At 41.8% G+C, this 138763-nt stretch overlaps 1 long non-coding RNA gene across 1 annotated transcript; it reads left to right on the forward strand.

Moving 5' to 3' along the window:
- Positions 1–69997: 69997 nt before the first annotated feature.
- On the forward strand, positions 69998–111478 carry LOC124742166. The gene is made up of 4 exons (XR_007010204.1): positions 69998–70150; positions 109875–110077; positions 110422–110594; positions 111163–111478. It is a non-coding gene; the product is annotated as an uncharacterized LOC124742166 (long non-coding RNA).
- Positions 111479–138763: the final 27285 nt, after the last annotated feature.

Here is a 138763-nt window from a genome sequence, read left to right on the forward strand (position 1 = left end):
AGGTAATGCACAGCCCGCTTTTGCAGACCTCACGCCATACCATATGCGCTCTGTGAACATGTTGCAAAGGAACTTGAACAGTGTGTGATGTTACAAACTAGAAGTGATGTTGTTATTCAATGGAAAGTTGGAAATTGAGATTTAACTAACTGTTTTATCAATCACAATTGGCGTAAGAATCATGGATTGACCATTGTCATAAAATATTGCATTATGAGATGTGAATAGTTTTTACTTGCGGTTTCGCGTGGCTTGAGGCAGTCACAACTAGCGTGCTATTGATTAAGAAGTTGCGTTATCGTCTTTCTAATTACTTCATGATCGTAGATACGATCATACCCGGTTGTGAAGTTATTGTTATCACAAAACAATTTCCTAAGGGACCAGAAGGTTCTTAAGGGCGCAAAAACAACTGTAACATCACACAAAAGGGAAATTCAATATTAAAGCTGATGCAAGAAGACGATAAAACAGTTTTCTTTTCATCAATGTAACACGCACATTGGACTGCTGATCTTGGAGTCTGTAATATTAGCAAAATGCATAATTAAAATGAAAATAATACCGAGGAGATAATAGAAATGAGCACTGCTAAATGATTCAGTATTCCCAGAACAAATATTTATTATAACTAAAACATATATCGTACCTTAAGCTTAATACTACAATGACGGTAGATTTTTATGTCCATATAATGTCCATTGAGCGCTCTTTTATATAGCCACTGTCCTCTTGAGTCGCTCGTGCTTCGTCACGGTAAGTTACCACAGTTCTTCTTCCTACACTTCACTCAAAACTTAGACGGAACACGTTTTTATTTATTTAGTAAAAATAATTAGATCGGACCGCCACAAATCTGCGTCCGTCTTACTCGAGAAAAACAGTAAAAGTCTTTTTAGCGCTCAAGGCTTCATTTGTTCTCCAGCGAACAAAATAGTGAAGGATCGCATATCCATCCGTACTTTTCTGTTTATATTGCCGCCCAAAGACGAAGAATTACATTATCTAGAAAATTCCACCGTCGCCATGCGACGCCTTATTATATATTAATCATTCTTTATAAACAAGTATTTGCCTTCTGGCTGAATTTGCTGTTTTAATTAAGCAAAAAATAGCGAATATCACATTGCCTCCCATGAGGAGAGAGGGAATACCGAAGGATTACCTAGATCCTCATGTCCTCATGAGATATTCATGATTTTTGGTGTGACATTTACATAATGTTACTGGCGTACAAAGTACATAAATTGAAATCACATTTATAAACATATATCAGATATTTATCATTTTTCAAAATAAAGTTTTTCATTCTTTGTTCATCAGTCACTTCATTCCATAATACCAATATTAACATTTATGTGCATATTTAAGTTTGGTCCATATTTGCTTATAACAATAAGTGAACGTTCATTTCGCACTTCAGGGGATAGAATTCAGGAATTACTTTCTCTTGAGCTTAACAACTAATAAATGAGTACAGTGAGTGCTTATTTTCACTAAACTAGAGTGGACAATGTTCGAGCATCTGTTGACTCCTTGTGGTTCAATTACAGTTTAATAACGTAGCACTACACTTCGTGATGCTTTCACTTTCTGTGTTAGCTGTCTACGGCGTTCATCATGCAGTACATCTGTCCTTTCCACTGTGGTGCCAGGAATTCAAGTGGCTTCCTGGGTTTTTATTTACAATATGAAACAGAAGAAGTGGAAAATTATTAGTATGACTTACAAGCTACTGGATACATTTGTTAAGGATCGGGACTGGTCTGGAGTTTAGGGTCTTCCTATAGTGCACATTCATTTTCTTTGTCCATCAAGAGACAGGATTGTAATTCATTTTAGCAGTGTTCAGGAGTGCCGGTATTAATGGCTTTAAGGCCTGAGTAATCTAACAATCTACTTCTCACTCATCTTAACTTCAACTCAAGAAAATTGCTTAATTTACACATGAAAATGTAGTCACACAAGTGTACAAATGTCTTTCCTCCAGTATGTACGATTGAAGTCATGGCGGTTAGCAGTTTAAAGTTTGGATTGTTTCGTCACCCACACGTCAGCCACTCACAGCGGCTGCACAGTGTTGCGTGAGCTCCAATACTTAGTATCCGTTCGCACTCAGGCTGTAACAGAGCTGCTGGTCGTCGATTGCTCCCTTTTTTTTTTTTGTGAACTTCGTATCACACGAGTGCATCGATACAAACACCTCGCACGCGTTTCCCATCGGAGGAGCCGGACACTGAAGCTGCCTCCATACTTCTCGGTCAACTGCCTCCCATGAGGCTCACAGGTAAGTGACGACGAATGTTTTAGCTGTCACTGCACTTAGAACAACACTGAACTTTGCGTTGCACGTGTTGTCGTAGCCTTGACTTCTTTTTACACTTGGAGTACAACACTACCACTAGTATACAGTGAACAGTTATTTTTATTATGCACGTTGCACTTTGGTGTGCATCTTCACACAGCATTCGTGCTTAGTTCCTTCGCCGATAGAGTTCATTTACAAAACAATCAATTTTGCACGTTTCCTCCACTGGTATAGAAAGACTTATATTCTACTATTTACAAAATATCACTTACGAGCTAATATTTACAATTAATGGTCACTCCTTTTGTTAAGTCCAGTGAACAACTGCTTTATGAGTGGACTCTTTATATCTCAAGATTTGCTTTCACTAGTGAACCTAAAAATATTCTTTCAAACTTTCTTTTAAGTGCTCATCTCCTCATTATGAAAACTACAGGTTTCGCAACACTCGTTGCATTTATTCTTTAGTGCACCCAAGATCATTTTCTACTGCCACGCAGCATATCTACTACTTAACGAGTACACATTTAACGCTGAATCTTTTTTTTTTCTTTTTGTGCTTTCCTTTGTGCTTGCCAATTTTTTTTTATATTTGAGGGCAGACTGGATAACAATAGTTCTCCCTCTTCGCTTCATGTACTCAGCAATCGTTCTCTGTTAAAAAAAAAATAGGGTAACGCGTGTCTACTATTTTTTTGCATGAATGGAATTACCGACAGTTCACTGGGTTTACGCAACCGGTCCATAACAAACATTACCAAAGCTAGCGAAGTTCATCACGCTACGTTTCTCATTTCTCATAAGCACTGCTTTGCTTCGAAGCACACGTGCCTTTTACAAGTCGACCCTTGGTGTGGGTTAATGAACCAGGATCAAAAGGAACGGGCACAAGGAAAATGGATTTCATAAGAGGAGTGTCTTAGGAGACATTTTTGCAATAAAATCTGCATGTAAATAAAATTATCTTAATAAACATAGGCACATATATAAATTTCAACCTCTTTCATTACAGCATGCTTTGCTACTTCTACGTCTTACTCTGGTTATAGTCAGTATTAAGTTTAAATATCACTGCACTGCTTGTTCTTTAGATTAGCCTTCAATTAGGGTATTGAATGGTCGCTAGATTACACTACAAATCTTCTGAAGATCTTTATTTGGACTTATTTATGATACAGGGGGCTTGTTGTGTGGTTATTTAGTACCTCGATTCTACTGAAATCAATTCGTCAGCTAACATTCCTCATATACTCTTTACATTGGGCTCAAATCACAGGGAAATAGTTTACTTTCATAGCAATTAGTGGCCTCGTGGAGTACTTACGCTACATTATTGATGCTTCATGGTTTGCCTCTATTTGTACTGTATTTCACCTAACTTAGTTTACTACAGCTTATTGTCTCCTTGCGTGAACACATGTGGGTTACCACTTGTTTTTCCATTTAACAGCACGCTTTAACTGAACTCTAAGCTATTTCTTCTACTCCTGTCCACTGTCTGGACTGTTTGAACATGTACCTTTTTTTTTTAAGCAGGTAATTTGGGCTTTTACAACAGAACTTCAAGTACTTACATTACTAAAAATAAATCTATAAATATTCTTGTACCTTGAGAGAAGTGCTTATTTACGCATCCTCCTCCATTTCTCACCTTTACATATTTTATTTAGCTCCGGGCAATCACCTCACAAGCACTTTTTTTTTCTTAATACTAACTTAAAATTAAATTGAAATTCTTGGTGCAACCTCAATTTCCTGCTTCAGCTTGTTGAAGAAATATCAGTTCATTCCATCACTATAAACAATTTTTCCATACATAGCATTTAATACTTAAAGATGACATGTAGTAGCCGTTACCATGTAGTCAGTGCGCTGTTCAACACAATACTTATCATTAACGGTTCACACAAGGAAATTTCCAGTACGAAAGAAGTAGGAAACGAAAACAGATTCTATCTGCAGTTGAGGCTGCGTCTGTAAACTAACTCTCTGTTTCAATGGACCAATCGCTCCCGATATGGAGCAACCCTGAATTGGCAATGATAAAACTTTTGAAACAGAAGACACCTGTCTGAAAAGACATGATGACATCACATTGATGTTTGCTCCCATATCAACAATGGCTGTGACAGGAATGTTAGCAATAGAAATCTTAATCGAAGCCTGGACCTGTTCATCATAAATGTCATTAATGTCTTGAGCTTCTGGGTCAGGTGCAAGGTCATCTCGTAAGTCGGTCTCATGGTCGTACCGTATCGCATTAACATATGAGTATTCATTAGTACCCCCACTGGAACCGGCAGCGACCTCTAGGAGGCTGAAAGGCGCTGCCTCTAATTTTCCGCAGGATGTTTAACTTTTTTGTCATTCATGGCCTTAAGTGTTTGTTCCGTTTCATATTGGTGCTGGTTATGTGGTACAAATGCCGGTGTAAAGGGGTCAAATCCACTGGGTGCATTCACTTGTGAATAGAATACTTGAGAAGGCTGATGTCGCCCGATCTTTTGGTTGCCGGCAAAACCATTTCCTTGTGAAGGAAAGTTCGCATTTGGTGCCATTTGAAAATTGTTCCGCGGTCCTCTATCCTGTGAAAAGTTGTTCTTATGTTGTGCTGGGTGGCCTCCGCCTTGCCCATGCCACTTGCTATTTTTCGACCTATAGCTTTGATTGTACACTGGCCCATTTGAAAAATTACCACTAGTTTGTGGAGAATTTCCGTACTGCTCAGGCGCAGAATTAAAGGGTGGGTTTCCGTACTGATGTTGTACCTGGTGGTTGTAAATTGGGTGGTATCTCTGCTGATTACTGTAATTGGTTTTCTGCTTCCGTTTAAAGTTATTGCCGTTTGCGTTTTGATAACCGCTGGCAGGTTGGTAACAGCGGTCGCAGTAGCTCGCTCTCTCCTTGGGCGCATTGTTGTCCGTGTGCGATGCATTCTGCTGGCTGCCAGGGTAGAATTTGCCGCTGCCAACCTTGGAGCGCACATCCTCGCTAATTAAATCTAAGGAATCTAGCACAGAAAGGAATACATCCGTGTCTTCTTCGGACACATTTACTAATTTCTCTCTAATAGACACAGGGAGTTTGCTTTTGAGAATCATAATTACGTCCTTGGAAGAAATCGGAGAATCCCAGAATTTAATTTTTGCTAGATACTTCTCGAAGTATCGCCGGAGACTTCCATGCTTCTCATTGAAAATTTCCGCACCATACACCTCCTTCCTTAATCTTTGCTGTACCCCATTACTCCAAAATTTTGCCAAGAACATTTTCTCAAACTCTTCATAATTCCTACACGTGTCTACCATTTCCGTTCCCCATAATGCTGCATCACCAGAAATAAAGCCAGTGACGAACTGAATACGCTGTCTGTCTGTCCAGCTCCTGGGAAATATGCCGGAAAAATTCTTTAGGAACACGATGGAGTGTATTTCTCGCATCTGCGGATGAAAAACAGGAAAAGTGCGATGCTTAATCACACTTTCCTCTTGCATTAAACTCACAATTGTGGGCGGATCATTTAGTTTCCCTACTCGGGACTCAACAGGACTGTTGTTTTGCATGTAATCAGGCGGTGAACGATAAGGAGTTGACTGACATTCGTCACCGTCTAAAGAGTTGTTCCCTATAGTTTGCGTATGTGTGTGCGGATTTTCTACCCAGTTTCTCAGCATTCTGACTTCGTCCACTACTTGCTGCTTCCACTCGGGAAGATCCCGTGTAAGTGTCCTCCGAATCTGTCCCAATTCAGAAACTACTGTGTCTCCCGACTTACCAGGAGCAGCTAAGATTTCATAAGTTACATCCTTGACAGTCTTCCTAAGCTCCTCCCTGACCTTCTTTTCGATAAAAATATCTTTACCCTTTATCCATTCACCGTAGTGTTCCGACAATGCTTCTGCGTGTGCTTTCACGGTGCTCTTAACCTGTTCTTCAATATTGATTGAATCTATCTGCCTCGACAGATCCTCTACTACACCTTCAATGTCAGATACTGCATTTCTAACTGAGTTTATTTCTTTGGTAGCTGCCTGAATTTTTGTGTTTAATGTTCCAGATACTTCAGCTATTTCACTTTTCACCTGTTTCTGCATTTTCTGAATTTGATCACTGATCTTAGTTTGCACCTCACCCAAATGGGTGTTTAATTCAGCCGTAATTTCTTTATGCAGATCTGTTTTGATTGTGCCTAGCTCTGTTTTTAATGATTCGCTTACAGCATCTAGTCGGGCGTTAACAGTCTCATTTTGTGTTTTTATAGTCTCATTTTGTGTTTTTATATTCTCGTTTACTGCGTCAAACTGTTGTTTCAGCATTTCCATTAACGCACCGAGGTCATTTGTAGCTGCAGCGGGAAGAGTTTGGACTTTAGGGTCACTTTCCCCTGTTACAGACATGGTTAGTTCAGTTTCCACACGGGAACCTACCGTTCGCGATCGTAAAGGGTATGGAATACTATTAACGTCTTCACTCCCGTCTCCTGTTGTCACCTGTCTCTGTTTACTATCTGCCATTTTCGTCAGTAAATCAGGTGCTACGCAAGGCTTTCGTCGTTTGTCAGTGACGTGGTGAGTCCGCTAAGAGCACCGCTCTCGCGTGAGCAACAAATGAAATTCTATCTGGCAAGAAGACAAGATGGAACCTAACCGTTTCAGACAAATGAATGAAGATGCTCTTCACTGCAAATTGCGCACACTATCCACCATGTTGAAAATGCAGTACAGGTATACTAACAATGGGGAGAAATAATTTCTATTATCAGACTACGAAGAATTTTACTTTGAAAGATAAAATAAAGCAGATTTTCTATAGCGGGAAGGATATAGAAAGGATGTGGATCGACTTGGAAAAGCAACGTTGCTACTGAAGCACTACACTGCGTATGCAAAATTCTGACTTACTTTTTGATGGCTTGATTACCGCTATGTTGTCTCAGCAAATTCACGTCTCTTTTCTTTTCTTTTCTCTCGGTAATTAAACTGCGTTATTGACCGTTATTCTCACAGAGAGACGATGTGTACATGAAATGACAGAACATTTATTAACACAAGCACATAGAAAATTTTCCAAGAATTTGAACTAATTTTTGGTCAAGTCCCTGTTCAGGCGCCAAGTGTGATGTTACAAAATAGAAGTGATGTTGTTATTCAATGGAAAGTTGGAAATTGAGATTTAACTAACTGTTTTATCAATCACAATTGGCGTAAGAATCATGGATTGACCATTGTCATAAAATATTGCATTATGAGATGTGAATAGTTTTTACTTGCGGTTTCGCGTGGCTTGAGGCAGTCACAACTAGCGTGCTATTGATTAAGAAGTTGCGTTATCGTCTTTCTAATTACTTCATGATCGTAGATACGATCATACCCGGTTGTGAAGTTATTGTTATCACAAAACAATTTCCTAAGGGACCAGAAGGTTCTTAAGGGCGCAAAAACAACTGTAACATCACACAAAAGGGAAATTCAATATTAAAGCTGATGCAAGAAGACGATAAAACAGTTTTCTTTTCATCAATGTAACACGCACATTGGACTGCTGATCTTGGAGTCTGTAATATTAGCAAAATGCATAATTAAAATGAAAATAATACCGAGGAGATAATAGAAATGAGCACTGCTAAATGATTCAGTATTCCCAGAACAAATATTTATTATAACTAAAACATATATCGTACCTTAAGCTTAATACTACAATGACGGTAGATTTTTATGTCCATATAATGTCCATTGAGCGCTCTTTTATATAGCCACTGTCCTCTTGAGTCGCTCGTGCTTCGTCACGGTAAGTTACCACAGTTCTTCTTCCTACACTTCACTCAAAACTTAGACGGAACACGTTTTTATTTATTTAGTAAAAATAATTAGATCGGACCGCCACAAATCTGCGTCCGTCTTACTCGAGAAAAACAGTAAAAGTCTTTTTAGCGCTCAAGGCTTCATTTGTTCTCCAGCGAACAAAATAGTGAAGGATCGCATATCCATCCGTACTTTTCTGTTTATATTGCCGCCCAAAGACGAAGAATTACATTATCTAGAAAATTCCACCGTCGCCATGCGACGCCTTATTATATATTAATCATTCTTTATAAACAAGTATTTGCCTTCTGGCTGAATTTGCTGTTTTAATTAAGCCAAAAATAGCGAATATCACAAGTGGCAGGAAAAATACGTCATTGCACCCAACACAGCCAGTCTGTGAGATTCCTCGTTAGTTTTCGTGAAGATACCTTCAGAGAAATTGAGGATCTGTGCAGTCTTTAAGGTTACAGTGACTCCTCAGACACACTTGATTCATTCCCATTGCCATGCCTGATAAACGTATGGACTGCTTAGGAGCGGGCACTGATTCTCCTTGGTCGGGTTGTGCATTGTCTACCTGAAGTTCCATTAGATGAGTAGTCACAGGAAGTGTTTGTGATTCATTCACACAGAGAAATCTACAAAATTGTTCGCTTGCCATTCAGTAGCGCATCTGAGATATTTCAACACTATTTGGAACAACTAACTGTGTCTGTGCCTTTGTGTATAAATTACTTGGATGACATCGTGGTATCAGGATGCACGACAGAAGAGAACCTCAGTAATTTGCATAGCCTTTTCAAATTGTTGTCAGAGGCAGACATCAACCTTAACAAAGACAAGTGTGAGTTCTTCCAGGTTGTAATTAAGTGCTTAGGTCTTGTTATCAATTCCCAAGGTGTTCATCTGACAGAGTGGCACTTACAGGCTATTCGTGACTTCAAACCACCAAGAAATCTCCCTGAATTTCAATCAGTACTAGGGAAAATGACTTACTACATCCGCTTCATTCCTAATACAGCTCAAATCGAGGAGCCTGTACATCATCCTCAACACAACAATGTATCTTTCGTGTGGTCCCACGAGTGTGGCATTGCATTTCAGAAACTGAAAGACGCTTTGCTTAGCGATCGTTACCTGGTTCATTTCGATTGTGACAAAGCAGCTGTCTTGGCCACAGACGCATCCTTCTATAGATGCTCTGGACCAATTCCGCTTAGATCACCGGAAGGTCGCTCAAGCAATGGCAGCGAACCCATACTTGCAGATTTTGTTACGCTACATCCGCATAGGTTGGCCTCGCTCAATGAAACAAATCATTAGCCCAGTGATCCACTGATATGCTGCATTCGCCATGACTTGTTAGTGCTTCAAGGTGTTTTTTGCTACGTACTGAATCAGAACAAGCGCTTGTGTTGATCTCAAAGACTCTCCAGAGACATGTACTCAGCTTGGTCCACATTATCACTGGGGTGTGGTCCATACGAAACAATTAACTCACAGACACTGCACTTGGTTCGACATGGACACTCAAAAATAACAGATAATGGCAGAGTGCCATGCTTGTGTGAAACACCAGGCAACGTTTCTTTGATTGGCCAAAATCTGAAACGCCTTGGCAGCACGTTCATTTGGACTTTGCTGGAGTCTACTGCAACTTTCATTAGCTGATTTTCGTCGACGTATATAGTAAGTTTTCTTTTGTTGCGCCCATCGACATGTTGCACATTCCAGTCTTTGCAGTCTACATTTTGCACTGAGGGTCTTCCAGGGCTGCTAGTGATTCACAATGGATATCAATTCGTGTTGGCAGAATTTGAGGACTTTTGTGCAACCAACGGTATTTGTCACGTCACCAGCGTGTCTTTTCACCCTCAGTAAAATGGAGAAGCAGAGTGCTTTGTGCGCACTTTCAAACAGCAGATGGACAAGCTATGCACCCAACACATGTGGAAATAAGACTTACTGTTCTTCCTCTCGTCTTACCAGCCCCACAAAGGCCCTTTGCAAGCAGAGTTGCTCCATGGATGGGACCACTGCTCACTACTTCAGATTCTGCACCCATCACAGCACCTGGCGCCTACTATGCACACTCAGGCAGTGGACAAAACTAATCAACAATTTACTCAGATTTTATAGCAGATAGAAGACTTCGGAGCATGGCAGTATTGTAAAATCAATAGGTAAATCCATTTTTTTTGTACATGTTCCAGGAGTTTTGCGGTGGTGGCACCAGAACGAGCTCCGCCTTTGCAGTTTGTGTGATCCTGCTGCCGAGTTTTTGTTTACCGAATCGCTGCCTGCCTGGATGGCCCAGCCTGCAGTCCATCTGGCGACCTGGGGGTACTGCACCGCCACTACTAGGCACAAACCCCTTGGACCTGGACCCGATACCTTAGCCAGTACTGAGTGGACAACACATGTTTTGCAGGGATGGCCCACTCAGTGCTGCAGCCTGCCGGGGTCCGCCATCCCACATCACGAAGCTGTTTCGGAAAAACATCACAAAGACTGCATTCCATTGTCGATACAGGAGTGTACCCTCTGCCTCGTTTTTTGGCTAAAATGCCAGGGCGGTTGCAAGGTGAATGCTGGGGCATTGGCAGGGACTCAGCACCAGCTACAGCTTTGGCTTAATGCATCCACACTTCCTCAACCACCTCCCCCTGCTGTCATAGCAGCAACTGAAACTACATGACATTGGTGAGGTGGTTTGGGGGAGGGGGGGGGGAAGAGTGTTGTGTCCTCACCAATGGACACAATCGAAGTTGACGGGGTGGTGGTTTGAAGTTTGCCACCAATCACAAGCATGGCCCAATCAGCAACCTCCACACCGCCAACAATGAGATAGATTTCCACATTGTGGTAAGTGGCGAGCACAGTCAGCAATGGATGGTCATGTGTGGTGATGGCGTAGGACAGTTCTAGTAAGGAGTTCCAGGCTTGTTGTTCATAGCTACAGTTCATAGTGGAGATCAGCCTGCGAGGCTTTGTTTACAAGTGGAGTCGCCTGTAGCCTTTACATGGAGATAAGTATTTACTACGGGGGTTGACGGTGTGGCGCCCAGGATGGGCATAGCCTCTAGTAGTGCAAGCCTTGACAGGCCACTGCTTGGTAGTGTCTGTTGGCAAGCACATCCAACGAGTTGTTGTACAACTTAAATTAAGTACTGCAGTGCAATAAAGTATATATTGTGTGTTACTAATTTGTTTGTACTGTCACAGTTGCTCCATCCACCTCAGAGCACCTTAACCTAATATGTGTGCAAGCCGCTCTACCCAGATGAACAGTGTACATCAAGTTCAGATTTTGTACATGAAATAATTTGGGTGAAGATATGTGGTAAAGCTGGATCAAACATTGTAACTGGACACTTTTATAGACTCTCTGCCTCGGGAGTTCTACTATTGGATATTTGGTTATGGATACTCTAGTTTATGCTCTAGTTACAAGCAAATCAATAGGCCTATTGCAAAATGAGTTACATAAATATTGTTCTTATTTTATTCTGCATTAGGCTATATCAAGCATTTTGGATTTAAAGTTCAGAATACGATTTGTTTTTATTTTACATTGTTGGAAGGATTGTCTGGTTTTGTGCATCTTTGCTAGGAACTGTTCATTTTAAAACTATATAGCCCGAAGTGTATACGTCCATTGTCAATGTAATTTTGAATGGTTATAGGCACAAATATTGGTAGCAGAATTCTCAAGTCAGATTAATTTTTTCGTAGCCCAGGATAAACACATAACAGAAAGCGAGGCTTGCTTTTGAAGGACTCTCATGGTTGCAAAAAGCTGCAACCACTGTGACCATACTGAGTGATAAAAATTTTGTGAAGAGTAATACTGAAGAATAGTTGTGTGCATGTAGGACCTTGGGATTAGCAACTCACACAGCTGTGAAGCTGAGTGCGGCATTGCCACGTACCATTGCCTACATCTGGGTGGTAGGGAAATGGAATGCCTGTGATTTTACTTCGTTTTTGTGGTATTCTTACTATCTGATTGTCTGTATCATGGTAGTTACATCATATCAAGTTGCTTCCAAGGCCACCGCTGTCAGTTGGTGAACTTGCACTAGTTTTAAGTGTTATTTTTTTCTTTTGGAGTAGGAGGAATAGAAGACAGTAGGTTTCCTGTGTGCACGAAAGTATTGCACAACAATGGTGACTTCACAACAAAAGATAAGTATTCTTCAAAATCAGTTTTATTTACTTTGTTCAGGTCAGGTGAAAACTTTTTGTTTGGGTTTGTTGTAAATAACTGAAAATGAACACATCTTATGATGTTGTTGATTGGGCACTGGAAATAAATGAGAATGCACATTTGGAATAGAACAATGACAATGTGCCCATTTTACTTGAGTATTAACATGATGAAATTTGTGAAGAGCCAGCTGTAGGCGGGAACTCAAGTAGTGTTTGCTCTCCTTTTCGAGGATTCAACCACCAAGAACTGTCAGATGACTTATTTGAACAGCTCACAAAGGTCTTAGGGGAGAAGCTCGACAAACAAGACATGTTCATAACCGAAAATGTATATCACTTAGGCAAAAGCTTTCACCCCATTGGAGAAAGTTTTGAAAAGCAAAAGAATGCTCTTAGTGGCATAAGGAAGGACTAGGGAGAAGTGAAAAGACCATTAAATAACATAACCATGCAGGATGATGACTTAAAGAAGGAAGTAAACAGTTTCCAAAGTTTTGTCAGTATTGGGTTCCAGGTGATTGACATTTATATTTCGGCAATAGAAAACAAAGCGAGTAAACTAGAAAATGAGATACCTGATGAAACAGAGAGAAGCGGTACGCATTTTAAGGTGATATGTGGCATGAATAAAAATGAAATGGAAATGTTTGAACAGGAATAAATTAAAACTAAAGACTGTAATTACTTGAAATTCTCAGAAGAACAGCGATTCTATATCAACATAAAAAACTTCTAAAAACAAGTTTTATTGACCAGTTCACAGCTGATACATATCCTGATTACTATTTTCAGCAAAGTTAGAGTGCCATGTTTAAATCAGTAAGTGTTGCAAACATGTTGCAAAGTTTATAATTAACATACATAATTTCTAAAAAACATTGTGTCAGTTTTTCATACTGTCAGATATGTAGGTTATAAAGCCTCTACATCTGGCATATTGCCATCTGCCCATTGAAATACATAGAGGTAAATGGTGAAATTAAAAATACTACATAAAAGGAAGTGCTAAAAATCTTTAAGGTGATTTCATCAAGGACTAATATAATGTTTACCTCACAGAAAATACACTCCCTTTCCACAGGAAGTACATTGAAACAAGAGCCACAACTGTATCAGCAAGTAACAGGGGTGTCAGATGTGCATATGGTGATAATGAACTCCATAGTGCCAGAAAGTTGTCAAAATAACTTCATAATATACACTGTACCACATATGGCAGCTGTCTTGTACATAATAACAGATAATTTAGAAATATCATTGGGATATTTACAAAGTATCAATATGCCAATTCGTTTTTATCAGCAACAAGCTTACAAAATTATTGCATAATTATAGAACATGCAGTAATTTTTTCTCGAACAAACTTATCGAAACATATTTAGTAAAAATGATTTACATTTCTGCTAAGTTTGAAAGCATGTACCATCGTCAAGGAAACCCATAAGAGAGTTTTATAAGGAGATACAACTGCTGTCAGATTGGACTGCAGAAGTAGAGGGAATTTTTTAAGCTTGTGGTTCTAATACTTTCTCTAAATGATGAAAAGTTGTTATCCCAATGGGAGATAAGAGTGAACATTATTTTCGGCTATAAACATAATGTGGCTGGATGAACTCGGGATTTTAGTGTACAACCAAACTTTTTGTTACATTAAAAGTCAATAGGTTGTTGTCTAATACTTAAAAATGTTAATATAAATAGTCACCAAATTTCAGTGGTTTTTTGATTTTATTAGGTCTATTTTTGTTCTATCTGGTAAATAAAATGAAGGACTAGTTTCTAATGTTGCAGCAGCTGCAACACATTCCAGATGAATGGGACTATGTTGGCATGAATTATCATTTTTATGTATATGTATATATGTATGTGTATATAAATAACAACACAGTGGGCTATGCCATTCATGAAGTACTGATATCAAATGTGTATAACTACAATTAAACAGTATATCCTAGGAAATACAGAAACAGTCTCTTCTGTCAGCCATATCCTCCTTTTTCTCACATACTAGACCAAAAAGACGAAATGCAGATATAAACTCGGAATCGTCATATTCTTCAAAATAACTGAGACATCTCATCTTCTTCACCCTCTGCATTCGAACAAATAACTCTCCTAAAATCTCATCATCACTGGTTGATGATTCACTATTCCTGCCATTGTCAAAACTTATTTTCCAATTAAACCCCACAATTTGGCCTGAAATCATCAGTTTAGTTAACCTGAGTTAATACTTCAGTTAAATGTTATTCCAGGAATAGAGATTAACCGGTTCCTAACGAGCATTTGTATAACTGGCCCATAAAGACATGGAGCAGGAACTGTATATTATAAAAGGCACCTTTGTGTCATATTAAAATTATTCAATGGATTCGAAATTGAGATTCAAGCATACCTATCTGGCTTGAATAATATGTACCCCAAGATGAAATTTACATTATATCTAAAACAAAATAACTTCTTAGACCTAACAATCAGTAAACTAAATGGTTAACATAACTTTAGCATTTACAGGAAACCAGCAGTTTGCTATCTCATTATAAATACTAATTCATGCCGTCCTGAAAAGATACAAGACGAATTTCTTCTTAGTTGCAATTCATTAGGTCTTCAAATTTCCTGTTGACTCAGTCAATATATATAAGAACTAGCCACCTTCAAATGAATCGCCTTTATTAAGGTTACAGTGGAGAAATATTTTAAACAGTTTTCAGGAAATTAAAAGACAATTACAGGTAAAACTTACTACCCAAACACAAAACAAGAATACTATTAAAATTAATAGGTCAGAATGATATATACAGGGAAAATTTCATATGAAATCGTGTATAGGTTTCGAAAATCTTTTGTGACATTAGCTTTTACTACATCTAATACTTTGAAATTAAAACTGTGCCGTGACATAGATGAAGTAAAGAGGGAATTTATACAGGTTCCATAGTTACAAACTGTAGTGCTTAGTTCAACAGGGCGTTTCATCAAATATGCTGTTCCACTATTAATATTTATATGAGCTAAAGATGATTGTGATAAATGCTACACGTTAAGCAGTGTACAAAAAGTCACAAGGCCCCTTGTGACCCAGTATATGTCTGTACAGAAATGTGTGAGCAGTAACACCAAGAGCAGCAATGAGTCATGAAGGGATGAGCGTCACTCACTTGCTGCACAAGGATATATATTGCATTGACACTCCGAGTTGGTGGTGCCATGGACAGCTTGGAGTAAGAGGGTGGAAAACAAAACAAATGAATCAGTTTTAGATGTAAAAAGATTGAACTTTGATGCAGGGTCTGTGGGTCACAAATATAATATTGTGTTGAAGGTTTATTCGACTTAGAGACTTAGAGTTGCAGTTAAAGGGATCTATTGGGGTGGGTGTGGGATGGGGAAAGAATTTAAAATAAAGAGAAATGAAACTTAAGAGTTTGAACTTTATTTCTTAACATGAAATAGTCGTCGTTATCACATATTTCATAATCGAAATTCAGAAGAAGATAAATTTTTTATATATGGCGCTGGGACAGAGTAGCTGGACCACCAGAACATTATTTACAAATAATGTAAAGTTGTGACAGATCCAGTACAGTGGAGTGTACTTCAGTCCTTCTTTTGTTATTAGTTCTGACGGGATCAATCATGGATAAATGTTAGGGAGTGAGCCAACTTATTAAAATAATTAAGCAATTTCTGAAATAAATAATGTTTGTAAATACATTACTTTTGTTAGGTGCACTTGATAGTGGCTTTATGTGTGAGGAGTATTCGGAAGAAAGTAGGCACTTACATTTGTAACAGGTAAAATAATCTTAATACTATTATATCTATTCGTACAAATACAGTTAGTTTTCTTTGATTGTCTCATTGGACAAAGTTTATTACCAAGCAAGGTGACGCAATGGTTAGCACACTGGACTTGCAGTTGGGAGGACTATAGTTCAAACCAGTGATTTAGGTTTTCTGTGATTCCCCTTAATCGCTTTAGGCAAATGGTTCCTTTGAAAGGGCACAGCCGACTTCCTTCCCCATCCTTCCCTAATAATATGAGACCAACGATTTCACTGTTTGGTCCCCTCCCACTAGTCAGCCAACAAGGTTTATTGGTTTTAGAATGTCTTTGGTTGCTGAGTTCCAGCCTTTGTACGACGAGTCGTCGTTCAGTATTCATGCACACAATATATATAATAATACCGCAGAGCTAAGGATTATTTATAGTATTTTTAGTTACGAAAATGTTTTTTTTTCAACGTTATTGTTCACTGTCTCATATGAGATACGCGTCTCTGTTGACAGGTTGCACTGTTTATTTACACTTATCTCCCCTGTTCTCTTAGGTCATGTGTTGCATGGATGAAGACCAATGGATAACCATTCTGTGAAGGCATGAATATGAGACTTCAGAAGACAATATTCTCGCATCGATCCACGATTAGTCCAGGAGAGAGGCCGTCGCATTATGAAACATTTCATTCCCCGAAACCTCATCCAAAAGACCTCCACACTTAGAGCTGTCTTCAGTGATTATACATCGCGACCATAAGTCCAGTAGTTCAGGCGTTTATAATTTGCACACTATACCATAACAGTAGGTGATGTACAAAAAATGTCATTGCACTTTCACATATACTATTCCATCGCAGTTACAGTCTATCTTGCAATGTACAAAGAACAGTTATACACAAATGTTTCATCGCGATTAAAGTCATTGCGATGTATGATAATGTTCCTTCACCCTTCTTTTTTACATTAGTTTTGTGTTTTTACCTATATTTGCCACATATTACAGATTTGATTATTATTGCCTTACTGATAATCATATTATGTTTTGCTTTACATTCATTTACAAATATTTACAAATTTCACAGGTTTTATAGATTTCTCAAGCAAACTTTGTATTAGCAAACGATGTCACCTGAAACTAGATTAGACATGACATTTTGATAACATCAGCAAACAAGCTCAAGTGCACATATATTAGTAGAGAAATGTGTTACAGAATATTAGTTCAAAACTACAAAGGTTTCGTGTTTTGGTGGTGTGAGTTTGTGTATATGGCCTTGGCTTGATGTTATGGTAATTTCTTATTCATGCCATGTACCTAATCTGGTTCTAGGTTGAAGCATTTGGTTGTCATTTCGTTTAGTGTACACCAGTATCAGTCGTAGATTGGTGTCAATCGATAGACAGCTTGTCAATTTCACTGTCTCATAAATATTTTTTGCATTGCTTATGGGTAAATACCATCATAACATTTGAGACAAGATTCCTTCTTGATAATAGTCATATACATATAAAAGGTGAAGTTCAAATCTCTCCTTTCCTTCTTTTTCTTCTTGATGCTGCAGGCTGGTTCTGCTGAAAGTAAAATTTCTTACACTACCTACATTTCTCACTGAAGAAGTGTGCAGTACCTATAACTCGCTGGTATTATGTTTACTTACCAGTTACAGATAAACATATGCTTATTACTTAGAATGAAATATTCTCAAATCTTGCGAGTGTAAAGTCCAATGATTTTGTTTGTTTCCTGGTACTGTAACAGGTAAGCGCTAGCATGCAGAATATTAACGATTATAGTAAATGGGCCTTCATATAGCAGACATCACTTTGCACTGTGCCACTCAGTGCAGAAGATTTGTGGTGAGTACACAATAATATCTGCATGTCAACTTTGAATTCTTGCATTTTCTTCATCGCATTAATGTAAAGTTGGTTCCTATCAATAGCCTTCTGTGTCAGTGCCTTCAAAAATTCCCTAGTCTTTTCATTATATGACAGTGGTTCATTTGGAAATTTAGGCAACGTATTGCACCGTTCATTAGATTCCTTGTGGTTGTATGTTAGTTCATAAGAAGTATACTTAGTATTGTAGATGCTGAGATTATTGTGCACATCTTCAAAAAGAGTTAAGTAGCTTACCCAATTAGAATGTTGTGTAGTTATATATGTTCTCATAAACCTGTTCAGTTCTCTGACAATCCGTTCTTGGGATTACACTGAGAGCTATGTTTCGATGTAAAAATGCTCTTAATATCATTATCTTCTAAAGATTTGCGCGATTTGTACCCTATGCGGTACATGGCATTGTCAGATAAAATTCCCTTCGGTTTTTTGATGTGAGGAATGTAATCACGTGAAAGTCGTCTTATGATAGTGTTTGCAGTCGCATATTTTTAACATACTAAGGAAGTATGTCATAAAATGCTAATATATATTTTACACCACCGCTACTTGTCGGATGGCGTCCACTTATGTCTGTACTAATGATTTCCATAGGTTTACTGGGGAGTATCTTCCTGGCAAGACATATAAATTTGGAGTATGTTGTGAACCCCTCTCCTCAACATGGTAAACTAACAGTATGTTTTGAATTTGCGAGGCACTTCTTCATCCCATAATGTTCCCGAATTAAATGTGTGTGTGTAATTAAGTGGTGTTCAGAGTCCTTGGGTTTACATACACACCAGTTAGAGAAGTTTGGCTGTCGACAGTAGAATAACACATCTTGATATATGCTATAATGGCTAGACAGTGGATGACTAGGTTGATTAGTCAGCAAGGTCCTTACCTTCTGTCAGTGTGGATCTGAGTATTGTACATCTGCAATGTTTTTACACAAATTGTTGTATTATTGGAAATATTGTTCATCCTGCATTGGAAGCATTCTATAGTCGTTCTCATTCTGAAGATGAGTCTTACTCGTGGAAGACGAGACAAAGCATCATCAATGATGTTGTTCTTTCCCTTAATACAAACAATCTCAAATGAGTAATTCTGCAGGGACAAAGCCTGGCGTGATAATCTGGGATTAACTAACTCACAGGTTAATAAAAATGCCAGGGTTTGGTTATCAGTATAGATTTATGTGTGTTAGCCATATACATAATAATTAAACTTTTTAAAAGTGCAGACAATTGAAAGAGTTTCTAATTCAGTTGCTGTATGTGTTCATTCACATTCACTTAAGGTAGGCTTGCAAATCCAGTGATACTTATCTGTTCCTATTCTCCTAAGTCACTGTATAACGTCTCACATTTCATACAACATCTAGTCTAAAATCTGGATGGTTTAAAATGTTTGAATTTACTAATGCACATTTCATATTTTGAATATCTTGCTGACACTGTTCTGGCCTCATCCATACATCATTTGTCTTAAATACAGCTAGAAGACGTTTAGTGTTTAGTAGTTGTGGCAGGAAACGTCAGAAGAAAGAACAATCCTATAAAATACTTCAATTGTTTTGTAGTATGTGGACTAGGAAAATTTTTAATATCATCAAATTTACATGGATCAGAGTGTATAACTTGAGCATTAATTATGTGCCCTGGATATTTATCTCGCTACATGCAAATTTAGGTTTCTTAAGGTTTGCTGTTACACCAGCTTGAACAAATCAGTACAGAATTTTCAAGTGTTTTGTGATGTTCCTTCCACATGTTTGGGGCGATCAGAATGTCATGTATGTAATGTGTCACACTTTCTATTAATTCATGTACAAGCACTGTATACAAAGCAGTTACAAATACACCAGAACTGACATTCAGTCGAAAAAGTTGAGTGAAGAACTGATATGTTCGCCCCCCCCCCCCAAATATAAAAGCAGTATATTTCCTGGAATCCGCAATGATTGCCGCTTCTCAAAACCAGGTTGTCATGTCAACGGTGGAAAAGTACTTAGTTTCAAAAATTTTTTGCATTTGTTCCTCTAATTTCTGAGGCTTTGTGCGTGCTGGTAATATAATCTGATTTATAGGTCCAGCATCTAACACCAGTCTGATGTTCCCATCAGGCTTCATTACAGTAAGTAATGGACTACTGTAAGGAGATGTAAAAGATTCTGTAATCTTCCATTGCAAAGTCAGTTTCATTTCACACCACACCACAGGTCGCTGAGATAAAGGTACATTGTTAGATTTATGGAAAAAAAATTGGTGAGGCTTGACTTCAACTTTCTAAATATACATCTTAACGACACCTGGTCGTTTTGTAAAAATCTGTACATACCAAATATTGTAATTCAAAAAGCTCATTACATTCATCATCAGCAAGAGTTGTTGTTTAAGACAAACCAACGTTGTTAAATCATTACACCCTTCAAGTGTCTGCATGTTCGTTTCATCGCCTTCTTGTATTAATAGAATTTTGTATCCAGTGCAATACCTGTCACTTTTTTTTAGCGTCCTGGTATCAAAATTAACAGTGAGTTCACTGCCTCCATGTCTAATGAATGTCGTGAATCACAATAGAGCAGTGATTAGCAGTCCAACAACACTTTATTCCATAGTCACAGAACATACAATATAACAAGTCAAAGATACATTGTCCAAAGAGTAAACAAACAGTCTCTCACTTGCGAGAAGTACATCACTCTGTGACATCCTCCCCACCCTGGTCGACCTCCAAAGGTACGGCCAGCTGCACAGGACGACTAATGATGTGACCTTCTGGTGTCCAGAGTATTATCGTCCTTATCCTGCCGTCTCTTCCTGGTAGTACCTTTTCTATCCTGGCCTTCTTCCACATATGTCGCGGACGAAGGTCCTCTTGGATCAGCACGATGTCGCCAGGGCGAAAGGGGATGACTCGTCCCGATGGGCGTTTAACTTCATGGTAGTTCCGGAGCTCCAATAGGTATTCTTTAACCCAACGGTTCCAAAAACTGTCACAGAGTTGCTGTCTCAGTCGGAATTCCTTTGTTAAATTTGTGCTCGCTGAAGGCTCTGGTCCTGTCGGAATAGTCGTAAGTTTTTCTCCCATCAGAAAATGGGATGGTGTGAGTGCATCACAATCATCTTCTGGTGTGATGGGCCTGGAGTTCACCGCAGCTTCAATACTGATCAAGGTGGTGTTCAGTTGTTCCTCAGTGAGCTTTGCGAGTCCCAGTACCTTCCGTAGGCAACGCTTTATAGTGCCCACCATTCTTTCCCACCATCCTCCCCACCAAGCCGCACGGGAGACAATGAATTTCCAAGTAATACCGTGGTGGGCGAGGAACTGATAAGATTTTGTGGTGGTTAATGCCTTCCAAAGTTGGGCTAGTTCCATATTCGTGGCGTGGAATGTTTTCACGTTATCTGTATATATCGTGTGGGGTAGTCCGCGTCTTCCGGCGAATCGCTGAAGTGCCATAAGAAACTTGTCCGTTGACAAGTCTGTACAGAGTTCGAGGTGTACAGCTCGTGTGGTAGCACATGTGAAAAGAGTGATATATGACTTGTGCGTTTCCTTCCCCACTTTGATGAATAGTGGGCCAGCGAAGTCTATTCCGGTTATAGCAAATTGTTTGGCAGGTGAAACTCGTTCAGGTGGCAGCGGTGCTTCGATCTGTTGCCCTCGTGGATTCTTCAAGATCTTGCATGCGAGGCATGAGTGTAGGATTCTTTTGATGGCCTGACGAGCTCTAAGGATCCAAAATTCGGTTCGCAGTTCGGATAGTACAGAACGAACACCAAAGTGATGAAGGCGGATGTGTGTCTCTCGAATAACCAATTGTGTGAAGTGGTGGGAACCGTCAAGGAGTACAGGATGTTTTTGTTCCCTATTTAGGCTAGTGCACTGCAGTCGACCTCCTAGACGTATCAGTCCATCTTCTAGGAAAGGATTGTATCGTGCGATTTTTGACTCTCTTGGCAGTGGTAAGTTATTCTGAAGTACATGTAATTCGTTGGGGAAGGAATCTCTCTGGCCCACTCGAATCCAATACATTTTGGCAGCTGATAATTCGGTGGCTGTAAGTTCTCCTGAAGATTTATTCTTCTGATGAATGTTGTGTAGGAAACAGAGAGTCCATGCTGTGATACGAATGAGCTTCCAGTACGAGCTGAATTTAAGTAAGTTCAAAAGGCTGGTTGGCGTAGATATCGACAAAACTTGGCTCTGGGTTTTCTTCCTCTTTTCTTCGGGAGGAAGTCGTACCAGCGTTGGAGTATCGTTGTTTGGCCAGCATTCAGGAGGGCGTGTAAGCCAAGGCGGCCCATGCCACCAAATATCCAGAGAATTCATTTGGTAGCCGAGGAGTCCACGTGAGAGGTGGTCAGCAGGATTGTCTGGTCCTGGGCAGTGTTTCCATTGCGTGGGAGTCGTGTGTGTTTGTATCTCAGTTACCCGATTACAAACAAAGGTCTTCCATCTGTTAGGATCACAGCGAATCCAACTTAGTGTTATTGTAGAATCCGTCCACAATATCGCATGGGCAATTTTAAAGTCTGTTGCACGGCAGAAGTAACACAATAGTCTGGTCCCAACTACTGCTGCTAGAAGTTCGAGTCGAGGCAATGCCACCTTCTTAATAGGAGCAAGTCTGTTCTTGCTACAGACTAAATTGGTTACGACGTCATCATCTAAGACAGTACGAATGTACAAAGCTGCTCCATATGCCTTTTCCGAGGCGTCACAGAATACGTGCAGCTGAGAGTCTCTTCCATGAGCTGTAGCAATTCATCTAGGGACACGTATATGTGACAATGAAGGTAAGCTAGATATCCAAGTGCGCCATCGTGCCCCTAAGTCCCAGGGCATAAGTTCATCCCAGCCAATTCCTCGGCACCATGTGTCCTGGAATAGCAATTTCCCAACAAGAGAAACTGGGGAAAACAGTCCGAGTGGGTCATAGAGTTTAGCCGTACATTGTAAAAGGAGTCGTTTGGTGGCTGGCTCTTCTGACGACCTTCTGATGATTTCGCTAGGATCGATACAGAAGTAGTCAACTGCGGTGTTCCAGTCTACACCTAAAACTTGAGTCTGGGTGTGGAGTTCTCGCCCTTCTGCCCTCCAGATAGTGTGGAGTTGTTCACAGTTGGTAGCCCATTTTGATAAGGGGAGACTGATCAATTTCATTAGGGTTACAAGTTCATAGTATATAGTTATCCCCAAATTATCACCTTCTACTGAGATCACAAAGTCGTCCATGTATGCAGTCTTGTTTATAAGTGGCGCTACGGTGGGAAATGCTGTCATACACTTGTCGGCAAGTTCTCTTAGTGTTGCAGAAAGTAAAAATGGGCTGCAGGTCAGGCCGAATGGGAGTCTGTTAAAACGGTATTCTGTTAGTTCGCCCGTCGTTTGAAGATTTCCTGTTTGATCCTGGCTAATCTTGAACCAGAAAAATCTGGTCAAGTCTTTGTCCTTTTCGTTCAAGGTTAATTGAAGGAAAGCTTGTGTGATGTCCGCGACGATAGCCGTAGAATATAATCTGAAACGCAGTAAAATTTCCAGAATCTCTGGTAATAGGTTCGGTCCTACTTCTAATACCTCATTCAGAGAAGGTGCATTGTTTTCGTGAGATGAGGCGTCAAAGACTATTCTCCACTTAGTGGTTCCGTATTTCTCCTTCCTCACTGCATGATGAGGGAGATAAAATAGCTCCTTTCCTGAGAGTGGGGTGGGAGCGACCTCTACTTGCCCCTTCGTAATGTAGTCTAGCATAAGATCGAAATACATTTGCTTAAATGTCTCTTGACGTTGAAATCTTTCCCTGAGGTGCTTGAATCGCTTTTCCGCGATAGGTCTGTTACTCGAAAGCACTTTATGTTGCATTTTGGGAAGTGTAACGACTGCTCGATGATCCTTTATAGAGAAAGATGCTCTAAACTCTTCAAGAAGTCTCGTATCCTTGTTGTTCACAGGTAGATCCTGATCGGCAGTAATCCCTATAGTTTCCAAGTCCCAAAAGCGTCTGAAATCATTGTCAGAGTGCAGAGGAGATCGGTCAGTCTGAGCAAAATTTACCACGGTTGCATGCACACAGGCTTGTGACTTGTTACCACTAAGTATCCAGCCAAACAGAGAAGGAACTAACACAAAGGTTTCAGAGATGCGTATGGGCGAATTGTGCTTCACTATCTTCCAATAAAAATCGCCTCCTACAAGAATCTCCACGGGAAGATCTTCTGTTGAATCGGTTTTCGGATCTGCTAGCGTAATCTTACGGGCATCTGGTAAACTCTTTATATGTTGTGGAACTGAAGGCTGGTGAGAAATAACGTGAGTACTTTCGAAGGCAGTAAGTGGCACTAAAGAATTCTGCCAAAGCCCCTTCGTATTAAACTGAACAAGCCTGCGGTGGCGTGGGCGTGTAGGGTTTGATTCAAAGGAACAAACGGTTAGTTCTTGTCGGTCTACCGTTTGCAGTTTCAGATCATCAATCAGCGATTTTGCTATGAAGCTGGACTGACTACCTGCGTCCAGTAGACATCGCGTTGTCCTGCTCAATCCTGTAGGTCCTAAGACGCATACTTGAGCTGTCTGAAGGAACGTATATCCATGAGGAGAGACAGATACCTTTCCCACGGAGGTAACGTTTGTCTGACCCGCAGGACCCCTAATATCCTTTCGTTCCTCACAAATGGACTTATGATGCAGTCTTTTACAGTTAACACACCGAGCCTTTTCCTTCTTTTTGAAATTTGACACTTTGTGCCCACGTTGAAGACAAAGAAAGCATCTGTTTGCTAGTTTCAATTTATCTATTCGATCATTAACACGTACGATCTTCTTACAGTCTTGTGCCCAATGACCGTCAGATTCACAAAAGACGCAGAATGGTTCCTTTACGCTGGTATCCTTCGGAGTCGATCTTTTAGATTTCGCGTGTACGTGAAGTGTGGACGCTGTGGGAAGGTTACCGTTACTAGAAGTCCTTGAAAATTCACCGCGTATCTTCTGCGTGGTAAGCGCCCCGTCGACTTCCTCGTTCAGAAACTCCATCAGTTGCAAAATGTCCCCTTCGGATATTCCTGTACGCTTGGCGTGAATTATCCAGCGGCGGCATATGTCATCCGGAAAGGCGCGTAAAATTTTCGGCGCGAGGACTCGGCCGTATCCGTTCACGTCTTCCCCAAGTGCCCGGAGAGCTTGAATACGTCGCTGGCATTCAATGAATGTTGAATTAAGTTCCTCTGGGGTGGACAGCTTAATTGGTTTTATGGCTTCGAGATAATCTAAGTGGGCTTGAATTATTCGATCCTTGTTGCCATAACGCGCTCGGAGAATCCTCTTCGTTTCTGCGTACGTCTCGGCCGTCACCGCAATACCGTCCACTAAATGCTTTGGTTCTCCCGAGAGATAGCCGCGAATAAAAATGTGTTTATTGATTGTAGTTACCGTCGGATCTTTGTCAACCGACTGCTCAAACCGCTCCCAGAATCGCGCCCATGTTCAATATCGCCTGAAAAAGGCTCAAGTTTGAACGGCGGAAATTTTACTGAAGCTGTGGGAACACTCATTGTTACAGATTGTGCCGGCGGATTGTCGGGAATCTTTATGTCTGCTACCGATTTCGCAAGCTGTTTCTCTATTTCGTGAGACAATCGGGAAATTGTGAGTTTCGCGGTGTCTATATAATCTTCGCATTTAGGAACATCTTCTTCGTATTCGCCATCGTCTAACAACTCGTGAATATCCTCATCTAATTTAACGAGGCGGTCCAGAACGCTTCCCAATCTGTCATTGTAATATTTATAATCCGCGATTTCCGATGTGTCGGGCAACCTTGCAACTTCCGCACGAGTCGCGTAATGTTTGCTCTTTCTCTCATACGTTTTCTCTTTAGAGAGTGTAATTGCGCTTCTGGTTTGTGGTCTGGCACGTTCATTCCGTCCGATTACTCCAAAGTTTAAAGCAGTGTCGGCTAGCGATCAGCTGGTCCTAGTAAGGCGTTATCTTTGGATCGCTAGTCGAAGTAGTTCAATTGATGGTCGCTAGATGGCAGCACTAGTCATAAACAATATGTAGGCGTAGCGTAGGATCTGATAATTCGTTAAAGCGCTAATCGAACAGCTACAATAGCAGTACACAGTGGCAATAATGTAATCAGTTGCCTTTACAAATGGCACTACAAAACATGTTGCGTGATAATTCAGTTGAACTTAGCTGTGTATGATGGCGGTTGTCGTCGAAGAGCTTGTTGCGTGGTGTAACAAATCGCTGCAGTAAACCCCGTTGTAGTATTGCCGCGTGACGTGCGTCCAGAATTCGTGTTTCACAACGGCAATCGTGGAAATTGTCTCGGGCAAAGTCTATTCCCGGGTTTCGGCACCAAATTCTTATGTCGTGAATCACAATAGAGCAGCGATTAGCAGTCCAACAACACTTTATTCCATAGTCACAGAACATACAATACAATAAGTCAAAGATACGTTGTCCAAAGAGTAAACAAACAGTCTCTCACTTGCGAGAAGTACATCACTCTGTGACAATGAAACACCTAAATTTCCAGAAGTCAGCTGTACTGTCCACACACAACATATCTAAACCTATAATACAGTTAGCAATTACATTTTGAACCACAAAGTATGGCCATTGTACTGTTCCATTACCTACTTTAATGGTCACAAAAACTTGTTTTGTAACTTTACTTGACTTATTTCTTACAGTGGTCAAAATCTTACATTTTTGTACAGGAAATTCAGGCACTGGTTCAAATTCTATCACTTTCTTATAAAAGTTGTGCGATATAACACTCACACCAGGCTCTGTATCCAAGACAATACTGGTGGGAATATCTACTATACCAGTAGTTGTAGCTAAAACTGTTTCATTGGCCAATGAACGACATTGTGTGTTTTCCTCCGATAATTCATTGGATAAATTTTCACCGTGTTTATAGCATATGAAGAATAGTGGTTAAAATTATTTACAATATTGGCATTTTTTGTTCTTTTTTGGGTGTATCTGTAGACGTCGTATTCGGTGGTGTCTCACCTGACACTTTAATTATATTCATGTTTGGGTACTGCCAATTCCACTCTCCAATCTGTTGTGCGTTTCATGGTTGAACACCTTGACTTACTTGCTGATTATTGTATTGGTTTTGCATTGGTTATAGCAGCACTTGCCACAGGCGTGTATTGTTGTTTTGTGGTGGTGGACCATTGTTTTGGTACGAATTTCCATGATTAGTGTTCCAGTTTTGCTGTTGGTTGTGTTCTGGCTGATAGTTCCCTTTGTTCATATTCCAGTTCCAATTGTTTCTGTTCCTTTTGTTACCATTAATGTTTCGGCACCTCTTGTTTGGGTTACCGACTCTCATATATGTGATGTTATGGTTACCATTCATGTTAGTGTCTACTGATTTTGATGAGTAAACTGGTTTGCAGAAGCAGGCTGTGGATTCTGCTGTGCTACATAACCGAATGGAGCTGGCGCCCCAGGATTATGTTAGCTAGCCTGCATGACCTGCATACCACTCATGTATACATTGTGATTGCTATATTCCAGCCCATCCCGTAGTTCTACATATAGCAAGTCAACTGAATCCAGTACTGTCAAAAAACATTCTGCGTCTTTGTCGGAAATGTGCAGTAGTTTCTGTTTGATAAAGAACAGTAGTCTAGCTCTTAGGGAGCGGAGTACATCATGCGTAGCAACGGGTTTGTCTAGAAAATGTGTCGCATTAAAGTATGCCTCAAAATATGTTCGTAAATTACCATATTTGGCATTGAAAGGCTCTGGTTCCATGATGTGTTTTCTGAGACGCTCTTGAAAAGTTTGAGACCAAAATTTGCCCAAGGAAACTTTTCCGAATTGCAGTTAAGTTACGCATCTGTAAGCTTCGCTGTATACTCAGACAGCTGCGTCTCCCCGAAGTAACCTTGTACATATAAAATTCTTTTCTGGTCATTCCATGCTCTGGAGAACACGTTTCTGAATGCTTTGGGAAAAATCACAGGGTGCACACTACGATTTTCAGGAATGAATGGTTGAAACTGGTTATGTTTGAATAGGCTTTCTTCCTCTTTAGCACTGTAATACCTCTTACCTTTACTGTAATTACTGTAGTGCTCACCTGCTGAGAAAGAGAACTTATTGTCAATTGATATGGCGATTGTGAGTTGGTAATTTACTGTAATGTTTAACTGTTGAATGCAAGGGAACATACTGTCCATTGACATCACGACTACAATTTGGTGATGTGTATGCTGGTTGAAACTTCCTGGCATATTAAAACTGTGTGCTGGGCCGAGACTCGAACTTGGGACCTTTGCCTTTCGTGGGCAAGTGCTCTACCACCTGAGCTATCCAAGCATGACTCACGACCCTCCTCACAGCTTCAATTCTGCCAGTACCTCATATCCTACCTTCCCAACTTCACAGAAGCTCTTCTGCGAAATTTGCAAAACTAGCTCTCCTAGAAGAAAGGATATTGCAGAGACATGGCTTAGCCACAGCTTGGGGGATGTTCCCAGAATGAGATTTTAACTCTGCAGCGGAGTGTGCGCTGATATGAAACTTTCTGGCAGATTAAAACTTTGTGCCGGACCGAGACTCGAACTCAGGACCTTTGCTCCTTCTTTTATCGGATGTCAAAAACATTTACTCACCAAAATGGTTTGTACTGGGCTATTTATGTGCATTTAATGAACACAGAACCTTTCGCCATTTCAAGATGTAATATAGCTGAGGATGTCTTTTAACATAAAATTAAACAAATATTAAGTAATATCACTATATTCAATTATTGCACATAAACAATAAATTTACAATGAGACTGACATTAAGCAAAATATATGTGACAATGGCAGTGTGCCATATAAATCTGCCGTAATCACAGAAAAGCATCCATCTTGGATCACTTCTTAAACAAAAAGGTGTCATCCCTTCACAACAGTAGCTAAGAGACATAATTCTATGTTTGTTTTTGCAGTTGTATCCTACAGTCACTTCAACCGTTCACAGTACTTAATTTTTAATTACTACTCTATTTATTTATTTATTATGTTTCAAATATTTTGTATGTCAATTCTGCTCTTCTCACAGATGTGCCTTTGAAGTACCAAGCACTGACAGCAGCTGAATTACACCACAACTTGGATTTATAGCATTAAAAACCAACCATCCCTTTTTTATGTATGTGACGACCAGTGAACGAAACGAAGCAGATATGCTGAGAAAAACGCAATTCACTGAGTGAATTTCAAAGATTTGGACATAATATCGAGAAGATTATATTTGTTGCTCTTGCCAACTGTATATTAACAACAGAGATCCATGAGCTAAATGAACAAACTCTCTCATGTTTTAGACTATATTATTAACCAATTTCAATCGAGAAACGTTATTTGAATGGATGAAAATCAATTTTCCACATAAAAAGGAATAATCTATTGTACCTGTAGAAAACACAGAGTAACAAACTACAACAGATTAGATTAGATTAGATTAGATTAATACTTGTTCCATCGATCATGAATACGACACTTTGTAATGATGTGGAACATGTCAGGTTAATAAAAGATGTCTGTACAAGATATTACATTACACAAAATATTGCATGACACTAATGTTTAAGGTTTTTTTCCTCCCTTAATTTATATCTAAAAATTCAGCCAATGAGTAGAAGAAGTTGACATCTAGAAATTCTTTTAATTTATTTTTAAATGTTGGTTGGCTATCTGTCAGGCTTTTGATGCTGTTTGGTAGGTGACCAAAGACTTTTGTGGCAGCATAATTTACCCCTTTCTGTGCCAAAGTTAGATTTAACCCTGCATAGTGAAGATCATCCTTTCTCCTGGTGTTATAGTTATGCACACTGCTATTACTTTTGAACTGGGTTGGATTATTAACAACAAATTTCATAAGTGAATATATATACTGTGAGGTTACTGTGAGGATCCCTAGATCCTTAAATAGATGCCTGCAGGATGACCGTGGGTGGGCTCCAGCAATTATTCTGATTACACGTTTTTGAGCAATGAATACTTTTCTACTCAACGATGAATTACCCCAGAATATGATGCCATACGAAAGCAGTGAGTGAAAGTAGGCATAGTAAGCTAATTAACTGAGATTCATATGACCAAAATTTGCAATAACCCTAATAGCATACGTAACTGAACTCAGACGTTTCAGCAGACCATCAATGTGTTGCTTCCAGTTTAACCTCTCATCAATGGACACACCTAAAAATTTTGAAAATTCTACCTTAGCTACAGACTTCTGTTCAAAGTCTATATTTATTACTGGAGTTGTGCCATTTACTGTACGGAACTGTATATACTGTGTTTTATCAAAATTTAAAGAGAGTCCATTTGCTGAGAACCACTTAATAATTTTGTGAAAAACATCATTTACAATTACATCACTTAGTTCTTGGTTTTTGGATGTTATTACTATACTTGTATCATCAGCAAAAAGAACTAACTTTGCATCTTCATCAACGTGGAATGGTAAGTCATTAATGTATATCAAGAACAGTAAAGGACCTAAGACCGAACCCTGTGGGAACCCGTACTTGATAGCCTCCCAGTCTAAGGAATCAGCTGTTGTTTTAACATTACATGAACCACTTATTTCAACTTTCTGCATTCTTCCAGTTAAGTATGAATTAAACCATTTGTGCACTGCCCCCCTCAAACCATAATGATCTAGCTTATCTAAAAGAATTCCATGATTTACACAATCAAAGGCCTTTGAAAGGTCACAAAAAATACCAATGGGTGATGTCCGGTTATTCAGAGCATTTAATATTTGATCAGTGAAAGTGTATGTAGCATTTTCTCTTGAAAAGCCTTTCTGAAAACCAAACTGACATTTTGTAAGTACTTTATTTTTACAAATATGGGAGGCTACTCTTGAATACATTACTTTCTCAAAAATTTTTGATAGAGCTGTCAGAAGAGGGATTGGGCGATAGATGTTGACATCCGACGTATCCCCCTTTTTAACAATGGTTTTACAATGGCATATTTCCTACTTTTGCTGTAAGTGTAAGACAAGACTCGAACATTTGCGACACATCCATCTTTATGGGAAAATTTGAAGAAGATGCCCAATGTTATTGCAGCCAGTGGACAATGCATTGACTTCGAGACTACAAGCAGCGTTATGTGTTCAACAGCAGTTTGCAGCGGCAGCCACATACTGTTACATAGACGTCAACATTGGTTTGGCAGTGCAGCGGCAATTCACAGTCAGCTTATATCCACCTTCGAGACAGCAAAAAACTGTGAGTATAAAATCTTTCCTAATTATTCTGTACAATAAATGATTCATGTAACTGACTGTACATAGAAATAGTGTTTTGGGGATTAGGTGTATTGTTAATAGCAGTGATAGAACTACTGTAAATAAGAGTGAGTTTATGCCTGTTTTTTCGGCAAATGAAAGGCGAGAAGGAAAAAGTAGGTATAACAACATTAACTGCTAAATTTGTAGACGAAAATAAGAAAACGATAGAGGATAATAATAGAAAATTAATTGATGGGAATAAGATACTGTTGGAGGGTAATAATGGAACTGTAGAAAGTAATAAAACATTACTTGAAGATATTAATAATAAGATTGAGGATGAAACTTCCTGGCAGATTAAAACTGTGTGCCCGACCAAGACTCAAGACCGAGACTGGAAGATTGAGGATGTTATTATTAATAAGTTAGATGCGAATAATAAATTTCTCGAGGAAACTATTAGAACTACATTCAAGTAGAAGTCACAGTACACGAAAGTAAATTAACAGAATTAGAAGGCAAAGTTAATGTATTAACAGAAAATGTACTATCTGAAGTAGATTCCGTAGTTTCTGATATGTTCAATGAATATTTTAAAGATGTAAATCAAAACTTTAAGTTGGTACACACAGAAACTACTGTTGATTATGCTTTTAACCATCAACAGGAATTTCAAACGATATGCAACATATTAGGAAGAATTCAGAGGGCATTAGAAAGTAAATAAGTAATTAATCATATAGGAATCTCGAAAGATATTTTAGAACAAATGTAAATTGAAAGTGGTTTAAATTTGTCAAAACCATATCCCAAATTTAAGCCAGATGGGAGGCTCAACCAATATACTTTTCAAGAGTAGTTTCACAGCCATTACTGAGCAAGTGGGATGACCACAAGAAATTCTATTTCGTATTGTGTTATTTAACTAGAGATTCAGCTGAATAGGGTAATAGGTAAGATTTCAAATTTTTCCAAGACAATGTTAAGTGAAAGTACTGGCATATAGGAAAAGATAACACTTGAATTATTAAATTAAAATGTTGCAATTGTTCTTGGGGTATTTATAAGAAGCACATTCAGCGTCATCTTACAAATATTAAATATTTAGATGATCCATTAAGTGAAGTGCATTTGGTATAAGATTTAATACCAGGACTACCACTCTATGTACAAAAAGGGATATGGTATAGAGAATGGACTAATAATAATTATTTGCTCACCTTCTAATTTGTATGGCAGTGAACAAGGGAATGAGAATAACAATAATAAGTCTTTCTCGAGTCCATTTGTAAAGACAAGAGAAGTTAATTATGAAAGACTACATATCTACAGAAATAAGACTAGAAGCCATGACAAAAAACATATTCATTCACAAGCTCTCATACTTCACAATATATCTAATTCAAACACTAATTCTAAAAATAATGACATAAATGATGCTAGTAAGGATATAGTTCAGAATAATTATCCAATTATAATTACATAAAATGAAGACTGTTCTGTATTGCAGGCCAAAATCCAGGCTGTAACCGATCAGCATTTGACCCATACATAGATACATTTGCTGTTTATAATAACGGAATACCGATGATACAGTGGTTGTTATAAGAAGATGAGGAAATAGAGGAAATTTTATCAGACAAAGTCAGATGGAAATAGGGCATAGAAAAGTAGAAATTTATATCAATTCAGGTAGGGATATCTTCTTGATCTCAGAAGAATTAGAGGCTATGTGTGAAAAGAAGGAAATTTTCTATTTTACCAGTAAGAGGTGTATATATAGTAGGAATTACTGGTACAAGAGGTAAATTAATTAAACAGGAATCCAGAACAACTATAAATATAGGACTATTCTTTTTTATTCAGATGTTCCTTGTAGTGTCTAATATAAATGTGCAAGTAAGTTACTGTTAGACTGATTACTGAAGCGCAAATTGATTTTGAAATGTTGTACAGCTTCAGCCAAAACATTAGATGAAGATAGTACAAAAGCTTTACAATAACTATCTCGTGCTAATATATACCAAAAAGTGTATGAATATGAGTTATTGACAGATCAACAAAAGGATTTATATCGTATTCTTTGTACTGCTGCAACAGTTTTTTCATCAAATCGTCTTTTATAGGTGACTACATATATAGTTTTAAGATAAAAACAAAGAACCATTCTTTTATAAATCTTATCCTGTACCTTCAAGTTTAAACGCAGCAGTAAAATAAGAAAGTAAGAAAATGATAGACAACCAAGTAATATAACATAGTGTAACTGTTTATAATAATCCATTACAATTGGTTAAGAAAGCTACAGACAGAGTTCAGCTCACATTTGATGTACAAACAATAATAGATACATCGAAATGGAATGTGATGGACCTATAATTATTGATGAGTTGTTGGCAAAATTCGAACAAGCAGTATACTTTAGGATGATGAATTTAATGGTTGGCTACTGGTAGTTAAGATGAACTGAAGATTCTAAATGTATGCAGCATTTTAAATGATAGGAAGTCTTATCAATTTAAAGGGTTACTTTTCGGATTAAATTATATGTTTCAGTTTTTATTAGATAGATTGATCAAGCTCTCAGAAGAGAATTGTAACAAGAACTTTTAATTTATGCAGACGATATTTTATTAGTATCCAAGACTTGGGAGGAACATTCTGCTTGATTAAATAAGGCATTACAAAAATTATATGAAAAAGTAATAACTATAAAATTCCCAAAGTCACATTTTGGATGAGAAGAATTAAAGCTTCTGGTACACCTAGTGGGAGTAAATGATGTCAAGCCAGACCTCAACTGAATAAAAGCTATCAAGGATCGTCCAGAACCATATAATGTAAAACATTTACGTTCGTTTTTGGGTCTGGCAGGATTCTCTCTTAGATATATACAGGGAAAAGTAATAAATGATCCATATTTACTGTTTACTTGCATTATTAAAACAGAGATATATTTCGATTTAAGTTGAAAATCCTGCTAAAGCTTTTCAGAATATCCAAGACACATAGATGTACTCTCCAACAATACAACATCCAATAATGAATAAACCATTCAAACTGCCAACTTATGGGTCAGAATGCAGTATACAAACACGAACTAAACTGTACTGCAACTGAGGGGAACTATCAGCCATAGTTGGAGTATACAAAAATTTGAAACACTTATTTGGGGTTTACACTCACTATCAAGCACTTGCAATTTTAATGAAAAGTAGATTGTTCCACAGACATTCATTGAGATGAGTATTCTTTCTTCGACAGTTCGCCATAGACATAAAGTATATAAAGGGTTCTACAAATCAAATTCCAGATCCCTTGTCAAGATTACCTTTAGGTATGAATGATATGAAAAGAACTAAAGAGCCTGGAGTAAACTTAGCAATTAATTTCTGAAATTTAAGCTATACAAAGAAAGAAGTAAGGAACCTAACAGGACAGATAAGATGATGATTAAAGGAGGATGACCATTTTAAAAGTAACCTTCAACAGTGTGAACAGGTATCATTAGCATCATCAGAACAACATCTACGAATCTTTGTAGATAAAAAATTATTTTGGAGAGAAAATACACACACAGTATTATAAACTTAGCATTCCACAGTGTGCAGAGACCAAGTTAATATGGTTCATACATATAGGCTATGGTCAATTTAGTATTCTTAAATGTATAAAACATATGAAAAAGTTTTACTTAAAGTTTTCCTTTTTTAATGGCTTAAGCAAGATATAAACATGCCAAATTTGTCAAAAGTAAAGGAGGATTACAGAGGTACTAATTATATGATATATCCCGTTTTACCAAAGGGTTTACATACCGGACTGGCATCTGAATCTTATGGCCCTTTGCTGATGGGTAAGGGAGGTGTAACATATATTTACATACTTTTAGAATGTTGGTCAAAATATATCACACTATATCCTCTTAAGCATTCAAACAATTAACTACATGTGCGATTACTTTGCAGATGTTGGGAAACTGAAACGACTCTTAACTGCCAAAGGTACACAGTTTAAAAGTTATAAATTTTTGCAGTTCTTAGCTCAGGAAGGTATGTTTCACATAACTATATCGAATTATAACCTAGAATCAAACCAAAGTTTATGTATTAGGAGGGTAATTGGAAGATGGTGCAGAACATATTGCTGTACCAAACGTACCACTTGGGCACAAATGATACCAGAATTTCTGGTAGTATTAAATGAGTTGCCACATCTGTCTACAGGTTTATCCCCAGTGGAATTTAATGAAGTGTGAATTTAGTAGTGAATCGTTGGTTGAATTACTTGAATGGCCAAACAACAATATGATGGCAGGAGATAATTTATAAAGCGTAGTAAGGAGTCATTTACAGCAAACAGGTGAAAGACAATCACGTAAATTCGAGATGCCAAGGACACTGACATTTATATAGATGACTTAGTAATAGTGAAAGAAGAACATCACATTTATAATGTAAAGAAGGAAACATAAATATTTTCCTCATTACAGTTGATCATATAAAATACTAACGATAACAAATCCAAAAGCTGTTTTCTTGGTCAATCACAATAATGATCATGATAAAGGACTATACAATATCGATATGCTAAAGATTTATAAACTACTACTTTCTTAAAAGAAAAATAAACGAAGAGAACACACAAGATCAAAAGCTATTTCTGTTATGCAATATCATGAACACAACATAAACACATCATAGGTCAGCTGTTATTTGCAAACAAGGCATAATGTCACTGCTGTTGAGCTGCAGCAACTTTGAGAATGCATAGCACACTGTTACTCTAAAGATTAGCTTTCACATCGTTAGATAATAGTAATCACATGAATCAAATATGGAGCACACGAATTATGTGAAAGAGGTTATTTTGGAAGAAAATGTATCCATATGGTACAAAAACTAGGACTGTATTCGTGACTTGAGACAAAAGCTATTTACAGTTAATGAATTAGGGTTTACAATGCTTTTTTAAAAAAATACGTGGTGTTTGATCACTCTCTCCAGATGTACAATAGGGGATTGTTGAAGTCAGTTTTTGAGGCCTGTACGACGAAGCCCTAAACGAGCTATTCTGTAGGGCACATTGACACTCTTCCATCTCCGGCGTTTTGGTGAAGAACTTATACAGGCTGGGTTCTTTTTGGAGTGGGATGGGATGGAAATCTGTCTTTGGAGTTTATCTTCTTTTCTTCGTCGATTTCGCCAAATCCAGTCTTCCTTTTACTTTATGTATTCTGTTTTAGGAGGTCCAGATTTATTTTCCTTGTTTCCATAAGGAGTAGTCTCCATTGTGGAACCCTTCTCATTTCCATTTATCTTCAACCTGTTTCCACAGGATTGCCGAGATTGCTTCTAGTTCTGTGTGACATAAGATGCTGACAACTACAACAAGTAATTTAAGAGCCAACAGGTCTAGGTACATCAAATATTTTCTGGGGAATAGAAAATGCAAAGCAGAATATGCATAGAAGGTGACAAGCTTAACACATGGTGATTGAAACATTATTTGTTTGAGCAGCAGAAGGGTGGACCCAAGAACATACATTAGTTATAGAAATGGTGATTTAAACTGTGATTTTTCCAAGACTGTATAATGCCTGATATGTTGGAAAGAACTATTACCTGCTGTGATCAGAAAAGTCTTGTGAAGGAGCAAAATGATTTTTGAAAGATAATACCATACATGCCTCATTTATTTTGTATGTTCCTTATAACACTAACAAATTAATTACAGGGTAACTGCATAGCACTTCATATATTACTTTATTTTCATATGCTTATGTTCCAAGTACTGCTGTCCGCATTAAAGTTTGTGCCTCTTACCTCGTCTCTATTTTGTGGGTTGCCTGGAACAGTTTTGTCCATGTTGTGGATGTACAACCCTTTTTGGGTGTACTGAAAAGTAACAGATCAGCTTAAATTGTAAACTGAATGGTTCAATATCATAACTCTCAGTTCAATCAAGACATATAGTCAATCTGATTCCATAGAAACGTCTGAAATTAGCAAATAAAATTGTAATTAGCAGATCAAGAAATCATGTTTCTATGAGTTTCTCCTCTTCAGTTGTCAGCCAAAATACCTCAGACAAAGTTTAACTTGTCTTGTGTACAGCTATTATTCTTTTGTATGATCTACATATTTCACAATATTTACCAGTTTTCAGAATAATTATGAAATTTTATGTGTGATTGTCAATAAGAAGTTATAAACAGACGACCAAAACCTACTTCCTGTTCAAATGTAAGAACCTCAGGTAATACTGAAAAAAGGTTAGTTCAATCAAGCACCTAAAGTATGATAGGAATCTGTATCTAATTTATTTATTGTGTAATTAACAAAACTGTAAAAAGTGCTGTTTGTGTTGCAAATTTCTTGTAAATTCCTGTGAAAACGTTGTTTCCAGGCTTAATTGTGTATACTGATTGAATGAAGGCAATTGAGGGGTTGCCAGCTAAAACCACACTAGCCAGATAATCACAATGTTGGAAAAACGAAGAAAAACGCTTGTCTTTATCCCTTACGCAGCTAACTTATTTTTGTTTTGTCTAAATATTCTGTAGGCCTCAGAATGGTATCAGGACTAATTGCGTGAAAACTAATTATATTCCCTAGCTGTGAGAATGAAAATGAATTGGGCTAGATGTGTTCTTACAGAAAACGCTACTAATGTCTAATACTATCACAGTTATGTACCATGCAGATGTTATTGTCATGTTGAAGTAATATCTTAAGACTTGTATCAGTTAAATAATTATATATTAAAAACAGAGGACGAAAAATGTGATGTACGGCACACAGTGACATCTCAAAACATCAGTCTTCACGTTCATCCACATTGTCATAATTGTCTGTTTCATGGTCAAAACTAGTAGCAGGTGAATCCACTGATGCAGCTGCGCCATACAGTCTTGCATAGTTCCCTTTGCTTGCACATTTTCGATGTATTCCGCAAGATTTTATACGCTTTTAGCCTTCGCAGGTTTCACTCCTGAAGAGGAAGTGAAAAATCCTGGTAAGTTCATTGTGTCAGATGTTTTGAACATCGGAGGTGTGATGATATGACGAATCCAGGTACGCGGCTCGCAAATGTACATCTTTGTTTTTGAATACAAACTGCATAGATTGAACACCCTAAAGCCTGAATGCTGGCTTTGGGGTTTTTAGATGCAAACTTGCGGTTACATTTTTAAAATCCTTGAAATAATGGTCGGTAAATATCTCCAAAAAAGGAGATGGACGCTTTCAGGGCTTCAGAATCCTTTCACCTCAGGTTTCAGGAAGTTGAGCAGAAATAAGTGAAAAATCCTGGTCGTCTGGTAGGTACTTATGACCATGAGCGGGAAAAAGGTACTTAACTCTTTTAAAAAAAAATTAGGATTGTGCCCTACACACAAGAGGAGGTAAGACGTTGTTAGATTTTTGTTTTACTGAGGACAACTGTCACTTATGAAAATCAGCTTCTCCATCAACTCAGAGTGTCAGATGCTGTAACATAGTAGTACTGAGATAGCGTCATTGGGACTCTTCTTTCCCTCATTTTCCAATGAACTTTTCCCTGTCTGGCTTTCACAATAAATGTTGTTGTTTCATCCACTTTGCTTAGGTCAGCAGCTTTCTGTACCTCAAAAGCTTTTCCCTCCATGTCTTCCTTACCTGCATTTATCTTTTAGTGAAGGGAATCGCATTCTTTGCAAGTGTCAGATCTGGGGCAACCAAAAGAAAGATCTGGAAATCCGCCAGTAAAATTTGTAGAGCACATTTGTTCGTTAGGCGTTAAGGAAATCGTCTTGCACATCCTTGACAGTGAAATCTTATGGCAAACAGCTCCTGTTGGGATCAGCTTTGAGTGAGTATAGGAATTTCCCAGCGGAGAAATACATGATATGGGTCTCCGTAGCCTTTACAAGGTGTGTTTTTGCTCGGTGTGGTCGGCTGGAATATTTACCACGATTATATGCGATTGCAGTCTTTCTCGGCGTATTCCACTGATGAATTCTTCTTGGGTTATCAGCCGAGTAGTGGCGTCGTCTTGTCGCATCATTACGATGAGTTTCGTACCCAACATCTTCTGGCGAAGTCAGATTACCATGATTGTCTGTTGGAGAGTTTCCGTAATTTCGCAGTCATCTCACTCTGTCACAATTAACTCCATGCAAACTTAAAAATCATTTTTGCGAGCAGCAACATTTTCTTCTGTTATGCCCACTTTGTAGGTGGATGTCACAGCTGAGGTGTCATATTGTCTTCATCATCAGTTCTTGATCGAAAATTCGCTGTACCATGCTTGCCTATCAAACCACTGAGATGACTAGCTTGGGCGTCTTTCGACAGTATTTTCTTAAAGCCTTCAATGATATTGCGCCAAGCTTCTTCCCTCACTTTCTGAAAACAGCGCAGCCTCGAGCACCTAGCCAAGAACAGCAGGAAAAAGCTGATTATCTTCTAAAGATAAACTGATTAGTGTCTACATTTTCCTTAGAAATGATTGTTGAAGCACAATGAAAGAAAGAATATGAATTAACGATAGCAATGATTATAGTTGAAGTGGGCATTTATTTTACCAATACAGTACTGCTGCTAAAAAAAGTAGGAATCATGTAAACATCAATTATATGTTTTACTTTACAAAATTACTTTTATAATGTAAACAAAAAGATACATTTTACAGTATTTTTTCTTAAATTTAAAAAAATTGCTAAAAGAAAATGAAGACAAATAGAGATAAAACTGATGTCTGAGCTATTTGAAATGGATTATTTGGGGTTTTTAAACGTGATCACCATATGGTAATGTGTGCACTAACAATGAATAACGACAATACAGTAACTATATAGTGCTACAAACCTGCAGATCTCTCCAGTCTTTCAAGCTAGTACCAATTATTCGACATGCTTTATCATCACGAATATTATCCTAATTTTTGTCGTTCTTGCTCTCTTTCATGGCCCCTCTTGACCATTTGTGTCCATGTTAACGAAAAAACTTGGGGAATAGAAGTATAACGTAAAACAGGGCTTAACAAGTGGCCAATTTCGAGCGCGAGTACTCGCGTCTGCTCAGGCACGTGCTCGCGAGCAGGTGCAAGGTCGCGGAGCAGGGAGGGAGGGGAAATGCGTGCGCACGCTTGAATAGGACCGCAGCATGCCTATTGAATTCGCGCCGACTGTGTAACGTTTAAAGTACTACGATCAGTTCAGAAAACAGTCACTTCGCTGGTTAAGAATCATGTCAAGTCGCCGTTGTGTAACCCCAACCATGCTTTCGCAGTTCAACCCCCGTTGGGATGAATTGTATCGGTTTACAGAAAAAGATGGTGTTGCAAAATGTTTAGTATGTCAGAAAACGCTGAATTCTTTTAGGAAATTTAATTTGCAGCGACATTATATGTCGTACCGCGCAAAAGACCACGGAAGCGGAAAATGTGATGGACCAGATTGTGCACAGGAAGTTATTAAACTTAAAAGGAAGCTATCCGAAGAAGATCTGTACGATGAAGAAAAATCAACTGAGGCAGCTCTCAGAGTGAGTTACAAAATTGCTTTGCTTTTAGCAAAATCCCTGCGCCCCTTCACTGATGGCGATTTAATAAAAGAATGTTTGATAGTTGCAGTGGAACATTTGTGTCCATCTCAAGTTGAACAGTTTCTGATTGTGCCGTTATCTAACATGACCATTATGTGTTGCATACAGGACATGGCAGACGACGTCCAGAGCCGGCTTGCAAGATCTGTAAAGATTTTATGGCGTATTCTCTAGTTCTGGACGAAAGTGTTGATATCACTGGAACAGACAGCTTGCCATATTTATTAGAGGTGTTAATAGAGATCTTCAGGTGAGGAAGGAGCTCCTCGCAGTAGTAGCCATGAAGAACACTACAACCGGATGTGATATTTTAAGTAGTGTTGAAGAAAGTGTTGAAAATATAGAATTGTCGTGAAATTCTTTAGTTTCAGTGTCTACAGACGGTGCACCAGCGATGACAGGGAAAACATCAGGTATCGTTGTGCTTTTAAAGGAGAAAATGCAAAAACTGACCGTGCCGAATGAAATAAGGGGAGTTCACTGTGTGATCCACCAGGAAAAATTTCGTGCAAAGAGTATCACTCTAAAAAATGTGATGAGTGTTGTTGTTCGTACAACTAATTATATAAGGAAGCATGGGCTACAACACAGGCAATTTAAAAGCTTTCTTGAGGATGTAGAAAGCCAGTATGGTAGCCTGCCTTAGTACAGCGAGGTCCACTGGCTTAGTTGTGGCGAATTATTAAATCGATTTTTTTGCCTATTAGATAAGATAAATATGTTCATGGAAATAAATAATATGTGTGTTCCTGAATTGAAAGAGCCTTCATGGAAATGTGATCTCGCATTCTTAGCAGATTTAAGTAGCCATCTGAATGCTTTGAACATTTCACTACAATGTAAAGATCTGCTAATTACTCATTTCATAGATCGAATACGAGCTTTTAAAATAAAATTGACACTTTGGGTGAGTCAGCTGGAAACAGGAAATCTAGCTCATTTTCCTAAATTACCATCCATGCAAGATGTTCACAAAAACTGTGAACGTTATTCACATAGTTTAGTTGCCATTAAGGAAGAATTTGATCAACGCTTTCAAGATCTGACAGCACTAGACAGTGATTTTGAACTGTTCTCCTCTCCATATTCGGCGAATATTGAAGAGATTCGTCCTGAGCAGCAACTAGAAATTATTGACCTGCAGTGTGACAGAGAATACAGAGACAAATTTCAGAACAAGAAAAACATTTTGGAATTCTACAGACACTTCCCTCGGGATAGGTTTCCTCGTTTGCACAAACTGGCGGCTACAATAATATCAATGTTCGGTTCCACATATGTTTGTGAACAACTGTTCCCTGCAATGAAATGTAACAAGACGTGCCTGAGAAACGCATTGTCTGATCGAAATTTAAACTGCACGTAACAGTTCACAAATTAATATGAATGTAGAGGCATACACTAAGCTAATAAAATTATCTGGCACATGTACATTCTCCTTTATTTGTTTCATTTTTCGCAGTAATAATTCGTGAGTGATATCCCTGCAGGTGGCCGCGGATTTACATTGACTGGCGGCAGCTGTTATGTGCCCCACGTGACTCTCCCCACTCTCCGCTCTGGTCCGGTAGTGGGGGTTGCATGCTCGCGCTGCTCCGTGCTTGCGCCTTGCTGCTCACAGCTTGCTCCGTGAGCACGTACGTTGTGAAGCCCTGACGTAAAAGAACGAGGGTGGTTGTAAACAAATTGTAAGACATTAGTGGTTTACGAGGAGTTGGGCAGAGCACTCTCGCTGCAACTGCCTGACGACTGACTTAGTGGTGTTCTCACTAGCAACGCAGCTCGTTTACACGGGGCTCCAAAAACCAGATTACGTAAACTGATTTCCCAATACTGCTTCTGGGTGGTCAAAAAGGATCAAGGAAGTCCACTTCTAGGTGCCGGTTTTCCAGTTACGCAATAGATTTTCGCTCCCATGTAAACGGACCGGTTTTGAAACGTGCTTGGGTTGTCATGTTACATCTTGTTTGGAGAATATTTGGTTAGTATGGGCATATCGTGTAGTGAAGCAGAAGCAGAAATTTAGACTGAGCGTGAAGCTGTCTACCTGTAACATTTAAGTGAAGAGAAATAACGATTGCATTGACTTAATCAGAAACTGGATCAGCTGTTTTCCAGACGTCATATGTAACTGGGCAAGCAAATCCGCCTCAGACTTTAACATGTAAACACGACAGCGAAAAGCCGTTTCCGAAATTCGATTTTCGTCTTTCGGAAGATGTATCGCATGTAAAAGTAGTGACAGTCCAAACTTGTGGGGTTTTTGCAGAATCGCCATATTTTAGAGGCTTATGTAGTACAACTTCAGGTGTTTTTGACAAAAGCGGTTGTGCAACCTCGTGCGTAATGCCGAACACTGAACACTACATGATGGCATCAGCAGCTCATTTTTCCATTTTTTGATTAATTTCTTTTTTGCTAGTAACCCCTCAATTGCAACTTTTCCAGCTGTATGTTAAATCAACAAGGTGTGATGATTTTTACTTGTAACTCGCAAAATCTATGCTATCGACCATATTCCAATTGTCATGAAATGCATGAAAGCAATTGAATAATGGGAGAAGTGGGTCTCTGTTGTTCCGACTTTCGCAACATAAGATCTCTACCATATTGTGGAATAAAATGTTATGAACTGAAGAGCCAAAAAAACTATTACACCTGCCTAATATCATGTAGGGCCCACACGAGCACGCGGAAGTGTGCAAAACGATGTGGCATGGACTCGACTAGTGTCTGAAGTAGTGCTGGAGGGAACTGACACCATGAATCCTGCAGGGCTGTCCATAAATCCTTAAGAGTACGACAGGGTGGGGTTTTCTTCTGAACAGCACGTTGCAAGGCATCCAAGATATGCTCAATAACGTTCATGTCTGGGGAGTTTGATGACCAGCGGAAGTGTTTAAACTCAGATGAGTGTTTCTCGCGCCACTCTGTAGCAATTCTGGTGGTGTAGATGACGCATTGTCCTGCTGGAATTGCCCAAGTACGTCGGAATGCACAGTGGAAATGAGTGGATGCAGGTGATCAGACTGGATGCTTACGTGCGTGTCACTTGTCAGAGTCGTATCTAGACGTATGAGGGATCCTATATCACAACAACTGCACACACCCCACATCACTACAGAGCCTCAATCAGCTTGAACAGTCCCCTGCTGACATGCAGGGTCCATGGATTCATGAAGTTGTCTCCATTCCCATACACATCCATCAGCTCTATACAATTTGTAATGAGACTCGTCTGACCAGGCAACACGGTTTCAGTCATCAACAGTCCAATGTCGGTGTTGACAGGCCCAGGCGCGGCGTGAAGCTTTGTGTTGTGCAATCATCAAAGTTTGAATGGTTCGCACTCGGACACTTGTTGATGGCCCAGTATTGAAATCTGCAGAAATTTGGGGAAGGGCTGCACTTCTGTCATGTTGAACAACTCTCTTCATTCGTCGTTGGTCCCATTCTTGTAGATCTTTTTCCGACCGCAGCAATGTCTGAGATTTGATGTTTTACCAGATTCCTGATACTCACGGTACAACAGGAAAATCCCCACTTCATCGCTACCTTCGAGATGCTGCATCCCATCGCTTGCGCGCCAACTATAACACCGAATTAAAACTCTCTTAAATCTTGATAACATGCAATTGTAGCAGCAGTAACCGATCTAACAACTGCGCCGGACACTTGTTGCCTTATATAGACGTTGCCGACTACAGAGCCATATTTTGACTCTTTATGTATCTCATATTTAAATACGCATGCCTATACCAGTTTCTTTGGCGCTTCAGTGTATTATGTTTCTCAGTGCATCCTGAAATTGTTTCACATTATGCGCTGTACAAACTCAAAATGTGAAACCAGTTCTTGGCAATATCTCCAGGACAGCGAGCAGATCTCAAGCTAAGTATTATTCATTACTGAGTTACCCTACCCCCATAGACTGTTTTGCTTCAATGAGCAAATTATGTTGCAAAGTGAATGGAATATTTAAGTACCATCCAAAAGCAAGTAGAAATATAATACAGTGAAGAGAGTCGAAACTGCTTCAAAGGAGAATGATAAAAATACGTCACTCAGCTCAACAAAAAAACGATGCGTTTGTCCAGGGCATCCGAAACTCCAATTCGATGATTTTACTTTGTGCACAATATGAAGAACTACTCACAGTTTTACGTGAATAGGATGTTCCCCATGATTAAAAATCTCCACTTGAAACTGATAGAAAATATGGCAGATTTTCCCGATATTTCAAACTCTACCCTTACAAAAATAGTTAAGAGCTTGGGATTCCATTTCAAAAAAATTAACAGAAAGCCAGTGCTGTTGAGGACTGTGACAGCTAATGCATTCTAACATACCTTCCTTAGAACAGTCAGAGAGATACGAATACAGGGCCACAAGATCTTTGCAGAATCATACAGAGAACTGTAGGTGGCACTAAAATGTCGCTGATTCTTTAGCAAATATCTTTGACAACAATAGTCAATACCGAGGGTACATTCACCGAATTTATGAATGGCATGGACGGTCCAAGACAACGTCAGAAACTGGGAAATGCATGGAAATGCATCACAATTTTACACACTAGAAATGAAGAAGGATTTTTTGATAGAACAGAACTTTATTTTATTTGGAATAAAGGAGTAGGAGATTACCACAAAGAAATCGACTCGGCTCATTATGAAGAATGGTTCAAGAAGGACCTAAGTTTATAGCCTCAAAAATTAAGCAATTTTACAGATCATGTACCATATCATAAGATGGTCGATGCTTTAACTACACTCATGCTCATAAATTAAGGATAATGCTGGTACATGGTGAACAACGCTCTGGTGGGCGGTTTGAGGGTTTAAATCACCTCAGGGTATGACCATGTGGTGCATTTGACCTGCGGTCGTCGCATGGTGGCGCTGGCAGCAGTCTACATACGCAGAGGTGTGTTGGTGCATGTCAGAGTACGGTGCAGCGAGTAAGTGTGCAGACGTTTTCAGGCGTTCTAATGCTGACAGTGTGTTGAAAATGGTTCAAAGAACAAGTACTGATGACATTATGAGGGGTAGAATACTAGGACGACTGGAGGCTGCTCAAACACAGCAAGTTGTAGCACGGGCCCTCAGTGTGCCACAAAGTGTGATCTCAATATTATGGTAATGATTCCAGCAGACAGGAAACGTGTTTAGGCGCTACAGTACAGTACATCAACAGTGTATAACACCACAAGAAGACCGATATCTCACCATCAGTGCCTGCAGACGGCCGCAGAGTACTGCAGGTAGCCTTGCTTGGAACCTTACCGCAGCCACTGGAACAGTTGTCTCCAGACGCACAGTCTACAGAAGACTGAACAGACATGGTTTATTCTCCCGGAGACCTGAAAGGTGCGTTCCACTGACCCCTGGTCACAGGAGAACCCGTAAAGCCTGGTGTCAAGAACACAGTACATGGTCATTGGAACTGTGGTCCCAGGTTATGTTCACGGACGAGTCCAGGTATAGTCTGAACAGTGATTCTCACCGGGTTTTCACCTGTGGTAAACCAGAAACCAAATGTCAACCCCTTAATGTCCTTGAAAGGGACCTGTATGGAGGTAGTGGTTTGATGGTGTGGGGTGGGATTATGATTGGTGCACTTACACTCCTGTATGTCTTTGACAGAGGAACTGAAAACAGGTCAGGTATATCGGGACGTCATTTTGCACCAGCATGTCCGCCTTTTCAGGGGTGCATTGGGTCCCACCTTCCTCCTGATGGATTATAATGCATGGCCCCACTGAGCTGCCATCGTGGAGGAGTACTTTGAAAGATAAGAATAAGGCGAATGGAGTGGCCTGCCTGTTCTCCAGACCTAAACCCCATCGAGCAATTCTGGGATGCTCTCGGTCGATGTATCACTGCATGTCTTCAAACTCTTAAGTCACTTCAGGACCTCCGGCAGGCACTGGTGCAAGAATGGGAGGCTCGACCACCTGATCCAGAGTATGCCAACCTGTTGTGCGGTCTGTGTGTGTGTGCATGGTGATCATATCCTATATTGATGTTGGGGTACATGCGCAGGAAACAGCGGCGTTTTGTAGCACATGTGTTTTGGAACGGTTTTCTCAACATATCACCAATACTATGGACTTACATATCTGTTTTGTGTGTGTTCCCTATGTGACTATGCTAATAGCGCCAGTTTGTGTAATGCCACGTTGTGTGGCACCACATTCTGCAATTATCCTTAATTTATGAGCTTGAGTGTAAAATCCCAAGCTGAATGTTGAAATCATATCTTGGATAGCACCAAAGAAAAAAATCATGACACCAAGAAGGAGTGGTGTGACACAGACGAAAGTTGGTAGGCGTGTTTCTACATCTGAAAGACGATCCGTTTTCACATTTCGCACCAGACGTGTAAGAGTGGTACTAGTGGCATCACTATGAGTATGCAGATCCGATTTGGTTCAAATATACGTCGTAACAGTCGTGAGCATTAGGTACCTTTAATATTGGATATGGTGAGTTCATATTAGTCAAGAGTGCCTTTAAGAAGACAAAGACGCCACTATCAACACCTCACTGCGTGTGACTGAGGTCGCGTAATAGGGCTTCGAGAAGCTAGGCGTTTCTTCTGGGATATTGCAGAAAACTTGGGAAGAATGTAGCTGGTGTGTATGATTGCTGACAGCGATGGTTACGAGAATGTAGAGGTGCAAGAAGACCGAGTTGCAGATGGCGCTGCTGAGAAGGAAGACCATCGTGTTTGGCATAAGGCTCAGTTGCATTGTACTGAGTCTGAAGCGGCAATTTGGTCGCCAGTTGCCGCAACAGTGACACAATGAACTGTTACAAATCGGTTGCTTCACGGACAGCACCAAGCGAGACGCCATGTAGCACGTATTCCACTAACCTCAAACATCCGCCATTTGCGACTTCAGAGCTCATTGAAGGATAGGATGAAGGTTTGTTGTGTTCTCTGATGAAAGCTGGTTCCGCCTTGGTGTCAGTAATGGCTGTGTGTTGGTTAGAAGGAGGCCAGTCGAGAGCCTGCAACCAAACTGCCTACGTGTTGGACACACTGGACCTATATTTGGAGTTACAGTCTGGGCAAGATCTCCATGACAACGAACAGATCTCAAGCTAAGTATTATTTATTACTGAGTTACACTACCCCCATAGACTGCTTCGCTTCAACGAGCACATTACTTTGCAAAGTGAATGGAATATTTAAGTGCCATTCAAAAGCAAACAGAAATGTAATGCAGCAGGAGCACTTTCGTGGTTACCCCACTGACCCTGATTTCTACGTCAGTCTGGTGATTCGACCTGCTGTGCTGCCAATCATGAACAGCATTCTAGGGAGTGTTTTCGAACACGAAAATGCTCGCATACATATCACTGTTGTAGCCCAAGATGATTTATGGAGTGTCGTCATGTTCTATTGGCCTGCTCGAACACACATGGGACATCATCAGACAACAATTCAAGCGTCATCCACAAACAGCATTATCCATCTCTACCAAGTGCAGGTACGGAACTCTATCCCTCAAACTGACATCCGGCACCTGTACAACACAATGGATGCACCTTTGCTTGTGTGCATCCAGCATTCTGGCAGTTACACTGGCTATTAATGTACCAGCATTCCATATTTGCAACGGCTTTCCGGCACTTAATGTTAACCTGCGGTCTACATCTGCATCTACATTTACATCTATACTCTGCAAACCTCCGAGAGGTGAATGGCAGATGGTATGTCAAATTGTACCAGTTATTAGCGTGTCCTCATGTTTCATTCACTATGGAGCATGGGAAGCAGGTTTGTTGAATGCTTCTGTGTGTGCAGTAATTATTCTAATCTTGTCATCACCAACCTCATGTGAGAGATGTGTAGAGGGTTGTGGTATATCCTTAGAGTAATCATTTGAAGCCGGCTTTTGAAACTTTGTTAATAGACTTTCTCTGGGTGGTTTACGTCGATCTTCAAGAGTCTGCCAGTTCAGTTCCTTCAGTATCTCTGTGATGCTCTCCTATGGATTAAATACAGCTATGACCATTCGTGCTGCCCTTCTCTGTATATGTTCAATATCCTCTTTTAGTCCTGTCTGGTACAGATCCCACATGCTTGAGAAATATTCTAGAGCTGATCGCAAGAGTTATTTGCAAATAATTTGTAGAGTGATTGCTCTTTCCAGGATTCTACCAATGAACTGATGTCTACCACCTGCTTTATCCAAGACTCTACCTACATGATCATTCCATTTCATATCGATACAAAGTGCTACACCCAGGTATTTGTATGAGTTGGCCGATTCCAACGGTGCCTCTCCGATATTATAGTCATATGATACTTCGTTTATTCATTTTGTGAAATACAAAATTTTAAATTTCTGAACATTTAGAGCAAGTTGCCAATCTCTGCACCACGTTGAAATCTTATCAAGATCTGACTGAATATTTATGCAGCTTCTTTCAGATAGTGCTTCATTATAGATAACTGCATCATCTGCAAAAAAAGCCTAAATTTACTATTAATATTGTCTGCAAGGTAGGTAATATACAACATGAACAGCAAGAGTCCCAATACACTTCCATAGGCCCAATCGAAGTTACTTCTACACCTTACGTATGTTACCTACACAAATTCATTGCTGAAATTTCATTACTCTACATTAATTAATTTTTTCCCATCAGTGCATTTCACTGACACCTGGAGTTGACGATTTTCGCATACTGACTAATGCAAAGCTGATTCTCCTAGCCAGGCCTTACTTTCAAACACCAGTAAGCAAAAAGTATCAAGTAACTAAAACAACTTTATTTTCCTTCATAGCAGGTACCACTGCAATTAATGTATTGAGTCATTTGTCAAACCAAAAAGGCAGCAGTTGTGGATTAAAACAAAAGAAAACTCGAATTTCAAGAGTTTTCTGTTGCAGAACAAAAAAAAAAAAAATAACTGAAGAATGGCCGAGGAGGTGGAAACTAGTCATGAGAAAACAAAATTAATACAGTAAAAGTGAAAAATCCTTGTCAGGCTGTCAGTGGCTCACTGCAAGCTTCATCTAATCAATCTCATATGGGCTTACATAAAGGGAAAAGTAAGAAAACAACAATAACATATTAGAAAACGACAGAAGTATGGCAGCATTCAATTTTTTATACCAAGGAACCATACATGCTGTAACTCCAGAACTATGGAAAAAGTGTAGTGATCATGACAGGAAATTTCAAGACCACTACTGGGAGAAAGATGAACTATCTTAAAGTGTCCTTCATGATGAGCCAATCACAATCAACATAAAGACAGTGGTTCCAATTATTTGAAACACTGATTTTCAGATGAACAATATTTGTGGACATAATTACTCAAAAATTTGTAAATAATGTAAATAGCTCCTGCAAAAAATTGCACAATAAGATATTTCTAACTGGAAGTAAACCATTCTTAAACCTGCCATTAGAGGGCCAGAACCTTCATGGGAAAACATGAGGAAATGGATTTTTCCATATGGCAAAATAGAATTAACATCTCAAACTAAAAATAAGGCTGCATTCCTTCCGACTATGGCAATGTAGCACCTGCTAATCACACAGTCCAAAATGCACACATTAACTCTTCAATATTACTTTTTATAAAATTCCTGTTGCACTGTATGGTCACAGTGACTGCTGCTTCTTACAACCACGAAAGAGACCTTCAAAACAACCCAACGCTTACTGTCATGGGTTTACCCAGGGCTGAGAAAAAATCACTTTAGAAAAGCCATGATTGAAAAATTCTGTAACTTTGGATTTACACTATAACCTGTTAAAATTTCGTTAACATTGGAAAATACGTTCTAGGTTGTAGGGGATGGAGAAAAATTGTGTCACGAAATTTTAACCCTGGATTGCTGTTGCCAGAAGGAACCAAAATTACTAATGTTGTGTAGGTCGACAACACACCATTTTTAAACTATGGATATTTGGCGCCACATGCTCTGATTGGCTGTGGGATTGCCCTGTTACATGATGCTCCGGGCAATGCGTGACCGCTAATGCTTTGCCTGCCAGAGATCGCAATGTCTCTTGTTGTGGCAGTAACAGGACGAGGGATGTTTGTATGTGTGAACTGACAACCATAGCACTGCCCTGCAACCAACGAATGGCCACAGGGCAATCCCATGGCCAATCACAGTGTGTGGCGCCAAGCTTCTGTAGTTGAAAAATGGTGTGTTGTCGACCTACACAACATTAGTAATTTTGGTTCCTACTGGAACAGCTGTCAAGGATTAAAATTTTGGGGCAAATTTTCTCGCCTCTGTATAGTGTTAAAGTGAACAGTGCCAAGCGAAGATGCCCAAAACTGGTCAATCCTGACTCCAACTAAAATAAAAAATATACATAGAATTTTAAAGCTAAAGTTCTCCGTGTAGTCTAACATAAAATAAAGCAAGAAAAATATTGGTAAGTACTCATTGTGTAACAGGCCTATTGGTTCACTTGTAATTAAAGCCAAATTCGAGTCTTCATAATAATAATTCTGATAGTAATTCCAATGTCCATGTTCTTTTATCACATAATGCATGACCTGTTACTACTGAATCTACGAACATATTTACTTGAAGGGAATGAGCAGCCGAAATTAGTCAGTAATGTGAACTAAAACATAGCATTCATAAGACATGTTTCGACACCTGTCTTTCACCTTCTCCAGGTGTCATGTTATTTCTTAATTAGAGTTGTTTTGGATCTGGCCATTGGTGGGGACACTTGCGTACCTCAGTGATACAGATTGCTGTACCATAGGTGCCACCACAACGGAGGGGTATCTGTTGAGAGGCCAGACAAACGTGTGGTTCCTGAAGAGGGGCAGTAGCCTTTTCAGTAGTTGCAGGGGAAACAGTCTGGATGATTGATCTGGCCTTGTAACGCTAACCAAAATGGCCTTGCTGTGCTGGTACTGTGAACGGCTGAAAGCAAGGGGAAACTACAGCCATAATTTTTCCTGAGGGCATGCAGCTTTACTGTATGGTTAAATGATGATGGCATTCTCTTGGGTAAAATATTCCGAAGGTAAAATAGTCCCCCATTCAGATCTCTGGGTGGGGACTACTCAGGAGGACATTGTTGACAGGAGAAAGAAAACTGGTGTTCTAGGGATCGGAACATGGAAAGTCAGATCCCTTAATCGGGCAGGTAGATTAGAAAATTTAAAAAGGGAAATGGATAGGTTAAAGTTAGATATAGTGGGAATTAGTGAAGTTTGGTGGCAGGAGGAACAAGACTTTTGGTCAGGTGAATACAGGGCTATAAATAAGAAATCAAATAGGGGTAATGAAGGAGTAGGTTTAATAATGAATAAAAAAATGATGCGGGTAAGCTACTACAAACATCATAGTGAACACATTATTGTGGCCAAGACAGATATGAAGCCCACGCCTACCACAGCAGTACAAGTTTATATGCCAACTAGCTCTGCAGATGACGAAGAGATTGATGAAATGTATGATGAGATAAAAGAAATTATTCATATAGGGAAGGGAGACCAAAATTTAAGAGTCATGGGTAACTGGACCTCGACAGTAGGAAGAGAAGGAAATGTAGTCGGTGAATATGGAATGGGAGTAAGGAATGAAAGAGGAAGCCACCTGGTAGAATTTTGCACAGAGCATAACTTAATCATAGCTAACACTCGGTTCAAGATTCAAGAAAGAAGGTTGTATACATGGAAGAAACCTGGAGATACTGGAAGGTCTCAGATAGATTATGTAATGGTAAGACAGAGATTCAGGAACCAGGTTTTATATTGTGAGAGCTACATGCAAAGTCATTGTGACAAGGGTTCCCTTGTCATAACTAAGTGAGATGGATTCTTCCAGTACACTTCAGCAAAACTGTTTTACACTGTGAAGTTTTTTGTGCCTGCTATTTGGCGTGAACCCACAATCATGCATGGGATTGCTGTACCACCATCGACCAGTGCTAGCAATGATGCTGAACTGATATATACAAATAAGAAACTATCATCCTCCAGTGACTCTGACATACATAACACCAACATCGTCATCTGGAGAACACACAAAATCACTCAGCATGAACCCAGTGACCTGTTAGGGGTTTAGATCTTCCAAAGCTTAGAACAAAACTCTTGGCCTCAGAACTGCAGTAGTGGAATTTCCGCTTTGACACAGTACATGCGTTTGTTACCTGTGTGTTACACCAGCATCAGAAAAAACCTGAGTGTAATTTCAGTTCTGAAGGTCACATCGGATTCTGCAGGGTTATTGATTTCTTGGAAATCTGAACATTACACACAAGCTAGAGAAGTGGAGACTCTTTATGGGACGCTCAAAAACAAGACTGAGGGCAGTACTCTTATACAGTAGTAATGAAGGGCCATTCATCACTGTCACGTATGCTGTGATAGATAAAGAATGTTATACCATGCTGTAATCTGCTGTAAACTGCATTAAAACTGTAAGCATTAATGGCTGAGATATGGAGATTTCAAAGTCATTGTGATGCCATTGGATTTGCCAGAGAGGCTACACTAAGTACTGCTGCTACCTGTATGAGTGGCGCAGGTGTGCAAAACAAACACAGACAGATCTGGTGCCTGCATCAAAAAATATTATTGTGGAACCTTTAGTGAATCTGAATAAAATGCTTCTCCCACCATTGCACATTAAGTTGGGACTCATTTGTTAATGCTGTGCCCAGAAATGAAGCAGCATTTCAGTATTTGTGTAAGAAGTTTCCACGATTCAGCACACAGCAGTTCACAAATGGAGTAGGCATTTGTCCACTGATATCCCAGCTGTGGGGGGACCTGCACTTTGAGTCCACTCTAACCTATGATGAGCTGCATGCATCGTATTGTTTTCATAGTGTGACAACAGCATTCGTAGGGAACAGAAGAACCAAGGACGTCATGAACAAACTCATTTGTACATTTAAGGTCATTGGCTGTAACATGACCCTGAACAAGTGCTTGCTTTACTGCCACCTCGAAAAATTTCCAGAGAACTGTGCTGCATTCAATGCTGAGCACAGTGAGTGGTTCCACAAGTACATTTCTCTCAGGGGAAATCGGTACACAGGACTGTGAACTATTGCCATGTTGGCTGATTTCTGCTGGATGATGCAGGGAGGTGCTCCAGACACCATCCTCAAAAGGAAGGCAAAGAAAAGGTGGAATACGCTAGGGAAGTACAGTTAATGTACATATCCTTTTGGTTATGGTAACAATGTACATGAATCGTGAAGTCTCAAGCTTACTTGTAACCCAGAGATAGGAAACAGTTTTAATTGTGATATTTGTGTTCAGCACACCAAAATATATGAATAACATTTGCTTTGGTTTCTGCAAAAAATCCACTGTGCACCAGTATTATGTATGATAGAAATAGTGATGTACAATGTACTCAGACTGACAAACACATGATTGCAGTTTTTGGTACTTATTGAAAAAACTGCTTGATATATATTTGTGAATACTTGATAATAATTACTTATTCCAATTAAGTTATTTTCTGCCACATCTTCTATGGTTGTACACCATCAATTTACTTATAGATTGTAGGGCAGGTAACCTAAAGCTCACAAGGCTTCATAAACATATGACGTCAGTTTGGTGTTACACTCTGAATCGAAGACAAAAAGGGCTGTCTATCGACTTTCGTCATCATTGGGTTCTCAATGTGTGAAGCAAACGTGATGTTCAAAACCATAACATTCACTGCACGTAAAGAGGTTGCGAATATTCTTTACTGCACAGTACATTAACCTCGAAGTTACATTGTTCATGAACATGTAAAGTTCTGTATTTAAGTAGAATAGGCATTGGGTAAGGGAGGTACTAAAGCGTTTGCAAGAATTTCGAAACACACAAAAAATTTGTATTAATTATATTTCTTAATAAACCTTCATCAACCATAAAAGTGAAATGACTTGCTGATTCACAAAAAAAAACTGAAGCCAAGCAGCATTGAATTCAATAATATATATACTCAACAATATTCTTTATGGCGTCTCAGCAACATAAGTTTATTATTAGAGACTCTGGGAACTAGTTTCAGTAGTTACTCTTTAATTAGAAAGGACAGGTCACCATTCTAGCTGATGGATGAAAGTAGCAGCTGTTTTATCTTATAACCTATACTTTTTATTCAGAGTGGTAATTTGTTTTACCAGATGATGTATAGGTTATGAATATGTATTTGCATTTGCATTTTTCATACCTAATTTGTAAATTAATGACAATGTCAACACTGACAACTCACTCCAAAGAGATACACACACACACACACACACACACACACACACACACACACACACACACACAGAGAGAGAGAGAGAGAGAGAGAAAGAGAGAGACATAAAGAGAATTTTTATATTTATATAACATCAAATATGACATCAAATACTTTTATTAACTAATAAATTAATAAAGAGGGATGCCCCATATCCTTTTAGAAACGCAAAGGTGAAAATAAAAATTTTGACATGGCAAAATGTGAACTTTGCAACAGCACAATTTCAGTCGCCATTCTGCAGTGAATGTGCGAAATTTTAGTGCTTGTGCTGTAACTTAGATTTCATGTAGCCTTCAACCACTGGTGTTTCACTATGTGACATCTAATTATATTGAATCATACCAAGAGTGATGTGTTTTCATAAATCTTCAATGTAGGGTTGCCAGATGTTCTAACTGAAAATAATGGAGATTCTTAAAATAGTCTACATACTATATGAAGTAGGATGTACTACTACACTATCAACGTTTTTTGTAGTATTTCTGTTTTTCACTTTGATGAGTTCAACCAAATTCTTTATTCTTGCAGACTTAAAATACATAAACACGTGATTGAACAAATATGGTTACAAACACAATTTGATATGCATTCAGAAAGAAACTTAACATGATTTTTCACCATTTTTTCTGCCTTTGTGAGCTTACAGGACTTTTTTCGTGCTACAGCAGCCACTGGATAATCGTCTTAACTGTTTACTGCCACAGTTTATAGTATTAGAACTTAATTCGTTCTTCACTGCATGATAATTTATAGCTACTTCTGTGACTAAAGATTTGTCATCAATTCTTGTTGCCGAGCCTGTAGGCCTGTTGAGGAAGGTAGAGATTTTGAAGTTTTGTTTCGTCTTGTGCCCCTTACTTTTATGAGCTATGAATTTAAAACTGTATAATTACTTCACCTTTTCAAAGTCTGGTATCATGTTTTACTTTAGTTTAACATATACACTCTTTAAATGAAATGAGCCAACAAAACGTAACTTTATACTGCAATCTACCAAATACATTAAATGATTAGTTACCTGTAGTAGATCCGTGTTGTAGGCAGTCAATGTTCCCTCCCTCTGCGAAGATAATTTTTTCCTACACAAGGAACAGTACACTTTACGTTTATTAAACAAATATCCCGCTCGGGGCCTAGTAATACTAGGGCCCCGAGCGCCGGGCTGCCTCGCTCAGCGGCTAAGTCCGCTTCAAGGTCACACGCCTCTAAGGCGAAACACACAGCCAGTTTGAAAGATAAGCACACATATAACGAGGCTTCTTCTTTGGTAATGTTTTATGGTAGTCCTCATTAATTTGATCGCATCACATTTATGCTGTAACAGACGTGATCTAAAACCATACCAAAGAGAAGAGACACTCACCCAGTGACCTAGCTGCCACATGAACGCAAAACCAAAAGAAAATTGGAGGGGAGTTCGAGAAACACTATCATTACAAACTTAATAATTTTGTTCCATATAGCAAACAAACTAATTTAATGTTGGTAGTTATGCTAATGCACTATGTAGAAGGTTCATTAATGCTTCTGAACAAAGCTGTGATTCCAGTGTATAGTTCGATCTATCACTCAGCATATTTTTGATAATAGAAATAGAATCTTTTTTTGTATCGCCCACCTCAACTTTTTCAGTGTCTGACAGTAGCTCTCTGAGTTAATTGTTGTGTCACTTCAAGGAAATCAACGAGAATCACTCCCTTAGGGCCCTGAACCACAGTAACCATGATCTCTCTGTCTGGTAGTGTTTGAAAACACTTCCATGGTATCTTGGGAAACCTTGTGTGTCCCCGTTCCATCGACTGCCTTTTTATTTCACAACTGGCATGCTTCAACCAAGTCTCGTCCCTAGTTACGATACAATAGATACATTTGTTACCACTGTTCACGTAATCTTCGAGGACAGTCAGTGCTGTAGTCAGCCTCTATTTTTATGGTTTTCCTTAGAATTTTGGGAAGCCACCTAGAGCAAAGTTTGTGTTAACGAAGCTTCTGCACCACAGTTTCACCCACAAACTCCATGAAATTCGGGGAAAATGTTGGGAAAGTTCCGTAATCGTGAAACGACGATTCTTACGAATTTTATCGTTGATTTTCATCACCAGCTCGTCAGTCACTAGGCCAGTCCAACCACGGCGATCGTCGTTGTGAACATTGGTATTGCCTTCTTTTTTGTCTCACTTGGCTTTCAGTCATTACTCTTTTCTCGTACTCATAACAAAGATCACGATAAATTCCAATTTGTTTGCAGTTTTCTTGCCAACAAAAACCTACACAGAATGTACCTCACAAGTTGCAGTGTTCTCTACTGCAGCACACATTTTAATAAGTCACAGAAAGCAAAGACAGAGGCTAGGTGTGTACCGAATGTGTGAAAATTATGATGTTTTGGATGGGCTTTTAGAATAGATAGCTTAGTACATTGTTTGATGGTCATATTATGATTATTATTGCCTACTGCATAATGTCTGATGCAATAACAGACTGCAGTGGGGCCCGGTGGTTTGCTGGTATAGACAATCACACTAGCTAAAACATACTACCGTCTTCAATGCTGTTACAGCCATTCTTATTATCAACAGTACACTGGCAGCAGTCTCTAATCGTTTGCAGTGCTTGTATTTAACTCTTTTCACGTTGAATAAGAAGTCAGTTTTCTTAGAAATATACACGTTTTGTTAAAAATGCTAAAAAAACCTCCATATATGTAAAAATTTAGAAAAGAGTGATTAAAGGATGAAGAGGTAAAACACGGTATTAAAAAGGTACTGTCAGATAAAATAAAGGTGCAGTGTTGTCTTTGTCAATGTCTCCTCAACTGCAAATGTTTGAGTCTGGGGTATCATTCTAAATCTGTCAAGCATGTGAAAGTGGCTAAATCATTTTCTTGTGATAGACAGTCTAAATTGAATTTTCAGCCTAAAGTTACGACATTTGCAACAACTAGAACTGAGGTCAGAATGACATAATTTGTGAATATGTCTCATGCCAGGTAGCTTGTTGACCACTACAGAGAGCTGAACAAGTGGTGTTTCCAAATAAGAGATTCGAAAATACACTCCTGGAAATTGAAATAAGAACACCGTGAATTCATTGTCCCAGGAAGGGGAAACTTTATTGACACATTCCTGGGGTCAGATACATCACATGATCACACTGACAGAACCACAGGCACATAGACACAGGCAACAGAGCATGCACAATGTCGGCACTAGTACAGTGTATATCCACCTTTCGCAGCAATGCAGGCTGCTATTCTCCCATGGAGACGATCGTAGAGATGCTGGATGTAGTCCTGTGGAACGGCTTGCCATGCCATTTCCACCTGGCGCCTCAGTTGGACCAGCGTTCGTGCTGGACGTGCAGACCGTGTGAGACGACGCTTCATCCAGTCCCAAACATGCTCAATGGGGAACAGATCCGGAGATCTTGCTGGCCAGGGTAGTTGACTTACACCTTCTAGAGCACGTTGGGTGGCACGGGATACATGCGGATGTGCATTGTCCTGTTGGAACAGCAAGTTCCCTTGCCGGTCTAGGAATGGTAGAACGATGGGTTCGATGACGGTTTGGATGTACCGTGCACTATTCAGTGTCCCCTCGACGATCACCAGTGGTGTACAGCCAGTGTAGGAGATCGCTCCCCACACCATGATGCCGGGTGTTGGCCCTGTGTGCCTCGGTCGTAAGCAGTCCTGATTGTGGCGCTCACCTGCACGGCGCCAAACACGCATACGACCATCATTGGCACCAAGGCAGAAGCGACTCTCATCGCTGAAGACGACACGTCTCCATTCGTCCCTCCATTCACGCCTGTCGCGACACCACTGGAGGCGGGCTGCACGATGTTGGGGCGTGAGCGGAAGACGGCCTAACGGTGTGTGGGACCGTAGCCCAGCTTCATGGAGACGGTTGCGAATGGTCCTCGTCGATACCCCAGGAGCAACAGTGTCCCTAATTTGCTGGGAAGTGGTCGTGCGGTCCCCTACGGCACTGCGTAGGATGCTACGGTCTTGGCGTGCATCCGTGCGTCGCTGCGGTCCGGTCCCAGGTCGACGGGCACGTGCACCTTCCGCCGGCCACTGGCGACAACATCGATGTACTGTGGAGACCTGACGCCCCACGTGTTGAGCAATTCGGCGGTACGTCCACCCGGCCTCCCGCATGCCCACTATACGCCCTCACTCAAAGTCCGTCAACTGTACATACGGTTCACGTCCACGCTGTCGCGGCATGCTACCAGTGTTAAAGACTGCGATGGAGCTCCGTATGCCATGGCAAACTGGCTGACACTGACGGCGGCGGTGCACAAATGCTGCGCAGCTAGCGCCATTCGACGGCCAACACCGCGGTTCCTGGTGTGTCCGCTGTGCCGTGCGTGTGATCATTGCTTGTACAGCCCTCTCGCAGTGTCCAGAGCAAGTATGGTGGGTCTGACACACCGGTGTCAATGTGTTCTTTTTTCCATTTCCAGGAGTGTACATCACAGGAAATGCAGTGAAATGATAAAAATGTAATATATAACAATTTTGTTGAGAAATGATGTTGATGGTAGTTTGTTTTCATACTTGTGGCCGAGAACAATGACATTACTGTTACGAAACAGGTATGTGTTTCTACTTTGTACTTCTCAGAAAACGAAGGGTGTGTAGTATCAAAATTTTTGAAACTTTTAGAGATTGACTCAGGTGATGAAACAGCAACTGTTGAATGTTTGAAAGCTATATTATTTGACTTTGACTGAATTTACAGAAAATGCATGATATTAGCACAGAGAATGCTCCTATTATGGTCTGCAAAGACAGTGGAGTTATACTCTCCATAAGCAAACAATTCCATACCTAATCCTCATATCATGGTCTCATCACTACATCCAGTTGGCCCTTTCTCACTTGTGTAAAGAAAAATTACCAGCCCATTTGGAATTAATTTTTTCAGAAATACACAATTGGTTTTGCTGCTAATCTATAAGGCGAAAGGCCTACAGTGATCTATGTAATACACTTTATGAACAGGATCCCTTGTAGATACTGCAAATCGCCAGAAAACGATGAATCTCATTTGAACCCGTCTGTGAGCACGTACTTAATCAATGGGTGGTTCTGACGGAACACTTCAGGGGAGCCCAGCGAAATGCTACACTGAACAGCCTCTATATAAAATCTACACTCCTGGAAATGGAAAAAAGAACACATTGACACCGGTGTGTCAGACCCACCATACTTGCTCCGGACACTGCGAGAGGGCTGTACAAGCAATGATCACACGCACGGCACAGCGGACACACCAGGAACCGCGGTGTTGGCCGTCGAGTGGCGCTAGCTGCGCAGCATTTGTGCACCGCCGCCGTCAGTGTCAGCCAGTTTGCCGTGGCATACGGAGCTCCATCGCAGTCTTTAACACTGGTAGCATGCCGCGACAGCGTGGACGTGAACCGTATGTGCAGTTGACAGACTTTGAGCGAGGGCGTATAGTGGGCATGCGGGAGGCCGGGTGGACGTACCGCCGAATTGCTCAACACGTGGGGCGTCAGGTCTCCACAGTACATCGATGTTGTCGCCAGTAGTCGGCGGAAGGTGCACGTGCCCGTCGACCTGGGACCGGACCGCAGCGACGCACGGATGCACGCCAAGACCGTAGCATCCTACGCAGTGCCGTAGGGGACCGCACCGCCACTTCCCAGTAAATGAGGGACACTGTTGCTCCTGGGGCATCGGCGAGGACCATTCGCAACCGTCTCCATGTAGCTGGGCTACGGTCCCGCATACCGTTAGGCCGTCTTCCGCTCACGCCCCAACATCGTGCAGCCCGCCTCCAGTGGTGTCGCGACAGGCGTGAATGGAGGGACGAATGGAGACGTGTCGTCTTCAGCGATGAGAGTCGCTTCTGCCTTGGTGCCAATGATGGTCGTATGCGTGTTTGGCGCCGTGCAGGTGAGCGCCACAATCAGGACTGCATACGACCGAGGCACACAGGGCCAACACCCGGCATCATGGTGTGGGGAGCGATCTCCTACACTGGCCGTACACCACTGGTGATCGTCGAGGGGACACTGAATAGTGCACGGTACATCCAAACCGTAATCGAACCCATCGTTCTACCATTCCTAGACCGACAAGGGAACTTGCTGTTCCAACAGGACAATGCACGTCCGCATGTATCCTGTGCCACCCAACGTGCTCTAGAAGGTGTAAGTCAACTACCCTGGCCAGCAAGATCTCCGGATCTGTTCCCCATTGAGCATGTTTGGGACTGGATGAAGCGTCGTCTCACACGGTCTGCACGTCCAGCACGAACGCTGGTCCAACCGAGGCGCCAGGTGGAAATGGCATGGCAAGCCGTTCCACAGGACTACATCCAGCATCTCTACGATCGTCTCCATGGGAGAATAGAAGCCTGCATTGCTGCGAAAGGTGGATATACACTGTACTAGTGCCGACATTGTGCATGCTCTGTTGCCTGTGTCTATGTGCCTGTGGTTCTGTCAGTGTGATCATGTGATGTATCTGACCCCAGGAATGTGTCAATAAAGTTTCCCCTTCCTGGGACAATGAATTCACGGTGTTCTTATTTCAATTTCCAGGAGTGTACAAAGACATTAAGAACAAATTGTTTTCCATATGTCTACGACCAATTCTGTGAGAGTGCAATACTGTTAGTAAGGCACTCCAGTTTAGATCTGCCTATCTCACCAAGCTGCTGCAACATCTCACTGTTTTAATCGCAACACTTGTACAAATGGTAAAGGTAAAAGGATGTCAAGATGACCTGTTCCTTTTTTGTAAATGTTAAGATTATTCTTTGTCCAAAGGCACATTTGAGTTCTGCTTTTGAAAAGCTATTAGGAATTTTGCATACCAATCGTAGAATAACTATGGGTATTGAAATGGGAATTTGGAAATTTTGCATTAACTTTACTGCGTACATTATGCGTTAGATGAGTATGTGCCAAGCAAGATTGTAAGAGATGGAAAAAAGCCACCGTGGTACAACAACCGAGTTAGAAAACTGCTGCGGAAGCAAAGGGAACTTCACAGCAAACATAAACATAGCCAAAGCCTTACAGACAAACAAAAATTACGCGAAGCGAAATGTAGTGTGAGGAGGGCTATGCAAGAGGCGTTCAATGAATTCGAAAGTAAAGTTCTATGTACTGACTTGGCAGAAAATCCTAAGAAATTTTGGTCTTATGTCAAAGCGGTAGGTGGAGCAAAACAAAATGTCCAGACACTCTGTGACCAAAATGGTACTGAAACAGAGGATGACAGACTAAAGGCCGAAATACTAAATGTCTTTTTCCAAAGTTGTTTCACAGAGGAAGATTGCACTGTAGTTCCTTCTCTAGATTGTCGCACAAATGACAAAATGGTAGATATCGAAATAGACGACAGAGGTATAGAGAAACAATTAAAATCGCTCAAAAGAGGAAAGGCCTCTGGACCTGATGGGATACCAGTTCAATTTTACACAGAGTACGCGAAGGAACTTGCCCCCCTTCTTGCAGCGGTGTACCGTAGGTCTCTAGAAGAGCGTAGCGTTCCAAAAGATTGGAAAAGGGCACAGGTCATCCCCGTTTTCAAGAAGGGACGTCGAACAGATGTGCAGAACTATAGACCTATATCTCTAACGTCGATCAGTTGTAGAATTTTGGAACACGTATTGTGTTCGAGTATAATGACTTTTCTGGAGACTAGAAATCTACTCTGTAGGAATCAGCATGGGTTTCGAAAAAGACGGTCATGTGAAACCCAGCTCGCGCTATTCGTCCACGAGACTCAGAGGGCCATAGACACGGGTTCACAGTTAGATGCCGTGTTTCTTGACTTCCGCAAGGCGTTCGATACAGTTCCCCACAGTCGTTTAATGAACAAAGTAAGAGCATATGGACTATCAGACCAATTGTGTGATTGGATTGAAGAGTTCCTAGATAACAGGACGCAGCATGTTATTCTCAATGGAGAGAAGTCTTCCGAAGTAAGAGTGATTTCAGGTGTGCCGCAGGGGAGTGTCATAGGACCGTTGCTATTCACAATATACATAAATGACCTGGTGGATGACATCAGAAGTTCACTGAGGCTTTTTGCAGATGATGCTGTGGTGTATCGAGAGGTTGTAACAATGGAAAATTGTACTGAAATGCAGGAGGATCTGTAGCGAACTGACGCATGGTGCACGGAATGGCAATTGAATCTCAATGTAGACAAGTGTAATGTGCTGCGAATACACAGAAAGATAGATCCTTTATCATTTAGCTACAAAATAGCAGGTCAGCAACTGGAAGCAGTTAATACCATAAATTATCTGGGAGTACGCATTAGGAGTGATTTAAAATGGAATGATCATATAATGTTGAGCGTCAGTAAAGCAGATGCCAGACTGAGATTCATTGGAAGAATCCTAAGGAAATGCAATCCGAAAACAAAGGAAGTAGGTTACAGTACGCTTGTTCGCCCACTGCTTGAATACTGCTCAGCAGTGTGGGATCCATACCAGATAGGGTTGATACAAGACATAGAGAAGATCCAACGGAGAGCAGCGCGCTTCGTTGCAGGATCATTTAGTAATCGCGAAAGCGTTACGGAGATGATAGATAAACTCCAGTGGAAGACTCTGCAGGAGAGACGCTCAGTAGCTCGGTACGGGCTTTTGTCAAAGTTTCGAGAACATACCTTCACCGAAGAGTCAAGCAGTATATTGCTCCCTCCTACGTATATCTCGCGAAGAGACCATGAGTATAAAATCAGAGAGATTAGAGCCCACACAGAGGCATACCGACAATCCTTCTTTCCACGAACAATACGAGACTGGAATAGAAGGGAGAACCGATAGAGGTACTGAAGGTACCCTCCGCCACACACCGTCAGGTGGCTTGCTGAGTATGGATGTAGATGTAGATGTACATCTTCAATCCTGTTTCTCTAAGAATTTTGAAGTCCTATGCAAGGCATTGTCTACAGCAGGGCTTCACAACATACGCGCTCGCGGAGAAAGCTGTGAGCAGCAAGGCGCGGGCATGGAGCAGCGCGAGCACGTTACCCCCACTATCGGACCAGAGCGGAGAGTGGGGAGAGTCATGTGAGGCACACAACAGCTGCCGCCAGTCAATGTAAATCCGCGGTCACCTGCAGGGATATCACTCACGAATTCTACTGCGACAAATGAAACAAATAAAGGAGAATGTACACGTGCCAGATAATTTTATTAGCTTAGTGTATGCCTCTACATTCGTATTAATTTGTGAACCGTTACACAATAAAAGGTGTCACTGAAGTGTGGGATTCTCGGTTATCTTGTACTTTTTGCCCTTTACAATTGCGTTTATGTTTGGAGTAATTGTTCTTGTGCATTGTAGGCGCAGCGTGCAGTTTAAATTTCGATCAGAAAATGCGTTTCTCAGGCGCGTCTTGTTACATTTCATTGCAGAGAACAGTTGTTCACAAACATACGTGGAACCAAACATTGATATTATTGTAGCCGCCAGTTTTTGCAAACGAGGAAATCTATGCTGAGGGAAGTGTCGGTAGAATTCCAAAATGTTTTTCTTGTTCTGAAATTTGCCTCCGTATTCTCTGTCACACTGCAGGTCAATGATTTCTAGTTGCAACTCAGGACGTATCTCTTCAATATTCGCTGAATATGGAGAGGAGAACAGATCAAAATCACTGTCTAGTGCTGTCAGATCTTGAAAGCGTTGATCAAATTCTTCCTTAAGGGCAACTAAACTATGTGAATAACGTTCACAGTTTTTGTGAACATCTTGCATGGATGGTAATTTAGGAAAATGAGCTAGATTTCCTGTTTACAGCTGACTCACGCAAAGTGTCAATTTTATTTTGAAAGCTCGTATTCGATCTATGAAATGAGTATTTAGCAGATCTTTACATTGTAGTGAAATGTTCAAAGCATTCAGATGACTAGTTAAATCTGCTAAGAACGCGAGATCACATTTCCATGAAGGCTCTTTCAATTCAGGAACACACATGTTATTTATTTCCATGAACATATTTATCCCATCTAATAGGCAAAAAAATCGCTTTAATAATTCGCCACGACTAAGTCAGCGGACCTCGCTGTAATAAGGCAGGCTACCATACTGGCTTTCTACATCCTCAAGAAAGCTTTTAAATTGTCTGTGTTGTAGCCCATGCTTCCTTATATAACTGGTTGTACGAACAACAACACTCATCACATTTTTTAGAGTGATACTCTTTGCACATAAGTTTTCCTGGTGGATCACACAGTGAACGCCGCTTATTTCATTTGCCACGGTCAGTTTTTGCATTTTCTCCTTTAACAGCACAACGAAACCTGATGTTTTCCCTGTCATCGCTGGTGCACCGTCTGTAGACACTGAAACTAAAGAATTCCACGACAATCCTATATTTTCAACACTTTCTTCAACACTACTTAAAATATCACCTCCAGTTGCAGTGTTCTTCAGGACTACTACATCGAGGAGCTCCTCCCTCACCTGAAGATCTCTATTAACACCTCTAATAAATATGGCAAGCTGTCTGTTCCAGTGATATCAACACTTTCGTCCAGAGCTAGAGAATACGCCATAAAATCTTTACAGATATTTGAAAGCTGGCTCTGGCCGTCGTCTGCCATGTCCTGTATGCGACGCGTAATGGTTATGTTAGAAAATGGCACAATCAGAAACTGTTCAACTTGAGATGGACACAAATGTTCCGCTGCACCTACCAAACATTCTTTTATTAAATCGCCATCAGTGAAGGGGCGCAGGGATTTTGCTAAAAGCAAAGCAATTTTGTAACTCACTCTGAGAGCTGCCTCAGTTGATTTTTCTTCGTCGTCCAGATCTTCTTCGGATAGCTTCCTTTTAAGTTTAATAACTTCCTGTGCACGATCTGATCCATCACATTTTCCACTTCCGTAGTCTTTCGCGTGGTACGACATATAATGCCGCTGCAAATTAAATTTCCTAAGAGAATTCAGCGTTTTGTGACATACTAAACATTTTGCAACAGATACAATTCCTCCCAAGGGGGGTTGAACTGAGAAAGCATGGTTGGGGTTACACAACGGTGACTTGACCTGATTCTTAACCTGCGAAGTGACTGTTAGAGCTGACCGTAGTACTTTAAACATTACACAGTAGGTGCGAATTCAATAGGCATGCTGCGGCCCTATTCAAACGTGCGCGCACATTTCCCCTCCCTCCCCACCTTCCCTACTCACCGATCTTGTACCTGTTCGCGAGCACGTGCCTGAGCAGACGCGAGTACTCGCGCTCAAAACCGGCCAGTTGTTAAGCCCTGGTCTACAGGACCAGAAAATTAGAGGACAGTATCACACCATTAGCTTTGGAAACAGGTATCAGACCGGCCTCGGTCTTTCTTAGAACGCCAATGGCAAAAAATCCACTTTGTGGAGTGGGAGGATGCGACAGACACGATTGGATAATGGTTTGACGTATCTAAATATGAGGATGCAAGCCATCAGAAGTCTTTTAGTGAATTCTGCAGTTTGGTTAAGGTGCTTCTAGTTCTGCCTTGGTCAAATGCAGAAGAAGAGTCATGCTTCAGTGAATCTAATATTGCCAAAAGTCCGTATGCGAGCAGGATGGGGAGCACCACGCTCAATTTTATTCTAAAGATTCGTGCTGGGCTTCAGCGCCTCTGAACGTGTTTCACAACTTTCAGTTTAAAAAGGTAGTTCTGAAAAAATAAATAACTGCAAAAACTTATAAATGTTTTGGGTTACTACACTACAATGCTTTACCAAATAAATATTGTTTGTTTTATAGGTACCATCCAAGCCTATGGTAAGAGTAGTGGCGTTAGTAGTGACAACCCAGAAGCCTCAACATTTAACAGAGTTTGTAGAAACAGAAGTGGATTACCACGATAGACCTGTTTCTCATATGGAGTGAACTGTTCCATTCAAAATTCACGTGTTATACCGATACTAAGGGAAAGTGTTATCGTAATATGGAAATGTTAATATTCATTAGTCGGAAGAAAGAAAGAGCATGCAAAAAAATAGAGTGCTTTTAATATATGTAAAGCATGATCCTAAAGCCCGGTCCACACGCAACGATCTGTCTGCGCGGACATCGGCGTAGATGTCTGTACATGCAAAAGATCGCTGCAAATGTGGAGTGTTCACACGACACAAACCCCAATCTACTACTCGCCCGCCATCTGTCGGTGTAGAAAAGAAATATCAGTGGCAAACGATTACGCTCACCTTAAGCCCGGTCCACACGCAACGATCTGTCTGCGCAGACATTGGCGCAGATGTCTGTACATGCAAAAGATCGCTGCAAATATGGTGTGTTCACACGACACAAACCCCAATCTACTACTCGCCCGCCATCTGTCAGTGTAGAAAAGAAATATCAGTGGCAAGCGACTACGCTCCCCGTAAACGTCAAATATTTAAATCAGTTATTTTGAAATATAGAAATGGAGGAAGTTCTGTTGTGGTCTGCGTTCGCAACTTGTGTTGCTAAAAACATTCAGACCAACCGCAGGAAACAGAGAAGGCGGTCAAAATGGTGTAGACAGTGGTGGCTAAAGCGAAAGCAGTTTTCTCACCTACATTTACTGCGAGAGTAGCAGGGCGAACCTGTTTTGTTTTACATTACCTCGTGTACCATTTCCTGGCACATTGACACTCCAATTTCATCTTCAATTGTACTCCCTCTTGGTCTTGGCGTTTCTTGATCACTAAGAAAGCCAAGCAGATCAAAATACCATAACGTTGGCTGGTATACTTGATCTACTCTTACACCAGATCTTCTAGATTTCTGAACTTTGGATAACTCTTTTCGGCAAACAGTTCGCTGACAGACTCAATTTACTTAGCTTACCTTCATGAACTCATCCTTCAGGACAGCGTAAATAGCTTCACATGTGTTGGGTATTATTTTACTCAACGCTTGTTTCGATATTGCAGTTGAAAATTCCAAATCCTTGTAGCTCCTTCCTGTTGCTAGGAATCTTAATGTTACCGCCAGCCGTTCATGAAGAGAAATTGCCCTTCTCATACAAGTATTTTTTCTCATAATATGAGGTGTTACAAGCTTTAAGAGATAATTATAAGTTTCGACATCCATCCGCAAATAATTTCGCCAGTTCGCAACGACTTTTTTTATTACCGTTTATCTGTCTGCCGAGGCGTCAACTGCCCGCAATTTTTCAATTAGAGCATTGTATGCTGCTGTCTTTCTGTCTCGGTCACTATATTCTTTACTTTTAATCTTCCACAAACATGGGTGGTTTCTATATATTTCAATGAATTCACTTACAAACTCTCGAGAAGACTGACATATTAATGTCCTATGCGCACAAATACAAACACTAGACTGAGCAAACAGCTGTTTCGCGCCAGATTTGCGGCGATCTCCTGTCCACACGCTCCAACTTGTCTGCGCAGATGTGGTTTGAACCCACAGATTTGAGAGGTTTCGCTCAAACCTCCAACTCCAACTTCCAGGTTTGCACACACCTCAGGTTGGTGCAAATCTTCTGTCTACACGCAACGATCTGTCTGCGCAGATGTGTTGTGCGCAGACATTTGCGCAGACAGATCGTTGCGTGTGGACATGCCTTTAAACGTCTAAAATTTAATTCAGTTATTTTGAAATATAGAAATGTAGGAAGTTCTATTGTGGTCTGTGTTCGCAGCTTGTGTTGCAAAAAACATTCAGAGCAACTGCAGGAAACAGAGAAAGTGGTCAAAATGGTGTAGACAGTGGCTGATAAAGCGAAAGCAGTTTTCTCACGTACATTTAGTGCGACAGTTGCAAGGCGAACCTGTTTTGTTTTACATTACTTCGTGTTCCATTTCCTGGGATATTGACACTCCAATTTCTCCTTCAGTTGTACTCCTGCTTGGTCTTGGCGTTTCTTGATCACTAAGAAAGCCAAGCATATCAAAATACCATAACATTGGCTGGTATACTTGATCTACTCTTACACCAGATCTTATAGATTTCTGAACTTTGGATAACTCTTTTCGGTAAACAGTTCGCTGACATACTTAATTTACTTGACTTGCCTTCATGAATCATCCTTCAGGAGAGCGTAAATAGCTTCAAATGTGTTGGGTATTATTTTACTCGACGCTTGTTTCGATATTGCAGTTGAAAATTCCAAATCCTTGTAGCTCCTTCCTGTTGCTAGGAATCTTAATGTTACCGCCAGCCGTTCATGAGGAGAAATTGCCCTTCTCATACAAGTATTTTTTCTCATAATATGAGGGGTTACAAGCTTTAAGAGATAATTATAAGTTTAGACATTCATCCGCAAATAATTTCGCCAGTTCGCAACGAATTTTTTTTTAATTACCGTTTCCCTGTTTGCCGAGGCGTCAACTGCCCGCAATATTTCAATTAGAGCATTGTATGCTGCTGTCTTTTTGTCTCGGTCACTATATTCTTTACTTTTTAATCTTCCACAAACATGGGTGGTTTCTATATATTTCAATGAATTCACTTACAAACTCTCGAGAACACTGACGAGTATCAGCCATTTTAATGCCCTGTACGCACAAATACAAACACTAGACTGAGTAAACAGCTGTTTCGCGCCAGATTTGCGGCGATCTCCTGTACACATGCTCCAACTTGTCTGTGCAGATGTGGTTTGAACCCACAGATTTGAGAGGTTTCGCTCAAACCTCCAACTCCAACTTCCAGGTTTGCACACACCTCAGGTTGGTGCAAATCTTCTGTCTACACGCAACGATCTGTCTGCGCAGATGTGATGTGCGCAGACATTTGCGCAGACAGATCGTTGCGTGTGGACGGGCCGTAATACAAGTACTTTTTCTGGTCGATTTCCGGCAGATGGAGTTGGTTAGACGAAATACGTGTCACAGTTGGCAACGCTGCCCCAAATTGACAAACATGATTTCTGGTCTTGTCAAATCAGTGTCAAACAGAGTAGCCGAAGAAGTACTGTAGCGGTTTCGTTTGGGTAGATGCTAGATGATATGCGCAGTACGGATAGCTACAGAATTCAGCTGTATACATTATTAGTGCTTGGTGATTTAAGGTAAGGCTTCCCATGCGCCTTGTACTTTTATGTGGCGAAGAAATACAGTTACAGTTGCACATGTCAGACGTGGTCGACTGCGTTCTTAATACATGAGCCTAAACATTGGACGATTGAACAGTGGAAAAAAGCTGTGTGGAGTGACGAATCACGGTACACAATGTGGCAATCCGATGGCAGGGTGTGGGTATGGCGAATGCCCGGTGTACGTCATCTGCCAGTGTGCGTAGTGCCAACAGTAAAATTCGGAGGCGGTGGTGTTATAGTGAGGTCGTGTTTTTCATGGAAGGAGCGTGCATCCAATGTTATTTTGCATGCCACTATCACAGCACAGACCTACATTGATGTTTTAAGCACTTTCTTGCTTCCCACTGTCAAAGAGCAATTCGTCTATGGCGATTGCATCTTTCAACACGGTCGATCACCTGTTCATAATGCACGGCCTGTGGGGGAGTGATTACACGACAATAGCGTCGCTGTAATGGACTGGCCTGTACAGAGTCCTGACCTGAATCCTGTATAACACCTTTGAGATGTTCGTGCCATGCCTCACCGACCGACATAGATACCTTTCCTCAGTCCAACACTCCGTGAAGAATGAGCTGCCATTCCCCAAGAAATCTTCCAGCGCCTGATTGAACGTATGCTTGCGAGAGTGGAAGCTGTCATCAAGGCTAAGGGTGGGCCAGCGCCGTATTGAATTCCAGCATTATCGATGGAGGGCCACTAACTTGTAAGTCATTTTCAACCAGGTATCCGGATACTTTGATCACATAGTGTAGGTTGTTTGTGTGGGCCAGGAACTGAACAGTTACGCTGTTCATGTCACGTTGACGGAGCATGGAGTTAGCATATCAATAAAATAAAAGGCCAAGAAATGGAAAATTGACACCTACAAAAATATCCAAAGTTTTAAGTTTGAAAGACTGCAGTTTATTCTGCAAAAGGGTAAGCCAGTGCACATGCCCACAAGTATCTGCAATTATGCAAGAACCCCCACAGAATTAATTTCTTTTAAACTAGAAAAACATCTACGTAAAAGATCAAAACTTACCAATCTTTCAGGTTCTGAATCTGATGTAATTGCATTTTCCATGCGTACTGGACTATCACGTGACCATGCTGTTGATACAGACGATGCATCCATTTAGCCAATACTGTTAAATATTTGTATTTCTTTATTGACCATGCAAATAGTAATTTAGTACATAGTTCGCACACAGTATGGGACAGATCAGGTTTTATATGGTAAATACATAGGGGTCAACAGAAACATCCGATCTCACGCGTCGGCTTTGACCCGTGACGTAAGGGTGTTGTGGTGTGTGACGTCATTACGGCGCGGAGTTTGGTTTGTGAGTGTGGCGTGTTTGTAGATGTTGCCTCGTTGACGTTACCTTAGTAGGAGTTTTAGAGCCTGTAATATATAGTTTACCTTTTTACTATACTTTTTGTTTTAACGTCGTCTATGAGGCTTTTATCAGTTTGCCATTAGATTGTTCAATCTTTATGGTCTATATGTTTTGTCGCTACTCGTTATGTCTAATGAATCAATATGGTATTTTTCTTTTTTTTTATTTGTTTCTTTTTTTTATCTTTTGATTGACCTACACATTGATCTGTAGCTTAGCCCTGAATACGAGGTTAGGTTGGGAGTTTTTTTTTGGCGGGGTGGTGGGGGGGTCAGGGGGGGGGGCGCAGCACCCCCCCCCCCCCCCGCCTGGCCTTGAGTACCACTTGTTTATTATTATCTTTGTTTGCTATCAATGTTAGCAGATTGTTCTTGTGAAACCTTTGTGTGTGTTGTTTTTCTATGTGTTTTCGTCTTTGTGATACGTATGCAACGTTTTTATATCCGCCATATTGGAATTGTCGTTTATGGTCGTTTCCGCAATATTTGTGACGTCATGGATCAAAGCCGACGGGTTGGATCGGACGCTTCCGTATTTCCACACATGCCATCTCTTCTGAAACAGGATACCATATTCACGTAAGTTTAAAGTGAAAATGGAAAAGTACATGCTCGACCACTGCTTCTGGTCTGTTTCTCTGTTTTTGGAACACCATAAAAAGCAGTGTAAATAATCAAATGTTCTTAACCATACTATTCCCTCAATCATATTATTTGTTTTTAAAAATATATTTCTGACATATGCTATACTCGTCACGGGTCAAAGCCGACGCGTGAGATCGGATGTTTCTGTTGACCCGCATGTGTTTGTACAACATACCAGTATCATACGCTACTACAGAAATATTTGTACGTATGAACTCTTGACGTGTAGGTTATGCTTCTGCATAATATGAGTGAAAAATCACAGCTATTCTTGAAGATATTTTCTTCTGCTAATGTGCTTACTTTTGTGAAGATAAGTACTTCATAGATTCATAAACAAGGAAGGAACATAAGATGTTGGGACACTTAACTGTAGGTATTTAGGAGTCTGGATTCAGCATCATTTATTATTCTGACAATTGGTTTCTGTAGTTAATTTTTTTCTGCTAATTATAAAATTCCCACTAAAGATAATTCCATGCAGCAGTAGGCTAATGACTGGATAGTGCCATGGTACATTGTTTTTTTGTGAAAGGATTTTTATGGATCAACCGAAGTGACCAATTCCACCCGTCGGCTTTGACCCGTGATGTAAGGTGGTTGTGGTGTGAGATGTCACGATGGCGTGAAGTTTAGTTTGTGAGCGTCGCGTGTTTGTAGGTGTCGTGTTGATGCAGTCGGCGGTGCTATCTGGTGGTGTTTGTGGGTTGTGTCGTATTGGGTTCATTTGAGTGGTAGACGTTGATGGGCTTTGTTGTGGTGCTGACTGTGTCTAGTGGAATATTTTGCGGTGAGTTGATGGTGTAGTTTTTTTTATGCCTAAGTTACTGTAGTGTCGTTTTCGGTTTGCCGTGTGTGAATTTTTTATATTACTGTTGTTATGTCTTTGTTAGGTATGGATATGACCCAGAAGATTAATAGTTTTTGGTTATGGGGGCTAATGGGCGACACTCCCTTGTCGCTTTTAGAGTTCCTACAACTTTTCGGTCGTTTGGCAGAATTTGTGCGGCGTTTGTTGTGTGGAGAACCTATGATGCTTACCAAAGTTCTGGTGTCGTGGACCAGGGACAGCTGTATGTGAAGCTGTTGGAGGGATAACGTATGGCGCTCCATATGTTGAGGTACCTGGTTCGAGAAATCTAGGTTGGACATGCGTGAGATTGTGTTGATGAGTTATCATTTTTTGCTATCAATCCTCTCACAGTTTCTGTGTGCATGAGGTGGGTGTGAGTGAGCGAACGGTGCTTGACTGGTATTCTTTTTGTCATGAGGTTTGTTTTGAATGCATTAAATACAGGGGTAAGTTGGGTGGGCCTCGGGTGGTTATAGAGATTGACAAGTCGCAGTTTGGGAGGAGAAAGTATGGGAGGGGTAAGCCTGTGGTTGGTTTATGGGTGTGGGGAGCTGTGGTATTGGGGGCTGGGTCTTCAGAATGTGTTTTTAGAGTTGTTGAGCATTGTACAAAAAGGGAGTTAGTGGGTTGGGTCAGGAATATGGAGAAGAGGGTAGTACTGTAGTTTCAGATGGGTTTTCTTCTTATAGCGGGTTGGGTCGGGAGGGGTACCAGCATTTAGTAGTTAACCACAATGTCGAATTTAAGAATTTCGAGAGTGGAGCCTGTACTAATACTATAGAGGGGTTTTGCGAGGCTGTTAAATCTGTTATTGGGAGGGGGAAGAGGGGCTCTTCTAGCCTTCAGGCTCATTTAGATGAGTACTGTTGGCGGAAGAGCGTCCCTGAGGGCCGTTTTATTTTTAGGGATTTTTTTAAGGGCTGTCAGTAAGATGTATAGGTTGAAGGTTGTGGGTTGGTTAGGTTTGGGAAGGAGGGGGGTGGGGGTTTTGGTAAGGTTTGGGGAGGTAGGTGGGTGTGGGGTGGTCGTGGTTTTTTGATTATGCTGTGGAGGATTTGTTTTGTTATAGTTTTTTTAGTTGTAGTGTGTGATTGCTTTTGTTTTTGGTTATTATTTCTTTCAAGGGCTTTGATTTTGTGTGTGTGTGTGTGTGTGTGTGTGTGTGTGTGTGTGGCCTAGAGGGCAGTGCCAGAGCTTTTTTGTGGCAAGTTGTTTACTTTTGTTTATTTTTTGTTTGTTTAAATGGTTGGTTGGTTGGTTGTGTGTGTGTGTGTGTGTGTGTGGGGGGGGTGGTATGTGAGTTTCTGTCGGTCTTTATAAGTGAAGGAAAGTATTCAGTTTCAATGTGTGGCTGTAACTGTGGGTGGTTTGGTATCTGTATTTTCTGCTGACCTATATAGGTCAAAGGAAGTGTTAGATTCCAATTTTGTCTTGTGTTTTTTGAGGTAGTGATTATTGTGGTGTTTATTTTTTCTTTTTTTTTCGGTAGTTTCTGTTGACCTGTATAGGGCAAGGGAAGTGCTAGATTCCAGTGGATATTATTTTCTGTTGATTTTGGGAAGGTTGAGGTAGTTTTATTTTATCGTTTGGTTTAGTGCGTGTGTTTTTTAATTTGTCCCCACCCAAAAACCCCTAATTTCCCCTGCTTGTCCTGTTAGTTTCATTATGTTTTTGGAGAAATATGTGTTTGATGGTTTTTCGATCTATTTTTCTGTTTGTTGTCATGTCTATGTAATGACATCATAGATCCAAAAACAAAGTAGATGTGACTCACCAAATGAAAGTGCTGGCAGGTCGACAGACACACATACGAACACAAACATACACACAAAATTCAAGCTTTCGCAACAAACTGTTGCCTCATCAGGAAAGAGGGAAGGAGAGGGAAAGACGATCTTTCCCTCTCCTTCCCTCTTTCCTGATGAGGCAACAGTTTGTTGCGAAAGCTTGAATTTTGTGTGTATGTTTGTGTTCGTATGTGTGTCTGTCGACCTGCCAGCACTTTCATTTGGTGAGTCACATCTACTTTGTTTTTGGATATATTTTTCCTTCGTGGAATGACATCATAGTCGTGATATGGGAGTTGTTGTGAATGGTTGTTTCTGCCAATCATTGCTCAAAGCAGACGGGTGGAATTGGACGTTTCCGTTAACCCATTTTTGTAGCATGTGTTAGTGTATTTAATTTTTCATTTATGTTATCCAGCTGTTTCTCCCATTTCTTATTTATTTATTTTTTATATGTTCACTAAAAATTTTATTTCACACACCAATGACAGTTTTTCCGCTAATGTAAAAAAAATAGATGTTGCAGGGTTGAGTTTCTTTGCAGTGTAGGAACTGAGTCACTGGTTCTTCAGGTATTTATTACTAGCTACTTAGTTCTGAACCACTGTGTTAAGTATTGTGTTAAATCCACAACTTTTTAAAGTGTCCTCATGATGTGACTTAATTGGGGTATTTGTCATCTGCGAGAAGTACTGTGGCCCCATTAGTTAAATTTTCTGCTAGATGGTTAACTTAAGAGATTGAAAAGAATGAACACAAGAACTGTCCTTTAATGTTCTCATCCGGTTTTTTTGCACTTTGTTGTATAAATTAGAAATTTTATATGTATTTGTATCTTAGTATTCAATTTGAGTGATTTGTTGTTGATCATGGATAAGACTGGACCAGTTGTTTGGTAGGCCTGGCATTCCATAGTTACTTAGTTTCTGCAACAGAATGTCATGATCAGTTACATCGGAAGCTTCACCAAGGTCAAGGAGTATGCCGGAAACGTGCTGTTTTTGTATAGGAAGGTGAAAACAGCTGACAGAGTTGATCTGCAAGTTTGAAATCCACATTGTGAATTGCTTATCATCCCTTTATTTAGGAAGGCTGCTAATCACCTAACAAACAGTTTCTCAAGAATTTTGCTGAAGCGCATAAAAACTCCTATAGTTTGCAGCTTCACATGTCTTCTGTTCTTGTACAGTGGTGTTACTTTTGCAGTTTCCAGATTTTTAGGCAATACGCCACTCGTGCCTGACGAATTGTGAATATGTTCTACAATGAATACACTTGCTTTGATGATAATATCCGGTATTTCTTCAGCACCCAAGGTATTTTTATTGGGTAGTTGTTTATAACTTTAGATAATTCCTCAGGTGTTATAGGAGGCACGAAATGTATTCTTGTACATATTTTTGAATCTGGTTGTAGTTTATTCTGTTGGTTTGTGTATTGTTATGTTTGGTAAGCAGGTGTTGTGCTATATTTGAAAAGTATCTTTAAAATTTACCTGCCACTACAGTGGGGTCAGTTATTGTACTGTTTTTTCCATGAAGTTCCTTGTTGTAGTCTAACAAACCACTTTTTTTTTAATTATTTTCTAAAGTACTAGTTATATGAGTTGGATTAGTTACAGCTGGTTTTAAGCCAAGGACTTCAGCAAATCCTTGACTTCACCTTTAAATTTATTGGATTTGGGGAAATTAGTGTTAGTCTTAACACATGATTATATTTATCTGGAGTATGTTGAAATTTTTCATCAACTCTATGGTCTGATAATAAAAAACTTTATGAAACTTTGGTGGTCTGTATACAGAGATCACAATAGTTTGATTTGACAACTGTCTCATTCTGTGTGAGAGTTGTCAAATTTCGTTATATTAGAGGATTATATATTATCTGACACATATGCAGCTACCAGAGTGCTTGAGAATTTACAAAATTTGGCAACTAATTTGAACTGTTCTAACAAGACTTTATTCAACCAGTGCTTGGTAAAGCATGAAACAGAAATCACTCACATTGTTTAGCAAGATTTTTATTTAATTCAGTTTGTTGGAGGGAAACTGAAAATTGTAGTGGATCAATTTGAAGAAAGAAGCAATAGAGAATGTATTGCTTCTTCCCTGACCTCTTACTTTTTGTATATGTAGCATTGTTATCTGTTACAAATTCTCCTTGCCAGCCGGTACTCTGGATCCTGTCTTTCTTGTGTTTTGATGCTTCTAATAGTAATCCACCTGTTAAGTGTTTCTTTTATTTTAGGCACTCATACTTCACTCCCGAGGGAGCACGCCACTCTGTGGCCACCATGGGCTCTGGCCTTTGCAGAATCTTTTCCCTTCTGTGTTGTATGTCTATCCTCTTGCTACTCTTTTTCCCCTCCCTTGGGGAAAATGTCTGGTGTGTTATTGGAATGATCCACATTGTGTGTCGCTGACATAAGAACAGTCTCCCTTCTTGTCTCATTCCTCCATTTCAGAGTTAGAGATTACTCTTTTTCGTCTTCCTCCCTGTGCACTCCTGATGGCCAGCCCATACCTCTGACTCATAACAGGTGCCTGGGTAATTCCTAGCCCCAGGTTGACAGGCACAGGCCAGGCCCAGGGAGGGGTGATTGCCTAAGCTGCTACCTTACCATATTGCTGATTGGTCCCTCTGTCAGGTGTTTGGAAAGTGTGACCTGAGGTGTGAACAATCACGTAAGGTGGGTGTGCCCCCTTGTGAAGGGCTCCCCCAGTTGGAAGGAGTGGCCATCGGAGATGCTGGCAATCATGGGGGATTTTCTTGCAATGGGCCAATTATCTTCACAGTCAGCATCTACAAAACGTAAATGGAATGAGGATAATGATTCAAAGACACTGCCAGCTGCACCACTGTTCCTCATGTTTTCATGTAATGAAGACAGTCAGTGCTTCACAACGATAAATCCGTTTACTATTCAGAAAGGTGTTGATGGTATTGCTGGCCCTGTGAAATCGTGCTCTCATTTATGGAATGGCACTTGCTTTCGGAGACAACTTCTGATTCTCAAACCCAACAACTGCTTGCTGCCTTGCTTCTCCATGGCTATCCTGTTTGTGTCAAGGGCAACAGAACTCTGAATTCTTCCCATGGTGTTACCTACACTAGGCTGCTCGATAGTCTGACAGGGGCTGAAATCCAGTCTTACCTCTCTGATCAGAGTATCATTGCCGTCCATTGGGTGATGAAAAAAGGTAGATTCCTCCTTAGTGCCCATCTGCACTCTTTTTCTCACCTTTATAGAATCGTGCTTCCATCAAAGATCAAAGCAGGCTGTGAAATTATCACAGTCCAACTGTACATTCCAAACCAAATGTGCTGCTACCAGTGTCATTGTTTCAACCACACTAGAATGTATTGTCGACATGTAGCCAAATGTGTAACATGTGGTAGGGATGCGCATGAGGGTGATTATGCACCACCTCCTCCCCACTGTATCAACAGCAATGGTGGCCACACCACCTTCTCTGAGGATTGTTCCATGTATCTTAATGAGCAGGCTGTGCAGAGGATCTGGGTAAAGGAAAAAGTGCCTTACCCAGTCGGCTGCAAGCTATTGTCTAGTCGCAAACCCTGTGTTCTCCCGTCTGGCACTTACAGTTCTGTTCTTGCTACCTCTTGCTCCATGGAGGACATGGCCACACAGCCGTGTGACCTTACATTCAGCTCTGAGTTTGTGGAATCACCCAGTGTCAAGACAGCATCACCATCCCTCCATCCAGCTGTACAACAAGCTATCAAACTCTCACCTCAAGGGGCGAAGCTACCAGATACACAACAGGGAGGCCAGAAAGGACAGAAGGAGTACTCCTGTGAAGACATCCTATGTCCCTCCATCCAACTGATACCTGTGTCTTCCTCTGCTAACCGGAAAGGCTCAAAGAAGTCCAACAAAGGCAAACAATCTTCTCCTTCGCAGACTTGAAGATGATGCTCTTTGATGGTATTGCCATGTTATACCTTAGGCCGGCCGGTCTCCGTGTCACCGGTGGACACCACCACCTGTTTTTCTGCATTGGACTCTACAGACCAACAGCACAAGCAAGCCGATGCTTCTGTGCCCTGTAGCTGAGTGTCTTCGCAGACTGTCACTCGGCAGCCACTGAGGTGACCCCTTCACTTCTTCCTCTTCATGATTCTCATCCAATGGAACGTTCGTGGCCTTTGGCCCCACAAAGGGGATTTATGGCTGCTTTTAACATTGCAGCGTCCCTTTGTACTCTGCCTTCAGGAAACAAAATTGCTTCCTCATGACTGCTTTGGGCTCAAGTTTCTTCCCAGTTCGTTTTGACCTTCCCCCTAAAGGTGGCATTCCATCTCATGGAGGCATCATGCTGCTCATACAGGATGACATTCATAGTCAACCCATCCCCTGACTATGCATCTTCAAGCTGTTGCAGTTTGCCTTTTCCTTGCTCACCTGACATTTTCCTTTTGTACCATTTACATTCCTACATCATTCAATGTCACCAGGGAATACTTCCTTCAGCTTATTGGGCACCTACTTCACCCATTTCTGCTACTTGGTGACTTTAATGTGCATCATCTCATTTGTGGTTCTCCCAAAACCTGTCAGAGAGGTGCCCTCTTGGCTGAACTTCTTAATCAGCTCAACCTCTTCTGCCTTAGCACTGGAGCACCCACATTCCTTTCTGACTCCCACGCACCTATTCCCATTTGGACCTATCCTTCTGCACTGCCCGGCTTGCCCATCGTCTTGGGTAATCTATTCTTTCTGACACCTACTTGAGTGACCATTTCCCATGTGCTATCCATCTGCTGACTCCTGCCCCACATGCGTGCACACCAAAATCGCTGCTTACTAAGGCTGACTGGTGGCTTTACTCCTCCCTGGCGAACTTTGAAGAACAAGATAACCTCAGTTGAGATAACCAGGTGGTATATCTCACAAACATAATCCTTACCACTGCCGAACATTCCATACCTCGCACTTCCTCTTTACCACACTGTGTCCCAGTCCCTTGGTGGACTGAGGCATGTCATGACGCAATTTGCCCGCGGAGATGTGCTCTCCGCGTTTTTAACGGTCATCCTATGATGGAAAACTGCATTCATTATAAACAGATGCATGCAAAACGTCATTGCGTTCTTCAGGATAGAAAAAATGCTGGCTGGATTTAGTTCACTAGTTACTTTAACAGTTCCACCCCTTCCTCAGTTGTGTGGGCCAACCACCAATGGCTCTCTGGGACCAAGATCCATTCACAAATTTCCGGCCGGACAGTAGCGAACGATGTCATCGTGGACCCTTTTGCTATTTCCAACACCTCGGGCCGCCATTTTATGGAAATTTCGAACCCTTCCCCCTATCACACTGCCTTCTTCCATCGGAGACAAGTGGAGGAGGCTCAGGAGATACCCTTCTCTTCTCAGAATTATGAGTGCTACAATGCTGCCTTTACTATGAGAGAGCTAGATGGTGCTCTCAGTTCCTTCCGATCCCCTGCCCCAAAGCCAGATGCTGTCCATTCAGAATATAAATTTTCTGGGCGTTGGTGTGAAGCCACCGTCATACCCATAGCTAAGCCCGGTAAGGACAAACACCTTTCTTCTAGCTACTGCTCCATTTCTCTCACCAGCTGTGTTTGCAAGGTGATGGAACGTGTGATTAACGCCAGCTGGTATGGTGGCTCGAGTCTCGCAATTTACTAATGACTGCACAGGGTGGATTTTGAGTGTGGCGGCATTCTGCAGTTGACCATATTGTTGCTTTATCCACCCATGTCATGAATGGTTTTCTGTGGAAATCCCAGACTGTGGCCATGTTTTTGGATTTGGAGAAAGCCTAAGACACCTGCTGGAGAACTAGTACCATCCATACTCTTTACACGTAGGGCTTCCATGGCTGCCTGCCCTGTTTCCTTCAGGAATTTGAAAAAGACAGTTTTCAAGATGCATATGGGTTCTGCCTTGTCGGACACCTTTATCCAGGAAACCAGTGTGCCTCAGGGTTCTGTCCTGAGCGTCATCGTCTTTGCTATCACCATTAACCCTGTAATCGCCTGTTCCCGCCGGGCATCTCTGGCTCCCTTTTTGTCAATGATTTTGCCATCTATTGTAGCTCTTTGCGGGCCTGTCTCACTGAGCGGCGTCTTCAGCGATTTCTTGATTGTCTTTACTCCAGCAGCATCAACAATGGCTTTCGTTTTCCCATTGACAAAACTCTCTCTTTGAATTTCTGGTGGCGCAATTGGTTTCTCCCACCACCTTTACATTTTGGGCCTGTTACTCTTCCATGCATTGGAACTGTGAAATTCCTGGGGGTCATGCTCGAAAGGAAACTCTCTTGGTCCTACAATGCGTCTTACCTGGCAGCCCACTGTATGCGGTCCCTCAATGTCCCACGTGTCCTCAATGGTACTTCCTGCGGTGCAGATAGAACCATCCTCCTCTGCTTGTACCAGTCCTTTGTCTGTTCAAAACTCAACTATGGGTGCTTTGCTTATGCATCTGCATGTCAGTCACTCTTATGGCATTTCAACACTATCCGTCACCGTGGCATCTGTTTGGCCCTCGGCACCTTTTACACTAGCCTGGTTGAGAGTCTGTTTGCTGAAGCTGCTGAACTACCACTGTCCTACCACCATGACTTTCTCCTCAGCAGGTATTCATGTCATTTGTCTGCCATGCATGGCCACCCATCCTATGCCTCAATCTTCGATGATTCCTTTGATCACCAGTATGGGGCATGTCCCTCTTCCTTTACCTCCTGGAGTCCTCTTTCGGCACCTGCTCCGGCGGCTTAACTTCACACTACCTGCAACTTCCCTGGTTGGTGTGAACCCTTCACCACCTTAGCTCCATGAAGCAGCCCGTGTTAACATTGGCCTTCATTCGCTTCCTAAGGACACGACTCCAGCCTCGCTCTATCACCTTCAGATCGGCATTCCTTCTAATGAGGGAGTTATGTTGCTCATTTGGGATGATGATCATGTTCAACCCATCTCCCTGACTACCCATCTTCAAGTTGTTGCCGTTCGCCTTTTCCTTCCTCACATGACCTTTTCCCTTTGTACTGTTAATATCCCTCCATCATTTGATGTCAACAGGACAGACTTCCTCCAGCTTATTGGGCAGCTACCTCACCCCTTTCTGCTACTTGTTGACTTTAATGCTCACAGTCCCCTTTGGTGCTCTGTCAGAACCTGTCGGAGAGGTGCCCTCTTGACTGACCTTCTTAATCAACTTAACCTCTTCTGCCTTAACACAGGCGCACCCACATTCCTCTCAGACTCCAGGCACACCTATTCCCATTTGGACCTATCCTTCTGCACTGTACAGCTTGCCTGTCATCTCAAGTGGTCTGTTCTCTCTGACACATACTCTAGCGACCACTTCCCATGTGCTATTCATTTGCTGACTCTTACTCCACCAGTGTGCACATCCAAATGGCAGCTAACTAAGGCCAACTGGAAGCTTTACACCTCCCTGATGACTTTCGAAGAACAACATTTCCTCAGTTGTGATGACCAGGTGGAATATCTTAAAACCGTTATCGTTAGCACAGCAGAACATTCCATTCCTTGCACTTGCTCTTTTCTTTACCACGCTATGTCCCGGTCTCCTGGTGGACTGAGGTAAGCTGCAACACTATTTGCGCATGGAGACGTGCTCTCCACATTCATAACTGCCATCCTACAATGGCAAACTGCATTCATTATAAACAGGTGCATGCACAGTGTCATCGCATTCTTCGGGGTAGCAAGAAGGCTAGCTGGATTTCATTCACTAGTTATTTCAACAGATCCACTCATTCTTCCCTGATGTGGGACAACCTCAGACAGCTCTCTGGGACCAAGATCCATTCCTCAATTTCCAGCAACATAGCAGCAGATGATGTCATTATGGACCCTATTGCTATCTCCAACACTTTTGGTCACCATTTTACAGAGTTTTGAGCTCCTCCCACTATAACCCTGCATTCCTCCATCTTAAATGAGCGGAGGCGGCTCAGGTGGTACCCTTCTCTTCTCAGAATCATGAGTGCTTCATTGCTGCCTTTACTATGAGGGAGCTAGATCATACTCTCACCTCATCCCGATCCTCCACCCCAGGGCCAAACGCTGTTCACATTCAGATGCTGCAGCACCTTTCTGATATGTGGTTCCTTAATTGTACCACACTTACACACCATATCTTAAATACCATAAAAGAGGAAGTGGGAGACTACAAGTTGTGGACGAGCCACTAGACAAAGCTTTGCAAATACAGTTAGAAACCCAACGTACTCAGTACTCAAACAGTCCCTTATTATGAAAACAGAATTACTGACAAAAGCCAGAAATTTAATCTCCCATATAGGATTTCTCTGAAAATACATATAATAAAACAATTACAATGACACTTCAATTTGGAAGGCAATATGTGAACAACTCCCGGTAGTGGCCAGGTTCTTAAACACTGCCAGGCCTAGACCTCGGATGACATTTCACTCCCTGCCAAGGTGCTGGCACAATCAAAAGTTTCTGCCCGAACCACAAACACATTCCAATAACTCTGAAACATAGAAACACTCGGCAGAACCTTCAAATCACTTGCACATGGGCAACTGTATTAATAGAGTGCAGGCTTCAAGAAGGCAACATAAAATCATTTGATTGCAAGAGACACAAAGCACTAGTAAAACTTCTGAGAAAACTTTCAAGTAATGGCCACCATTTAGCTAGGCCAACTGAAGTCTTCCACATTGTCTTAAGGTTGCACTCTGAAAGTCTCACCATAATAATAAGTTTAAATGGCTCTGAGTGCCTCGGTGAACAAACACAATTACGACGGCTTACTTCATATCAGGTACACAATACGAGGGAGTGGGTTCCACAGCTTCACCACTTCCCTTCAAATTTTGTTCCCAGCGAAGTCGCAGAACTTGTATCTCCAAGCTGCCCGTGTCGGCAAAATGCCCAACCAATTTCACACCACAACATGTAACAGTCATCATGCTCGTTTGGCAGCTGTTGACACTCATCTCCCTGCGAATGTCACAAGATCTCCAGGGTTACCTGTCGAAGGCTAACAACCAGCTCGCTTCACCCGCCAACCCGGAAGATAACACACATGAAAAGCAAAGATAACTCAGCTCAACCACAATCAGTCTCAACGACACATGAACAAAATAACATTGGCGATAGCTCGTCATGGCTCAACCTTGCCCTCCTAAGCGAGAGGACATGGCCCAGTGCTGGGACAGACCATCACTACTCATCCCATCTTAACCTGGCTGAGATGTACCCTAAACAGCTTGCCCGATGTGATCTCCCTTACCTCCAAGTTAACTGGGCTCAAGATTTTACAGATACGACTAGGGCCCCTATGTCACAGTTTTAATTTTCCATAAGTATCTTGGCTAGATGGAGCCGCCAAGTTACAGATAAAAACCAGGTCTCCAATCTTTCTTGAAAATGGCCTCGACACTTGTTATATCAAAGCTGCTGTCACCAGTGTGCTGCTCGGATATTCTGTCTGGCCCTTTGCCAATTCCCATGGAGGCTCTGAGGAGTGATGGACATTGGTAAGAGGTCGTTTATACTCCACGAGTTTGACAATGGAGAATTAATGGTATAGGCAAACATCAACGCAGTGGGTGTCATCCAGGTTGCCTCATGTTTGGCCATATTAAATTCCCGATTGAGCCAGGGCAAGGTGATATCCCATCTACCAGGTGACTGGGCATGGTAGATGGTTAGGGCTGTTTTGAAATTCCGATTAACTCTTTCGGCAAATGATGCTGTAGGATAATAAGCCATGGTGGTAATTTGTTTAATACCCTGATTGAAACAGAAGCCTTTAACACAAGAGACAGAAAGGCAGGTGCATTGTTGCTTACCAATGATTTCGGTGATCCGAACCAGAATATAACCTTCAACAATTGCTGGGTGGTTATTTCTACAGTGACCCTCCGAATAGGAAGCAGCCATGTAAACCGGTAGAAAGCATCCACGACAACCAAGATGTAACGGTTGCCTTTCTTTGTCCAGGGCAATGATCCAATACAGTAGATAATAACTTTATCAAGGGAATACTGCTGCCACTGTGAGTGTAGAAGCCCACGAGAGACCCCAGAATCCGGCTTTGCATTTTTGCCGAGATCACACTGCCCAACAAATTGCCTAATGTCCCTATAAAGAGAGCCACACAAAATGTTCATGGATCCTGGCAAAGGTCTTATACAGGCCCAAATGGATGCCAAGAACAGAATCATGATAATACCGGAAGACCATCAGTACTAACTCAGTAGGCAAACACAGCCTCCATTCTCAATCATCACTACCCTACTTACTCAGTACTCTTTGTTGGAGGCAATAACTCGGCACTGAAACCCTAGCCATGACCCTTTCTCGAATAGGACAACAACACAGGTTCTGCGCCTGCTTCTCTCTAAGCCCACCAAACAGGTTAGGAAGGTTGGACAAAATTGCCCCATCACTTGTGTCCTGTTAGCCTTGCTTCTGACCTTCCTGGGAGTCAGGTATAAACATAAGACTCAGAGCATCGGCAGTTGAATTATCTGAGCCTTTAATATGTCTGACTTGAAAACAAAAGGCAGATATACGGACTGCCCAATGTACAATTTGGCCAGTCTTCCTCGGCCTAGCCAAGACCCAACTTAACGCTTAGTTGTCCATCTCTAATACAAATTCTTCATGCTCCAAATAGAAACAAAACTTTTCCAAGGCAAAAACAATGGGCAGAGCCTCTAATTCATATACAGAATAGTTGGATTCAGGAGCAGTCAGTCGCCGTGAGGCCTAAGCTAGAGGTCACCTCTCCCCTTCATGTTCTTGAAGTAAAACTGCCGCTACCCCAGTGTGACAGGCATCGGTATGTATCACAAATTTACTATTAGTCTGGCATAGCCAACAACGGGGGATCAGTAATTGCAGTCTAAATATGTACGAAGGCTCGCTGCTGATTTTCTCCCTGTATGAAATCGCTATTCTTCTTTCGAAGATCATTAAGGGGGGCTGCAAGATGGGCGAAATCAGCAATGAATTTACAGAAGAAATTCTCCATGCCAATGAAGCGAGCGACATCTTTCTTATTTTGGGGAGGGGGAAAATCCCATAAAGCCTTGGTTCCATCGTGGTCGATGCTTACACCTTTTGCAGATACCACATGGCCTGAGAAAGAAATCTGTTGTTTGCACAAGGTGATCTTAGATGATTTCACGGTGAGGCCAGCCGAACGCAACCTTAGGAAAATGTGCTCCGGGTGAACAAGATGTTCCTCAAAGGTGTGACTGTAGATAACTAAGTCATCTAAATAGTTATGGACACAGACGAACTTGAAGTCCCCTAAGACTACATCCAACAAACGGGACAACACAGCCGCACCAGTGGCCAACCAGAAAGGGACATGGTTGAACTCAAATAAATTCCAATCTGTGCAAAACGCTGTCACAGGCTTAGATGACTCGGCTAGGTGGATCTGATAATATGCCTGATTGAGATATAAGATGGTGAACGCATTAGCACCAGCAAACCACGTAAAGCAATTGTGCTAATCGGGCAAGGGAAACGACTCCAACACCACTTTTTCGTTAAGCCTCTGGTAATCAATGAAAATCCCTACCCTGGTCTTTAGGTGCTGGAAATGCAGGCAAAGCATAGGATGAAGTTGATGGTTTAATCACCCCCTCTTGTAGCATCTTATTGATTTTTAACTCTCAAAATCTTCATCTTTGGTGGAGAGAGCCATAAGGGGCCTGATGGACAGGCACACTATTAGTTAATTGGATGTCATACTTAAGAATCTCTTGTCTCCCCCAACTTATCCGATAAGACCTGAGGATAGCGCTCAAAGACCTGGTTGAGAGCCTGCACTCGATGCACCATAAGACAACCCATGTCAGCCTGCACATTGTGAACTTAGCTCATATTCCCTGCACAAGACCGCTGGCACGAACACAGAGACAGTGGTGAGGTGCAAACTTAAAATAAGACACTCCCGGCATAATTGAATACCAAACCAGCATGCTGGATGAAATCACACCCGAGCAACAAAGGAACCCTCAAATTCTTAGCTACGAAAAATCTAAGAGGCCATGAGAATTTATCGACGTGCAACCACCCCCACACTTCCCCTACTAGAGCTAACTCTCGGCCATTGGTAACCCGACATCTGTGAACTGGTGACTGCAGAGACAAAAACCTGCACAAATGTCTATATTCTATGTACCAGTCATAATCAGCTAAGGATATGGTACTAACCGAATCCAGCAATGCACACACTGGTTCCTGTCCTACCCTAGCACAGACAAAAGGGATTGCCGGAACATGCGTCGTCTGAATGGCTTTACAATTCATTTGCCAGTTGGTACTCTCACCCCTTTATCCCATCCTCTCATCAGCTATTTGAGTGAGGGCTCCTAAGTACCGGACAATCCCGTACTAAATGATCAACCACATGGCAATGGTGGCAACGGCAGCAACACTGAGCTACTGAATTAGAACTGGTATTAATAGAGTTACTATATGTTGGTGCCTCAGATATTACTTTCCCTTGTGCAGTGTAATGCTGTTCATCCACCCAAGAAATAGCATGAATAGAATCAACTAAATGTAGAAACTGTTCCATAGAGCAAGGGCGCTGTACAAGGTTCAACCTGGCGCGATCCTGTACCTGCATGCCTTCCAACATATGTTCGATACAATCAAGGTCGGACACACGCTTATCGAACGCCACTACAGCTGCGCGAACCCTCTCAAAATATTGCACTTAGGTTTCGTTACATGCTTGACCTTCCAATAACGTTCCTGCTCTAATTCGATGCGCATGCTTGCCAAGAGCCTTCTATTAATAATACGCTGACAGAGCTGAACTAAGGTACCCTGTTGTTCCAATTCCTCGGTGATCATGCTACTAAGCACACCCTTGGCCATCAGATATAATAATGCTAATATGACAGACTGTGGAACATGCAATGCATCAGCGTGAATCCGGAGACGGACTAACAAACACAGGAAGGATTGAATTTGGCTCAAATTTTCAATATACAAGACAGTTATATCTTTCAAGACATTCATGGTTGGATTAGATAACTTGGAAAATAAACTCGGATATTCTTCATTACCCTTAATGTGTGTGACCTCACTCATATTTTAAGGCCTAGAATTAGTACTTAAACCTCCCCCACTTAAAGCAAGCGCTACGGCGCGTGATTGCAAACCTCCGGCAACACCAAACACCTTAGTATGGAGAGCACCTATTGCATCATTGAGATTGATTGAAGCGATATCTGACAAACAATTACAGTAATGGGCTAAATGCACCTGCACGTGACAAATTTGTTTATGCGTCAGCTGAGAGGACGCCAGAAATTCAGTTGGCCGACCTACAGCACTTAAAGCTGTTTCGATATTCGACAAGAAGTCACCTATCTTGCTAACGATGTCTGTCGGTAGGGCAATTGGAGTGTCAACCGTTGCATGAAGCCTGGCCACCAAATCACACATTTCCGTCTAGGAGCAGCTGGCACACACGGAGTTCATACATCAACTGCTCTTTCCGTAAAAAAGTTTTGCCGGGAAAGCTCGAAGACTCACGTTCCGTAACTTCCTGAAATAGGCAGACAAGTCTCAAAACACAATAATGACAATTTTACCGCTTACTAAGCAACGACTAGGAGAGGATAGGAAAAGCAAACCCCCACTCCCTTCTGTTTCTGCTACCAAGTGATATGTGATTCCTTAATCGTACCACACTTACACACCATATCTTAAATACCATAAAAGAGAAGCGGGATGGAATAATGGTTAGAAGTCAAACTTCATAATTAAGACAATTAATTGACATGATGCCTTTAAAAAGAAATTTGAGAATTACAAATTGTGGATGAGCTACTAGATAAAGCTTTGCAAATACAGTTAGATACTCAACGTACTGAGTACTCAAATAGTCCCTTATTAAGAAAACAGAATTACTGACAAACTTCAGAAATTCAAACTCCCATATAGGATTTCCCTGAAAATACATGTAATAAAACAATTACATGTAACAGGTGATTCAATGACACTTGAACACTAGTGCCAAGCTAAGATCCAATTACATAACATGATAGGACCACTTGAATAGGAAAAACTACAGCAGAAACATTGATCTTTAAAAAATAAACGTTCACATGCTCAGATGTGTTAATAAAACAAATATTACTAGAAAAGGTTGCACAAGGAACTCAGAAGATGCTGTGCAGTTTAAGGTTTGGCCGGTTGCCAGTCCCTAACATTTAAAGAAACTTGTTCATATACGAACAGGCTACATACAATATGTATTTATATAAACACCAGCTTAAACTGCCTTGCTGGAAGGAAGATAAGTACTAAACTTTGAAAGGCAATATGTGAACAACTCCCAGTAGTGGCCAGGTTCTTAAACACTGACAGGCCTAGATCTCAGATGACATCTCACTCCCCGCCAAGGCGCTGGCACAATCAAAAGTTTCTGCCCGAATCACAGACATTCCAATAACTCTGAAACATAGGAACACTCGACAGAACCTTCGACTCACTTACACATGGACAACTGTATTAATAGAGTTCAGGCTTCAAAAACGGCAGCATAAAATCATTTGATTGCAAGAGACACAAAGCACTAGTAAAACTCCTGAGAAAACTTTCAAGTAACGGCCACCATTTAGCTAGGCCAACTGAACTCTTCCACATCGTCTTGAGGTTGCACTATGAAAGTCTCACCATAATAGTAAGTTTAAATGGCTCTGAGAGTGTTAGTGAACAAACACAATTATGACAACTTACTTCATATTAGGTACACAATACGAGGGAGAGGGTTCCACAGCTTCACCACTTCCCTTCAAAGTCACAGAACTTGTATCTCCAAGCTGCCTGTGTCGGCAAAATGCCCAACCAATATCACACCACAACATGTAACGGTCATCATGCTCGTTCGGCAGCTGTTGACACTCATCTCCCTGCGAATGTCACAAGATCTCCAGGGTTACCTGTCGAAGGCTAACAACCAATTCACTTCACCCGCCAACCCAAAGATGACATGTGAAAAGCAAAGGTAACTTAGCTCAACCACAGTTGGTCACAACGATACATGAACAAAATAACACTGGCGCCAGCTTGCCATGGCTCTTTCTCTTGCGGGCAAGCACTTTCTGCTTAATATGAACAACTACATCTGGGCAGAAGGCAGGTTTTCCGTTTCCCAAATGCTGGCATGAGGCCACTGTCATGCCCATACCTAAGCCCAGTAAGGACAAACACCTTCCATCTAGCTACCACCCCATTTCTCTCACCAGCTGTGTTTGCAAGGTGATGGAATGTATGATTCATGCGTGGCTGGTACGGTAGCCCCAGACTCGCAGTTTACTAATCACTGCAGATCGTGGATTTCGAGCACGTCGTTCTGCAGTTTGTCCACCCATGTCATAAATGGTTTTCTTGTGGAAATCTGACAAGGGCTGTGTTTTTTGATTTGGAAAAAGCCTACGGCATCTACTAGAGGGCTGGTATCCTCCGTACTCCCTACACGTGGGGCTTCCCTAGCCTCCTGCCCTGTTTCCTTCAGAAATTTTAAAAGGCGGAGTTTTCTAGGTATGTGGTATGTGTAGGTTCTGCCTTGTCGGACACCTTTATCCAGGAAGACCCCACAGGGTTCTGTCCTGAGAGTCATCCTCTTTGCTATCGCCATTAACCCCATAGTGGCCTGTCTCCTGCTGGGCATCTACAGCTCTCGGTGACGATTTTGCCGTGTATTGCAGTTCTCCATGGACTTGTCTCTTTGTGTGGCATCTTCAGCAGTGTGTCAATTGTCTTTACTCATGGAACATCGACAATGGCTTTCACTTTTCCACTGACAAAACTGTTTATATGAAATTCTGGCGGCGCAGTTGGTTTCTTCCACCATCCTTACATCTTGGGCCTGTTGCTGTTCCATTTGTTGGGACTAGAAATTCCTGGGGCTTGTGTTAGATAGGAAACTTCCTTGGTCCTCCCACATGTCGTACCTGGCAGTCCACTGTACGCAGTCCCTCGATGTCCTTTGTGTCCTCAATGGTACTTCCTGTGGTCCAGATCAAACCATCTTCCCATGTTTGCACCGGTCCCCTGTCCATTCAATACTAGTCTACAGGTGTTTCGTTAATGCACCTGCCCATCTGTCCCTCTTAAACTGTCTCAATACTATCCACAATTGTGGCATCTGTTTGGCCACTAGTGACTTTCACACTAGCTCATTTGAGAGTCTATATGCAGGAGCTGCTGAACTATCCCTGTCCTACTGCCATTCTGCTCAGCAGATATGCATTCCGTTTGTCTGCCATGCGTGGCCACCTATCCTATGCTCATTCTTCAAAAGTTCCTTTGATCGCCAGTATGGGGCGCATCCCTCTTCTGTTACCTCCTGGAGTTCGCTTTCGGCTCTTGCTCCGGAAGCTTAACTTCACTCTACCTGCAACTTTCCCGGTGGGTATCAATGCTTTACTATCTTGGCTTTTTGTGGCAGCCAGTGTTCACCATGGCCTTCATTCATTTCCTAAGGACACTATTCCAGCCACACTCTCACCTTCAGTTTCACTACCTTCGCTTGGAACTTTGCAATAGTACCTTTTTGTACACTCGTGGCTCTTGGACTGACAGTGGTGTCAGGTGTGCGTTCATCATTGGTGACCACATATTTTGATATTGGTCCTCTGGCACACTGCTCATTATTTATAGCCGAGCTCTTTGCCGTGTCTCAGGCCACAGCGTACATCTGGCGACACACACTTTTCAATTGTTCCCTGCTCAGACTCGCTCAGTACCATTAAGAGTTTATGTGCGCTGTACGCTGCCCATCCCTTAGTTCAGTGGGTCCAGGAAAACTGTCTCTTGCTCACTCTTGGTGGAGCCAGTGTGATGTTTATGTGGGTTCCTGGTCATATTGGTCTGCCAGGAAACGAGGCTGCTGCCTCTGCTACCAGGGCTGCAGTCCTCGTACCTCAGCCCACTAGTTCCTGTATTCCCTCCAATGATCTCTGTGTTACTGTCTGTCAGAAGGTGGTGTCCCTTTGGCATTGCTATTGGTCCTCTCTTCATGGGAATGAGCTCCAGCTTATTAAGCCATTCCCAGTGGCTTGGATGACCTCATCTCGGTCCTCCCGCCGGGTCGTGGTCATTTTAACTAGGTTGTTTATTGGGAACTGTCTTTTTAGTAATCGTCATTTGATAGGTGATGGTCCTCCACCGCTTTGTACTCATTGCACCCAAGTTTTAACTGTCCGTCACTTCCTGATAGAATGCCCATTTTTTAACTGTTTACGTTCCCACTTGGGTTTGCCGTCTGAGTTATCGGCTGTTTTATCAAATGACATGCGAGCTGTCGACCATGTTTTACTTTTTATCCATAAAGGAAATATAGCGAAGGCCATTTAATTGTCAGTTTTGGACCTCCATTTCTGTATGATGATGTCTTCTGTAGCCCTTTCTCCACCTCCCTGCTTTTAGCTGTCTTCTCTTATGTCAAGTGGGACTGACATATAGTAATTTTTTAACTCCTCTGTTTCTTCATGTTCTGTAGTTTTGACTTGACCACGTATGACCCCAGTTGTTTTTGCGCTTTCAAACAAAACAAAAACTTATACTTTACTGGCTTTCACTCTGTTTTTATTGCTGGTGAAACACAGATGTCTTCAGGCAGACTTTTTGGTTCAAAGATGGCTGCAGTTGTTTTGTACAACTGATAATTTTAACTAATGAAAGGGGAGCTCCTTCCAATTCCATTTTTGTTCAAGTGAGAATTGTGATTTGTGAATTTATCACTTGTTAGTCATTCCATTTCATAGTTTATCCCTGCTTTTGTTCCATGATTGCAAACAGTTTGCTGTTTGCACTAAAGTATGGTTAACTGTGCTGATTTGTTTGTTCATATATTCTTTACCAAAATTTTTAGGAATTAGGCATAAAACTAATTTTTCGTGTTATGAAGATGAACACTTAGTAAGATATTATTGATGTTTTTAAGAATGTTGTCATATATGTTTTTAGTATCATTGAACTAACATTGATATAATAGTATCACTTGCAGTCAGGCCTTCTGTTAACCATATGAGACATAGTGGTTTCTGCCTCAAACCAGAAACCACTGAGGCTAAAAGTGTTTATATTTTTTATTAAAAAATTTCGCAGAGGGGAGCATTGGCTTAATAGTAGTTTGAATGTCATACTTTGATTAGATTTTTCACCAGTATGTTTCTGCAGCACCTGCCCTTACTTTTGCTCACTATTAGATCTTCCAGTTTCTGTACTGTATTTCTTGATGTGCAACTCAGTTTTACATGTTTAGATGCTTTGTAGTCCGGAACACTGTTGGTATCTTTAACCACAGTTTCTTGTGTTGTTCTGTTTTTGCTGGTTTGCATGTAAACATTGTCTTTAATTAACTTCCTTAAGTAATGTTTCATTACATTTATTCTGACTTTTATGTTTAATGTATTTAAATATAATGTACTGAAGATTTTGCTATGACTGTAATTTACAGAATTTTTGAAAGTAATAAAGGGTGTAGTCTGTATTTGATACGATAGCTGTTCTTGCAGTGTGTTCATTTGTACTAGTTTTGAAGCCTTTTTTCTCCTTAGTGTAAGACTGATTTTGGATTAATATTGCCACTCTATAAAATACTTCTTTTGTGCATTGATTTTTGACAGTTTTAGCTGGATTGTTACAAATTAGCATAGGCATTTGCGTTTTGAAATCAGTATGTTAGCAGAGTAGGAAGTTATGAACATATGTAATGAAAATATAATACATTAATTAACAGAACATGCCAGAAATCACCCATATTTATGTGAATGTTGTCGGTCTGTTATCATAAAATGGCTGACTCCAAACAGATTTGTTTGGATACTGTGTAGTAATTGTTTTGCCCTACTAGGTGTCACAGTTCTGTTCCAGATAGTGTTTGGAGTCAATTCAGATGTTTGATACCACTCATTGGCATTGACATAGTGATGTTTCTTCTGGAAAACCTGAAATTCTCAGGGAATTAAATTTTACCCGGAAAAAATCAGGGAAATCTCGGGGAATTTCAGGAGTTTCATAAGGTCTCAAGGAATGCAACATTTTAACCTAGCATTGAAACTGAATTTTATTGAGTTTTATAAATCAAAAATTTTAAAATATGTAATACTGCAAAGTGCATTAATTACATGAATATTATTACATATTAATTAATGATGCTTAAAAACTGCAGATGAACTACTGCTTATGGCTGGTATATAGCTCAGCTGAGAGGAAAGAAGTCATTGTGGTATGCTGCCCCTCCTCTGCTCTCCCTATTAATTTATCAGGAGCTTCTTTACTCTGTCTTTCTCCTCCTCACGCCTTTTTTAAGACATTTTTTCCCCAAGTTTGAGTAGCCATCCTGCATTGAGCCATGATGTCACTTGTTTACAATATTAAGTCAATAAGTATCCAGAGATTAAATATTGTCTATAGGCCCATGCCAAACAATACTTCAAATTGTACTATGTTTGCCAAATATTTGACAGTGTACAGTACCATTTGATGTGTTTCTCAAGTTTAGAGTGAGTTTGTCAGAAGTTTTCACTGATGGGAATATTTAACAAGATGGTGGACATTTTTTATGTTGATACTTTGCTGGATATATTTGGTGAAAAATAGTTTTATTACAGTTTATCTTACTGTATAATGAGTTTCCACAACTATGGAAGCTGAAATCGTGGTTAAAAATAAATTAGCAGTGACAGTTACCAAAATGGTAGAGTTGTCACATCTTTCCCAGCATACACTACACAGGTAGAAATTTATAAAAGAATAAATATTTTACACGCAGCATACAAGGAGGAGTGCAATAAAATAAAACATATGAGCACTTCGGTTCTTCCACGGATGATGTAAGCTATATGCCCCTGGATGATGTAAGCTATATGCCCTCACAGTCATAATATTTTAATGAATTGTTATTAGGGGCCCAAGCAGAGGAGAATAAATTTTCGCTGAGGGCACTTTGTCACTCAGAGGACAAAATTAGCTCTTAAACAAGATATTAAATGTTTCACTGTCCATTCACAGGAAGCTGATGTAATAATCAGATTTTCTGTGTAACATTCTCTTCAACAGATTGTAATGTATATATTTTTCTCTCATTCTAAATCATTCCCAGGAACAGATCCTTATTTTGTTTCTTCTTCTTCTTCTTCTTCTTGTTGAATACTCACAGTTTCAAAGTCAATTTTAGAAATGCTTTAAGTGTATTTTTAGCCTTTCTTACTATAATCAAAATATAGCATGCATGAATACTGTTTACTTCAAAAGTGAGTTTAAATTGACATACTTTGTTGGTATGCGTACACTGTATGTGCTTGACAAAAAAGCTCAGTCATTTACAAGGGTGTAGTCCCCCCTGCGGGTCCGGGGATTAGAATAGGCCCGAGGTATTCCTGCCTGTCATAAGAGGCGACTAAAAGGAGTCCATCCCCCTCATGGGGGTAGTTAGCGCCTGCGTCCGGAGACGGACGGTTCCACGACCTATAATCGTGGTCTTTTTGGTTTTTCACTTCTCGTTTCTTCCTTCCTTTTGTTGGTTCCTTTCTTTGCTCTTCTCCACCTCACTGTCTTCCTTACTCTTTCCCTTGACTTCTCCTTGCCTTCTCATTGTCTTTTTCTCCTTGCCTTCTCATTGTCTTTTTCTCCTTGCCTTCTCATTGCCTTTTTCTCCTTGCCTTCTCATTGCCTTTTTCTCCTTGCCTTCTCATTGCCTTTTTCTCCTTGCCTTTTTCTCCTTGCCTTCTCATTGCCTTTTTCTCCTTGCCTTCTCATTGCCTTTTTCTCCTTGCCTTCTCATTGCCTTCTTCTCCTTGCCTTCTCATTGCCTTCTCCTTGCCTTCTCTGGTCTCCGCCTCGGCGTTCGAGACAGTCTGTCCTCTTTCTCCCTCTCTCTCTTCTTTTTCCTCTTCTTCCTTCCTCCCTGTGCGTGCCTGAAGGCCGACCCACGCGTTCGCACGCGTAGCCGGTGACGGGGTAACGCGTAAGTCCCCGCCCTGGGTAGACATGTAAGGCACGCGCGTCCCCCTGGTAAAGGCCAGGCCCGGGGAGGGGTGATTGCCTGAGCTGATATCTTCTGACCATGCCGATTGGTCCCTCCGTCTGTTTCTCGGGAGGTGTGACCTGAGGTGTAAACATTCACCTCAGGCGGGAGTGCCCTCTGAGAGGGTCCCCACAAGGAAGGAGCGCGCCATCGGAGACGATGGCAATCATTGGGGATTCCTCCGCAATGGATTCTACTCCATCTCTCTCGACTTCGACCCAAAAACGGAAACGTGACCAGCCAACAGTGACAAAAGTACTACCGCCTGCCCCACAGTTCCTCGTAGTTTCTCGATCTGAGGACGGAAAGGATTTTTCCTCTGTCAACCCTTTCGTTATTCAGAAGGGCGTTGATGCCATAGCCGGATCTGTCAAATCTTGTACCAGGTTGCGTAACGGCACCTTATTACTAGAAACTGAGAGTGCCTTTCAGGCACAAAAACTGCTTCGGGCCACCCTCCTGTACACGTTCCCTGTCCGGGTGGAGGCCCACCGAACTTTGAATTCGTCTCGTGGTGTAGTCTATAGCAGCTCCCTCGACGGATTGACTGACGAGGAGCTTCAATCTTTCCTCGCTGAGCAGGGCGTGACGGCTGTCCATCGGGTCATGAAAAGGGTCAACAATGACCTTGTACCGACCCGGACACTTTTCTTGACCTTCGATAGTGTTAAGCTGCCATCGCGCATCAAGGCGGGCTACGAGGTTATTTCTGTTCGCCCCTATGTCCCGACACCTACGCGCTGCTACCAGTGTCAGCGTTTCAATCACACTCGACAGTCTTGTTCCAATGCGGCTAAATGTGTCACTTGTGGCAGGGATGCCCATGAGGGTGACTGTCCACCTCCGTCTCCTCGTTGTGTGAACTGTCAGGGTGACCATGCCGCATCCTCCCGCGACTATCCTGTCTATAAGGAAGAACGCTGTATTCAAGAAATTCAGGTCAAAGAGAAAGTGTCCACCTCGGCTACCCGGGAGGTAGCAACCCAGACATGCGATCTGACCTTCAGCACCACGGTCGTCCGTTCGGCCAGTGCTAAGATCGCGCGGTCGACGTCTCCTCTTCCTCCCACCACCCCACAGACACCAGCCACTTCCTCAGCTTCTGCTAAGTCGAAGACCCCGAAGTCAGATGCACGGGCCTTCAAGAAGGAACCATCCCGTGCAGACTTCCTCCGTCCCTCGACCTCCCAGCCTTCGACCGGTACTTCCACCAAACGTCCTTCCAAAAAGGCGCATAGGAAGCACAGTTCTCCTTCTCCGCCACCCCCCTGCGGGTCCGGGGATTAGAATAGGCCCGAGGTATTCCTGCCTGTCGTAGGAGGCGACTAAAAGGAGTCCATCCCCCTCACGGGGGTTGTTAGCGCCTGCGTCCGGAGACGGACGGTTCCACGACCTATAATCGTGGTCTTTTTGGTTTTTCACTTCTCGTTTCTTCCTTCCTTTTGTTGGTTCCTGTCTTTGTTCTTCTCCACCTCGCTGTCTTCCTTACTCTTTCCCTTGACTTCTCCTTGCCTTCTCTTTGCTTTTTCTCCTTGCCTTCTCTTTGCTTTTTCTCCTTGCCTTCTCATTGCCTTTTTCTCCTTGCCTTCTCATTGCCTTTTTCTCCTTGCCTTCTCATTGCCTTTTTCCCCTTGCCTTCTCTGGTCTCCGCCTTGGCGTTTGAGACAGTCTGTCCTCTTTCTCCCTCTCTCTCTTCTTTTTCCTCTTCTTCCTTCCTCCCTGTGCGTGCCTGAAGGCCGACCCACGCGTTCGCACGCGTAGCCGGTGACGGGGTAACGCGTAAGTCCCCGCCCTGGGTAGACATGTAAGGCACGCGCGTCCCCCTGGTAAAGGCCAGGCCCGGGGAGGGGTGATTGCCTGAGCTGATACCTTCTGACCATGCCGATTGGTCCCTCCGTCTGTTTCTCGGGAGGTGTGACCTGAGGTGTAAACATTCACCTCAGGCGGGAGTGCCCTCTGAGAGGGTCCCCACAAGGAAGGAGCGCGCCATCGGAGACGCTGGCAATCATGGGGGATTCCTCCGCAATGGATTCTACTCCATCTCACTCGACTTCGACCCAAAAACGGAAACGTGACCAGCCAACAGTGACAAAAGTACTACCGCCTGCCCCACAGTTCCTCGTAGTTTCTCACACTGAGGACGGAAAGGATTTTTCCTCTGTCAACCCTTTTGTTATTCAGAAGGGCGTTGCTGCCATAGCCGGATCTGTCAAATCTTGTACCAGGTTGCATAACGGCACCTTATTACTAGAAACTGAGAGTGCCTTTCAGGCACAAAAACTGCTTCGGGCCACCCTCCTGTACACGTTCCCTGTCCGGGTGGAGGCCCACCGAACTTTGAATTCGTCTCGTGGTGTAGTCTATACTAGCTCCCTCGACGGATTGACTGACGAGGAGCTTCAATCTTTCCTCGCTGAGCAGGGCGTGACGGCTGTCCATCGGGTCATGAAAAAGGTCAACAATGACCTTGTACCGACCCGGACACTTTTCTTGACCTTTGATAGTGTTAAGCTGCCATCGCGCATCAAGGCAGGCTACGAGGTTATTTCTGTTCGCCCCTATGTCCCGACACCTACGCGCTGCTACCAGTGTCAGCGTTTCAATCACACTCGACAGTCTTGTTCCAATGCGGCTAAATGTGTCACTTGTGGCAGGGATGCCCATGAGGGTGACTGTCCACCTCCGTCTCCTCGTTGTGTGAACTGTCAGGGTGACCATGCCGCATCCTCCCGCGACTGTCCTGTCTATAAGGACGAACGTTGCATCCAAGAAATTCGGGTCAAAGAGAAAGTGTCCACCTCGGCTGCTCGCAAGCTATTGGCTAGTAGGAAGCCCACGCTGCTCCCAGCGGGGAAATATAGTACTGTCCTCGCCTCTCCTCGGACTACCCGGGAGGTAGCAACCCAGACATGCGATCTGACCTTCAGCACCACGGTCGTCCGTTCGGCCAGTGCTAAGATCGCGCGGTCGACGTCTCCTCTTCCTCCCATCACACCACAGACACCAGCCACTCCCTCAGCTTCTGCTAAGTCGAAGACCCCGAAGTCAGATGCATGGTCCTTAAAGAAGGAACCATCCCGTGCACACTTGCTCCGTCCCTCGACCTCCCAGCCTTCGACCGGTACTTCCACCAAACGTCCTTCCAAAAAGGCGCATAGGAAGCACAGTTCTCCTTCTCCGCCACGGCACATTTCTTCTCCTGCGCCACCCAGCGGTTGCCGCCCCAGGCCGTCATACGTTTCGCCTGGCCACACCGCCGGTAGCCGTACATCTGGCCGTTCACCGGCGGAGGAAGCTCCCCCTCCCGGCCATCCTCCCGAGATGGCCGATGACCCTATAGACCCCATGGACGATGACTGTCCGCCTACTGATAGCGGCGGCAGTGCTCGCTCGAAGCCAGGCCCTAAGCGGCCTTCGAGGTGACCCCTTCTCTCATCTTCCTTTTCTTACGATGGCACTTATTCACTGGAATATTCGCAGGATTCGCTCCAACCGAGAGGACTTGAAGTTGCTGCTCCGCTTGCACCGTTCGCTCGTCGTAGCCCTCCAGGAAACGAAGCTACGCCCATGCGATCACATTGCCTTGGCACACTACACCTCTGTGCGTTTTGACCTACCCCCTGTGGTAGGTATCCCAGCTCATGGAGGGGTTATGTTGCTGGTCCGGGATGATATTTACTACGATCCCATCACGTTGCACACCGGCCTGCAGGCAGTTGCCATCCGCATTACTCTCCCCACTTTTACGTTTTCCTTTTGTACCGTTTACACTCCATCGTTATCTGCCGTTACCATGGCAGACATGATGCAACTTATTGCTCAGCTACCTGCACCGTTTTTGTTAACTGGAGACTTCAATGCCCACCATCCCCTTTGGGGTTCTCCAGCCTCCTGCCCGAGGGGCTCCTTGTTAGCAGACCTTTTCAACCAGCTCAATCTTGTCTGCCTCAATACTGGCGCCCCTACTTTTCTTTCGGACACATCTCACACCTATTCCCATTTAGACCTCTCTATATGTACTCCCCAACTTGCACGCCGGTTTGAGTGGTATGCACTTGCTGATACATATTCGAGCGACCACCTCCCGTGTGTTATCCATCTCCTGCAGCATACTCCCTCTCCGTGCTCCTCTAGTTGGACCATCTCCAAGGCAGACTGGGGGCTCTTCTCTTCCAGGGCAACCTTTCAGGATCAAACCTTCACAAGCTGCGATCGTCAGTTCGCACACCTCACAGAAGTCATTCTCGCTGCTGCTGAATATTCCATCCCTCACCCTACTTCTTCTCCACGTCGCGTACCGGTCCCCTGGTGGACCGCAGCATGTAGAGACGCTTTACGTGCTCGTCGACGTGCTTTACGCACCTTTAAACGCCACCCTACAGTGGCGAATTGTATTAATTATAAACGATTACGTGCTCAGTGTCGTCGTATTATTAAAGAAAGCAAGAAAGCCAGCTGGGCTGCTTTCACAAGCACCTTCAACAGTTTTACTCCTTCTTCTGTTGTCTGGGGTAGCCTGCGCCGGCTATCTGGCACTACGGTCCACTCCCCAGTTTCTGGCTTGAAGATCGCGAATGGAGTCCTTGTGGCCCCTGAGGCTGTCTCCAATGCCTTCGGCCGCTTTTTCGCCGAGGTTTCGAGCTCCGCTCATTACCACCCTGCCTTCCTCCCCCGCAAACAGGCAGAGGAGGCTAGGCCACCTGACTTTTGCTCCTCGAATTGTGAAAGTTATAATGCCCCATTCACCATGCGGGAACTCGAAACCACACTTGGCCGATTACGGTCCTCCGCTCCAGGGCCTGATTCTATTCATATTCAGATGCTGAAGAACCTTTCTCCTGCGGGTAAAGGTTTTCTTCTTCGTACATACAATCGCATCTGGATTGAGGGACATGTTCCCGCATGCTGGCGCGAGTCTATTGTTGTCCCGATTCCTAAGCCGGGGAAGGACAAGCACTTGCCTTCCAGTTATCGACCTATCTCACTTACCAGCTGTGTCAGTAAAGTGATGGAGCGTATGGTTAACTCTCGATTGGTCTGGCTGCTTGAGTCTCGACGCCTACTTACCAATGTCCAATGTGGATTTCGTAGGCGCCGCTCTGCTGTTGACCATCTGGTTACCTTGTCGACCTTCATTATGAATAACTTCTTGCGGAAGCGGCCGACCGCGGCTGTGTTCTTTGATTTGGAGAAGGCTTACGACACCTGTTGGAGGGCGGGCATTCTCCGCACCATGCATACATGGGATGGGGCCTTCGCGGTCGCCTCCCTCTTTTTATTCGTTCCTTTTTAATGGATCGACAGTTCAGGGTACGTGTGGGTTCTGTCCTGTCCGACACCTTTCGCCAGGAGAATGGGGTGCCACAGGGCTCAGTTTTGAGCGTCGCTCTGTTCGCCATCGCGATCAATCCAATAATGGATTGCCTCCCAGCTGATGTATCAGGCTCCCTTTTTGTGGACGATTTTACCATCTATTGCAGCGCACAGCGTACACGTGTCCTGGAGCGCTGTCTTCAGCGTTCTCTTGACCGTCTTTACTCCTGGAGTGTCGCCAATGGCTTCCGTTTTTCTGCCGAGAAGACGGTCTGTATTAACTTCTGGCGCTACAAAGAGTTTCTCCCACCGTCCTTACGACTTGGTCCCGTTGCTCTCCCAATCGTGGAGACAACCAAATTTTTAGGCCTTACCTTTGACAGGAAACTTAGCTGGTCTCCACATGTGTCATATTTGGCCGCCCGTTGTACCCGTTCTTTAAATGTCCTCCGTGTTCTCAGTGGTATGTCGTGGGGAGCGGATCGAACCGTCCTACTTCGTCTATATCGGTCGATCGTCCGCTCCAAGCTGGATTATGGGAGCTTCGTATACTCCTCTGCACGGCCATCCATCTTACGTCGCCTCAACTCCATACAACATCGGGGTTTACGACTTGCGATCGGAGCATTTTATACCAGTCCCGTAGAGAGTCTTCATGCTGACGCTGGCGAATTGCCACTCACTTACCGGCGCGATATACTGCTTTGTCGGTATGCCTGTCGGCTATTGTCAATGCCCGACCATCCATCTTATCGTTCCTTTTTTGACGACTCTCTCGACCTTCAATACGGGTTGTATGTCTCTGCCCTGCTACCCCCTGGAGTTTGCTTTCGTCGCCTCCTTCAACACCTTAATTTTTCACTCCCTGCAACCTTTTGAGTGGGCGAGAGCCGCACGCCACCTTGGCTCCAGGCTCAGGTCCGCGTTCACCTTGACCTCAGCTCGCTCCCAAAAGAGGTCACCCCCGGTTCAGTCTACCACTACCGTTTTTTGGAACTTCGTTCGAAGTTCATCAACATGACTTTCATTTATACAGATGGCTCTAAGACCAATGACGGGGTCGGGTGTTCCTTTATTGTCGGGGCACAAAGTTTCAAATACCTGCTCCATGACCATTGTTCGGTCTTCACAGCTGAGCTCTTTGCCCTCTACCAGGCTGTTCTTTACATCTGCCGCCACCGACATTCTGCTTATGTCATCTGCTCAGATTCCCTGAGCGCCATCCAGAGCCTCAGTGATCCGTACCCGGTTCACCCTTTCGTACACCGGATCCAACGCTCTCTTCAGCGGCTGGTGGACGTCGGTCCGCCGGTTAGCTTTATGTGGGTTCCTAGCCATGTCGGTATCCCTGGGAACGAAGCTGCAGATGCCGCGGCCAAGGCTGCGGTCCTCCAGCCTCGGACAGCTTCTTGTTGTGTCCCTTCGTCCGATTTTAGCGGGGTCATTTGTCGGCGCGTTGTGTCGCTGTGGCATGCCGATTGGGCTGCACTTACCGACAACAAGCTTCGGGCCTTAAAACCTCTTCCCGTGGCTTGGACGTCCTCCTCACGCCCTTCTCGGCGGGAGGAGGTCGTTTTAGCAAGGTTAAGAATTGGACACTGCCGGTTCAGCCATCGCCATCTGCTGACGGCTGCGCCGGCGCCGTTCTGCCCATGTGGGCACTTGCTGACGGTTAGACACATTTTAATGTCCTGTCCAGATCTTAACCAACTGCGCCTCGATCTTCACCTGCCTAATACTTTCGATGCCATTTTAGCAGATGACCCACGAGCAGCTGCTCGTGTTCTTTGTTTTATCAATTTGACGAACCTCGCTAAGGACATTTGATGATGTTGTTTTTTAATCCTATGCCTGTCAGTCTCTTTTATCGTGTTTTCCCTTTTAGTTGTTGTTGTCAACTTGTGCCTCGCGGTGCATTCTTAGAGTAGTCAGGGCGCTAATGACCATTGAAGTTGTGCACCCTAAAACCACAAAAAAAAAAAAAAAAATCCTTCTCCGACACGGCGCATTTCTTCTCCTGCGCCACCCAGCGGTTGCCGCCCCATGCCGTCATCCATTTCGCCTGGCCGCACCGCTGGTAGCCGTACATCTGGCCATTCACCAGCGGAGGAAGCTCCCCATCCCGGCCATCCTCCCGAGATGGCCGATGACCCTATAGACCCCATGGACGATGACTGTCCGCCTACTGATAGCGGCGGCAGTGCTCGCTCGAAGCCAGGCCCTAAGCGGCCTTCGAGGTGACCCCTTCTCTCATCTTCCTTTTCTTACGATGGCACTTATTCACTGGAATATTTGCAGCATTCGCTCCAACCGAGAGGACTTGAAGTTGCTGCTCCGCTTGCATCGTCCGCTCGTCGTAGCCCTCCAGGAAACGAAGCTATGCCCGTGCGAACAAATTGCCTTGGCACACTACACCTCTGTGCGTTTTGACTTACCCCCTGTGGTAGGTATCCCAGCTCATGGAGGGGTTATGTTGCTCGTCCGGGATGATATTTACTACGATCCCATCACGTTGCACACCGGCCTGCAGGCAGTTGCCATCCGCATTACTCTCCCCACTTTTACGTTTTCCTTTTGTACCGTTTACACTCCATCGTCATCTGCCGTTACCAGGGCAGACATGATGCAACTTATTGCTCAGCTACCTGCACCATTTTTGTTAACTGGAGACTTCAATGCCCACCATCCCCTTTGGGGCTCTCCAGCATCCTGCCCGAGGGGCTCCTTGTTAGCAGACCTTTTCAACCAGCTCAATCTTGTCTGCCTCAATACTGGCGCCCCTACTTTTCTTTCGGACACATCTCACACCTATTCCCATTTAGACCTCTCTATATGTACTCCCCAACTTGCACGCCGGTTTGAGTGGTATGCACTTGCTGATACGTATTCGAGCGACCACTTCCCGTGTGTTATCCATCTCCTGCAGCATACTCCCTCTCCGTGCTCCTCTAGTTGGACCATCTCCAAGGCAGACTGGGGGCTCTTCTCTTCCAGGGCGACCTTTCAGGATCAAACCTTCACAAGCTGAGATCGTCAGGTCGCATACCTCACGGAAGTCATTCTCGCTGCTGCTGAATATTCCATCCCTCACCCTACTTCTTCTCCACGTCGCGTACCGGTCCCCTGGTGGACCGCAGCATGTAGAGACGCTTTACGTGCTCGTCGACGTGCTTTACGCACCTTTAAACGCCACCCTACAGTGGCGAATTGTATTACTTATAAACGATTACGTGCTCAGTGTCGTCGTATTATTAAAGAAAGCAAGAAAGCCAGCTGGGCTGCTTTCACAAGCACCTTCAACAGTTTTACTCCTTCTTCTGTTGTCTGGGGTAGCCTGCGCCGGCTATCTGGCACTACGGTCCACTCCCCAGTTTCTGGCTTGAAGGTCGCGAATGAAGTCCTTGTGGCCCCTGAGGCTGTCTCCAATGCCTTCAGCCGCTTTTTCGCAGAGGTTTCGAGCTCCGCTCATTACCACCCTGCCTTCCTCCCCCGCAAACAGGCAGAGGAGGCTAGGCCACCTGACTTTTGCTCCTCGAATTGTGAAAGTTATAATGCCCCATTCACCATGCGGGAACTCGAAACCACACTTGGCCGATCACGGTCCTCCGCTCCAGGGCCTGATTCTATTCATATTCAGATGCTGAAGAACCTTTCTCCTGCGGGTAAAGGTTTTCTTCTTCGTACATACAATCGCATCTGGATTGAGAGACATGTTCCCGCATGCTGGCGCGAGTCTATTGTTGTCCCGATTCCTAAGCCGGGGAAGGACAAGCACTTGCCTTCCAGTTATCGACCTATCTCACTTACCAGCTGTGTCTGTAAAGTGATGGAGCGAATGGTTAACTCTCGATTGGTTTGGCTGCTCGAGTCTCGACGCCTACTTACCAATGTACAATGTGGATTTCGTAGGCACTGCTCTGCTGTTGACCATCTGGTTACCTTGTCGACCTTCATTATGAATAACTTCTTGCGGAAGCGCCCGACCGCGGCTGTGTTCTTTGATTTGGAGAAGGCTTACGACACCTGTTGGAGGGCGGGCATTCTCCGCACCATGCACACATGGGGCCTTCGCAGTCGCCTCCCTCTTTTTATTCGTTCCTTTTTAATGGATCGCCAGTTCAGGGTACGTGTGGGTTCTGTCCTGTCCAACACCTTTCGCCAGGAGAATGGGGTGCCACAGGGCTCCGTTTTGAGCGTCGCTCTCTTCGCCATCGCGATCAATCCAATAATGGATTGCCTCCCAGCTGATGTATCAGGCTCCCTTTTTGTGGACGATTTTACCATCTATTGCAGCGTGCAGTGTACACGTGTCCTGGAGCGCTGTCTTCAGCGTTCTCTTGACCGTCTTTACTCCTGGAGTGTCGCCAATGGCTTCCGTTTTTCTGCCGAGAAGACGGTCTGTATTAACTTCTGGCGCTACAAAGAGTTTCTCCCACCGTCCTTACGACTTGGTCCCGTTGCTCTCCCAGTCGTGGAGACAACCAAATTTTTAGGCCTTACCTTTGACAGGAAACTTAGCTGGTCTCCACATGTGTCATATTTGGCCGCCCGTTGTACCCGTTCTTTAAATGTCCTCCGTGTTCTCAGTGGTATGTCGTGGGGAGCGGGTCGAACCGTCCTACTTCGTCTATAACGGTCGATCGTCCGCTCCAAGCTGGATTATGGGAGCTTCGTATACTCCTCTGCACGGCCATCCATCTTACGCCGCCTCAACTCCATACAACATCGGGGTTTACGACTTGCGATCGGAGCATTTTATACCAGTCCCGTAGAGAGTCTTCATGCTGACGCTGGCGAATTGCCACTCAACTACCGGCGCGATATACTGCTTTGTCGGTATGCCTGTCGGCTACTGTCAATGCCCGACCATCCGTCTTATCGTTCCTTTTTTGACGACTCTCTTGACCGTCAATACGGGTTGTATGTCTCTGCCCTGCTACCCCCTGGAGTTCGCTTTCGTCGCCTCCTTCAACACTAATTTTTCGCTCCCTGCAACCTTTTGAGTGGGCGAGAGCCGCACGCCACCTTGGCTCCAGGCTCAGGTCCGTGTTCACCTTGACCTCAGCTCGCTCCCAAAAGAGGTCACCCCCGGTTCGGTCTACCACTCCCGTTTTTTGGAACTTCGTTCGCAGTTCATCAACATGACTTTCATTTATACAGATGGCTCTAAGACCAATGACGGGGTCGGGTGTTCCTTTATTGTCGGGGCACAAAGTTTCAAATACCGGCTCCATGGCCATTGTTCGGTCTTCACAGCTGAGCTCTTTGCCCTCTACCAGGCTGTTCTTTACATCTGCCGCCACCGACATTCTGCTTATGTCATCTGCTCAGATTCCCTGAGCGCCATCCAGAGCCTCAGTGATCCGTACCCGGTTCACCCTTTCGTACACCGGATCCAACGCTCTCTTCAGCAGCTGGTGGACATCGGTTCTCCGGTTAGCTTTATGTGGGTTCCTGGCCATGTTGGTATCCCTGGGAACGAAGCTGCAGATGCCGCGGCCAAGGCTGCGGTCCTCCAGCCTCGGACAGCTTCTTGTTGTGTCCCTTCGTCCGATTTTAGCGGGGTCATTTGTCGGCGCGTTGTGTCGCTGTGGCATGCCGATTGGGCTGCACTTACCGACAACAAGCTTCGGGCCTTAAAACCTCTTCCCGTGGCTTGGACGTCCTCCTCACGCCCTTCTCGGCGGGAGGAGGTCGTTTTAGCCCGGTTAAGAATTGGACACTGCCAGTTCAGCCATCGCCATCTGCTGACGGCTGCGCCGGCGCCGTTCTGCCCATGTGGGCACTTGCTGACGGTTAGACACATTTTAATGTCCTGTCCAGATCTTAACACACTGCGCCTCGATCTTAACCTGCCTAATACTTTCGATGCCATTTTAGCGGATGACCCACGAGCAGCTGCTCGTGTTCTTTGTTTTATCAATTTGACAAACCTCGCTAAGGACATTTGATGATGTTGTTTTTTAATCCTATGCCTGTCCGTCTATCTTTTATCGTGTTTTCCCTTTTAGTTGTTGTTGTCAACTTGTGCCTCGCGGTGCATTCTTAGAGTAGTCAGGGCGCTAATGACCATTGAAGTTGTGCGCCCTAAAACCACAAAAAAAAAAAAACAAGGGTGTAGTGCTAGTCTTAGTAACTGGAGAACACTAAGATTGGAATTCATGTGAACTGTGAATTGTAAGTGCAATTTAATTTTATATTGAATAGTAGCTTAACAATTTTATTTTTTGAAATGAAATTTTTGTTCACTGTGGTAATTACATTTGGTGATCAGATGTTCTGTTGTCTTAGTTGTATTTATTGTATCCCTTCTTTTATTTCTAGGTAAATTCTCTTGTTTTTAATAAGGTATATGGTCTATGGTATAAGGATTGTTTGGTTTAGTTTACTTGTAATCTTGCTGTGTTATTTTTTGCAACAGAGATTCAAAATTAACCTTCAGTAGTTCAGTTTTATGGGCTGAGATAGGATGTGTTGTATAAACTACTAAATTTTTGCAACTGTTTGGTGTTGTTAAGGGATATTGTAAATATCTCATGTATGAGAATAATAAGAGATTTACAAAGAGGCTATGTCGTCACTCTTCCAATGGCTACATGTGGTAGTGTTGCCAGGATAATTTGCAGCAGTCTGTCAGATGCCGAACATGGTTTGACAGCTTGAGACTGTCTTTGTTATAGTTCTGCTGATGTACTATTTTTGTTAACGGCTCTCATTCAAATACACCATGCATGAAACTGATGGTTCTAAAGTAGGGTAATTGAATTTTTTTTTTTTTTTTTGTGAAAGGATGTGGGCGAATCTATTAAGTAGAGGTGATCATCAGGAGGGCTAAGGGTGATAATGGAAGTAGATAAGTCGTGCTTTGGTAAGAGGAAGAGTGGTGGAAGCCGTAAAAGATGTTGGTTTTGGGTTTTTGGAGCCGTTGTTTCTGACGGGGATTCTGATGTTCATTGGGTGGTTCTTGCAGCAAGCATATTCTGAAGTCATTAACAGCAAAATAGGCTGTGTAACAGAGGGGTGTACTATTATGTTAGACGGGTTTGCTTTATATAAGGAGTTGGGCAACAGGTGAAATAATCACATTTTTGTGAGCCATAATAATGAATTTAAAGACTGAGACTGGGACCTGTGCTAATACTATTGTGGGATTTGGGGGGAGGGGGTGTCATCAAATTTGTTGTGGTGGTGATAGGTGCTATTCTTTCTTACAAGCTCATCTTGGTGGGTATTGCTGGTGGTAAAAGTGTACTGCAGATACGTATTTTTCAGGTATTTGTGTAGTTAATGGACAAGTTGTACAGGCTCTGGCTTGTGAGTTAAATAGGAGTGGGTGGCAGGTTTTTTGTTGTTTGTTTCTATTTGGTAGGATGGGGTATGGGTTACGTTGGGTGGTAGTGTTTTTTTGTTTGTTTTTTAAATGGAAAGGGTGAGGTTTGGAATGAGTTTCTTTCATGTATTGCATAGTTTTCTGTTGACTATGGTGTGTGTTCTTATTGCTTCTGTGTTTTTAAATTGGTTGGTGAATTTTGTTATTTTATTATTGTTCACACCATTTTTTTCATTATGTTTTGTGCTATCTGTGTTTGAGTTGGACCTCTGATGAAGAATTTGGTGTCTGGTAAATTTGATTCTTGGTTTTGTTGAAGTTGTTTTTGTTGTGAGAGTTTTGGCCTCTCTGTACCAGTATTTAAAGTTGAATTATATAGGTCAACTGGCATTGACAATACTGCCTGTTGCCAATTTTCATTGTTTTTCACTATGTTTGTCAGTCTTGACTTTTGATTTTGTTTATAGTGTGATCTGTTTCATGGTTTTAAGTTGAGCAGTGTAGCTCATCGAATGTTGGTAGCAGTTATAGTTTATTATATCTCATTGCACAGTTTCTGCATTTTTGAAATTATTGTTTTATCACATTTCTGTTGTTGCATTTTGTCTGTCTCTGGTATTGTGATTTTGTCGATATTATGTCAGGTCTCAATTTGTCTTAGCACAGAACCCTATTTTCCTGTGATAGTTTCATTAGCTTCAGTGATTATTATGAAGAACTTGTACCATTCTATATTTGTTTATATTTGTGCACTATGGAAAGGTTTAAGGTTACTGTTGCCATTTTGAAATAGTGTGTGTGTTGCATCTTGGGGCTCGGTATGACATCATTGGGCAAAGCCGATGTATGGTATCAAACCCTCTAGTTTATCTGTGTTCCCCTGGAGTAAAGTAAGTATATTACTCGGGTGTATGTTGTTAGTAAGAGTACATCAGTATACAGTATTTTGGCTATGTATATCTTCCAAATCCTTGTAGCCCTTTATACACAGTCAAACATGTTAGTGCTGTCTATGTCTCTTCCATAAACTAAAAGTAAAAATTCAAACGCCATTCAGTACTGTTAAAAATGTGATTTCTGTATATCCCGCTTAAATTGAAATTAGTCTGTTTTGCGGTCCTTCCTGAACAGCAGTAAGTATTTACCTTGCAGTAAATAGGTGTTCTGTTAATTGTTCAGTTCAGACCATGTGCTGCTGCACAAGATTTGGCCTGACAGAACAGTATTAACACTAGGATGTCATGTGTAGTTAGGAGTGTTTTTTTGATAATATGTTTATGGTTCGGATAATTATTGAATTGTTACAGATAAAACTATGGAAATTGTAACTTCACTGAGGAATTTGGGTGATGGGAGACACTCCATCCACACTGAAGAAGCAGAGAAAATAAAGGGGCATTACTCGGCATGACTCAGCAGGCTCTCTGTCATCAGGGATTTTGCCATAAGTGACAGTCAGCATCTAACAGTGAAGTGTTGACTGTGTGTGCTGATTCTGATCATACAGAGTGTAAGAATTAACTTGATTTGTCCTCAATTCAAATCATGGTCGATAGTACTACTAGGGAAATGTGCCACATAAAAATGAGTACGTCTTATGGCAGTGTGAAAATCTGACAGTTGTTAATAAAGAAAGTAAATATTTGTTTATTGTTCTTCCTACCTTTATCATAACAAGCTTTCCCTGATATATTTGAAATATTCAGTTCATTATTTCAGTATCAAATGGACTAAGTGACTTTGCTTCTGTTCATAATTAAAGTATCAGTATATCCTGAAGTCGGTATAAAAGTGAATTTGTAAACACTACAGAAGTGAGCTGCTAAATTTGTTGTCTGTGGGTTTCATCAACAGGTGAGTAGTACGGAGATGCTTCATGAAATCGAATGTGAATCCTTGGAGGGTAGACAATATCCTTCTCATGGAACACTGTTGAGAAAATTTAGAGAACCAGCATTTGAAGCTGACTGCAAACTACTCTTCTGCTGCAAATGATAAATGATACATGTCGTGTAAAGATCACAAAGGTAAGAGGAGTTCGGGGTCATGTAGAGGTATGTAGGCAGCTATTTTCCCCTCTCACTGTTTGCTATTGGAAAATGAAAGGAGATGAGGTGTGGTACAAGGTACCCCTGCTGTGCACCTATGGTGGCTTGCAAAGCATGTATGCAGATGTGCATTCAGTATTGGTAGTCATCAGTAGATCTATTTGCTACTGCAATCTTTACAATTGCATTTTTCCATATTTATTACTCAGTTGTAGCAAAAATGCAGTAAGAAAAAACTGTTGAATTAGAATTGTTTTTAAAAGTTAAAATATTTCCTGGGATTTATCTTCTCTAATTTTCCAGATTTAACTAGTTTGTGGGGAATCTGAGCATGAGGTACAGACATTTGTAACACTATTCACAGACTACCAAAGGGTGCCGATTTCATTATGAGGGATTGTCCTGTATCACTTGCTTCCTGCAATGAAATGTATATATCACAGTCTTAATTCATTGAAAAGAAATTCCTGTATGTTTAACTTTTTTTTCTGAAACAGTCACTTTTTTAACTAGTTGTTTTGTAACACACAAATTATTTATTTTACAGGCCCAAAAATCTGCTTGAAGGGAACAATAAGAAGTATTAGAAGGGAAAACTAGATACTAGAAAAACAGATAAAAATTATTGTATCTAATGTTTTTAGTGTAAAAATGCTGGTGAGTTACAAAATACAGAAAGGAAATGGTGCAAATCAATTGCATTCTAATTTTCTTTCGTCAGAACACATTTAAAATTGAATCACGATATTTTCTTGAATATGCTGGAGCCATGTTATAAATGACTCTGCATATACCCTGTATTATTTAAAATGTTTGTTGATAATATGTAGTACCACTAAAAATAATAAATATCCAGAAATATATTTTATATCCACTAGAAGTAACCCTGACAATTATTCATACACAAACCCATGACAGTGTCAAACTGTTAAAACTTATGGTGTAGTTATAAGTAGTTGACTCAGAAAACTGATACATTTGATTACAAAGCACACTGCTAAGCAAGCTGTTATGTAAAAGATGCTATGTCTGGACAAGATACATCTGTACATGCAAGAAAGTGTTTCACTCAGCTAAATAAACATTACAACTGTAAAAGACCTGGCTGCAGTATCTTTTGATCCTAACACATTTTTTAGTCTGTGTGGGAATGATGGCTTATATTTAAATATGTTAGGCTTGATGAGTCTTGAACTGTCTGTAGACAATTGTAAATTAATAAAGTGGACGAAAAATTGAGGCTGATTGACTAAAAGCGCCAACTGAATATAAAAGAAGTATAATTTAAACATGTACCTGCAAATTACACAGAGGGGGAAAAAATCTCAATGCATTGGGATATAAATGTAAACTCCAGAATTTCCAGATAATGTCATTGCTTTCTTCTTCAGCACAAATACTAGTCTGTTGCAACTATCCATGAGTCAGTCTTGTGCAAGCCTCTCCATTTTGACATAACTGCTGCGACCTACGTCAGTTTGAATCTGCTTATTATAGTCAATCTTTGGCATACCTCTACAAATTTTATGCCCTCTACAAATTTTACTAAAGTGATATTCCTTGATGCTTCGAGATGTATCCCACCGATTGACCCCTTCATTTAGTGAAATTACTCCATAAATTTCTTCACTTCCTAACTCAGTTCAGTATCACCTTCTTAGTTATCGATCACTCCATATAATCTGGAGCACATTTTCATAATATAACATTTCAAAAGCTGTTTTCTTACTTAGTCCATAAACCAATGAACTTTCAGATTATGCGACCATTTATTTTATGTGCTTAAATGAATATGGGCATGATGAGACTGAATATCCATTTGGTTATGGTTATAGGCTGATTTGTAGCATAGGCCAATGGCTGGGTTACGTTGGAAGATGATAATTTGATTTGGTGTGTATATGTACTCACAATCACACACAGAACTCCATTGACAAAGATTCAGAAGTTGTTCAGGGATGCTTTCCGAATATTGTGGTGTAAGGAACCTGTGGTCCCTGGCAGCTCATTATAGAATATCACATTTTGTTTGGTTTTTTATCCCAGTTATCTGTATTGCACTGACCATACCTGCACAGCAGTAAAAATGTCAACAATATGTGCTGTGTCCTGCCTGTAAACAAACTTTTTCCATTCACTCACGGTACTTGCTATTGACAACAGTAATGCCTAGTTTACGTCTCACCCTCGAGCTTGTGTTCAGTACTGCTCGGTTCTGCCTTGGGTTTGCTTTTCTGGCAGTGTTAACTGTGTGCTAACAGTGATTCACAGCATTAGGAATGGTTTACTGGTGAAGAGCTAGCTAGTATGCACCTTGTGTATGGCTTAACTGAATGCTACATGGCACTGTGCTGAGGTGTTCCCACAGCAGTGGCACCACACCTACTTTTACATATGTCTTGTGGCTGTTTCATTACTCTGTATCTTGTGTTGTTTTGTACATTTTGGTTATTGCGTATTACAGACTTCTTAAGTCAGGCATGCTCTTCCAAAGAAATTAGTGTGATTGCAGTAACAAACTGAATAAGTCATAACTACATTATTACTCTGTAATCAGCTGCCAGAGACCATGTGTCCTTTATATAAATATACATGGAGGATATCTCTGAACAACCTGTGAAAGTTTGTTTGTACTGCATTAATGGCAATTCACATACAGTTTTTCTACCTTGATAATATAATCACTAATGTTCAGAAAAATCAGTATGAACTGGGGTTGTTAAATACATATTTTTTTGTCAAACCATAAAGGACACTAGAATGTGTTGCTGGACCAAACCAACAGCAATTGGCATGTTAGGTTGTCAAAATTTGAGCTGATTGAAAGGCCCAATGTTACAAACATTCTCAGTTCGGGAGAGATCTGCTGACCTCGCTGGTCAGGGTAGCGTTTGGCAAGCATGAGAAAGCAGTAGATACTCGTGCTGTGTGTGGGATGGCATTATCTTGGTGAAATGTAAGCCCAGGATTGTTTACCTTGAATGGCAACAAAACAGGGCATAGAACATCATTGATGTACCAATGTGATGTAAGAATGCTATGGATGACAACCAAAGGGGTCTTGGTAAGAACAGAAATGGCTATCCAGACCATCACTCCTGGTTGTTGGGCTGTGTATTTGTAAAGGCCCATAATGATAACACAAATTTTACAGTACATTATTGCTGGTTTCAGCTACTGCCACCTTCAGATGCGTAAAAAAAAAAAAAATACAAATAAATAAATAAATAAATAAACAGCAATGGTGTAACCAGCTATGTTCAGTTAGCTGAAGCAAAATCATAGTGGTAATACGTAAGAAAAATAAAAAACATTTACACAATTAACAGCCATGCATACCATAAAATGTTCTGATGTAGGTATCAGTTCAAAATCTATACTTTGTGGATACACAGTAAGTACTGGTGATGGCCTATGTGCATCTGGTATTTATATAAATGAGGCCAGCAGAGAGCACTGTAGCTAGGGTACATGAGTAACCAGTATCCTAAATTTAATAATTAAATTTCAATATGCATGGCCATTAATTAAGTTACTTCACATGCCAAAATGAGTGTCTGATGATAAAACATACTGACAAACAATATGTGGAATTATATCCATATTCAAAAAAATCCACATGAAAGGTGTAAAGAGTAATAATGGGAAGCTCTGAGCCTAGCAAAGTAAATATACTCAGCTGTGTAAAAGTCAGAATAAGAAATTTAAAAATAACATCACATCTATAAATGGAAGCCTTCCACCATGACAAAACAATTAAAAAATATGCACGATCATAAGGTAATTAACAAAACAAGCTATTAATGAAAATCTCAACAGTCAATAAGACATCCAGAGTGGGATTTCAATACAAAGTTCTTGCTCTTCTGTGGTGGAACTTGCTGAAGAAGGCGCAATCGCCTTGCTACCATTGGCTGGTGGATGTGACTACACACCAAGCTGCCATGGCACGTGACGCGGCTCAGACTGATAAGTTTCCAAATACATCAAAATAAAGATTCAGGTTAAATTCATTCTATTCATTCCGCAGTAATTTCAGTTACCATTTACTGACTACATAAATTTCCATTTCTTCGAGTAGGTTCAGTAATTGTCCCTTTGGGGTCTTATGCAACACCTCAGTACTATTCTGTTTCCTGTCGCATGGTTTTTCCTTATAAAAATGTGTACTGACAGTGCTCTTCTATGTATGGTCTCTAAAATGAGTCTTGAAATTCCTTCCCATCTGACCAATATATAACTTTTTTCAGTCTCCCAGATTCTAAAAGTTATTGCCAATGCCAACTTTGTGGCATAGCCTAGAACCAATTGTACTATTTGTTTGGAATTCAATGTTTACTTTCATTTTACTGAAAGCCTGCACAGTTGTGTAGGAAAATGCACCACTGTATGACATTGCAACAAACTTCTTGCCTTCTGGATTTATTGCCTCCGCCTTGTCACATATTTTTAACTTTAGTTTATTATAAAGGTTCATTACATAAAGGTCCTTTTACCCGTTTGCACTGGCTACTTGTTTAATCACATTTAATTCTTCCACTTTGTCATTAGGGGTGAGCAGTAGTTTTAGCACTGCGTTTATCATGGCCCTCAAGTATGCTCATCTATGCTTCTTAGTCTGATTGGAGTTTGCATTTATAATCATGTCAGTAGCAGTCATCTTCCTAAATGTGCTAATTTTATGTGTTCCATCTCTCAGTTAACCTAAGGTCAAAAAACTTATTCATCATCCTCCTTCCAGTTCCACTGTAAACTTAATTTTTTCGTGCATGCTACTGTACAAAGATGATGATAAATTAAATACATGAGATAGCCGAAAGAATGAGTGGGATGCACAAAAAAATAAAGTTGACAGTGGAACTGGAAGGAGGATGACGTGTAAGATTTCACTAGTAAACAGCCATTTTGCATCTGGGATGTGATACATCAGCTAGTATTATTTTGGTGTGTAGAATACAAATATACCTCTCAGTGTTCTAGCATGTGCCATTTTTCAGTTTTCAAAGGCTTTTTAGTTTTCGTATTCAGTGTTTCGCTTTTTGCTGTTCTTCTGTTTTGATGTTTGTTTTTGATTTGCAGAGGAGAGCTAGAAGATCTACAAATCATCAGTAAATGATTGGTGTGATAATCCAGTGGTGTGAAATAGATCCTCAGTGTGTGTTTCCTGTGAAAGATAGTGCAAACTTTTTGTGTTTAAGACTTACACTAAGAAAAATGACAACTAGTAAATCTCACTGCTGTCCGAGCCACCCCGACAACTTTTGTTCTGTGTGTGGGAAATTCACTCAAAAAGCCCAAAGAAAACCAATCACTGATTTGGTTTAGAAGGCATATAAATTATTATTGTCCTGTTGGTGATCAAGATAAAAATTTTGCACCTCATATTGCCTGCATAACCTGTACTACAACCTTAACCAAATGGTTAAAAGGGAAACTCCGAGCCATACCATTCGCTGTTCCAATGGTGTGGTGTGAGTCTAAAGTTCATTATTCGGACTGTTACTTCTGTATTACAAATATTTTTGGACATTCAAGCAAAACTAGATATAAAATAAAGTATCCAAATGTATCTTCAGTGCATTTGCCTGTGCCCCATGATGAGGGGTTGCCTGTTCCTGTCTGCAAGTTGAAAGCCACAGAACCAGACACCATGTCAAGTGAGTCAGCAGATGTTGAACATACAGAAGAGCACTGCCCTCAATATCATGACACTTCACCTCAGCTCGTTAATCAAAAGGAATTGAACGATTTGGTTCGCAATCTACAACTTTCGAAACCGTAGGCTGAACACTTGGGGTCGAGACTGCAACAGCGGAACCTTCTAGCTCCAGGGAAAAAAATTTCCTGTTTCAGATCAAGAGGTGCTTCCTTCGCTCAGTGTTTCGATATGCAAAATTCAGTGTGTGTATGTAGAGATGTCAATGGTCTGATGATGCAGCTAGGTGTACAACATAATCCTCAGGAGTGGCGACTATTCATTGACTCCAGTAAAACCAGCTTGAAAGCAGTACTACTGCATAACGGCAATGCATTTCCATCGGTAACTTTGGCTTACGCAGCAGACATGAAAGAAACTTATGAAACTATGGCTTTGCTGCTAGAGGCAATCAAATACAAGTATCATGAATGGCAGCTTTGCTGTGCCCCCCCAGGGGGTCCACAACTCTTTTGTGGATACGTGCGTAGTGAGCATGGGACCCCGAGCTAATGCGACCTTCCTTCCTTTCCAGGCTGCATACCTTCCCTTTCCGCATCCTTCCCAATCCCCCCAACTCACCTCCGCCTCTTTCCTTCCCTTTCTCCCCCTCTGGGAGTATGTTTTGTGCCTACGTCCGGAGGCGGACGCTCGAAAATGTAACACATTCCTTGCTTTCTCTACTTGCAAGTCTTCGTCCTTCCTTTGTCCTTCTCTTTTCCTTACCTCTTCTCTTTGCCCTTTTCTCCGCTGCGGCATTTGAGACCTCTCTTCTTCCCTTTCTGTTTTTTCCTCCCTGTGCGTGTCTGAAGGCCGACCCACGCATTTCCATGCGTAGCCGGTGATGGGGTAACGCGTAATTCCCCGCCCCGGGTAGACAGGTAGGACACGTACGTACCCCCTGGTAAGGGCCAGGCCCAGGGAGGGGTGATTACCCGAGCTCATACCTTCCGAAAGTGCCGATTGGTCCCTCCATCCATTTCTCGGGAGGTGTGACCTGAGGTGTGAACAATCAGCTAAGGCGGGAGTGCCCTCAGACAGGGCCCCAACAAGGAAGGAGTGCGCCATCGGAGACGCCGGTAATCATGGGGCATACTTTCGCAATGGTTTCCTCATCTTCTACTATGTCTGCTCACAAGCGTAAGTTCAATGAGTCTCAGCCACAGACAGTCCTTCCATTGTTGCCACAGTTCCTTGTTGTTTCTCGTTCTGACGAAGGTCACGACTTCTCCACGGTCAACCCTTTCATTATTCAGAAAGGTGTTGACGCAATTGCAGATCCTGTAAAGTCTTGTTCCAGATTACGAAATGGCATCTTGTTAGAAACAATCAGTGCCCTCCAGGCACAAAAATTGCTGCGTACTTCACTGCTACACACCTTCCCTGTCCAGGTGGAAGCGCACCGCACTTTAAATTCCTCACGTGGGGTCATTTATACACGCTCCCTCGACGGATTGTCCGACGAGGAAATTAAACACTACCTGTCTGACCAGGGCGTAACGGCTGTTCATAGAGTCATGAAAAGGGTTGACACGAACGTCATTCCAACCCGTACTTTCTTCTTGACATTTGACAAAGTTCAACTCCCATCGAAAATCAAAGCAGGCTATGAGATAATTTCTGTTCGCCCTTACATCGCAAATCTTAAGCGTTGCTATCGGTGTCAGCGGTTCATTCACACCAGCCAGTCCTGTTCCAATCTGGCCAAATGCATTACGTATGGCAAGGATGCCCATGAGGGTGCTTGTCCACCTCCATCCCCTCGTTGCATCAACTGTATGGGTGACCACGCTGCTTCCTCTCGAGATTGCCCCATTTTTAAAGACGAAAAGCTCATTCAGGAAATCAGAGTGAAGGAAAAGGTGTTGACCTTTGCTGCTCGAAAATTACTCGCCAGTCGAAAGCCCACTGTGCCTCAGACAGGAAAATACAGCACTGTCCTTGCCTCTCCTCGGCCAACAAAGGAGGCTGCCACGCAGACTTCTGATCTCACCTTTAGTGCCACTGTCGTCAGATCGGCCAGCACAAAGATCGCCCGTTCAACCTCCCCACTTTCGCCTGTTCACTCTATGGCTCGCCCTTCACCGGGTTCTGCTAAATCTCGAGCCCAAAAGTCAGACACCAAGACTTCCAAAAAAAGAGCCTACTCGTGAAGATTTTTTTACGTACCCCAACTTCACAACCATCAGTTCCTCCTCCATCTAAACATCATGTTTCCGAGAAGGCTAATAAGAAACCCAGTTCATCTCCTTCTCCGCTAAGGCGTGTCTCATCTACAGCACCACCTGGCGGTAACCGCCCTCGGCCGTCTTCTGTGTCGCCGAGGCGCACTGCTGGCGGCCGATCAACCGGCTGATCGCTGGTGGCAGGAGCTGCTCCTGAACAACCTATGGATCAGGATCTTCTGCCTTCGGCTGAATGCTGTTCCATGCTGTCGGTCACAAGCTCTGAGCAGTCGTTGAGTTGACGGCAACCTTGGCCACATTCCTCCATTTTCTGTTCACCCTATGTCCATTATCCACTGGAATATCCACGGCATTCGAGCCAATCGGGATGAATTGTCGATCCTCTTACGATCCTACTCGCCGGTCATCTTCTGTCTTCAGGAAACAAAGCTGCGTCCCCACGACCGCTTTGTTCTCCCCCATTTTCAGTCCATCCGATTTGATCTCCCCTCTGTTGCAGGCACTCCAGCACACGGAGGACTCATGATTCTTCTCCATGATACTCTCCATTATCACCCAATCCCCTTAAACACTTCCTTCCAAGCTGTCGCTGTCCGTCTTTCCCTTTCTGGATACACCTTCTCTCTTTGTACTGTATACATTCCATCGTCCACACCAATGGCACAAGCTGATCTCCTTCATCTTCTTGGTCAGCTTCCACCCCCATATTTGCTGGTTGGGGACTTCAATGCCCACCACCCGCTTTGGGGATCTCCACATCCTTGTCCATGTGGCTCACTATTGACAGACGTCTTCCACCAAGCGGATCTTGTTTGCCTCAACACTGGTGACCCTACATTTTTGTCTGCCTCCACGACAAATTTCTCTCATTTGGACCTTCCGGTCAGTACTGTTCCGCTAGCTCGGTGCTTCGAATGGATTGCCTTTGATGATACACACTCGAGTGACCACTTTCCATGTGTCCTTAGACTGCAGCCTCAACTGCCATACATGCACCCGCGACGCTGGAAGTTTGCCCAAGCCGATTGGATGCTTTTTTTGTCTCTAGCGACATTCGATGACCGTCACTTTCCTAGCGTCGACGATGAGGTCACACATATTACAGACGTTATTCTTACAGCTGCGGAACGTTCAATACCACGCACCTCCGAATTGCCCCAGGGCCCCCCAGTTCCTTGGTGGAACGAGGCATGCCGTGACGCAATACGTGAGCGGCGATGTGCTCTTCTCGTTTTCTGCCACCATCCTACTTTGGCCAACTGTATCCGCTATAAGCAGTTCCGTGCGCAATGCCATCGCATCATCCGTGATAGCAAGAAGGCAAGCTGGGACTTCTTTACTAGCTCATTTAACACCTTCACTCCCTCCTCAGAAGTTTGGAGTCGGATTCGACGGTTATCTGGCGCACCTAGTTTCTCCCCAGTCTCTGGGCTCACTGTCGCGCATGATACGTTAGTGGACCCCATCGCAATTTCTAACTCATTGGGTCAACACTTTGCTGAGATTTCGAGCTCTTCAAATTACCCGCCAGCGTTTCTTCCAAAAAAACGTGCAGCAGAAGTGCAACCTCTTGCCTTCTCCTCTCAAAATTGTGAAAGCTATAATACTGTTTTCTCCATGCAGGAACTCCAACATGCACTCTCTTCTTCTTGCTCCTCTGCCCCAGGACCGGATGGTATCCACATCCAAATGTTGCTGCATTTATCAACTCATAGTCTGCGTTACCTCCTCCGCCTTTATATTCGAATTTGGACCAACAATACTTTTCCCAGATGATGGCGGGAAGCTATCATCGTTCCTGTTCCGAAACCTGGAAAGGACAAACATCTGCCCTCTAGCTATTGCTCCATTTCTCTCACGAGTAGTGTATGTAAGGTTTTGGAGCGTACGGTGAATTGCCGTTTAGCTTGGTGGCTGGAGTCCCGCAGTCTTTTAACACCTGATCAATGCGGTTTCCAAAAGCATCGTTCTGCAGTTGACCATCTTGTTGCTCTCTTCACTTACAGCATGAACAATTTTCTCCGGAAACGCCAAACAGTAGCACTATTTTTTGATCTGAAGAGAGCATACGATACCTGTTGGAGGACAGGCATCCTCCACACACTGTTCTCTTGAGGCTTTCGAGGTCGGCTGCCCCTTTTTCTTCACGAATTTATGGTAGAGCCGCACATTTAGAGTGCGTGTGAACACTACTCTCTCCCATACTTTCTCCCAAGAAAACGGGGTACCCCAGGGCTCCGTGCTAAGTGTTGTACTGTTTGCCATTGCCATAAATCCAATTATGGACTGTCTCCTTCCCGATGTCTCGGGCTCCCTCTTTGTGGATGATTTTGCGATCTACTACAGCTCTCAACGGACCAGCCTTCTTGAACGTCGTCTTCAAGGATGTCTCAATCGCCTCCACTCTTGGAGCATCGCAACAAGCTTCCGCTTCTCTCCCAGTAAGACCATTTGTGTTAATTTTTGGCATCATACGGAGTTTCTTCCGCCTTCCTTATGTCTAGGACCTGTCAACCTTCCGTTTTCGGACGTCGCTAAATTCTTGGGGCTTATGTTTGACAGAAAACTGCTGGTCCTCCCACGTTTCCTATCTTTCAGCTCGCTGTCTGCGATCCCTCAACACCCTCCGCGTCCTGAATGGTACCTCCTGGGGAGCGGACCGAGTGGTCCTTCTCTGCCTCTATCGCGCCTTAGTGCGCTCGAAATTTGACTATGGAAGCATAGTTTACTCCTCTGCTCGGCCATCTATTCTTCAGCGTCTCGACTCTATCCACCACCGTGGATTACGTTTAGTGTCTGGAGCTTTTTACACCAGCCCTGTGGAAAGCCTTTATGCTGAGACTGCTGAACCTCCGCTGTCCAATCGGCGAGCAGTCCTTCTGAGTTATTATGCTAGCCATCTGTCTTCCATGCCTGCTAATCCGGCCCATGACATTTTTTTCGACGCCACCGGGAGTCCGCTTCTGTCAACTGCTCCATTCTCTTTCCTTCCGCTTTCCTGAAATCTTCTTGACAACTTGGGGTACAGCACTGCCTTGGCTCTGTCCCTGGACCTGCCTGCTCCATGACCTTTGTCTATTTCCCAAGGATGGTACCCCTTCACTTGTTTATCGTCGGCCATTTGCTGCTCTATGTGCACAAATGAAGGAAGGCACATTTATTTACACTGATGGCTCGAAAACATCGTTAGGTGTAGGGAGTGCCTATATTGTTGGCGACACCCCAAATAGATTTGGGCTGCCCGACCAGTGTTCGGTTTATACTGCGGAGCTTTACGCTGTTCTCCAGGCTGTCCAATACATCCGTCGCCATCAGCGGATACAGTATGCTATCTGTTCAGATTCTCTCAGCTCTCTCCTCAGTCTCCAAGCTCTGTACCCTGTCCACCCTCTGGTCCACCGGATTCAGGACTGCCTCCACTTGCTCCACTTGGGGGGCGTCTCTGTGGCATTCCTCTGGATCCCAGGACACGTTGGTATCTGTGGAAATGTGGCGGCCGATATAGCGGCCAAGGCTGCAGTCTCTCTTCTTCAGCCAGCTATTCGCACGATTCCCTTCGCCGATCTACGGAGTGTTTTATGTTGTCGTGTTACTCTTTTATGGCACGCACATTGGTCGACACTTCCCAATAATAAATTGCGGGACCTGAAAGCTCTTCCCTGTGCTTGGACCTCTTCCTCCCGAACGTGTTGTCGGGAGGAGGTAATTTTAACTAGACTCCGGATAGGACACTGTCCTTTTAACCATCGACATCTCTTAGGTGGTGATCCTCCCCCACTCTGTCCCCACTGCTCTCAGCTGTGGACGGTAAGACACCTTTTACTTCAGTGCCCCTATTTTGCTCCGTTACGCGTCCGTCTACAGCTGTCGCCTGATATATCTTCCATTTTAGCAGATGACATGCGCTCAGCCGATCGCGTTCTCGAGTTTATTAGTGCCAGTGGGATGACGTCAGTCATTTGAAGCTCTTTTTGGGGACAACCAACCCCTTTCTGTAGTGGTTTTTTAAGCTTTCCTTCCATTTTTAGTTTCTCCAATTTCTTGAGTTTCGTTCCCATTATTGCCTTTTTTTAAGTCACAGACTGGGCACTAATGACCATAGCAGTTTTGCGCCCTACAACCGTAACAAAAAAAAGTTTTGCTGTGATCTAAAAGTTGCTGCACTCTTACAGGTTCACAGGCTGGATTCATGAAATACTGCTGCTTTTTGTGGCTTTGGGACAACCGTGACACCAGGAACCACTATGCAGTCAAGAAATGGCCTATAAGAAAATTGCTGAAAGATCTAATCTATGACACCAAACTCCCAGATATCCAATTAGCTGCTTGGTCTTCTTTTAAAGCAGTTGTGAAGGGCTTTTTGGGTAACAGAAAAGACAAAAACTTTGTTACCATTGTGAATGATCTGTTGGACAACTAAGAACACGGGGTGTAGAATGTTGCTTAAAATTCACTTTTTACATTCTCATTTTGATTTCTTCCCAGAAAATTTGGGAGCCATAAGTGATGAGCATTGTGACGCTTTCACCAAGATATTCTTACCATGGAACACCTTTACCAAGGTTCTTGGAACCCTTTGATGATGGGTGACTATTGCTGGGGTCTTGTTAGGGAGAGTGATGAAACGGCTAACAAAAGAAAAGCTCCATCATTGCATTTTTCAAAACCAAAGATGATTAGCTGGCTGTTGTGGACAAGCGGTTCTAGGCGCTGCGCTTCAGTCTGGAAACACGCAACCGCTACGGTCGCAGGTTCGAATCCTGCCTCGGGCATGTATGTGTGTGATGTCCTTAGGTTAGTTAGGTTTAAGTAGTCTAAGTCTAGGGGACTGATGTTAAGTCCCATAGTGCTCAGAGCCATTGTTGAACCAAAGACAATTAAAGGTGAAAATATCTTCTGAACTAATTTGGACCTTTCATTAGCATCACACACACACACACACACACACACACACACACACACACACAAAGTAGTATTGATTTCAAATGTTCTGAATGTGTATTTTTGTTTGAGTTAATTGTGTAAATTTGTGCTATTACCAATTTTTATTCTGGTGTGTGTCTAGGAACCCAAAATTAGGTAAATCCATCCATTTACAAACCAGATACAGAAAAAAATTTCAATTTGTTAACTAGTGTTTTTGGATCTTAGGTTGACTAAAAGAGACGGAAGGCATAAGATTAGCATATTTAGGAAGACAACAGCTACTGAAATGATTATAAATGCGTAAATGAGCATACCTGAGAGCCATGATAAACAGGATGCTAATAAGACCACTCACCCCTAATAACGAAGCGGATGAATTAAATGTAATTAGACAAGTAGCCAGGACGAATGGGTATAAGGACCATGATGTAATGAAATTTCATAGACTGAAGTGCCAGAGAAATTGGTATAGGCATGCGTATTCAAGTACAGAGATATGTAGACAAGGCAGAGTATGGTGCTGCTGTCGGCTACACTCATACAAGACAACAAGTGTCTGGCGCAGTTGTTAGATCAGTTACCACAGCTGCAATGGCAGGTTATCAAAATGTGAGTGAGTCTGAACATGGTGTTATAGTCGGTGCACCAGCGATGGGACACAGCACCTTCGAGATAGCGATGAAGTGGGGATTTTCCCGTAAAACCATTTCACGAGTGTACCGTGAATATCAAGAATCCAGTAAAACATCAAATCTCTGACATCTCTGTGGCCGGAAAAAGATCCTGCAAAAATGAGATATATGACAACTGAAGAGAATCATTCGACATTACAGAAGTGCAACCCTTCTGCAAACTGCTGCAGACTTCAGTGCTGGGCCATCAACAGGCATCAGTGTGTGAACCATTTAATGAAACATTGTTGACCTGGGCTTTCGGAGCTGAAGGCCCACTCATGTATCCTTGATGACTGCACGCCACAAAGCTTTACACCTCTCCTGGGCCCATCAACAGCAGCATTGGACTTTTGATGATTGGAAACATGTTGCCTGGTCGAATGAGTCTCGTTTCAAATTGAGCAGATAGATGTGTATGGGTAGACAACCTCATGAATCCCTGGATCATGCATGTCAGCGGGGACTGTTAAAGCTGGTGGAGGCTCTGTAATGGTATCAGGGATGTGCAGCTGGAGTGATATGGGACCCCTGATATGTCTAGATATGACGCGGACAGGTGGCACGTACGTAAGCACCCTGTCTGATCACCTGCAGCAGCAGCAGCAGTGGCTAAGGAAAATAAATGGATAACTATGGCTATTAGAAAGTCCTCTCAGACACTTGAATTTTTCCTTTCTTTACAAAACAAAAGCACTACACTAATTCACAGTTCTTAGATTACTATAACATGTTTAAAAAATATACATACAGGAGGGAGGAGAGTACTGCTTGCAGAAAAAATATATGTATATATCATTCAGGGACAAAATATCACAGCATAATGCAAAGAATAAAAGCGAGGTAGTGTGGGCTATCATAAAAAAAATTGGAAAAGGCAGACACAGGTACAGGGTCTGGCAACAAGACCTCCCATATTTCAAAAGTAATTACAAACAAACAAAGAACAGAGGAAATACTTTTATTTGTGAACAGCAAGTACGATGTTATTTTACATTAACTGATTTTCGAAATTGTCTGGTAAATTGTGTTCCCCTTTCCCTGATGTTGTCCATAGTTATTCGTGGCATTTCTGGTGGAATGGCATCTATGTCCTGGGTGATTGTCTCCTTAAGTGTGTGCAGGGTTGTAGAGCAATGTGACTTGTGCCTTGAAGTGGCCCTGAAGAAAAAAATTGCAGGGTGATAAATCGAGTGACTTTGGGAGCCAGCCAATGTCTTTGTGCGAAGAGCAGTCTGGGAAACAACTCTCCCATAATTTCTAGAGGTGCTTGTGAAGATCTCTGTGCAGGATTCTTCTTACATTCCTCTCGGACAATCACAGGGTAACTGCATGTTTAAGTGCTGAATGCATTGGAGATTGGTGGATGGACACTCTGACACACGTTGCATTTTCCAGCATTCTTACTGTCTGAGGTCGGCCAGTAGATTTTCTTTCTAGTGCAGAACCTGATGCTCTAAAGTCTGATACCTGAACTATTAATGGTTTTTCTATCAAGAACAGAATCATGTCAGTCAAGTTTGGACCAAATGTGAAATGCTTGCTGCCTAGTAATCACAGAACTACCATGAATATACTCATCCACAACAGAAGTATGATGCTCACCTAGCCAAGGTGTTGCACCTATTGAAAGTGGCAGGTATACTGCTATCGAACAATGTCCCTCCACATTGTTAGCCCCACTACAGTTCACAGTGGCATCTCTAAATATGGGAGGCCATTTTTCTGGACTTGGTATAATAACATCCAAATCAAAGATGGGTATAAATAATAGAAATTCCTGAGGAATTGGCAAATTTTGTAAATGAAAAGTTCTGTGGTATTGTGGGGAAGCTGCAACAAAATCTTCCAAAACACATGTAGCATCCATAGTGACTTATACAGCAAGCACACTGAAGATGTTCACCACAACAGTGCTTGAAGTCAGGGAGACAATACAGAAATGTAGTCAAGAGGTATAGATGAGATTCCAGTCTCCGTTCTGAAGGCACGCACAGAGAGCATATAGGCCCTTTTTTTTTCCAGAGTGCCTAAAGCAAGCACAAATTGTGCTCTTACTATAGAAAGGTAATGCAAGAGAATCGAAAATCACTGGTCAGTTTCACTACTACTGTATCTTCATTCTCAAAAATGAGTGAATCTGTCATGGAGGACAGACTAATGAGTTACGTGAATAGACACCTTTTTAATGAAGCACAGGTTGGTTTCTGAAGTGGGGAAAGTAAAATATCGGCCAGTACAGAATTCGCAAAAGTGTTACTTGAAGCTCTTGACAAGGGTGACTGTGTCACTGGCATATATTTAGATGTGAACAAGACTTCTGACACTATTGATCATATAATATTACAAAACAAACTAGAAGCACTAGGTGTAAGAGGAATAGAAACAAGTGGTTTCAGTCTTACTTGGAAAACAGAAGGTAAATCTACTGATAAATTTTTACTGAAATGATTGTCTGCTAAGAAAAGTACAGCACAGGTGTTCTCAAAAGAATTAGGGGAACACATGTATTTCTGTATGACATGTTAAATTTGATTTGATATAGGCAGTCAGTATCTGTGGTCTTTTTGCAAGGCTTCACTTTTAGAGAAGGCAGCAATTATTTGCCACCTATTGGCTGTGTTGTACATTACAATGTCAGATGATCCCTCGGCAGGAAGTGGGTTCCAGTGTCCCAATGTTTTCAAGTGAGGTACACAGATAGCTGTTGCCATTTGTGGATGTCATATTCAACCAAGCACATGCAGCGCAACATCTTAATGCAGTGCAAGTTGCAAGAGCAATCTGTTTGATCAAAAATGGATGAACTTCCAGTCACGTTGCTGCAGATAGGCAATGCCTCTTCATTTGTCATCCATAGGTTGTGGGCACACTACAGGGAGACACGTCAGCACACAAGGCAAGGTGGATAAGGTTGCCGAGACATTATAACCCCATGTGAAAGCTAATACCTGGCCATCTTTGCATTACGGCAGCATACTGATACTGACATAGCACTGCAAGGTGATCTTGGAAGAGTCACTGGAGCCGCTGTGTCTGATCAGACTGTAACGAACAGGTTATGAGAAAGGACCATATGCCGCAGACATCCCGATTGAGTACCCCGCTTGACATGACAATATCTTGCAGCTCTCCTTCATTTCTGCCATTCCCATGTCAACTGGCAACTTTGCACTGGTGAAACATTTTATTCATAGAAGAGTCCAGGTATCCTGTGATGTGAGGTGATGGCCCCATTCGTGTGTGGATGCACGTGGTCAGTGTTATTTGCCAAATGTTGTCCAGGAAATTGACAGATTTCTAAAGTTATTTGATGATGTGGGGAGGCTTCAGTGTTGAGAACCATATGTATCTTGTTGTTTTCCAGGCAGTATGAGGTCTGCTGAAAAAATTCTGAAACATTTGTTATTTCGCACCGAAGGTGTGTTGGAGTGAAATGCAGTTGGCATCCCTGCAAATGCCTCTGTTTAATGTGTAACGCCAGAAGTTTCACTGTTGTATGTGTGTTAGTAATTCTTCAGTGATGTATTGAGTAGAACTTATGTCACACAGTTTGTGAATTTCAAGATGGCAGAATTAGAGGAGCAATGCATCTACATTACATTTTGCATGAAACTCAAGAAAACCTTTAGAGACGCACCGAATAATAAAGGAAGCCTGCGGTGATGAATGCTGAACCTGTACTCGGTGTTGTGAATGTTTTACATGGTTTAAAAATGGCCAGGTGCAAGTTAAAGATGACCCTCCATCAGGACGTCTACTGATGACGCTCATGCCAGGAATGTCAACGAAATTGTGCATGCTAACTGAAGACTGACTGTCAGAGAGATTCAGTGGATCATGCCATGAAATCCTGACAGTATCTTCGAATGCATTATGTTACTGTCAGGTTTGTCTCATGACTCATTAGTCAAGACCAGAAAGACTGTCACCTCACAATCTGTGAAGAGTTTTTGGATAATGCAAATGAGAACGAGATGTTCCTTAAAAGAATGATTACTGGTGATGAGATTTTTATTATTTCCAAAGTTGAAAACCCTATTGAAAGGATGAAGATTTGCAATGACAGACAAGATAAAAGAAAATTTGCAGATGACGCTTCACGTGATCCAGCAAGAGGTGTACCAAGACTGCTTCTGGATGAGGAATTGTCAGGGGTGGTGTATCAATTGTGGAGGAGAGTATTTTGAAGAAGACCATGCACAATAAGTAAAAGATAAGTGTAGAAAAATTTTGTGTACAAAGCTCCAGGCTTTTTGAACAGATATCATGCAGTGAACAGATTGGACCTGAATTCCTTCTACTGCCAGGGCCCATGTCGCTGGCATCAGCATGGATGTCCTCCGAAGTCTGGACACTGAAGTAATCGAATGGCTGGCAGTGAGCCCATACCTAAATTGTATATGTGTGGGATATGCTTGACAGATGTGTTTGTTGTTGTCTTGTTGAGAAACTCTCATGGTCTCTCATTGAAGAATGTGAATGGATACCACAATCATAAATACTCACGGCAGCCATCCATGTTATTGAGTCTCTCCAAGTCCAATGAAGATCACCTAGGATGATGGGGTGAATGATTGTTTCCATTTTGTTTTCATCACCTGTCAGATATTTCATTTCTTTGTATGCAAACAACTGAGGATGTAACGCTGATGTGCTGTGTATTTAACTTCTGAAAGATCAAGGAATAATATGTTACAATACCCGTCCTTAGTTATTTCTCAGTGGATTATGCATGATTCCCAAATTCATGTTCCCCTAATAAAAGGTGTTTCAGAAATAATATACATATTTTGAATGCATATATTTATTAAACTTTAAGACATATGAATATGAAACTTTAACACATATTTACAAACCTCTCAAGTTCAGATTACAGATGTTCAATATGTCCTCCATCAGCAACATGAACAATATTGAACTGATACTAAAATTCCTCCCATACTCGGGCAAGCATGTCCTTTGTCACTAATGTTATGACAGTACGGATCCGTTTCTTCAACTCTTCCAGGTTCTGTGGGAATGGTGGTACATAAACATTGTCTTTAATGGAACACCACTGGCATGATGAGTTAATTTTGAAGGACTACGTTGGAAAGAAGTTTGAATTTGTGCAACATTTTCTCCAGGAACAAGAGGGTAGCCAGGACTCTTTCCTTTACACACACACACACACACACACACACACACACACACACACACACACATCCTGTATCAAGAAGCTGCGAATGTTCCACCCATTTGGAGGATCAGTTTGGTACCTCAGCTTGAAACGTCTTTGCAATTTAATTGTGGAAATTCACTTCGCAAACTCAAGAACACAAAATGGTTTCTGCTGCAGAGTAGTCATTTTAAACATATGACAGTTACCAAGCAAAACAGAAGACAACTGACATCTAGCAGCTATTAATATAAACTAGATTATGTATTTGTTTCTCTAATAGCCAATCCAAGGCACAGCAATTGATAGTTTGGACAAAATAATACTTTGTAATACCTATATTCTTTTTGAAACACACAGTAGTTTTGAGGTGTATATCAGTTACTTTCTGGACAGTATAGGACGTGGAGGAAATGTGCTCTTTGCTGATGACAGCTACATCATAGTCACTGATAAGACAGCAGAACTACTACTAGAAAAAACAAATGAAACTCTCAAGGGTGTGTACGATTGGGCAGTATGTAATAAATTAACTGAACATAAAAAAAGAAACTGTATGCAGTTGCTATAAAGAGAACAAGCACAAGGTTTTTAGGAATGAATATTGATTGTTGATTAATGAACACACAAGAGTGGACAAGAATAATATTATTTGCTTGGTTTGCTCGTAGGTCTTTATCATAAATTTGTAACAGTCAGTGTCTTGTTGTGACATACTATCATTATGCAAACTTAGTTCTTAGCTATGGGATTCTGTTCTGGGGATTGAAGGCACAAAACATGGGTACAGTTTTTAAACTTGCTGAACGGATCATAAGAGTAATAACTAGAAGTAATAGTTGGGCTAATTGAAAAAAAAAAAAAAAAAAAAAAAAAAAAAACTGGTGTCTTTACTGGACCTAGTGCGTCCATCTGTCAATCAGTTGTGCATATCAGGGAAACCATTTATTTATTTATTTATTTATTTATTTATTTACATAGTTTATGCCAGAATTGGAGCACTAAAATCAAACATAATACAACAGAGTCTACAATGATTAAGTTTAAGTCTTAGCAGTCAGCAGTTTCTTCGTTTCTCAAAATTTCTTCATTCGTTGTGATCTAGCTGCTCATTCTTCTGTAGATATGACATACTTCTTCCGTTCTGATGGTTGTAATGTCAGCCATGTGTATTTGTTCTTCAGAACCAGTTTCTCTTATCTGTGTTGAATTTGGTGTGTGGTGATGTTCAATTCATCCAGATCATTTTGTACTTCTTTAAACCAGATGTTTTTTGTTTTACCGTTCCAGAAGTAGTCAAAAAGTTGGTTCAGGATTCTAGTATTTGGTAGTTGAGATATGTGGCTGAAAAATGCAATCCTCCTCCTCCTCTGCAATGTATCAATAATGGATTCACTTTCTTTATACACTACTGAATTGGGCAAAAGTCTCCACTGCCCATTAACTTGATGTTTTTTTACTGATAAGTGTTCGAAGTATTCTTCTATCAACTTTCTCCAATTCGTCAGTTGTTGCTTGAGTATTTAGTTTGAATAGTGTTTCACTTGGATGTATTGCTTCCGGTTTAACGATGGAGGAATAATGTCGAAATTTAGCATTTATTGAGAGAGATTGTTTTTTATAGGTTGGCCATGTGGTTCTCTGCACTCACTGTAGTTTTAATGTTTTACTATCTATTGATGTTCTTTCATTAGCATTCCAGGTAATAATCTCACCAAGATATTTAAACTTTTTTACTACTACAATTTTTTTATCATTATGGAGTATTATATGGGATGTCAACTGGGAAGCTGGGCATCATTTCTGTTTTCTCAAACAAAATCTGCAGTCCAACCTTCGCCGCTAATCGTTCTAGTTGTTCTATCTGAACCATTGCTTAATCAATATTTTTTACTAACAGTGCCAAATCATCTTAAATGCAAGGCAGTTAAGTCGAATCTTTCTTCCAATCTTAACAGATGGTGGGCATATCTTGTTCCATTCATGCATGATTTTCTCCAGCACACAATTGAACTCTAATGGAGACAATCCACCGCCTTGTCAAAGGCAAGTATGAAACTCAAAAGATTCAGAGAATTCATTTCTGAACGTTACTCTAGCTTTGGTATTTCGAAGGGTGACTGCAACGAGGTTGACAAGTTTCTGATGTAAACCAAATTCTTTAAGAACTGACAGTAGAAATTCACAATGGATACTATCACAGGTTTTTTTAAAATCGACAGAGGTGATCACTAGGTTATTGTTCCTGACCCTTTGATGTTTCATTATCCATTTGAGACTAATAATTTGATCGGCCTCCTTGATATTCTCCTAGTTCATCATCAAGCTGTTCATGATTTCTGAAATACAGAACCTTGGAAAAATTTTTATATTTGGTTCCAATCTATCTCCTTTTTTGTGTAGTGGATGGATCATTCCAACTTTCCATTCCTCTGGTAACTTCTCAGTATTCCAAATGTCTGTAAGATGTTTGTGTAAGTTCATAATTGTTTGTACATTTGCATATTCCCAAAGTTCTGCCACTAGTTGTTTCCCACCTGCTGCTTTATAATTCTGAAGTAAGATAATCGTGCTTGTACTTCATCTAGATGTCGTGGTATAACTCTTTCTAAATGCGTTTTGTTTCTTGGATAGGGGTCAAATTCCAAATGATATTCAGGTTTCACACTATGTAGTAACTGTTTGAAATATTTAGCCAGTATCATTGAATTGTCATCATTGTTTTGTGTTACCTTTCCGTGTGAATCCTTCATCATAAGAATAGGTGGAGTGTATTTTGACTGGTACTGTTTGAATGTCTGATAATAATCTCTTGTCTTGTTGGCAATTGAAAGCACCCTTGATAGATTTTAGCGAGCCCTTATGAAATTGCCTTTTGACCCTGCTAATTTCTTTGGCAGTTGGTCATCTAGCATTTATTAATTCCTGCCTGGAGCTTTCAGTTCTCTTTTGTTAGTCATCTAATCAGGCCTCATGTCTTATGTTGAATCGCTACATCGCACTCCTCATTCCTCTCTGCATTTTTCTTGTGTTTCCATACAGGAGCTGCTTCTTCAACCAAGTCCTTTAATCGATTGAAAGTGGCATCTAGATTGTCACTTAAAGGTATTCTTGATCTCTCATAATACATCTGATTATTAATAATATAACTAGGGTCATATGTTCTCTTTCTATCTAACTTTTGAGGTTTGCGTTTTCTTTTAGGTGTCAGTTTGCTTTTAATTTTTGAAATGTAGTGGTCGGAAGCAACATCGATGCCACGCAGCAGTTTAACATTGTAGATTTCCTTATGGAGTTGCTGATCCGTGGCCACATGATCTATCTGGAGCTCTCCTAGCTTGATGTTAGGGCATTTCCATGTCATTAACTTATGTGATCTTCTCTTAAACCTTGTCTTCAAAACCAATCCATTTGTAGTACAAAATTCAATTAGCCATTCCCTGTTCTTGTTTGTAAGTTTATGCTCTGGCCGTCACCCCACAACACCTCGAAATTTCTTCTCTTGTCCTATTTTCGCATTACGGTCTCCAAGCAGAATTTTAATGTTAGTATTGGGTATGATCCTTACTAATTGATCAAGTTCATCCCAGAATTTTTCTGTTCCGTCCTTGTCAGTTCTATTTTTAACATTAGTTGGAGCATGAATATTTATCAGTGTGTGTCTTTTTTCTTCCACCTTAATTGTTAACAATGCCATTCTTGAGGAATTGGATGAAAAAGCCTCAGTGAAATCCAATATTCTATTATGTACCAAGAAATCCACACTAAATTGAGGAACATTTTCTATTACCCTTTCTCGTGGTGGTCCATTATAAAGTCGATATCCTCCTGATTTGATTGGGTCCTGGTCAGTATTTTGTAACTCTTGAAGGGCTGTGATAATTATGTTCTGTTGATCTAAGATATCTGTCAAATGTTTCCTTAAAGAATTAATATTTACTATTGCAAAGTATGAAAATCTTCCTGGTTTAATTTTTTTTAGCACCTTCTTATGTGGAATACGTTGCATGTTTGTTGTGACACCTCACTGTATCCGGATGGTGTCTTCGCCTGGATAATCTCATCGTGACTGTTCAAACCAGTGGATTCTTTCTATAGAGAACTCATCATATTTGTTTGATTGTCTGATCAATGATAGTGTCTGACCAAGGCCAGATGTTATCTGGAAAGGTGATGGGTGAATTATGGATGGTAAAAAATGAAATTGATGGGATGTGTGTTTGGTCTGTGAAAGCTGTTTTATTTCGTTAAAGTCTGCCAGCAAGCTGGTGAGGACCCCCCTATCCACCACCTGGGATGCACCACGTAGGAGTGCACCTCTTCTCCTATTATGACACCATAACAGGTTCGTGGCAGGGATACCATTATAAGTATTTCACTAACAGTTTCTTACATAATTGTGGAACATGAGCAGTTTGGACTTACAGTTATGAAGGAAAAACAAACAAAAAACTCAAAATTGCATTTTCTATCAGGGAATAAAATTATAGAATAAACTGAATAAGGAAGTGAAAAAGATCACTAAAGTAACGCATACTCAATCGAAGATTAGTTATAGGATTGTATAGTGATTAATAATTAAAGGAGATAACTACAACACCATTTCACATCACAATACCATAACAATACTGCAAGGAAATCATGAGCCAAGATCTATAGTGCTTGATAGTAATGATTTATCATTCTTCTGAGTTCAACATCTCACTTTTTTGGGGGGGGGGGGGAGGGAGGAAGATGACGTTGACACTGTTTTTCAGATGGACTCGGGGGGGGGGGGGGGGGGGGAGGACATGAAGAATCCAGATTCATCTGTTGGGAGTGGGAAGGGGGGGGGGGTGTCCTATGAGAGCAGTGATGAAGAGTAAAACTGAGTTTATCTAAAAAATAAATAAATAAATTACAGTAGGGACCAACTGACTGAGACAGTGTAGTTGTGAAGACGATATCCTGATATCTTAGAGAAGTGAGAAGTTTGCTGTATCTGGCCATCTTGATTAGTTTTTCCTAAGTCACTTCAAGGCTGTGGCCAACCACACACCCTGTGGTGTTAAAGCATACATATATTTGTTTCCTCAGTCTTTTGTGATGGCCCATCTGAATAAAGTCTTATCAGTTTTCAAACAACATCAGTTCGAATAAAACACTCAAGCTTTCGATGGTTGTCTCTGCCATTGTCTTCAGGAGTAAAAACCACTGACTGCCAGGGCTGGTATAATTTTCTGCTTATACAGCCTCTGGCACCAATCAGAGAAGGCTGAACTACGAGTCTACCCACTGCAGATCTGAGTGACATCAGCTGGCACAAGAGTCCAGCACCACATTTGAAACTGCTGCTCCTGCCTCCCTAAAATGTCAAACATCCATCTTTGCTATCTTTCGATATCCAGTGCCCACCTACACACCCTGATAAGGCTAATGCAACACTAGGCGATTTTCTACCCTGAGGGTCAATGAGTTTGGCACACTGGAAATGGAACTCTATGTTGCAAATGGAAGGTGCCACACTGGGCTGTAATTGTCACTCTGTTAAGTTTCCTCACGCGACTGTCACTGTCGATTTTATGGTGTGGCAGCAATCGTCAGCATCCCTGCCACACTAGTCTGTTATCATCACCAGTCAAGCAGCAGCCACAAGGATACTGTACTCAGTTTGGTCTCATCTGCATGTGTCAATGTCTGAAAACTTTGTAAATGTTGTTCCAGTTGATCATGTGGACAGTGAACTGATAATAATTGAAGTGGAGAAATATCCCGGTCTCTGCAGCATAAAATCACAAGATTATAAAGACAGTCTGCTGAAGATAGAAGCATAGAAAAAGGTGTGTGCAGATGTTGTTTGGTCTGAGACGTGGAACTTGTTATAAGAAGTGCATGCAAAGTTTCATGACAATCAGTGTAAATTTTGCCTAAACAACTACTAAAAAAGTAATTTAATTTTTATTTTTCCTTGTCCCTCTAATAGTTTGACATGCATACAAACCTGTTGCACCAAAAGAATTTAGCTAATTGTGTTTTTTAGAGGTATTTTCAGACTATTTTCTGTATTTTAAAAAAGTCAGAAAAATAAATACTCTGAATTTGTACAAAATTTTCTTACAAATATCTTAATCCAATATTACCTAAGGTACAGAAAATAATAGTTATGAGAATACAGTTGAAAAAAAATCATAAATTTAAGGTTTTATCGAATAAGTTATTTGAAAAGTTAAAAGGGAAACAACAAAGGGTTGTTTGAAAGAACGGTATTCTTGTGAACGTATTTGAAGCATTGCGTGTTTTCTTCCATTCAACACTCTTATATATGTAATTGTTTTACAATGTGCACTTACATCTACATTTTGTGTGTCCTTGCGTTAAGAATGCGTTTCTTTACACTTTAATTTAAGCAGATACAGCTGCATTAATTGTTCAAATTTGTTTACAGTTTTCAGAGACATCTACACTGCAAATGTCCGTTTACAAGGATGTGCTCACTAAAACTACTGAAATAGGAGCATGTGTACTTAGATGTCAGACAGACGGGGAGAGTAGTGGACTTAGTGATAATTCTGTGGAGAGAGTTGCAGGTGAGGTGCTGGCTGCAGAGTCCATGGGTTGGCAGTGGTGATAGCAGACTGACATGCTGTGCTCCTGCAGCTGATGCGAGGCATGTGGACACAGGTGGGTTGGCGGAGGGGGGTGGCAGTATCAGAATGAGGGTGGCAATACAGGCGCAGCAATAAACACACATAAAAACTTAGCATATCAGTGACCATACACCGTTGAGGGAATAGCAGCTCATAGTAGGACTGAGGCAGTATCTCAGGTCTGAGCCAGAGGTCCATACTTTTTATAAAAATAGTGTAACAGGTCTTAACAAGATTTCACTGTTACGAATAACCCAGCAAGTCTGAGTTAGATTGTGACATTATAAAGCTGCAAAGGTATGATGTAACTGCCTTCTTGTATTCTAGGTCAGGCATCTTGAATACTGACATCATACTAAAGCTGGTGCTCGTATTCCAAGTCTTGGAGTGTGATGTAATAGAGCCATGGACAGTATTCCAGTGCACCAGTTTTCATTTCCTGCTAATTTAGAGTTGAGACAACAGCCTTACTACAACGTGAAATACTCTAGTGCAACTTGACTATTTTTTTTAATCTCCTGCCAAAATTTTGAATTTACTGCCAAAGTCTGAATTTCGACCATTTATACATACAATAATTGGCATTTTTCAGGCAGGGTAGGGGTGGGCATGGGTAAATCCCATGAATCATCAATGAAGTCATTGGTGACCCACTTTGGGCTAGAAACGGCCTTGTTTTACTACAGTGGCTTTTTTTTTTTTTTTTTTTAATTTGCGACTGACAGGATCATTCTCTTTGGTTTACTTGATTGCTTGGGGTACCTACGCTTGGTCCACAAGCCATTAATCTTTCCATGCTTCCATTTGGTGACGTGAGATGCAGCAAACCATTACCAAAGTCAACAAAGCCAATGTTTCTGTTGGGAAATATTAAAATTGTGCAATGTTGGCTATTTGTGATTGAGATTTAAAGTCACGGTGATGCCTTATAAAAATATGTATTCAAATATGTAGCCACATTTCATTGTGTCTGATAGTTGTCGAGGTTGAAGTGGGGAAAGAGATACAGGTCTATGTCGATTTTGCACTGCTCAGTCACATCCCTTATCATTTACTAAAATGCAGTGTGTCTGTTTGTAAAAAGCCTATTAGTAATTTGAAAAGTGACTAGACACAACTTATATTGTACTATTGTAAGTTCCTGAAAACATTTTGCCAAAAATGTTTGTGTATTTTACTAATACACATTGTTATTTTGTTAGGATCTTATGTCTAATAATTAACTTGTGATGCATCTTTGTGCTATAACTTGAGCTTACAGTAACAATAAGGAGTAAAAATGAATAAATAACTCTGCTAAGAGAAAAGGTGTGTTATTTTGCCCCACCGTAGAGCCCAGAATGACAAACTGAGAACATTTTTGAAACTGCGAATTCTTACTGAAATTATTTTAATATCTTCAACTTTTGTATTCCTGTCATCCTCAGTTGTGTGTAATATTACAATATGGTGGTAATTTTTGCTTCTGGACAGAGCGAAAAATGTAACACAAAAACGTAACATGTAGAACATGATCTATAGTAAAAATATGTACATACTCCAGCCCACTGAAGATGCCTTGCAAAGAATACAGGTGAAGCATGTATGGGACGAAAATTATGTTTCATGCAGTTGTAATTAGATGACTCAAAAGTAAAAATTGCCAACATAACGTAATTATTTTATGTTGAATTCTTTATGCGTAAGGCACACTAGAAACCTTGGTCTAAAGTAAAATTGCATTTACGTAATTTTTATTGGAATAAATGATCTATGCAACACAATTAACACTTTAGAAAGTCGTTTAGGTCCTCTTTCCCCTACATCCCATTCATCTTCCTCTCCGTAACAAACAGTTTTCACTAAAGTTATCAACAATCTCTTAGGAAAAATATTACACACATCAAAAAAAGTTTTGCATCACCTTGGTTTTGAGAGTTCTGGACCTGTACAGAAAATTGGAATAGAGATCAACATGAACATCAATTCCACAGTTTTTATTGTTCATGAAAACCACACACTGATTATTTTACCACCATACAGCGAAACCTTCAGAGGTGGTGGTCCACATTGATGTACACACAGGTACCTCTAATACCCAGTAGCACGTCCTCTTGCATCGATGCACGCCTGTATTCATCGTGGCATACTGTCCACAAGTTCATCAAGGCACTGTTGGTACAGATTGTCTCACTCCTCAACGGCGATTCGGCGTAGATCCCTCAGAGTGGTTGGTGGGTCACGTCATCCATAAACAGCCCCTTTTCCATCTATCCCAGGTATTTTCGATAGGGTTCATGTCCGGAGAACATGCTAGCCACTCTAGTTGACCAATGTTGTTATCCTGAAGGAAGTCATTTGCAAGATATGCACAATGGGGGTGCGAATTGTCCATGAAGACGAATGCCTTGCCAATATGCTTCTGATTGGTTGCACTATCGGTTGGAGGATGGCATTCACGTGTAGCACAGCCGGTGCCTTTCATGACCACCAGCAGCGTACGTCAGCCCCACATAAGGCCACACCAAAACAGCAGGGAACCTCCACCTTGCTGCACTTGCTGGACAGGGTGTCTAAGGTGTTAAGCCTAACCAGGTTGCCTCGAAACACGTCTCCGACGATTGACTGTTTAAAGGCATATGCGACACTCATCGGACAAGAGAAGGTGATTCCAATCCTGAACTGTCCATTCAGCATGTTGTTTGGCCCATCTGTACCGCGCTGCATGGTGTTGTGGTTGCAAAGATGGTCCTCCCATGGACTTCAGGAATGAAGTTGTGCATCGTGCAGCCTATTCCACTCAGTTTGAGTTGTAACACGATGTCCTGTGGCTGCACTAAAAGCATTATTCAACGTGGTGGCGTTGCTGACACTGTTCCTCCAAGCCATAATCCATAGGTAGCA

Source organism: Schistocerca piceifrons, unplaced genomic scaffold, assembly GCF_021461385.2.
Source record: "Schistocerca piceifrons isolate TAMUIC-IGC-003096 unplaced genomic scaffold, iqSchPice1.1 HiC_scaffold_2166, whole genome shotgun sequence".
Taxonomy (NCBI): Eukaryota; Metazoa; Arthropoda; class Insecta; order Orthoptera; family Acrididae; genus Schistocerca; species Schistocerca piceifrons.